The sequence below is a fragment of the Semicossyphus pulcher genome, unplaced genomic scaffold (genome assembly GCF_022749685.1).
Source record: "Semicossyphus pulcher isolate SPU_LCO1_2020_fin unplaced genomic scaffold, fSemPul1.0.p SCAF_20, whole genome shotgun sequence".
NCBI lineage: Eukaryota > Metazoa > Chordata > Actinopteri > Labriformes > Labridae > Semicossyphus > Semicossyphus pulcher.
The window spans coordinates 19,621,930-19,766,108 of record NW_027211694.1 but is presented as its reverse complement, the minus strand read 5'-3'; the positions used below and the strand labels follow the sequence as shown (position 1 = coordinate 19,766,108).

Below are 144,179 nucleotides of genomic sequence, written 5' to 3'. Positions count from 1 at the left end.
AGCCAGGTAAGGCAAGTGCAGACACAAATATCTGCTGATAAGTGCTAACAGTTAAATGACAGTATACTAGATATTCACACTGAGGTATATAAACCCTGTTTTTAGTCTCTATAGTTTAAAGAAATATCCTCAAGAGTCTAAAAACATAAGAACCAAGTTGTAAACATGTTTATTTGGGTAGTAAAGTTGGGCATTTAACATGGAGATCAGTGGAGATTGGCTCACTATTAGAGGCAGCCTCCAGTGGTTATTAGAGGTACTGCAGTTTTTGACACTTCCACGATGACTTAATTTATTGGTTCTGGAAGTTGACACTTGTTAGCAACAGTAAGTCAGTGGGGAGAGGTTTATATAACATATTTTAAACACCTATAGAACAATTACATTTAAAGAGATAGCCTTTAGCATTACCTCAACCTGTGCACTTCCTTCCCAGAGTAAAGAGAATACAGCAGAGTAGGAGCCATTGAGGTGATCCACCACTTGCCCGGCCACACCTGCTCCAAGTGTCTTGTTGTGCAACCGTGCAATTAAGACATCTCCTCCAGACTTCTTGGCTTGACCTTGGAAGTCGTATATTTTGATCATAGCCTCCAGCTGATCCCCTACATGCCACTGCCCCCCCTCCCTCTTCCCGGGGAGAATGGTGAAGGTGCTGTGGGCAGGATCACTTGTCTGATTCAGTGGAAGAGGAGCTGGCAAAAGTGGAGTTTCTGGCCAAGCAATCGAGTCTAATATGAGGCGTTCCTCTAGAGCGTCTGTAGAGGACAGTGGCTGGAAGGTGCAGAAGCCATGATGCTTCTGAGGATCAGTGGTAGCTCCCTGGAGGTTGATGGGGGAGGTTTCTTCATACTTTAACTGGCAGGGGGTTGAGACAGAAAGATTGTGACAAAGATGCCTTAAACAAATGTAAGAAAAGCAAATGAACTAAATAAAACAAAAAGGGCAAGAAGGACATTTTTTTCTGCTCTACACAACAAAATGACACAATATTTATGGATGGTAACAATAGTTGATCTGTTAGTTGTTAGTTGTAAGCTGCTGGTATTCACTCTTAAATAGTTCTTGTTCTTTGTAGGTCATGGCGCAAGTGCATTTAGGACCCGCTCCACTTTTGCTTGTTATATGGTGCAAAATCTGGGCACACAGTAAAGCACATATTTAGTCTCTTAATTGATCAAAGATGTATTTTGCGTATAACATGAATCATATATAATCGCTTTCTTATGGCATAGCACCAACAGTGGTTGGTGCATCTTACCACACCCCATTTTAAGTCCTAGAGGCCCACAAGTGCTACTAATACAATATGGACGCCAGGTGTGAACAAATCTACTATTTGCACTTTGCACCTTTTTGCACTGCAGAAAGACTGGGCACTTTGTTTTTCTGACGATCAGGGGAGCATTAAGTAAAGCCAGTACAGCTCACTGATTCCCCCAATGAATCTTTGCAGATCACAGCGGGGGAGATTGAGGTAAAATGACACAAATAGTTCAGGAGGGATTATAAGCTTTGAACACAACAGGGCAGTTAGATGCAGAGTCAAAAGTTCGTGTTGTTATGATACTGACTGCTTTATTTTTTTATGACACTGTATATGTAAAGGCCCAACTAGGGACAAAAGTTCAAATTAGCTAAAGCTATAAACTCTTCATGCAACACATCAGTTTTGTGCTCTGTACTGGAACTATGTTAAATTTTATCGTTTCTATCAAATAGAGTAAATTCAAATTCACGAGTATCTTAAAGTCCAACAGAAATCGCATTTAGTTATCCCAAACTACTGAAGTAGTTCTGTTTGGCCCTTCTGACTCCACCAGTCAGATCTGTCATGAACTTGGCCCACTGTCAACATGTGTAAAAACCTCTGCATAAAACCTGCCAGATCTTTAACAGGTACATAAAAGCCTGAGCATTACTCCCCCGTACTCGCCTCCCTCTACTGGCTCCCTGTCAATTTTTGAATTCATTTTTAAAATTGTATTTCTTGTTATGAAGTCACTTCATGGATCGGCTCTCTCATATTTATCAGAACTCTTATTTTTTATTTCATTTTTATATTTGTTTGTGATCATTTGTTCATCAGTTTTATCTGCCACTGCCTGTGAAGTATTTTGGTCAGCTCACATTGTTTTAATGTGCTATACAAATACATTTGACTTGACTTGACTGAAGTGTGTTTTGGGCATCATTTTGTTTGGCATCATTTTGTTTTAGTAAATAGTTTCAATATTTGTCACCTATTTGTTTATTTTGTGTCTTCAGTGGGAAGAAATGGGAACCAGTAGTTTGGAACACATCGATGGTTTTAAAATTGCAACAAAAGATTTTTTTAAAGAAAATTACCCAGAAACTCATATTGCATTCATTTGCAATATAAACGTGACCGTTATCTGAGACACATTAAAAGACAGTTAAAAAGAGTAGCCTGAAATCCGACCAATATTCAACATTTCATACAGTGTCTACTTTAAAATTGGATTTTTATTCTTAAGGGGTTCAACAAAAGCAATATTGCTTAAACAAGCAAATTAAAAGAGGTCTACAGAACAGAACTCTACTGAAAAATAACTAAACTAGATGTATACTCAACCAACAGACCTAACGAAATGAGAACTGAGGGGGACATTTATACAAGCTGACCAAACCAAGACTAAACATGCAGGGGAGGACAGCATACAACATAACTAAACCTGAATACAACGAAAACCCCCCCCCATGCTGTCTCATGACTTGGTATGGTCCTCCTCCATAAAGCCAGACTCCACCCACAGACACATCTTTTGGCCAAACCAGGAAGGAGACCCAGCAGCCAGGTAACTCAAAGAAAGGAAAAATGAACTAGTATAACTAAACAAACCAATGACAAAGCTTTGTAAATTTTGTGTTTACTTAATAAAGAAACCATGTAATATATAGAATGCTATTAACCACATTCTAAACCAAATAATTTGAGGGTGTTTTATGTGTAACTGACTGCAAATGAAAATAAAGATTAAGTTAACATGTGATAATGATGTGTGTGTTTGTGTGTGTAAGACAACCTTTCACTGTGGGGCTGTGGCCATCACATACAACCTTTGACCGCCATGTTTGGGGATCAGTCCTCCTCTGCTTCTGAATTAAAACATACAACAACTTTTTTAACTTAATTGTTACAGTCCATATGAACGTCCCTCTTTGTGTGTTTGCATAGATATTGGGAAATGGTCGAGGCCATGATCATTTTTTCAGAGGGGGGTGATATATTGTTATTCTGATTGTGTAAAGGTTTAATTTGTAATATATAATGTATATGAAAGATGTTGATTTTCCCAATGGCCTCCTTTTTTCCCTCTGCCCTAATGCCCTTACATTTCCTGCATTATGTTATGGTAATATAATGCCGGATCCATTAAGCTCTATGGCAGTGATTCTCAAACTGTGGGGCACGCCCCAGCATGACAGGGGGGGCGCGCTTTTTTCGTTTGGAAAATGTAGCAGGTGGAGCTATGTTTTGACGCCGGACAACCCGGACCACGTTGCCCTCGTATATGTCAATGATTTCTGTGAGAAGCACATCACATGTAGACTTCCACACTCTAATTGTACTCTTTTCTTCACTGTATTAAGTTTTAATTTACAATCTACTTTAATCTGATTATTCTTGACTTTGCTTTGCTTCACTCCCCCAACACACCTGCACCTCTGCACTCTGCACAGCTGCTGGCCCCGCCCCCTCTATCTGTCTGTCTCTCTGTCTGCTTTGTTGACTGCCTTCATCAGCAGCCTGTTTCATTAAGTTACAAAAGTTAAATATTTTCTCTCGCAATTCAAACAGCCTGTGAGCCGCGTGTGCACGAGGGACATTATTAATGATGTAGCGATCAAAACGATCGATCGATTGTTACCAAATGACATCTGCACCTTTTTATAAGCTTTATAAACAGCGACAATCAATGCATTTACAGTAGGGACGTACGGAGGTACACAATATGATTGTTTAGATTGGATTGCGTAACAGAACTGCATATGATTGTGTGTGGACAGAGAGCGTCCGATGTCGTACCCTCTTTTACCGTTAGAACACTAACTGGTCCCGCTGTTGTTTATTTGGTTGCCACAACTTCACGTGTGATTGATGTCCTGTGACTCCTGTCACTGTTTCAGGGCCTCCACTGCAAAATGTGTGTAGCGGAAACACTGGTTTTCTTAGCACAGATTGAACTTCACTGTTATTGTTCTGAAAAAGGTATTGCACATTTTATTATATTTCCATTTGAAAAATTCTGAAATTGTTGTGGTTTCATTTTGAAGAATGGTCACAATCTTGACTTTCTTTCTATAAAAGTTAAACCATTTGTGACAATTTTGTTGGGGGGGCTTGACAGAAAAAGTTTGAGAACCACTGCTCTATGGGGACATTTTTGCTGTTGTTCTCTTGACTTTTGAGGAAACAAAAATTAAAACATATTACCAAAACATCCCATCGACACTTTCAGTGACCTTTGCGAGGACAACAAAGGAAATCGTCAGGCTGGAATGTCAGGTCACAGGAGTTTGTATAACAGGTTTTACAAGAGTTAGAGTTACGCCGGGAACACACCGGACGAGGAAGTGCTGCGAAGAGCCGCGCAACGAAAATCGCGCGTGAGCCGGAGCACTTCTGTTCATACCAGACGCGCATTTCTCCGCACCGGTCGACAAGCGCCTCTGCTCCTCAGCTGTCGTTCACTCACATTTGGAGCAGTTTTTTCATCATGCTCTCTCTCTCTTGCTCTCTCTCTCTGTTTGCATGTGTGTTTTGACATGCCGCCCGCACCCCCTATAGCCAGCCCACTTTGTGTCTCTCTCTTTCTTGTGTGTATGTGTGTGTGTGTGTGTGTGCGTGCGTCTATCTTCATCTCTCTCGCGCTCTGTTTAGATACTGACAAATATATAAAAGCACACAAATATAACATCGCATTTGTCAATCGCAGTGTCTTATTTTGAAAATTGTTTTAATTTTGAAAATTGACCGGATTCTCTCGTTGTTTCATGTGTGACTTCCTGCCAGGATTGACGCAATCACTCGCGGCTCGTGCAAAAAATAGACCAGACGCCGAAACGATCACTGCAGGGCGCGAGCCGGCCGCGGAGGTGCGCGCTGCGCCGCGTCTGGTGTGAACGACACAATTGGTTAACATGGGCGCCGAAAGGAAACGGGCTCCGCTTCGCGGCTATTCGCGGTGCTTCCGCGTGGAATGTCAGGTCACTATCAGGAGTTTGTATTACAGGTTTTACAAGAGTTAGAGTTACGTTTTCTGCAGTCTGGCTACAAATACAGGCATTAAGGTCATTAATTATACTTTCTTGTTCTTCAGGTGTTTCCAATTGTTTCTCTAAACTTCTACACTTCAGATTTTAAAAACTGTAATTTTTATTCATCAAAATTCATTTTTAAGTTTCAGTTACTTTGCAGGTGAAGATAAATACAAAAGACAATCTACAAATAAATAAGGATGTATCGCTGAAGATCATATACATTAAGTAGTTCTAATTAGCCTTGTCTTTAGTAGCTTACCAATATCAATGCATCAATACAATACAAAAATACACTATAATATAAAGAGTTTAAATGGATCATTTTGATTTATGACTGCTTTTACTTTTGGTATTTTAAGTATATTTTGATGCAAATACTTCTTTATTTCAATAACATTTTTAATCTATTTTATTCTTTAAGTATCAACAAACCAACCCAGTAAATGTAATGGAGCACAAATTACGATTTTCCTTCTGAAATGTATTGGAGCAGTACAAAGCAGCAAATTGGTACAGAAAAACTAAAAAGTATACACATACATGAGAACGTTGTTGGAAAACATTTAGTTTCCACAATGTAAAATGAAACTCTTAACTCAGCAGGGATTTATAACACCAAGGAAAGATGAAACTTGTGAAACACCCTGTGTTGGATAAGCTATAAATGTAGTGAGCTAAGCCACCAGTTACTCTACATTAAATGTAGCTGCACTGAAGCTACCCCCCAGAGAAATGTAGCAAGCTAAGCTAAAACAACAGGGCAGTAGTAGCTTACCACTTTAAAGCTATCTTCTTTTAATGGTAAAGTTCATGTGAGTCCACATAATCGTTGTAGAAGTGTACACATCGTTCCCCTCTCATTGCACAGGTTTATAATTATTATAACTGGGTGTTTATCAAAAGACTGACTTCACTTCTCAGGCAGAAATAATTAGCAAAACTACCTTGAGAAGAGTTTGATGAGCATACTGTATTTTGACAACTCCCTGTTTCTTACTGGTATGGAAGTGATAGGTTACACTTATCTCACTATTGCTTTACTAAAACTCAAAGGAAGAAACTGTTAGCATGTTTGATAAATGACTGCCATCTCGACTTAGCTGCTACACTGTCAGGCTCCACTCAGTGTAAGCTGTTTGGTTCTGCACATTCTCTGTCCTTTCAGCTGAAATACAGCCTTAGTTTCTTTATTATAGAGTTTGCCTCCACACAGTGAACCATTTTTATTCCAAGTCAATGCTGTTATTATGGTATTAATATTAGGACCACTCTAAATTTCAAGCAATTTAAACTTTGACTTTGAATGTTGTGTCTGAAAAGATCAAGGCCTGGGCCACATAAGAGGCCTTGACCCTGAAAAAAGCGGCACCTCGCCGCATCTGGCTATGCATTTTTTCATTTTCTTTCACACAAACTATTATGAAGAGTATAAGAAAAGTTATTTGATTGAAATGACTAGTACATAATATTGTACAGTATTGTTCAGAGTATTCAGGGCTTTCCACAAACATATGGAGTATTCAGCCATTGGTGAAAAGTAGACAGCTAGGGGTGTCCAGGTGCATGCCCCCCCAGAGAAAAAAAATTGGCCTTAAAAGCCCAAAGTTGTTGGCTTCTGGCACATTTTAATGGCACTCTTCTATACACTGATATTTATTATTAAATATTTTTGTGATTTTGCTCACCCATTTCTAAACAGTAGGGAATTACGGCAAAGAAGAATTAGGCCTCTAGTGTGTTTTAGCACACTCTGTGCCCACCCTGTCTGTAAACAGCTATTAAGTTTGGTACAAAATAATAAGTTTAATTAATTTAATTACAATGATCAGCCCGCTTATAGTGTTCATGTTTGGATCTTTAATTAATTAAAAACATATAGGAAAAAAAAACAACTGTTGTATCCTGTAATTCAGGGGTGTCAAACTCATATTAGGTAGTGGGCCGAATTTGTTCTGATGAGACCTCAAAGGGGCCGGACTATTTTTTGCCAACATCATGATGTCTTAACACATAGATATATCGGCTACTACAGTTTTATTATTTGAAATCATTCAATAAGAGCCAACAGATACTTGTAGAAATCAGTGAGCATTTCATGTTGTTGCATAAACAAGAAAAAATGTAATAAAGCAACATGCGATCCTTGCAACATATTAACAAAGATTCATTTCAAATGTGAATGTCTTTATCATTCACCAATGATACATTTGAAAGAATAGGTTAATAATAATAGCACATAATAATACTGTACAACAGGGAAGTGTAACAATAAGTGGCATAGTAAACTTTTTCCTATACACCACTCTAAACAACAATACATTTAGTGTTTGAATCTCATTGTGATTCATTAATTATTAATTTCAAATATTGCTGGTTAAGGCTATAAAACAGCCACCTGTTGTCCAGAAAGTCCGACCTGATATCGGGGTTAAACCAGCTGCCCTGGGATCAGGGCCTGTGGAATCCAGTGTGTAGTGACGAGAGAGAGGAAGAGAGAGGGAGAGATTTTGCCAATCAAGTTTGTGGCCGGCAGTATATGTGAAACTGAAACTGAGGAAAAGGAACACTCACATTTTCACTTGCTGGTCGGCACCTGACACTTTTTCACTTCCACCAGCCTGTCGTCATCAGGAACTAGTTTCTGAGCGGTGGCGATTTTCATTATGTCCCTCAGATGTCCGTGCGTCAGCCGACTGCGCAGTTTGGACTTCATCCCTCACGTTAATACCTGCTTGCATACATATGTTGTCCCAAACATACAGACTACCTTTGATGCAAATGCTGTCCGTTATAAAGTAATGTCAAATGATCAGATGTAGATTCGTACTTTAACGGTGCACTACACTGCAGTTTGATCAGCTCCATTCGGAGTTCCTCTCTCATTTGCGTAATCCCTCTCCAGCTGAGTGAAGACTGTTGATCGACTTTTAAACTCGGCTATGAGCCCCAACAGTGTGTTCCTGTACATGTCCATACTTTCGTAATCCACAGGTACACATTTTAGACAGGAGAAGTGGGCTGGGTTGTGCTGGGACAGCTGCGCCTGCCACAGAGCACATTTCATTTGTAAAGCACGAGCGCTGTCGGAGTACTCTGTGACGAGTTTGTTGCGGCCCTGCATGTTAACGTTCATCACATTCAAATGTTCTGTAATGTCCACTGAAAAAGCAAGACCTGTAACCCCGTCTGGCTTATCTTACTCTGCCACTTGCTTTCCTCTCTGTGCCACGAATTGAGCGATCTCTGTGCGTAATTGAAAGAAGCGTCTAAGCACCGCTCCTCGTCTCAACCAGCGGACCTCAGTGTGAGGGCTGCTCATGCCTAATATCGTGATCAGGTAAACTATCATCAAACTCTCTATATATACATCTATAAAAACATAAATAGGCCTATATATATGTATATATATATATATATATATATTTTTTTTTTTCTTCCCCTTCCCCAAAATGTCTCGCGGGCCTGATGAGACCTCCTGGCGGGCTGCATCTGGCCCGCGGGCCGTATGTTTGACACCCCTGCTGTAACTCGAAGTTGTCACATGCTCAGACTCTCTTCTTAGTTATTAGTAAGAGGTTTTTGAGTTGCTACTGTAACAATCGTCCCTGCCTTCTCTCCCATGTGTTTGTGAACACTTCCGGGCCATGTGAAGCGTTCCAACACTCGCATCACTGTGACTCAGTGAATTAAACGGCCTTGTATTCCAGCTCTGCTTGTTTTTTAGGACTTTTACAGTGCATAATTATTGTCCACGCTCCCGCGAGTGTGATGCTTTGTCTCTGACCAGCGGCTCGGAGGAGGAGAGGACCACCACGGTGCAATTTAAGTTTAAAACAGTAACCAGCGAAGCTGTCCATTTCACGACTTCATATATGGCTATGCTACAAATGTCAATGATATGGAAATCTGCAAGAGAAATAAAGAAGAGGAAAAATAATCTGATAATAATCATCCCCTTATGATTTCGACCCAGACAGATGTCTGACTGTGTGTTGTCACGGTGCCCCCGACGATGTTTTCCGGTGCTTTCGCAGCTCGTAATGACAGCGACCGCTATTTGTGCAGTAAAATTCAATTTTCCTCTCGCTGCGGATCAGGACTGAGAGGTCTGCTGCTGAGGCCTTCCCCTGACGTCTGAATGCACGCTGTACACATTGCCTCGCATGCAAAGTCTTCTCAGCTTTGTCCGGTACACTTTGTGAATCGGTGTGAAACACTCTCCCCTGCTCCACAGGATGTGGGCAAGTTCCCTTCAAATGCTCTCCAGGAGGGTTGTCAGAGCCAGCCAGATCTGCCTACGGGTCAACATGGCTGATGACATAGCTGAACCAACGTCACGGGTAAGTTGGGAGTGAGTGGAAAGGGCAGCATCTATCAAATTCATGGTGTCTTGGTCACCAGACACGCATTGACATTTGCCAGAGCGGCGGTCAGGGTTAGGTCCCCGTTCCCTTCCGTGGGTAGGAGAAGAAGGAGCTATCAAAGTATGGGGAGGATGCCTCCCCAGCCCAGCCCTCTGGGCCCTCTTTTCCGGAGGTAAATCAATTGCCGCCAGACATGGGCGTCATCCAAAAGATAAGCCCTGCCCAAACATGAGGGGACGCACAAGGCACAGCATTCATTATTTAAATCTCCATGTCCTTTAATTTAAATCTCTATTTTTATTAAAGTTCTGTGTGATGACCATAAAAGAAAGGTAAGTTGTAAATGTTTATTTACTTATTGTTACTGCTGGATCACATGGCTGTATTCTCTGTTGCATGCGTTATTGACACTGGACAGTATCTGTGGCCGCGATTGTCAGAGTCAAAGGTAGTTGTCTGAGGATCATAAAAAATTTACCTCTTAGTCCCATGTGTGTGAATGTGTGTCTGTTTCTGCGTGTATTAGAGAGAGTGCCCATCAGAATGAGTGTGCGAGATGGAGAGCTTGGCATTTTGCCCAGCAGGAATCTCCCTGAGGTGAAGCAGGTGTGTGTGAAGCAGCAGTGAGCTTGTCCACGTCTTCCGGCGTCACCAGATCGGCAATACACTAGACGAGGGAAACGAAAGCTTGCCCTCACAGTCCCATAAACAACTTAATTTCACTGTATCTGCGAAAACACTGCTTTTTCCTTATGAGTCAAAGGTCTGCTGTGTGTCCTCGTGTGTAACAAGCACAGACTTGTGTTGTGAACTCTTCGATGTATGTCCATAATGCGCCCTCTAAATAGCAGAGACAGACTGCGCTATAGAATTTAGACTTTAGACCAGGTTTTTGTTGGTCTAGGGCGCAGTCGCTTTCTTCGTCCTCAAGATAGCAACGCGCCACCCTTTTGCCTGACCACACCTCATTTAAAGACCAACACGCCCATGGCTTCTAACGTGGGCACAAGATCAATGGAAAATAGAAATGACACTTGCGCTGCGCGCTTTCAAAATATCCCCCTTGGGGGAATAGAAAAGAAAACCTTCACTGCACAAAGCAAGTGGAACAATCATTAACTTATATTCATGCATTTTATTTACCAATTCATTTCAACTTAAATCGCCTCTTTTCTAAGTGAAAGTCGGAGGGAAAAAAGAAAACCTTAACTGCACACAGCAGAAGGAACAATTACTAACTCATATGTATGTGTTGTATTTACTTGTTTAATTAAACTTTAATTGCCATTTTTGTACGCAAACTTACGAGGGGAAGAGGAAAAAATCTTAACTGCACACAGCAGAGGCTTAACAAATACTAACTTACACTGCTAAAAAACTTAAGGGAACACTTAAATCAAACATCAGATCTTGATGAACGTATAATTCAAGTTGAAAATTTTTACTGATGTTCATTGCATAATTTGTTGAGAACAAAATGATCTAACAACGGTCAGTGGAAACCAAAATCATCAGCCCATTGAGGGTTGGATTCAAATCACACCCGAAATCAAAGATCAAAAAAATGAAATCACAGGCTGATCCAACTTGCGTGAATGTCATCATGGCAACTCATGATGTGACTCAGTAGTGTGTATGGCCCCCGCGAGCTCGCATAGACTCCTGACTCCTGATGAGTTGGCGGATGGTGTCCTGGGGGATCTCCTCCCAGACCTGGATCAGGGCATCAGTGAGCTCCTGGACAGTCTGTGGCGGTACTTGGTGGTGTCTGATGCACCAATACATAATGTCCCATAGGTGCTCAATTGGATTTAGGTCAAGGGAACGAGAGGGCCAGTCAATGTCATCAATGCCTTCATAATCCAGGAACTGCCTACACACTCAGCACACTCACCCTCCACATGAGGAGTCGGTTTCTGACAGTTTGGTCAGAAACTTGCAAGCCAGTAGCCTGCTGGAGGTCATTTTGTAGTACTCTGGCAGTGCTCCACCTGTTCCTCCTCGCACACAGTAGCAAATATCGCTCCTGCTACTGGGTTGATATCTTTCTACGGCCCTGTCCAGCTCTCCTCATATAAGAACCAATCTTCTGGTACCTCCTTCATGCTCTTGAGACTGTGCTGGGAGACACAGCAAACCGTCTTGCGACCGCATGTATGGATGTGCCATCCTGGAGGAGCTTGACTACCTGTGCAACCTGATTGGGCGGCAGGTACCGCCTCATGCTACTAGTAGTGACAAGGACACTAGCAGTACACAAAACTAAAGAACAATCAGTCAGGAAGTATCAGGAGAGAGCAACTGTCTGTGGCCATCACATGCAAAACCATTCCCTTTTTGGGGGTTGTCTTGCTTTTGCCTCTCCATTGCACCTGTTGTCTCTTTAATTTGCACCACAGCAGTTGAAATTGATTCACAATCACTTGTGCTTCCTAAATGGACAGATTGATATCCCTGAAGTTTAACTGACTTGGTGTTATACTGTGACGATTAAGTGTTCCCTTAATTTTTTTGAGCGGTGTATCTTGGGATCAATACATCATAGTGTTAAAAACCGCATACTAAATGAAAGAATAATGTCTCAGGCATATATTTTGTATTCATTTAATGTTCATTTCTTAATTCAGTACAGAGTTATATGCATATAAATAGTGAGTGTGCACATGTGACAGCTTGCCCCATCAGTGGGTAAGTTGTCACACTATGTTGGATAGGATGTCATACTAGATTTAAATTCAGCTATAGAAAAAAAGATTGATTAATCATTGATCTTAAATCAATCCTGGAACATGGCCGTGGCACTGCGACCCAAGTCTATCTTGGACGGCTGTTTGCAAATGGCTCCATACAAACAAGGCACAGGCACTCATCTTCATTGGATGCATCTCAAGTCTTTCCTTTTATAACTGCCTTCTTTGGTGTTTTAGATTTGTTTTTAGATAGATTTTTAAATTTGGTTCCCCCACATTTCTTTTGGAATAGATTCTTCTTATCTTTACCTTGTGCCTGCCTTTTACTTTTTTAACTTGTAAAAAGGTAAAAGGCAGGCACAGGCAAGGCAGGCAAGAAGTGCCTCCTTCACTGGTGCAATATATAATTCCTGACCATCTCTTCTCCCTTCCTTCCTTTTTTCCTTCCTTCCTTGCTTCCTTTCTTTAAAAACACATTCACAAAATTCTAAATTACATATGACAACAGTTCACAAGCAGACTCTCTGTCTATGTAAAGTATAACAAGACACTTCATTCTATCCTCTACCAAGTACATATATATAATAGTGAAGATTTTTAACTAGAAGAAGATTAAAAAAAAAAAAGTTAAATTTTTTTACTTTAGAATGTGAGAAATGGTAAATCAGTCCTCACTTGAGTTAAGTCAGTGTGCTTTGCTTGTCACAGACAGGATATGACATCAGATGATGTCATGACATGACATAGATGCACAAAACTAATATTCAACTTTTAAGTAGCACCCTCTTATGATAAAAATATTAACAATGTGACAACTTGCCCGTGTGACAAGATACCCCGGTCTCCCCTACAGGGTAATTACTCCAACAATAAGCAAAACATAAGGCGCAGAGAAAACGTTCACCCTCCTTCCACTGAAGGCGTACCAAGGTCCACACTGTTGTTGAAATGAATGCAATGCATGCACAACTACAATGTGCAATTGATGGTTCAGGCAGTGGACTCCAGGGTACCTCCTGGCCTAGTTTGTTCTGTAAAAGCCACTGAACACCTCCATGCTTCCCTGACATCACAGAGGCACTGTCATACACTTGACTTAACATTTTGGACGGATCCAGACCTGCCTTGGTTAGCTCGTTAAGCACAATGCTTGTAATCGCTTGGGTGTCACCTGAATCTGCAGTGGTCAAGCAGTGGTTCAGTTATCTCCGGTGTCTCTTCATGAACATAACGAATAACAATGGAGATATTTTCTGTTCCAGTGGGATCTCGTGTTCAATATACTTTGATTGTAAACCATGAATCCCCAATTTCCTCCACGATTGCCTCTTTCACAACACTGCTCATTATACTTATTAGTTCGTTCTGCATCTCGTAGCTAGTATAAGTGGCGTTTCGTGGGATCGACTTCACAATTTGGGCCAACTGGGGGTCCTTTTGGATGCTGAAGTCAAGTAGTGTCAGAAACAGCCCGCTTCCTCCTTCAGACATGTCATCAAATGCCTTGATTACACCCCTCAATGGCAACAGATTAGAAACCAGGAAGTCCACTACATCAATTAAACTGGAGATGTAGTCCAGATTTTTCTGAAGTTGGTCTGCGTTAACTAGCGTTGACATTTCATTACCTTTGTTTCTATGCATCTGTCATTCCCTCTACATGCTGTAAAACGTCAAATGTTCCTTTGACGTTGCATGCCTGTTAAGTCCCTTATTGGTCTCCACAGTATGCTTCCAGTCCCTGAAGCCTTTGGTGGTGAAAGTTGGATCAAACCCGGCCTGCGCAGGGTGAAAGCCCCTCCACCTGTGTCAAGCTCAGCATTTCGATCGGCTGTTTTCAACCAAAGATCATTTTGCAGACAGCGCCTATGCATGATAATTATTATCAATCTTTAATGGACAATATGTTGTATATATTTACATACAAAAATAACTACTTTATTTCACCTTCTTCAATTTCATCACGGGGCACAATGACCCTCACCTTCTTCAATTTCATCATGGGGCAAAATGACCTGACTGGGTGGGATTGGCCCCATAAGGCCCACCCATAATGCCGATACTGCGTGAGTGCTGGGCGTGACAGTGACACTTGTGCAGTGCGCTCTGGTGCTTTGCACTGGGTGTACGACAGGGCCCTAAGTGTAAGAGGCGTCTGAGGCTATCTGAGAAGGTCCTGCCCTTCACCAATCCGACCTGATCCGGATGTCAGGACAGCCTGCAGTTCGCCTACCAGCCAGGTGTTGGTGTGGAGGATGCCATCCTCTACCTACTACACCGAGTCCACTCCCATCTGGATAAGGGGAGAGGCACAGCGAGGATTCTCTTCTTGGACTTCTCCAGCGCCTTTAATACCATTCACCCCCCTATGCTTCGGGATAAATTGAACCGGATGGGAGTGGACCCCCACCTGGTGGCCTGGATATCCAACTACCTCACCGACAGGCCACAGTACGTCAGGCTGAAGGACACCACGTCTGACACTGTGGTCAGCAGCACTGGAGCCCCCCAGGGCACAGTGCTGGCCCCTCTTCTCTTCACCCTGTACACCTCGGACTTCTGTCACAACTCAGAGCTGTGTCACATACAGAAGTACGCCGATGACACAGCCATCGTTGGATGCATCAGGGACGACAGAGAGGAGGAGTATCGGAGTCTGGTGGGGGACTTTGCTGCTTGGTGCCGCACAAACCACCTAGAGCTCAACACCTCTAAGACAAAGGAGCTGGTCATAGACTTTGGGAGGTCCAGACCGAAGCCGAGACCAGTCCTACTAGAGGGAGCTGAGGTGGAGAGTGTGGACTCCTACAAATACCTCGGGCTGTGTCTGGACAACAAACTGGACTGGTCAACACACACCAGCCACCTGTACGGGAAGACACAAGGCAGGATGTACTTCTTAAGGAGACTGCGGTCTTTTAACATCTGCAGCAAACTGCTGCGGATGTTTTACCAGTCTGTGGTTGCCAGTGTCCTCTTTTACACTGTAGTGTGCTGGGGAGGCAGCACATCCAAGAAGGACACATCCAGACTGGATAAACTGATCAGGCGAGCCGGCTCTGTGATCGGCATGAAGCTGGACCCTCTGGTGACGGTGGCAGAGACAAGGACACTAAACAAACTGTTGGACATTATGGACAATGCCAGCCACCCTCTGCACACCGTCATCAGCAACCAGAGGAGCCTGTTCAGTGAGAGACTGCTCCTTCCAAAGTGCAGGACTAACCGACTGAAGAACTCCTTTGCCCCTCATGCCATCAGGCTGTACAACTCCTCACTTAGGGGGAGGAGGTAACAGGGACAGACTCTCTCACAAGCGGTAGCCACTAATTCACCTCACAAAGTTAATAGTAGTTATCCTCCTTTATTCAATAGTAATATTTATTTATTTCTCAAAGGGTCATATGTGCAATAAAAATCTGTCAATGTGCAATAATCTCTCACCACAGTGCAATAACCTAATACCACAGTGCAATAACCTAATTTAGTTTAATTGAACTATTACCCACTGTTTACTTGTACATTTTCTAAGAGTGTATATTTTATATATTTTGTTATCTAATTTTGTACTTTTTATATATATATATATATATATATATATATATATATATATATATCGATAGATATATATATTTTGATCTTTATTTTTTACCCTCTGTGTGCTGATTCTTTCCTATTGTATTGTACTGTATAAGCTGCTGGAGACTGAATTTCCCAGAGGGAGTCATCCCAAAGGGATCAATAAAGTTGAGTCTAAGTCTAAGTCTAAATGGTCGATGACAGAACACTATTTTAAAAAAACATCAAAAGTAATCATTGAGTATGTAAAATGAAGTATGTAAAAGTAACTTTTACACTTTACACTACATCATACACTTTTAAGTATATACATATAATATATATATATATATATTTTTTTTAAATATATAGCATGGCATTTTGAGATTTGTGCTGCTCTTTCCTCTCTCTCTCCATCACATGCTCACATCAATTAATAATTGTAATTGTAATCAATTCTCCTTGTAATAATTAATTACTAACTATAATTGTAATTGACTGATTAATTCAATTCTAGGTAGGTTTAAACAAATAGTGCTATTATTGAATTGAAGGAGGAAGCGTGATGATGTGGTTTATAAAGTACTATAAGGCAGGGCGTTCTGATTCACTACCTGTCAATACTTTAAGGGTTTGTTTTAATGAAGCTGAATTCTTACTTAAATTATGTAAATAATAAAAGTGGAAAACAGTTATAGTGGCTTAAATGTTTTGTTTGTTTGTATTGAACTGAAACGTTCATAAATGTGTCATTATCTGTTTATACTAGTTACATTAGATTAAGCTGATAAATTAATCAAATAAAGCTTAAATAAAACAATTAATGAATCAAACTTGATACTTAAAAGCAAGTTAACTATTATTGTTATCAAGTTTAATTGATTAAAAGTGTCAACAGGTAACCAATGGTACTTACTTCATGCAGTAGTGCTAACTACTCATGAGGGGGCGCTTATTCTCTTTACACTAGACTGAAAGGTAACACAATCACGTGACCGCAGGCAGAGTGGGATGGCACCCACAAACACAGTAAACTTTTACTTTGCAGTGAACCAGATGCGCAACAAGAGGATTTTGGGCAGCAGAAACACTCAAACAGCGTTAAATAGAAACAGAGCAAGAATGGTACATTAAGCCGCGCTAATGTAGCATTTAGCACATAAGGGAAAGCATTTAAACTGAGTTTAGCTTAGCAGCTACAGTTAGCAGCTAACAGCTTAAGCTAATTAGCAAAACATATGCTATCTCCGTGGCAGCAAAGGGGAAGCTTGCGATCAATAAACACCGGAAGGGCCTCTGGTTAGCGGCTAACAGCTAAAGCTAATGAGCACAACAAATGCTGCTTTCGTAACAGCAGGGGGAGCTCGCTGTGGACCTACCTAACTGCCTCCCCGGCGGGAGATTGATCAGTTTCCGGGGGTGACACCCACAATTCAAGATGGCGATTCCTGTCAAAGTTCAGTATTCCGCCCAAGCCTTTAAGCTTGTTTGTGTATAAAGCTTTAAACGATAGCTAACAGCTTTAGCCTACCTTAGCTTACAAAGACGCTCAACACCGCGCTGGTGTTAACGTGAACGAGACAGTATGCAGCACCACACCCAACTCAAATGTACAGTGACTAAGTCTCAATTCCTTTCTGACGCACTTTAAACATGCGCAGAGAATAAATCCTTCCACCGTGTTGGGACGACTTGCAAAGAAACTAGTTAGCTACGCTAGTGCTTTAGCATGGAGGTTGAGCGTTTGTCCGCACGTCCAGACACTTCGTGGTACGAGGGTTAACAGCTCTTAGGCCTATTAACAGGTTACAGTGCAGGGGACTCCCAACAACTGACAATGCATGCAAAATCACACAGTGATCACTCTCAATAAGTTACACAAGGTGAATAAACATTCAACAGATCGGTAACTTGTAATCAAGTCAGACTGGGTCACTTAATTAGTTCAACGACTTAATTTTGGCGTGTCTAAATAAATATTATGAGTTACTGGCTCTTAACAGCGGACTTTGTTATTGCTCTCAGCTGATTGTGACGTAGCTCCAGCTGACTCTCGGTTTGTTTGGTTACTATGGTAACAGCTCAGCACTCAGTCTCACCATGTAACGCGCAACACAGCTCTTGAAGTCGCTTTGATTGTTAAATAAAAGTGATTTTTGTGTGTATGACATATAAAAGCTTGTGAATGCGGCCTCACACGGGGCACCAAAATACTGTAGCGTAAATCGGTCGATTAATTATTTAATAATTAATTAGACTCGTCATAGAATGCCTGCACTCTATATTGACGAGAAGTTAACTTTAACCTTAATTAAAAGACTTAACCTATCATAGGTATTTAATGGGGCACCACCCTATTTTGACAAAACAGGGAAAAAATATAATTAGTTAACTAATTATTTTAATTCAATCTCATAATCTGAAGGTTGCTACAGTCTAGACTTGAGTTCGTTTCGCGGTGTACAGAGGCTTAGTACTTCACGTACACAAAACACATAATGCAGATCTTTATAAATGAAGAATTTATTAACTAATACTACTTAACATACACGAGATAACTAAATATGGTGATGAACATGAAAACGATTAATAACAGGATGAATATGATCAAAGATGGACGGAAAATGAAACCTGTGAAGGGAGCACGGTGCAGCAGCTGAGATATTGGGAGGTATCTTTGCTAAAGTTCTATCCCTTAATACCCTTAATACTACCACATCAACTCCGATATACAGTAAAGCAAACTTAGACCTACTCTGATGGAGGATATGGTCAACCGCGCTGTTGGTTAGGCGTGTGAAGGCCGTCGGACCGGCCTGGCCTGGAGCTTCAGGTGCCCTGGGCTTAGACCCGGGGAGCATCCCTCGGAGCGGCACCGCACGGCCAGTTCGGTCTCTCTTGATGACGATGTGCAGGTCACTCCGTGTTGTGACTGGTACTGGATGGAGGCTAGGTGCGTCTTCTGGTCTCTGAGTTTGAGGCTTGTCAGAGCGCAAGGATTGGAGCAAAAAGAGAGCTGTTGTCTTCAGTTCTTGGAACACAGGGCTAGTACAGCTTGAAGTTTACTTGGAGCAATGTCTACTCGCAAGGTCTTCAGCGCGGCAAGGCGCACACAGGATCTGGGCCTTCTCGCGGGGCAAAACTTAGAAGATAAGGAAGGAAAGTCCGGAGAGGAGGGGGTGGCGCTCATCAGCTGCCGGGTCAGAGAGGATGCAGGAACGCGAAGGGTGAAAAGAGAGAAAAGTAAGAGAGAGATCTTGGGGTGTCGTCTCTTATTTAAAGGGTCTCTTCTCCTGAGGGCAGTGTCCAATCACAATGGTGCAAAGTTGACCACTCCTGCCTCCGGAACTTTCTTATCAAATAAACTATTTCTTCATAAACTTAAACTTAATCTCATCAATATAACCCCCCCCATATTCGATACCTCTGGACTCTCAGCTGCGTGTAGACTCCAAACATCGCTGGGTTATGATACACAGAATTAGATTAAATAAATAGTTCATGAAAGTAATAGTTAATTCCGCAATAAACATGTCATGGTGAACACACATTTATATGTGAATGTATATGTGTGGATATGTGTGTGCATATATATATGTGTGTGTGTTTACAGACTATTAAAACCAAATAAAAGAGCCACATTGATGAATCAACATTTTCTCTGTCCTGAGTTAGCTCTGTTTCACCCCTCCCTTCTCCTGTCTGTGTGAGGGAGAGGGGGGAAAGCAGATAAGTGACCCACAAACTCTTTGAAGCCCCAGGGATCTGAGGTGTGACTCGTCCCTATTGTTCACAGTCCATGGATCAAAGCATTTGGTTACTTATCCTCACCATACTATTCAAAATGCAAACATTTAAACAACGACAATCATTGTAGTTTATTGGAGGTTGTCCCAAGGTCTACCTCCTGACTCTGTAGAAACAAATGGGGGAGAGGGTTGTAAACCCCCCCTGGATTCCATTAGTGTCTACTTTGATCCAGAGCAGAGCTAGCGGTCTAGCTCTCTTCCTGGTGGGGTCAAATGACCAGGTCAGGCCTTTCGGACTTGGTTGGCCCAGGGGTCTTCGGAGGCAGCAGATGGGTACTGAGTGGCCAGAAGGGCTGCAGCTTCTGTGGTTGCGGAAGCAAAAACCCGGGTGTGGGAGGAGTTCAGGGAGGCTATGGAGAAGGACTTTCGGTTGGCTTCAAAGAAGTTCTGGCACGCCTCTTCAATGTCGCGTGGAGGTCTGGGACAGTACCTGCGGAATGGCAGACTGGGGTGGTGGTTCCCATTTTCTAAAAGGGGGACAGTGGACCAGCTCTTTACCCTGGCAGGGCTGCTAAGGGGGGCATGGGAGTTTGCTCATCCAGTCTACATGTGCTTTGTGGACTTGGAGAAGGCCTATGATTGTGTCCCCCAGGGGGTCCTGTGTGGGGTACTGCGGGAGTATGGGTACCGGGGCCGTTGGTACGAGCCATTTGATCGCTGTATAACCAAAGTGAGAGCTGTGTCCACATCCTTGGCACAATGTCAAACACGTTCCCAGTGCGTGTCGGCCTCCGCCAGGGCTGTCCCTTGTCACTGATCCTGTTTGTGATTTTCATGAACAGGTTCTCAAGGCGCAGCCGGGGGGAGGACGGTGTCCAGTTTGGGGACCTCAGGATTTCATCTCTGCTTTTTGCAGATGATGTTGTCCTGTCAGAGTCAGCACCTCCAAGTCTGAGCCCATGGTTCTCTGCCGGAAACCGGTGGATTGCCTCCTGCGGGTGGGGAGTGAGTCTTTACCTCAAGTGAAGGAGTTTAAGTATCTCAGGGTCTTGTTCAAGAGTGAGGGTAAAATGGATTGTGAGATGACAGGCGGATTGGTGCAGCATCAGCAGCAATACAGGCATTGTACCGGACCGTGGTAGTGAAGAGGGAGCTGAGCCTGAAGGCAAAGCTTTCTGTATACCAGTCGATCTACGTTCCAACCCTCACCTATGGTCACAAGCTTTGGGTAGTGACCATAGGTCCATAGGTATAGTTGGGAAGAATGAGATCGTGGATACAAGCGGCCGAAATGAGTTTCCTTCAGAGGGTGTCTGGGCTCAGCCTTAGAGATAGGGTCAAGAGATCGGAGATCCGGGGGGAGCTCGGAGTAGAGCCGCTTCTCCTTCGCGCTAAAAGGAGCCAGTTGAGGTGGTTCGGGCATCTGGTTGGAATGCCTCCTAGGCGCCTCCCTTTGGAGGTTTTCCTGGCATGTCCAACTGGGAGGAGACCCCGGGACAGACCCAGAGCTCGCTGGAGGGATTATATATACCGTCTGGTCTGGGAATGCCTCGGAATCCCCCAGGACGAACTGGAAAATGTTGCTGGGGAGAGGGACGCCTAGGTCACATGAGTAGGCTGCCACCGCGCCCAGCCCCGGATAAGCGGAAGATAATGGATAGATGGATGGACGGATGGAGTTTCAGCAAACTTCTATTAAATAAGATCCTGGAGCGTGGAGACCTTGGATTGACGCAAACTTTCAGTAATAATATGAAGTAATTAATGTTGTTTCTGTGAACATATTTAATTTAGTCAATGAATTATTAAATAATTAATTAGTGGTAGAATGCCTGCACTCTATTTTGACTATTGGAAATTAAAGTTTAACTATAATTAAAAGATTTAACCTATTGTAGGTTGTGTTGGCAATTTCTGATGACGAGACCAATAAAGTTCTTAGGGAAACAAAGTTGTCTTTTGATGTCATTAAATTGAAGAAAATTAAAAGATGAGTAAAAACAATTAACAACTTGAGCTGGGTCAGACCAGTACTACACAGAATGCAGCTGTCTAGCTGACTGACACAGAATCAAGGTTCACAGTGTATGTTGTACATTACAGAAAGAACTCCCTCTCACAGAGACAAAGTAAGGTGTTATTGTTATGACTTTAGCTGAAGCGCCTGACTATCTAGAGTTTACCCCTTGCCCTGGAGCTCTCCGCCCCAGACAAGGCCACCAACTATCTCTCTAAGACAGAAGGAGCAACAGTAAATCATGCACAAGACCCTGGAGAGGAGTAGACAATACATATCCTTAAAATTAACGTTAGCTGATTATACCATGATTATTAACTCCGTAATATTAAAGAAATTTAAACACATGATCAAACAGGTTAACATTAAAATTTCCTTCACATAGGTATTTATCAGGGCACCACCCTATTTTGTCAAAGCAGGGAACAAAGTTTACAATTTGTTACCTGATTATTTTAACAGACTCATTACCTGAAGTGTGCAACAAAATTGAGTTTGTTGCGCGGTGTACAGAGGTTTAGTACTTCATACACACAAAACATTTAAACCAGTTCTTTATAAATGAAGAATTTATGAACTCAACTGCTGAAACACACGTGATAAATGAAGAATAATGATGAGCATGAACAACAATTAACACAGGATGACGGGGGGGGAGCAGATAAGTGACCCGCAAAGTCTTTCAATCCCCAGGGATCTGAGGTGTGACTCGTCCCTGTTGTCCACAGTCCTTGGATCAAAGCATTTAGTTACTTATCGCCCACATACTAATGTCAATGCAAACATTAAATGTCCCACAGGTTTATTGAATGGTGTCCTTCATCTGGTCTTTGTGGAATGTTGGTCCCTTTTGGTCCAATAAAAGAGAGGTTGTAACCCCCCACCCACCCCTTGATTCCATTCCATTTTTATCATCTTGACTAATAGCTAGAGGTTTAGCTCTTTTCCAGATGGAGGTAAACTGACCAGGTTAAGCCTGGTCCAGGCCCATCCTGATGCCACGCTACAGGGCGCAATAAGAGGCTAATTCATGTGCGCACATTTCCAGGTAGATTGTGATTTAAAAGGGGAACATTGCGTGCAGATGAGCATGCGCATGGTTTTATAAATCTGAATTATTTTTGCCACACGCCAATTCCGAGTTTTCTCCATAGGTACACTTTTAGTATGGATTCTACGCACCCTTTTATAAATGAGACCCCCGATCTTTTATCACCAAGTAGTTGGACGCATATACGGAGCGGTGAAGTCCACTCTTCCCTTATTCCCTTATCGCTTCCTGCCCTGCATAGGAACTCAACTCTATGAAAAAATGTCCCTAAGGTTCCCCTTAAAATTTCGTTTATTGCTAGTTTCTCATTCTGTCACTTATCAAAAAGCCTTCTTACTCTCATCTGTAGGCTTCTGTTTTCCTTGAGCAGGGTGTCTGATCTGGCTTTCTGCTTGTTGCTGATGTTCCTGAACTGGTCAACCCTATGTTCAAGATTATTGAAATCACATCATCAGCCCTGACCTTTTCCAATGTCTCCTGAAATGCCTGTACTTGCAAATAGTCCACCTGTTTAAGTCAGGCCATATTTCCATTCTGAATTGACATGATGAGTCAATTACTTGTCAGATCCAGAAATTTACATTCCAGGAGTTGAATGTGTCAAGCATTCACCAGTGTTTTTTTATGAAAACCAAGTTAACTTGTAGCTATTTTCAGCCCTTGTCACTTTTGTGCTCAACATTCACTGGTTAAAAATAGAATAAAATATTCATACCTACTTAGTTTATGTATGGACTGCTGAAGATAAATCTAGCACTTAGTAGAAACACAGGAGAACAAAAAAACTTTCAATTAAAGAAATGGATGTTTGCTTGAATTTCCCCAAACTCTCTCCTTGAACCTAAATCTAGCTGCCCTTTTTGGGGCATACGTAGGACAAGAGAATGTCAACCATATTCTTAATAATGGGAGGTTGTGGATGAAGGCTATGAGGCAGGTGGTGAGCCAGAGTCATCTCCCAGGCATCCACCAGACGAACCTCAAGTCCCTTGAACATGGCTCTGAGCACCTTGTTTTCCTGAAGCGAGTACCAGTCACTGTTGGTAAGCGTCTCGTAAAGTGTCAGAGCTTTAAGGTTTGGAGTCCTGATGACAACCAGTGTGCCTGGAGCCCTGTTCAGCAGACGCACCACTGCCCTGCGGATGCTCTGAAGGCGTCGGATGTAGAGCTCAACTGGGAAAGTACTGAAGTGAGACCAGATGCCAACAACTATGACAGTGTTGTCGCCACCAGTTACCCCATCTATTTCATTGGCAATGTAATGCAGCTCGCTGATTGGGACGTTGCGAAAACGAATAGGAGGACCGTGGCAGCGGTATGTTACCAAGAATTTGTTTGCATTGTCCAACATCATGAAAGGTCCTACTTGCTTAAAGCTGTACAGGTTGAACTCCTTGGCATCTGAAAGTAGTACAGAGTGGAGAGGTTAAGCAGAGGTTTAAACAAAATAAAACTGTTTCCAGAAATCCCTGTGGATCAGCTACCTGGTAGGAAAGCATTGAGGTATTCAAACCACTGCCTGATGGTGGAGTCTCCATACAGGTGGACAATCTTGCCCTTCAGACACTGATTGACGGCAGAGGTGGTGTTGAATTGGCGAACTTTGATTCCACCTAGTGCTCTCCACACACCCTGGTAGTAATAGCCAGAAACTCCAGACTTCCCAATGCTTTCCTTGACCTCAGGTTGACCTGAGAGAAAAGGATGTGGGAAGAGTTATTTTATATTTTACTGAGAAGAAACATAACATAACGTGTTATCAGTATGTAGAGCGTCTGTGGATGCGTGTAAATGTAGATATGCAAAACAAAACTCAAGACGACAAAGGAACAGTGTCTTGCCACCGGCCCCATCAGATAACCAGAGAGAGACCGAGAGAGAGATCTTGGAGGTCTTTATCAGGCAGAGCGCACCGGGCCCACTTGCAACTCATGACGCTAATGAACCCTCCAAAGTGGACACACCTCTCCTGCAACACAGGCCACGTACACAACCCGCACCAAACAGAGACACCCAGTGGCCAGGTGGAGGGATCATCATATTGTATTAAAAATGCGATTGCAAGTGTGCCTCTCGGCCCAGCTACTGTGGCCATAAGGATGCTTCTCACTGCCATTTGACGAATCTTAGGAAGATTTCCTCATACTTTTGCCATTAAAGGGGAGGAGGAGAGGAGAGGACATCTATAATGAGTTCCAACAGTATGTGCATGACAACAACATACAACTGATGGCGCGGTGAAGCACGTCAGTGACTTATTTACCTGCTGCCAGAGATCCGCTCCTTTTTGGAGTTACGGATTGAGCAGCACAAAGAACTGTCAGAGGACATGTGGGATTTCTGACAGACCTGATGACCAAACTAAATGAGCTTAACTATGAACTGCAGAGTAAAGACAAGAAGGTGGTACACATGATAAGTGTCAGTTTCAATACTTTCAAAGCCAGAGTTGGTCTGTGGACCTCTCAGTTTAGAGATGTGAGACTGACACACTTCCCAAACTTAGAAAGGCTGTCAAGGAATGTGAGAGAAGCTAAACATGAACAATTCTGTGGCCATTTGGATAAAGTGACAGCTGAATTTGACAGGTGTTTTCAGGAAGTGCATGTCATGGAGGACGTTGTCAGATTAATCACGAATCTATTTCTTTCCGTTGACATCAACGCGTTGTCTGTGAAGTTGCAGGATGCATTTTACTTACCGAATGGAGAGGATATGGAAATATTTGAACTGCGAAGTGATATTAAATTGCCAGCCAGGGCAAAGCACGGCAACTTCTGGGAACTTGTGAGCAGGGCAAAAGACACCTTAATGACTGTGTGAGACTAGGTGTCTCTAACTATGAGCCCAACTACAGAGCGCTAGTTGTTGTAAAATAAATAAAGAAACGAGGCAGCATTATTCAGCACTTAAACGTGTGGACTTTTATTTCCTATATTTCTGAACGGTACATCTTGTTCTATATTTGGACACGAGAAGTGATCTTGGCTTGGAAAAGGTTGGTTACCACTGCACTGAAGCTAACATGAAAATGTTCATCATTTAAGCAGAACATTGGCAGTTGTTAACTTGTACTAAAAAGTTCTAGCTCTTGAGCTGTGTTTTTATGGTTTTATGGGATATCATTACTCCGGAGTAACTAGATACACAGCTACTCTTTTCTGCCAACACTTTGCTCTGGCGTCAATACAGAGATAGGTTGTATGCAATTTTTCCACTGACACTTTTACTTTCATGGTCTTTAGCACATAAGGTTTTGAATTGTTATCATAGGTAAAGGTGAAGGTAGGAAAGATCCTATTTTACCTTTCCTTTGTGGCAAAACAGCGATGTTAGCAGGTCCTGAAGCCTGAATGAAGACTTTCATGTTGACACCCCTGAAGAAAAGCTCACATAATAAAGTATCTCATACACACATTCAACATGTAAAACCAACGTCATGTTATTAATCTAAAGAAAATTATTTAATATTCAATAATTCTGCTTCCTTAGTTGGACTTTCAAGATATGCTATCTACTTTGTTACTGAAAGTCAACGAATTGATTCACAATATTTTGTTTGTTATTCTTACGCAAGTAAATATTATATACATATTTATTATAATTGAAACTAAACAAAAGTTTTTTCTCTCTCCTCCCTCACCTTTGGAAAAGCTTATCCTCTGTGGCCTTGAGTTTTCTGGTGAATCCTCCCTTCATGTGGTTAATCCTGTCATCACAGCTCAGCTTCTTTGGCTTGTAGCAGAACCAAGGCTCACCCGTATGGAGGTCTGTGAAGTTGCACAGCGGCTGTCCGGTTTCATGTAGGCAGACGTTACAGGTGGTAGTTTGAGAAATTGAGCCTGAGTGGAAGAGGCTCTTGAAGAAAATCCTATCAGGCTGTTCTTTGGTCAGCCTGCGCAGCACTGTGACAGCCTCACTAGAGTGAACCAGCGTCACCTGATAGTACAGAGAACAAGAGTTTTCACTCAGTCATGTCAAGTTACCCGGCAGCTTACTTCATAGAGCAAATGTTTACTGATTAGCTACATGAAGCTAGCAACAGTTGTTAACGTGCTACTGACAGTTTTAAGGTGAGAAAAACTACAGCTGGTGATTAGAAATAAGAAGAAGGAGAATAAATGTTTTTTATTGCTGTTGTTTTTGAGTCAGTAGTGAGGAGCGAGGAGTTATCACAGTTATATTACAAACTGTCTGGCCAAGGCTAATTCATAGATTAGCAAACTAAATAGTTAAGCACAGAATGAAATTGTTGTGTATGAGCCACATTGGCACCGGTCGTGGCTGTAGTTTAATGGCAGTTACGACAGTCTGCCAGAAACAAGTGGTGAAAAAAATGGTTTTTCAGAGTTGTGATGTGCAGAGCACAATAAAGTAAAGTGTGTGAATTGGAGATGCGGTCCGCACGTTCTTAAACACAACAGAAATGAACCTGGCACCCTCTTGTTAGCGAGTACAATTGGTCCTCTTACCACTACAGCCAGCCATTCTAAGTGACAAAAAACAATCCTGACATTTATGTAGGGGCACCACAAATCAATCAGTGACAAACACTCGACTAGCTAACAAGCCAGGTAAAGCAAGTGCAGACACAGTTACCTGCTAGTAAGTGCTAACAGTTGAATAAAATTATACTAGATATTCACTCACCAAAAAAAATGGAGCAAGGACTTCTTGGGCAGTCATATAGTGCATTAACTACACAACTAGCCAATTAATTGATTGATATTTGCATGAAACAAAACAAGAATACTCTTAATTAAAGCCTAAACATTAAAACCCTGTTTTAAGTCTCTATAGTTTAAAGAAATATCGTCAAGAGTCTAAAAACATAAGAACCAAGCTGTAAACATGTTTATTTGGGTAGTAAATTTGGGCATTTAACATGGAGATCAGTGGAGATTGGCTCGCTAGTAGAGGCAGCCTCCAGTGGTCATTAGAGGTACTGCAGTTTTTGGCATTTTCACAATGACTTAATTTATTGGTTCTGGAAGTTGACACTTGTTAGCAACAGTAAGTCAGTGGGGAGAGGTTTATATAACATATTTTAAACACCTATAGAACAATTACATTTAAAGAGATAGCCTTTAGCATTACCTCAACCTGTGCACTTCCTTCCCAGAGTAAAGAGAATACAGCAGAGTAGGAGCCATTGAGGTGATCCACCACTTGCCCGGCCACACCTGCTCCAAGTGTCTTGTTGTGCAACCGTGCAATTAAGACATCTCCTCCAGACTTCTTGGCTTGACCTTGAAAGTCGTATATTTGGATCATAACCTCCAGCTGATCCCCTACATGCCACTGCCCCCCCTCCCTCTTCCCTGGGAGAATGGTGAAGGTGCTGTGGGCAGGATCACTTGTCTGATTCAGTGGAAGAGGAGCTGGCAAAAGTGAAGTTTCTGGCCAAGCAATCGAGTCTAATATGAGGCGTTCCTCTACAGCGTCTGTAGAGGACAGTGGCTGGAAGGTGCAGAAGCCATGATGCTTCTGAGGATCAGTGGTAGCTCCCTGGAGGTTGATGGGGGAGGTTTCTTCATACTTTAACTGGCAGGGGGTTGAGACAGAAAGATTGTGACAAAGATGCCTTAACCAATTGTAAGAAAAGCATATGAACTAAATAAAACAAAAAGGGCAAGAAGGACATTTTTTTCTGCTCTACACAACAAAATGACACAATATTTATGGATGGTAACAATCGTTGATCTGTTAGTTGTAAGCTGCTGGAATTCACTCTTAAATAGTTCTTGTTCTTTGTAGGTCATGGCGCAAGTGCATTTAGGACCCGCTCCACTTTTGCTTGTTCTATGGCGCAAAATCTGGGCACACAGTAAAGCACATATTTAGTCTCTTAATTAATCAAAGATGTATTTTGCGTATAACATGAATCATATATAATCGCTTTCTTATGGCATAGCACCAACAGTGGTTGGTGCATCTTACCACACCCCATTTTAAGTCCAAGAGGCCCACAAGTGCTACTAATACAATATGGACGCCAGGTGTGAACAAATCTGCTATTTGCACTTTGCACCTTTTTGCACTGCAGAAAGACTGGGCACTTTGTTTTTCTGACGATCAGGGGAGCATTAAGTAAAGCCAGTACATCTCACTGATTCCCCCAATGAATCTTTGCAGATCACAGCGTGGGAGATTGAGGTAAAGTGACGCAAATAGTTCAGGAAGGATTATAAGCTTTGAACACAGCAGGGCAGTTAGATGCAGAGTCCAAAGTGTAGCGTAAATCGGTCGATTAATTATTTAATAATTAATTAGACTCGTCATAGAATGCCTGCACTCTATATTGACGAGAAGTTAACTTTAAAGTTAATTAAAAGACTTAACCTATCATAGGTATTTAACGGGGCACCACCCAATTTTGACAAAACAGGGAAAACATATAATTAATTACCTAATTATTTAATTCAGTCTCATAATCTGAAAGTTGCTACAGTTTAGAATTGAGTTCGTTTCGCGGTGTACAGAGGCTTAGTACTTCACACACACAAAGACACTTGAATCAGTACTTTATAAATGAAGAATTTATTGACTAATACTACTAAACATACATGAGATAACTAAATATGGTGATGAACGTGAAATGATTATAACAGGAAGAATATGATGAAAGATGGATTGAAACCTGTTCAAAGGAGTGAAGTGTAGCAGCTGAGATATAAGGAGGTATATCGCCCAAAACCTTATCCTAACCTTCCTAACAAATCTGTGACTAAAGCATCAACCCCAATATACAGTAAAACCAAAGTTAGACCTCCTCGGAGGGTGAGGAGGGTCAACCGCGTTGCTGATGAGGCGTGTGGAGAGCGTCAGGTCGGAGTGGTTCGGAGCTTCTGATGCCGGGGCTTGTACCCGGGTTCCCTCGGAGCGGCACCGCACGGCCGGTTCGGTCTCTCTAGATGATGACATGCCGGTCAGCCCCGCATTGCGGCCTGAGCCGGATGGAGGCTGAATGCGTCTTCTGGGTTCGGGACTGAGATTCTGTCCGAGCACCGGGGCTTGAGCACCGGGAGAACTAGAGTCTGTATTTTGAGCAGTCAGATCTAATCAGATCTAATGCTGGAGCAATAGGGACACGCGAGGTCTTCAGCACCGTCCCTGGATCAAAGCCGGTGGTTCCTTATTTCCCCACAGCTAATCAACTAAGACAAACATTAACCGACTGTAATCCCATGGTTTATCAGGTGACGTCCTTCATCTGGTGTCTGTGGAATGTTGGTCCTGCAGACGAAGAGTTATAAAGTTTCCCCTGTGGACACAATCTTTACTTTATTGGTCCCCAGAACAGAGCTAGTGGTCTAGCTCTCTTCCTGGTGGGGTCAAATGACCAGGTCAGGCCTGGATCAGGCCTATCCTGATACCACGCTACAAAAGTCATATTTAAATATATCCTCCAGATACTTTTAACTGTACTTTCAAATCCGTAGTTTTATGTATTTTTATGATACTGACTGCTTTATTTTTTTATGACACTGTATATGTAAAGGCCCAACTAGGGACAAAAGTTCAAATTAGCTAAAGCTATAAACTCTTCATGCAACACATCAGTTTCGTGCTCTGTACTGGAACTATGTTAAATTTTATCGTTTCTATCAAATAGAGTAAATTCAAATTCACGAGTATCTTAAAGTCCAACAGAAATCGCATTTAGTTATCCCAAACTACTGAAGTAGTTCTGTTTGGCCCTTCTGACTCCACCAGTCAGATCTGGCATGAACTTGGCCCACTGTCAACATGTGTAAAAACCTCTGCATAAAACCTGCCAGATCTTTAACAGGTACATAAAAGCCTGAGCATTACTCCCCCGTACTCGCCTCCCTCTACTGGCTCCCTGTCAATTTTTGATTTCATTTTTAAAATTGTATTTCTTGTTATGAAGTCACTTCATGGATCGGCTCTCTCATATTTATCAGAACTCTTATTTTTTATTTCATTTATATATTTGTTTGTGATCATTTGTTGTGTGTTTTTACAGTTTGATGTGCCACTGCCTGTGAAGCACTTTGGTCAGCTCACATTGTTTTAATGTGCTATACAAATACATTTGACTTGACTTGACTGTGAAGTGTGTTTTGGGCATCATTTGGTTTTAGTAAATAGTTTCAATATTTGTCACCTATTTGTTCATTTTGTGTTTTTAGTGGGAAGAAATGGGAACCAGTAGTTTGGAACACATCGATGGTTTTAAAATTGCAACAAAAGATTTTTTTAGAGAAAATTACCAAGAAACTCATATTGCATTTATTTGCAACATAAACGTGACCGTTATCTGAGACACATTAAACACAGCTAAAAAGAGTAGCCTGAAATCCGACCAATATTCAACATTTCATACAAGGTCCACTTTTAAAGTGTTCCCAGGAAAACCAAGTTCTCACCTTCAGTAGGTCCAGGTAACCAAGAATAGCGATGAAGACAAACACAGCCAGGAAGAGGAAGCAGCACTTTGGAAGGTTTTTGCAGAACTTGTGTCTTATACAACCTTTGACCTCCATGTTTGGGGATCAGTCCTCCTCTGGTTCTGAATTAAAACATACAACAAAAAACTAATTGGCAACTCACTCCTAGTTAAGCTTATAATAAAAACTTAATTGTTACAGTCCATATGAACGCCCCTCTTTGTGTGTTTGCTTATATATTAGGAAATGGCCGAGGCCATTATCTTTTTTTCAGAGCGGGGTGATATATAGTTATTCTGATTGTGTAAAGATTGTCTTTGTAATAATGTGTAAGAAAGATGTTGATTTTACCATTGGCCTCCTTTTTCCCATCTGCCCTAATGCCCTTACATTTCCTGCACTATGTTATGGTAACATAATGCCGGATCCATTAAGCTCTATGGGGACATTTTTGCTGTTGTCTAGCAGTGTTGTTCTCTTGACTTTTGAGGAAACAAAAATGAAAACACATATTACCAAAACGTCCCATCGACACTTTCAGTTAGGCACATGATGTCATGTGATAACACAGAGACGAGACGAAGTTTGGCATGCTTGCACCTCAGCGAGGACAACAAAGGAAATAGTCAGGCTGGAATGTCAGGTCACTATCAGGAGTTTGTATTACAGGTTTTACAAGAGTTAGAGTTACGTTTTCTGCAGTCTGGCTACAAATACAGGCATTAAGGTCATTAATTATACTTTCTTGTTCTTCAGGTGTTTCCAATTGTTTCTTTAAACTTCTACACTTCAGATTTTAAAAACTGTACTTTTTATTCATCAAAATTCATTTTTAAGTTTCAGTTACTTTGCAGGTGAAGATAAATACAAAAGACAATCTACAAATAAATAAGGATGTATCGCTGAAGATCATATACATTAAGTAGTTCTAATTAGCCTTGTCTTTAGTAGCTTCCCAAAATCAATGCATCAATACAATACAAAAATACACTATAATATAAACAGTTTAAATGGATCATTTTGTTTTATGACTGCTTTTATTTTTGGTATTTTAAGTATATTTTGATGCCAATACTTCTTTATTTCAATAACATTTTTAATGCAGGACTATTTTTTGAAGATTTATAAGACTTATGGTGCATAAACAGATATAACATTAATTATTAAGTATCAACAAACCAACCCAGTAAATGTTATGGAGCACAAATTACGATTTTCCTTCTGAAATGTATTGGAGCAGTACAAAGCAGCAAATTGGTACAGAAAAACGAAAAAGTATACACATACACGAGAAGGGTTGTTCAAAAGATTTAGTTTCCACAATGTTCATAAAATGAAACTCAAAGGAATATTATGGGTCTTACCTTAGCACGGATTTATCCCGAGAGAACACAGTGATGAAATCTTAGTTTGATTCTTCAGTTTATCTCGATGTTTTTTTCTGTTCGTTTAATTTCCAGGCAGTCAGTCAATGGAGCATAAATAAACCGTTCAGTCATATGGCTGCTTACGCCTCTTTTTTAAGGCGTAGTCAGAGGGTTTTTTTTATAACACCATGGAAAGATAAAACTTGTATATAAAACACACTGTGTTGGACAAGCTATAAATGTAGTGAGCTAAGCCAAAAGTTACTCTATTACATTTAACTGCACTGAAGCTACCCCCCAGAGAAATGCAGCAAGCTAAGCTAAAGCAACAAGGCAAAGTAGCTTGCTCTTTAAATCTATTTTCTTTTACAGTGTGTAATGGTAAAATTAATGTGAGCCTGTATCATCATTGTAGAAGTGTACACATCGTTCCCCTCTCATTGCACAGGTTTATAGTTATTATAATTAGGTGTTTATCAAAGACTGACTTCACTTCTCAGGCAGAAATAATTAGCAAAACTACCTTGAGAAGAGTTTGATGAGCATACTGTATTTTAAAAACTCCCAGTGATAGGCTACTCTTATCTCATTATTGCTTCACTAAAGCTTGAAGAAGAAACTGTTAACATGTTTGATAAATGACTCATGTACTCCCTATTTGCTATATAATATTCCATCTCGACTTAGCTGTTTTGTCAGACACTGTCAGGCTCCACTCAGTGTAAGCGGCTGAAATACAGCTGAGGTTTCTTTATTATAGACTTTGCCTCCACACAGTGAACTGATTATATTCTAAGTCAATGCTGTTATTATGGTATTAATATTAGGAGCACTCTGTACTGAAAGTAGCTTTAGCTACATTTATATCAAGCAATTTACCCCACAGCATTTGGCTCAACTTAACCAACAGCCAAAGGTTCGGGGGTGGGGGACTTTGCGATTGAGTGTTGTGTCTGCTAAGATCAAGGTCTGGGCCAGATAAGAGTCCTTGACCCCCTTGGCACCGTGTGATGGCCTGTAACGAAGAGCCCATTGTTACTGGTGACTGACGGCTTGGTTGCCATGTAAATATTGCACACTGGGTTTGGTTAGAGGCACAACTTAAATTATTAATGGCACTTGGCACTTTGATAGCAGTATTTGCACTTTATTAGCGATCTTTGCACAGTACATTTATCACATTGCATATTTTCGGGAGGGACCAAGGGATAAGATAGGCAGAGGGGAGGTGAAATAGTGTGGTGTATATTTATATTTATTGTAAGTACGGGTAATGGGGTTTATTTTGTGTTCAATAGCGGTCTGTGTTTATTGTTAATATTATGGATAGGGGTATAATATATACCTATTTTGGCAGCCCATTTTGTTTATCCATAATATTTTGGAGAGCACCTCCAAATAGGTTGGTCCAATACAAGTCTACCGGTGGCACAGTATAAAAGGCGCCATACATCATCTGTCTGTGTTGCCGGTCGTAGTTATGTTGGACCCTGTTAACTGCTGCTGTTTTTGTTGATGGCTGAATAAACATGTCTTTTGGTACACCTTACCACCAACTTGCCGTCATTTTCCACCCTGAACACTGCATCATCCAGCCGCTGAACGGGTCATTCTAACGCCGGGAACACACCGGATGCCGAAGCACTGTGAAGCGCCGCGCAACGAAAATCGCGCGCGAGCCAGAGCACTTCCGTTAACACCAGACGCGCATTTCTCCGCGCCGGTCGACAAGCGCCTCTGCTCCTCAGCTGTCGTTTACTCACATTTGGAGCTGTTTTCATGTTTTCATCATGCTCTCTCTCTCTGTTTGCGTGTGTGTTGTGACACCCCGCCCGCACCCCCTATAGCCAGTTCACTTTGTGTCTCTCTCTTTCTTGCACGAGCCGGCCGCGGAGGTGCGCGCCGCAGCGCGCCTGGTGTGAACGACACAATCGGTTAACATGGGCGCCGAAAGGAAACTGGCTCCGCTTCTCGGCGCTTCGCGGCTATTCGTGGCGCTTCGGCGTCCGGTGTGTTCCTGGAGTAACATGGCCACAGCCCCACAGTGAAAGGTTGTCTTACACACACACATCATTATCACATGTTAACTTAATCTTTATTTTAATTTGCAGTCAGTTACACATAAAACACTCTCAAATTATTTGGTTTAGAATGCGGTTAATAGCATTCTATATATTACATGGTTTCTTTATTAATTAAACACAAAATTTACAAAGCTTTGTCATTGGTTTGATTAAGTTATACTAGTTCATTTTTCCTTTCTTTGAGTTACCTGGCTGCTGGCTCTCGTTCCTGGTTTGGCCAAAAGATGTGTCTGTGGGTGGAGTCTGGCTTTATGGAGGAGGACCATACCAAGTGCGCTGACAGCATGGGGGGGGGTAGGGTTTCGTTGTATTCAGGTTTAGTTATGTTGTATGTTGTCCTCCCCTGCACGTTTAGTCTTGGTTTGGTCAGCTTGTATAAATGTTCCCCTCAGTTCTCATTTCGTTAGGTTTGTTGGTTGAGTTTACATCTAGTTTAGTTATTTTTCAGTAGAGTTCTGTTCTGTAGACCTCTTTTAATTTGCTTGTTTAAGCAATATTGCTTTTGTTGAACCCCTTTGGAATAAAAATCCTGATTTTTGAGCTTCAAACCTCTGTTCCTTTGTGCCTTGACTGTTTGGTCCACGACACACCGTCAAATCAAAAATGCTTCTTAAAAACAATTGAAGTCTTCAAAGTATAAACCGCAGACTGGCAGGACCTGATGCAATCAACAGTTTATTGAGTATTGACAGCAAATGCTACAATACTCTCTGAGTGTCCCGGGATGGACTGACACTGTGCTGTAAGTTCCAATCATTAAATGATTGGATGGTTATACATGGTTAACCGTGGTTCTCTGAGTGAAGAGACTATCCCTCCAGCTCAAGGCTGCTCTGGGATTCGTAACATCAAAATTATGACCAGTGAGGGTAGGTGCACAGGTGCTTTTATGCTGTGATCACTGCCACTACACAGGTAGCTTGTCTTAAATAATTATCCACGTCACCTGACCCCCTCTTGCCAGAGTCCAGGAAACAAAAGGCACAACCAATAATCCAACAGAAATGGGAGCCATGAGGGAAAATCTAACAGAGCACAGGCAACAGGTAACCAGGGTTCCACGAGCATAGACGCAATGAACTGGCACAGGGACATGGGAAGACACGGACTAAATACACTGGGGAGGTGAGACTAATCGGGCACAGGTGAGACAATCAAGGGAGCAGGTGAAAACAATAAGGGCAGTTATTCTATAACAGGCAACAATGTTCCTCGGCTTCTCTCTGACAGAAGACCAAAGAGCAACGTTCCCTCTTTGCTGCTCTCTCTGCTTCATAAAGAGCAGCAGCCTGATGAGCCAGCTCGGCTTGCCTCTGGCCTTCGATTTTGTCCTCAGCAGGCTCTTTTCTGGTTCATGAAGCCTTCCAGAATGGTGACCCAGCTCAGCTCAGGGCTCTCACTTGCTAAAGGGCAGAAAGTTTATTTTACTCAAACTGAATTTAAAGGTTCATAAATGTAAAGGTTAAAGAGCAAGAGGTGTTTCATATTGCATCGAGTCTTTTACAACTTTACATTTTTTTATGGTTATCGTGGTTTCACAGTTTGGGAAATATGTTCATCTGCTTTTTTTCAGTTTGATAATGAGACTAATATCACTCATATCTGTATGAATGTATGTGTATGAAATTTGGCGTTGGAGCTAAAATTCAGTTAGCCTAGCTTGTTGTTTTACTGCAAATTATGTTTGTGTACAGATGGAATGTCAAAGAAATGAGTTGTCCATTGCTTGCCTAACTGGTAAATTCCACCAGATGCGTGCTTCCACCTGCTCCACTGCGCTGCACCTCAGCTGCGTCACAGCTCCTGCAGCCCGGAGCACTGCGCATCGATTCAGCACGAAGCAGATCGAGTGAGACAGGAAATCAGACACCGAAACCACATTGAAACATCTGGTTAATTTTCAGAATAAAATACTATGTATATACAGTGTACTCCGTACATATTCTCCATACATGGACTGCATGCATATAACATACTCCGTAATACCCCAACAATAACCTCACGTGTGTATTATATTTATGTTTGTAATTGTTTTATAGCACATATGTCGTATTATCTCGCACAATCACGCATGATTCTGTAAGTACTCCAGCTGTCCGGCGATGCTGCAGAGGCGGAGTCAAACCACAGCGCAGCTGTTATGCAACCAGTGGATGTCCGGGATTACAGGTCAGCTCCTTCTTCAACCCGGCGGTCCAGTACGATGCCTGCAATACTGCTAAAGCTGCACCAACCCTGCCTCTGACTCTAGCTAAATACTTTGCACAAACATGAGAGTTATCAATCGTATCATGTTACTCAGCATATTCCATTTGAAGTTCATTATATTATGACAATAAAAAACTGCTGGGTCCTGGAAGCAAAGGCATTCTCTCTGAAAGGTTTGTCTGCTCATTTCTGAAGTAAAGTGCAATCAAATGTTTTATTTACAAAGAGGGCAGACTCCTCCACCAATTAATGACACGGTACGGATATGCAAACAGGATGTTAAAGTGGGTGTTGTTAACTTAGCTCTCATGGACGAGTCATCAATACGCATGCAAATGTACATCCACAAAACTTTTGCAATAAAAAGATTCACCCTGTCAAAACTCAAACTCAAAACTACAAGATTTCAAACCTGAAAAGCAAAGAACAGTGTCGCTGAAATTCTGACAATTTGAGACTGAATTTCAACCATGTAGTTTTTTTCTGTTTTAAAATTCTATATAATCACATTGGCCAATGAGAAGCGCTGATTTCTAAAAGTCAGACTTCATTAAATATTTCCACGTTTGTCCAAAGGTGATGCCCTCCGTGACCAGAACAACTACGGCTTCAGCACCAGCGACCGTGACAATGATGGTTGCTCCCCATGCATCTTTGGTGATATCGCTCAGATGGAGTGTACGCTTACAGGAGGTGGTGGTTGGTGGTACAGCCGCTGTGGCTCTGCCAGTCTGAATGGTGACTGGCATCGTGCAGGTGACCACATAGGTTGGGCGTCAGGCCTCCACTGGAAAACCTGGAAAACCCTTGCGCCTTACTCCATGAAGGCCACCAGAATGATGATCAAGTCTGTGTGAGAGGATCCAAGTTTTACTCCATGCTGGCTTTTCTTGTAGCACAGCGAGAGTGGTATTAGACTTTAGCACTTTCTCCTTTAACCTATTTTAAAGCATGCTTTATTAGTTATAGACACAGGTCCTATTTACTGCTACTACCTGGGTTCTCTCAGTGTTTGTTTTGAAATTATGTGAACATTTCATCCCGTGCATGTTCAATGTGGTCATCACTAAGGTTCTCCTTTTAGAGATCATTAAGAATGATGGATGACCATAATTCAATTAACAGGCATCTGTGAAATCTTTGCATTCCTAAAAATGTGGGTGTTAAATCTGAAAATTTAACAAACATGTAGAAGCAATATTAGGCAGGTAATATTATCATGTTACTTTGTTTCTTGAGCATAAAATACATTTTCATTAAATGATTATATTTGCCCAACCTGATTTCTTGACTGTTTTCAATTCCCAGTTAGTTCATCTTTAAACTACTATCAGATTGTATAAGCACATTAAAGGATACTCCCTATTTCATATGCTCACAGGTTCTGTATGCCTGATATTTAAAATGTAAAAAAGTGCAACATACAGAGATATTACATGTCCCCACTTTCAGAAGCAAACAGTCTTTGTTGGAGTGATCCATGAAACATATTCACGTCTCTTGGGGGAGGTTTTTTAAAAATATGTTGCTGTTGCTGTTCCTACAAAGTGAATTCACTCCAATTTTTTCTTCATTGACTTTCTATATGAGAACCTCCCACCCTGCTGGATAACAACATTATCTGGTGTATAAACCATCCCAGGAGTCATCTGATACTGATCACTGATCACTGAGATTGTGCACCCCTTGGCCAGTCGTTAGCAAAGCCCCGCAGGTAAACTTTTGTGCGTTAACAGGGTTTCTGATCTAGCTTTCTGCTTCATGTTCCTGAACTGGTCAGCCCTATGCTCAAGATGAAGACCTGGCTGCACGCTTTGGCACTTTGCGCTGGGTATACGATGGGGCCCAGAGTCATTTATCTGTTTAATACAGATTTAGTTCAAAACATCCCCCTTGTGCCAAAAAAGTACGAGGGGGAAGAGAAAAGAAAACCTTCACGCTCTGCCAATTAAAGGCGCCTGGTACTCCCATCACAACAGGGCCCTAAGTCGCTAACTAGACTCTTCTCCTCAGCAGTCCCCAGGTTTGAGGAACGAGCTACCAAACTCCATTCGGTCCCTTTCACCTTTCAGAAGAAGCTACAGACCCAGCTCTTTCATGAACACCTCTGACCTTTATGACATTGATGCTATTGATGATGACGACATCAAGGATGTTGTTTATGCTGATTAGGATTTTCATGATGATAATGACTATACTGATCTTGTTGATGTTGCTGATGATGATTATTATTATTTAAAAAAAACAAAAAAACAACGCCCTTTACACTGCCTGTTGGCACCAGTGTCTAATCGCACTTGAAGCTGTTTTTTGACACTTACTGACTTGCTGACTTCGTTCCCTCCTGTCTTGATCGTTGCTTGTGTTGTATTAACTAGATGTACGTCACTTTGGACAAAAGCGTCTCCTAAATAAAATTCTAACATTGTAACCATGTAACAACCAAACAATCCTCAGGGACACGAGGCACCTGCACAAAATGTGACGGATTACTGGCTGTAACGTGCACTACTTACCTGTCTCAGATGAGGCGAGAAAAGCAAAGAGGAAGAGGCGTCTGCCCCCGCTGCTTATATGCTGTGGGGCCAGCCTCTTAAGGTCAGGTACTTTTTTGATATTATGGTCTCGAAGATAGGTAGAAGGATCATTCACGGTAAGACCGTGGTGACAGTCTGAGTGAGGTCGAAATAGATCTGTCAGGGTTTGTGGTAAAACCAAAAAGGTGAGGACCCAGATACAGACTTATACTTAGGTTTAATAAACAGAAGGCAAAAAATGCAAATTGCGTCAGGTGAGCGTATTGCGTCATTTCCTGTTTTCTCGCTGCTACTGTGTTGTTCTGTGCAGTTTGTAGCTGCTGCTAGAGCTCGAGCTAAATCGATTAATCTGCTGTAATTATCATCACTGCGGTTATTCAGCTGCTGTGCACTTAAACAGACACTAGTTTTCATCAAGCACTCTCGTTGTTGCATTAGCGTCATATCTGCTAAACCCTTAACTTTATACTCGGCTAGCTTAATCAATTGAAATGTCTTCTCCTTCTCCCTCCTGCTCTCCTGATCTGCCCTGTTCGGTGTGTCAGATGTTTAGCTCTACCTCGACCTCCTTTACGGATAAGGGTACTTGTATGAAATGTAGTATTTTTGGAGCTATGGAGGCGAGGATCACGGAATTAGAGACGCGGCTCCGCACCTTGGAAAACCAAGCATCGCTAGCTGCTGTAGTCAGCAGCAAGCCCCCAGGGCCAGTAGCAGGTGCGGGCCGACCTAGCGTAGCTTCTCCCCCGGCAACTCCTGAGCAGCCGGGATGCAGTGGCTGGGTTACTCTCAGAGGGAAGCATAGCCGCAAGACGAAGCACACGGTTCACCACCAACCACTTCACGTTTCGAACAAGTTTTCCCCACTCAGCGACACACCCTCTGAGAAACCAACTCTGGTTATTGGCAGCTCCATAGTCAGAAACGTGAAGTTAGCGAAGCCAGTGGCCATAGTGAAATGTATTCCTGGGGCCAGAGTGGGCGACATCGAGTCAAATTTAAAACTGCTGACAAAGGATAATCGTAAATTTGATAAGATTGTAATTCATGTCGGCGTTAATGACTCCCGGTTACGCCAATCGGAAGTCACTAAAATTAATGTTGAGTCGTTGTGTGCATTTGCAAAGACGATGTCGGACTCCGTAGTTTTCTCTGGACCCCTGCCCAATCTGACGAGTGATGACATGTATAGCCGCATGTCATCATTCAACCGCTGGCTATCGAGGTGGTGCCCAGCAAACGATGTGGGCTTCATAGATACCTGGCAGACATTCTGGGGAAAGCCTGGTCTGATCGGAAGAGACGGCATTCATCCCACTTTGGATGGTGCAGCTCTTTTGTCTCGTAATATGGCTTAATATAAGTTTGTTAGTCGTAAAACCTCACAAACCAGAGTTGAGACCAGGAGGCAGAGCTGTAGTCCTACACACTCCTCTGAGCTTCCCTGTGAGCAGTTTCCCAGCCACAATGTTAATGTTATAGAGACTGTGTCTGCCCCCCAACCCAGGCCTGTTATTACAGTTAATTCAAACTCAAATAAAAAAGTAGTAAATCAAAACAATTTAATAAAAATTAAAACAACAACCGAAGTTATGCCAAAAAATATGAGAATTAAATGTGGTCTGTTAAATATCAGATCCCTGTCATCTAAAGCTCTATTAGTGAACGATCTGATATCAGTTTATCATATTGATTTACTCTCTTTAACTGAGACTTGGTTGTGTCAGGAAGAATATGTCAGCTTAAATGAATCCACTCCTCCCAGTCATCTTAATACTCATATTCCTCGAGACACTGGTCGAGGTGGAGTGGCAGCTATCTTCAGTTCCAGTCTTCTTATCTCTTCTTCTTTTTCACACCCAGCCTGGAAAACTTCACAGCCTGTTTTATTTGTGATAGTATACCGCCCTCCTGGCGCATACTCTGATTTTCTAACTGAATTCTCAGAGTTTTTATCAGATTTAGTCCTGAGTTCAGATAAAATAATTATTGTAGGGGACTTCAATATTCATGTAGATGTTGATAATGATAGTCTTAGCATGGCATTTATGTCCCTTTTGGACTCTATTGGTTTCACTCAAAGTGTAAACCAGCCTACTCACCGCTTTAACCACACCCTTGACCTTGTTCTAGCTTATGGCCTTGAAACCGAAAACTTAATTGTCTTCCCACAAAATCCTCTTTTATCAGATCACTATTTAGTAACATTAGATGTCCTATTAACCGACTACTCTCCAGTTAACAAAAATGTTCAACAAAAATTCTTTACCACATCTGTTTACTACAGAAAGCTCTAATGTTAGTCCCTCTCAGCTTGATCAGTTTGTTGATAGTACTGCAGGTTTGCTGAGAAGTACTCTAGACTTGATTGCCCCCTTAAAAAAGAAGATTATTAAACGACAGAGGCTAGCTCCATTGTATGACTCAGAAACTCGTAACTTGAAGCAAATGTCGCGAAGAAGAAGAACTAACTACACTGCTCAAAAAAATAAAGGGAACACTTAAACAACACATCATAGATCTCGATGAATGAAATATTCCAGTTGAAAATCTTTATTCATTACATAGTAGAATACGTTGAGAACAAAATAACATAAGAATGATCAATGGAAATCAAAATCGTTAACCCATGGAGGACTGGATTCAGAATCATACTCAAAATAAAAGTGGAAAAAAATCAGATCACAGGCTGATCCAACTTCTGTGGAAATTCCTCAAGACAATTCAAAATGAGGCTCAGTAGTGTGTGTGGCCTCCACATGCCTGTGTGCACTCCCGACACTGTCTGGTTATGCTCCTGATGAGACGACGGATGTTCTCCTGAGGGATCTCCTCCCAGACCTGGATCAGGGCATCAGTCAACTCCTGGACAGTCTGTGGTGCGACGTGGCGTCGGTGGATGGAAAGAGACATGATGCCCCAGAGGTGCTCGATTGGATTCAGGTCTGGGGAACGGGCAGGCCAGTCCATAGCATCAATGCCCTCGTCATGCAGGAACTGCTGACACACTCCAGCCACATCAGGCTTGCATCAGAAGGAACCCAGGGCCCACCGCAGCAGCATATGGTCTGACAATGGGTCTGAGGATCTCATCCCGGTACCTAATGGCAGTCAGGGTACCTCTGGCTAGCACATGGAGGTCTGTGCGGCCCTCCAAGGTTATGCCTCCCCAGACCATCACTGACCCACCACCAAACTGGTCATGCTGAAGGATGTTGCAGGCAGCAGAACGTTCTCCATGGCATCTCCAGACTCTTTCACATCTGTCACATGTGCTCAGTGTGAACCTGCTCTCATCCATGAAGAGCACAGGGCGCCAATGGCGAATCTGCCAATCCTGGTGTTCTCTGAAAAATGCCAATCGGGCTGCATGGTGCTGGGCTGTGAGCACAGGCCCCACTTGTGGATGTCGGGCCCTCATACCACCCTCATGGAGTCTGTTTCTGACAGTTTGAGCAGAAACATGCACATTAGTGTCCTGCTGGAGGTCATTTTGTAGGGCTCTGGCAGTGCTCCTCCTGTTCCTCCTTGCACAAAGGAGCAGATAGCGGTCCTGCTGCTGGGTTGTTGTCCTCCTACGGAACCATTCCACGTCTCCTGGTGTACTGGTCTGTCTCCTGGTATCTCCTCCATGCTCTTGACACTGTGCTGGGAGACACAGCAAACCTTCTTGCCACAGCGTGCATTGATGTGCCATCCTGGATGAGTTGCACTACCTGAGCAACTTCTGTGGGTTGCAGACACCGCCTCATGCTACCTCTAGTGGCGAGGGCACTTTCAAAATGCAAAAGTGACCAAAATCAGCCAGAAAGGATGAGGTCAGGGAAATGGTAGAACCATTTCCTTTATAGGGGTTGTCTTGCTAATTCCCTCTCATTTCCACCTGTTGTATGTTCCATTTGCACAACAGCAGGTGAAATTAATTCACAATCAGTGTTGCTTCCTAACTGGTCAAGTTGATATCCCAGAAGTGTGATTGACTTGGAGTTACATTTTGATGTTTATGTGTTCCCTTTATTTTTTTGAGCAGTGTATAATGACAGAAACCATTGTGACACCTCGGTCAGTGCTAACAGGTTAAGTATCCTGAAACAGGATATGTGAAAAAAGAAGGAAACGTGCTGCCGTTCAGTATGGCTGCTCATATGAGAATGTTTATTTCACAAAGATTCACATTTCAGTGCAATGTCATTAAGTCTATTTTCTGTTCAGTGTATACATAATATAAAAACATATTTCTTTAAGAAAATAAACAGTAGAAATATACACAAGCCTAACGCCGGGAACACACCGGATGCCGAAGCGCTGCGCAACGAAAATCGCGCGCGAGCCGGAGCACTTCCGTTCACACCAGACGCGCATTTTTTTTAATCATGCTCTCTCTCTCTCTGTTTGCGTGTGTGTTTTGACACCCCGCCCGCACCCCCTATAGCCAGTCCACTTTGTGTCTCTCTCTTTCTTGTGTGTGTGTGTGTGTGTGTGTGTGTGTATGTGTGCGTGTGTGCCTGTCTGTGTCTGTGTCTATGTCCATGTGTGTGTGTGTGTGTGTGTGTGTGTGTGTGTGTGTTTGTATCTTCATCTCTCTCGCCCTCTGTTTAGATACTGACAAATATATAAAAGCACACAAATATAACATAGCATTTGTCAATCGCGGTGTTTTATTTTGAAAATTGTTTTAATTGTGAAAATTGACTGGATTCTCTCGTTGTTTCATGTGTGACTTCCTGCCAGGATTGACGCGATCGCTCGCGGCTCGCGCAAAAAATAGACCAGACGCCGAAACGATCGCTGCAGGGCGCGAGCCGGCCGCGGAGGTGCGTCTGGTGTGAACGACACAATCGGTTAACATGGGCGCCGAAAGGAAACGGGCTCCGCTCCGCGGCTATTCGCGGCGCTTCGGCGTCTGGTGTGTTCCCGGCGTAACTGTTACCAAAATAAATGACTCAGTTTCTTCCTAATGTGTAGCAGATTACACCTGTACAACATTCATATCTGTATTATACATTCTAAACATTATATACTTATGCGTCACCTTAATCTCTTAGTGTACATCTACATTAATGTATAAGTGCAAACCCTCTCAGTTTACAGTATTGCAGAGAGACTAGACAATTGCTAATGGCTTAGAATCAATTTGGCATCAAATCAGGAGCATGCACATTCATGTTTAATTAATGTCAACTAACAGAGTCAAATTAGCTCATCTATAAATGTTAACACACATTTTTATCATACACAAGTTTCATTAACTTTACGGTTCAGAACACCCAGAGTGCAGGAGCAGAAATGATCCCTAACTGAAAGCTATGTAAACACATTAGCAGCGGCAACAATGGCTAGCACTCTGTTTACATTGCTAGGTAGCTATAAAGTTATAAACTATTAAGCTATAAACTCTCACAAACTTCATACATGTAGTTCGACATGTTACGGTACTGTACCGCGACCACTGGCATGCATGCGCATGTAAATACATACCTAAAACAGGATATGTGAAAAAAGAAGGAAAACGTGCTGCCGTTCAGTATGGCTGCTCATATGAGAATGAGCAATAGCGGAAGCTCCTTGCCAATCCATAGCCCAGGCCACAGGTAAGGTCTCATACTGCCCTCTACTGACAACAACTGGAATAATACACTTAATTCAGGAAAGTTAAATGCTGCTGCCGGCCTTAATTATTCTGTTTACACAATTTATAAAACAACAACATGTGATAATACATTTTGTGTATGTCACACCATGTTTGAGAAAAGTGTATTTGTCGTGCATTTTGATTTTATAGTTTGACTCATGTCCCCTCTGTTAACATGGAGGAGGCGGGCTTTATGACCTATACTGCAGCCAGTCAGCAGGGGGCGCTCTAATGTTTTGGCTTCACTTTTAGGGAGCTGTCATGTCTGTGTTCAACAAACAAACATTTTAAAAGCAGTTTTCTTCTCCTCTTGAGGATGGACATTTTTACTTTTTACAAATCTGCATCAATGATGTTGAAACTTCGGCAAAGGCAGGAACAACAAAAACGGTTTCTTTTTCTGTAAACAATGCAGCACACGGTAAAGGAAGTCTTGACTGGAAGTCATTAATCGCTAACCGCTGGCTATGTTCACCATTGTCCCCAGAGGCTATATCGTCGTTGGGATCTGAGATCATTAGAACACTAAAAACAACCGTTGTCATGACAACGCCGTCATGCTTGTGTAGAGCACTACTGATCTATGCTCAGCTGAAACTACTAAAACCCCGGATATTTGGCTTTACCTGATGCCTTATGATGTTGCTTCACTATATTATATTTTGTCTGCTATATTTCTATTTGTAGATGGTATTCATGTGATTTTGCATGCATATAGGTCTACCCACCAGCAGGCCAAAAAATTCAACCCACAGCAACAATTCAAAAGTAGCACTTTTGCGAGGGACATCAGCAAACCTGTCAACCCTGTACAGACGGGAGTGCTTCTTAGGCGAACATACTGGAATATGCTGGCTTAATTTGGCTGCAGCCAATTGCACACTTGGGAGGGGTGTCACACACTTATGTTTTCCTTGACAAATGGAAATAAATAGAAAATAAATAGGAAAGAACAGCAGACAAATCCGTTCATAGGGTCATATTTTCGACTGTATGTTGGGGGGGGGCAGATTGGTATTTTCTCCCATTTTTCGGCCCATCCAGTCGAGGCAGATGGCTGTTCAACATGAGTCTGGTTCTGCTCGAGGTTTCTGCCTGTTAAAAGGAGGTTTTTCCTTGCCAATGTGCCGAATATTGCCAAGTGCTACTCATGGTGATTCATGTTGGGCCTCTCTTTAAATAACATAAAGAGTCGGTCTATACCTGCTCTTTTTGTAAAGTGTCTCGAGATAACTCTGGTTATGATTTAGCGCTATACATATAAAATTTAAAATTTGAATTTGATTTGCTGAAAAAATCTAATCTCTGCTAATATGATTTTGTGTTTCCTTCTTTACAACTGAAGCACTAAATGTATAGTGTTTCTCCCACACAATTTAAGAGTAATATTTTCAAACTTTTGCAGATTCACATTTGCTCTTGTACTGCAGGCTGGTCTATGAAAGCTGAGTTTATAACACACACTTTTCAGAGACTCACCACACAAGAGCTTGCGTGAATCATTATTTCCGGCACTGTTGTCTACCAGCTCTGGTCTGAAACTCCCACACAAATATTATGACAAAAAAACAGCTGGGTCCAGCAAAGCAAAGGCATTCTCTCTTAAAGATATGTTTGCTCATTGCTGATGGAGTCAAACCACAGCGCAGCTGTTACGCAACAGACATGCAACCAGTGGTCATTAATGTTGTCAGTAAATTTGAGAAGCTTTGTATGAAAACTTTTCAAGATACATTCATTCTAATTTAAAAGTTTGGGCTGATGGTGATGCGTGGCACTAGAGAACAGGTCAACTCACCAATAGGTTTCATTATCGAGGGGTTATTTCTTTATTCAACAGAAAAACAAAGTGCCTGACACAAAGACTTGGTCAACAATTGTATGTAAATCATTTTCTGGAGGCAAATATCCCTGGGGTCAGATTGACCCCAAGGGTAAAATGTGTTAGTTTAAAAAACGTGTGGGGGAAATTCAAGCAAATGGGTGTTTGCTGAATTTAGCAAAACTCTCATTGACCAAATCCACATCTAGCTGCCCTTTTGGGGGCATACGTAGGACAAGAGAACATCAATCATATTCTTAATGATGGGACGTGGTGGATGGATGTTGTGTGGCATATGGTGAGCCAGAGTCATCTCCAAGGCGTCCACCAGACAAACATTAAGTCCCTTGAAAATGGCTCTGAGAACCTTGTCTTGCTGAAGCGAGAACCAGTCACTGTTGGTAAGAGCCATTTTAAGCGTCAAAGCTCTCAGATTTGGAGTCCTGATGACAACCAGCGTGCCTGGAGCCCTGTCCAGCAAACGCACCACTGCCCTGCGGATGCTCTGAAGCCGTCGGATGTAGAGCTCAATTGGGAAACTGTTGAAGTGAGCCCAGACAGTTAAAACTATGACAGTGTTGTCGCCACCAGTTACCCCATCTATTTCATTGGCAATGTAATGCAGCTCACTGATTGGGACGTTGCGAAAAGAAATAGGAGGACCGTGGCAGCGGTATGTTACCAAGAATTTGTTTGCATTGTCCAACATCATGAAAGGTCCTACTTGCTTAAAGCTGTACAGGTTGAACTCCTTGGCATCTGAAAGTAGTACAGAGTGGAGAGGTTAAGCAGAGGTTTAAACAAAATAAAACTGTTTCCAGAAATCCCTGTGGATCAGCTACCTGGTAGGAAAGCATTGAGGTATTCAAACCACTGCCTGATGGTGGAGTCTCCATACAGGTGGACAATCTTGCCTTTCAGACACTGATTGACGGCAGAGGGGCTGTCGAATTGGCGAACTTTGATTCCACCTAGTGCTCTCCACACACCCTGGTAGTAATAGCCAGAAACTCCAGACTTCCCAATGCTTTCCTTGACCTCAGGTTGACCTGAGAGAAAAGGATGTGGGAAGAGTTATTTTGTATTTTACTGATTGCAGACAAATCCCATGAAAAGACAAGAATCAGTTTCTCTGCTTAACCTGTCTGTGGCACACCATTCATTTAATTTCTACAACATAAATCTTTATAAATGGGTCGAATACAAATACATTAATTAATCTAATGAGGTTCAGTTTAAGCAATACTCAAATATTGTGCATTTATTGGACTTTATTGTACAGCTGCAGATAAAACATTTATGTGGTTCTTACTGTGATCAACTCTAATTTAGTAGTTTTGAAATAAATAAGCACTTTGGCTACAAAGGCAATGCAAAGTACAATCAGCCCATTCTTGGTTTTCTTCTTTTCCTGTGACTTGTTTAGACAAAAGGGAAAACATGGAACACTATCAGCCTTATAAGTTACAAAAGTTGCCTTTTCAGGGATCAAAACCTAAACTGACTTAACATCACACACCAACCTTTGAGTATGGTCTTCCAGAAATAATAATAATGCAAAAGCTAAAATAAGAGATCCATTTTGACTGCCTTGGATTCTAGTGTATCTACTAAAAACAGCCACTGAAGCTAACATGAAAATGTTCATCATTTAAGCAGAACATTGGCAGTTGTTAACTAACTTTGCTCTGGCGTCAATACAGAGCTAGGTTGTGTGCAATTTTTGCAGACACTTTTACTTTCATGGTCTTAAGCACATAAGGTTTTGAATTGTTATCATAGGTAACGGTGAAGGTAGGAAAGATCCTGCTTTACCTTTCCTTTGAGGCAAAACAGCGACGTTAGCAGGTCCTGAAGCCTGAATGAAGACTTTCATGTTGACACCCCTGAAGAAAAGCTCACATAATAAAGTATCTCATACACACATTCAACATGTAAAACCAACGTCATGTTATTTATCAGAAGAAAATGCTTTAACATTCAATAATTCTTCTTCCTTAGTTGGACTTTGAAGATACGCTGTCTACTTTGTTAATATAAGTCAACGAATTGATTCAGACTGTTTTTTGTTATTCTTACTCTGGTAACATCTTTAGGCTCAATCTTTACTGCCTGTTGTTACAAACTTGAAATTTTACACCAAGAACAAACATAGTTAGCTCTACTGCATATATATATATACATATATATATATATATATATATATATAAATATTTATTATAATGGAAACTTAATGAAAGTTTTTTCTCTCTCCTCCCTCACCTTTGGAAAAGCTTATCCTCTGTGGCCTTGAGTGTTTGGAGTTCTTTGGTGTCTCCGTTCACGTGGTTAATCCTGTCATCACAGCTCAGCTGTTTTGGCTTGTAGCAGAACCAAGGCTCACCCGTACGGAGGTCCGTGAAGTTGCACAGCGGCTGCCCGGTTTCACGTAGGCAGACGTTACAGATGGTAGTTTGAGAAATTGAGCCTGAGCGGAAGAGGCTCTTGAAGGAAACCCTATCAGGCTCTTCTTTGTTCAGCCTGCGCAGCACTGTGACAGCCTCACTAGGGTGAACCAGCGTCACCTGATAGTACAGAGAACAAGAATTTTCACTCAGTCATGTCAAATTACCCGGCAGCTTAGTGCAAATGTTTACTGATTAGCTACATGAAGCTAGCAACAGTTGTTAACGTGCTACTGACAGTTTTAAGGTGACAAAAATGACAGCTGGTGATTAGAAATAAGAAGGAGAAGAATTGTTTGTTTTTTTTTTGTTTCTTTGAGTCAGTAGAGAGGAGCGAGGAGTTATCACAGTTATATAATAAACTGTCTGCCCAAGGCTAATTCATAGGTTAACAAATTAAATAGTTAACCACAGAATGAAATGAACCTGACACCCTCTTGTTGGCGAGTACAATTGGTCCTCTTACCTCTACAGCCAGCCATCTTCGAAGTGACAAAAAACAATTCTGACATTTATGTATGTGCACAACAAATCAATTAGTGAGAAATGACAAACACTTGACAAGCTAACAAGCCAGGTAAGGCAAGTGCAGACACAAATATCTGCTGATAAGTGCTAACAGTTAAATAACAGTATACTAGATATTCACACTGAGGTATATAAACCCTGTTTTTAGTCTCTATAGTTTAAAGAAATATCGTCAAGAGTCTAAAAACATAAGAACCAAGCTGTAAATATGTTTATTTGGGTAGTAAAGTTTTGCATTTAACATGGAGATCAGTGGAGATTGGCTCACTATTAGAGGCAGCCTCCAGTGGTCATTGGAGGTACTGCAGTTTTTGGCACTTCCACAATGACTTAATTTATTGGTTCTGGAAGTTGACACTTGTTAGCAACAGTAAGTCAGTGGGGAGAGGTTTATATAACATATTTTAAACACCTATAGAACAATTACATTTAAAGAGATAGCCTTTAGCATTACCTCAACCTGTGCACTTCCTTCCCAGAGTAAAGAGAATACAGCAGAGTAGGAGCCATTGAGGTGATCCACCACTTGCCCGGCCACACCTGCTCCAAGTGTCTTGTTGTGCAACCGTGCAATTAAGACATCTCCTCCAGACTTCTTGGCTTGACCTTGGAAGTCGTATATTTTGATCATAACCTCCAGCTGATCCCCTACATGCCACTGCCCCCCCTCCCTCTTCCCTGGGAGAATGGTGAAGGTGCTGTGGGCAGGATCACTTGTCTGATTCAGTGGAAGAGGAGCTGGCAAAAGTGGAGTTTCTGGCCAAGCAATCGAGTCTAATATGAGGCGTTCCTCTACAGCGTCTGTAGAGGACAGTGGCTGGAAGGTGCAGAAGCCATGATGCTTCTGAGGATCAGTGGTAGCTCCCTGGAGGTTGATGGTGGAGATTTCTTCATACTTCAACTGGCAGGGGGTTGAGACAGAAAGATTGTGACAAAGATGCCTTAAACAAGCAAATGAACTAAATAAAACAAAAAGGGCAAGAAGGACATTTTTTTCTGCTCTACACAACAAAATGACACAATATTTATGGATGGTAACAATCGTTGATCTGTTAGGTGTAAGCTGCTGGAATTCACTCTTAAATAGTTCTTGTTCTTTGTAGGTCATGGCGCAAGTGCATTTAGGACCCGCTCCACTTTTGCTTGTTAAATGGCGCAAAATCTGGGCACACAGTAAAGCACATATTTAGTCTCTTAATTAATCAAAGATGTATTTTGCATATAACATTAATCATATATAATCGCTTTCTTATGGCATAGCACCAACAGTGGTTGGTGCATCTTACCACACCCCATTTTAAGTCCTAGAGGCCCACAAGTGCTACTAATACAATATGGACGCCAGGTGTGAACAAATCTGCTATTTGCACTTTGCACCTTTTTGCACTGCAGAAAGACTGGGCACTTTGTTTTTCTGACGATCAGGGGAGCATTAAGTAAAGCCAGTACATCTCACTGATTCCCCCAATGAATCTTTGCAGATCACAGCGGGGGAGATTGAGGTAAAGTGACACAAATAGTTCAGGAGGGATTATAAGCTTTGAACACAATAGGGCAGTTAGATGCAGAGTCAAAAGTCATATTTAAATATATCCTCCAGATACTTTTAACTGTACTTTCAAATCCGTAGTTTTATGTGTTTTTATGATACTGACTGCTTTATTTTTTTATGACACTGTATATGAAAAGGCCCAACTAGGGACAAAAGTTCAAATTAGCTAAAGCTCTAAACTCTTCTTGCAACACATCAGTTTCGTGCTCTGTACTGGAACTATGTTAAATTTTATCGTTTCTATCAAATAGAGTAAATTCAAATTCACGAGTATCTTAAAGTCCGACAGAAATCGCATTTAGTTATCCCAAACTACTGAAGTAGTTCTGTTTGGCCCTTCTGACTCCACCAGTCAGATCTGTCATGAACTTGTGCCCACTGTCAACATGTGTAAAAACCTCTGCATAAAACCTGCCAGATCTTTAACAGGTACATAAAAGCGCGAGCATTACTCCCCCGTACTCGCCTCCCTCTACTGGCTCCCTGTCAATTTTTGAATTCATTTTTAAAATTGTATTTCTTGTTATGAAGTCACTTCATGGATCGGCTCTCTCATATTTATCAGAACTCTTATTTTTTATTTCATTTTTATATTTGTTTGTGATCATTTGTTGTGTGTTTTTACAGTTTTATCTGCCACTGCCTGCGAAGCACTTTGGTCAGCTCACATTGTTTTAATGTGCTATACAAATACATTTGACTTGACTTGACTGAAGTGTGTTTTGGGCATCATTTTGTTTTAGTAAATAGTTTCAATATTTGTCACCTATTTGTTCATTTTGTGTCTTCAGTGGGAAGAAATGGGAACCAGTAGTTTGGAACACAGCGATGGTTTTAAAATTGCAACAAAAGATTTTTTTAAAGAAAATTACCCAGAAACTCATATTGCATTTATTTGCAACATAAACGTGACTGTAATCTGAGACACATTAAAAGACAGTTAAAAAGAGTAGCCTGAAATCCGACCAATATTCAACATTTCATACAGGGTCCACTTTTAAAGTGTTCCCAGGAAAACCAAGTTCTCACCTTCAGTAGGTCCAGGTAACCAAGAATAGCGATGAAGACAAACACAGCCAGGAAGAGGAAGCAGCACTTTGGAAGGTTTTTGCAGAACTTGTGTCTTATACAACCTTTGACCTCCATCAGTCCTCCTCTGGTTCTGAATTAAAACATACAACAAAAAACCATTTGGTAACTCAATCCTTGTTAAGCTAATAATACGATTTTTATTTGCTAAAATTTTAACTTAATTGTTAAGGTCCATATGAACGCCCCTCTTTGTGGGCATAAATATGTTGTATAATATTGTATTCGTATAAAAGAGCATCGCACTGGAGCGTCACAAACTCCTCAGCCGTATCTTTGACACCCCTAAATTATGACAAAGCTTCCTCCTTGGAGTGAGTTAGCAAGAACAGCTCCTCATACAGACACTCTTCTGCGTCGTGTGTAATGGTCCAGACCGTCTTGAGGTGAAAGTGTGCCAGTAGCCTATATGCCGAGGTTCAGCCTTGGACAGCCCCGTACTGATTTAACCCCTAGTAATAACAGTAAAAGTAATGTCTTTATGACTTCACAATAAACTGGTGAGACGTGCCCCCTCCCCATCCAGCTCATCATCTGTTGCCTATGTGACAGAATTGAGCTCAGTCAGGATGAGAGCGAAGCTGCAACTTCAAGAATCTATGACAATTAATTAAAAGGAGAGGATGAATTCTTAAAATGAGGCCACAATTTATGATCTCGTGTGCACAAGACTGTAAATCGAAGAAACTTTGACATGCTTGACTGCTTGACTTGCAGAAAAACAAACAAACTTGTCAGACTGGTATGTCAAGTGACACCCAGGTGTTTTAATAGTAGTTTGTATGACAGGTTTTAAAAGAGTTAGAGTTGTGTTTTCTTCTACAAATACAGGGATTAAGGTCACTAATTACATTTACTCAAATATTGTAGATGTAATGGAGTACAAATTACAATTTTCCTTCTGAAATGTATTGGAGCAGTACAAAGCAGCAAATTGGTACAGAAAAACTGAAATACAAATAAGTGAAGAGTTTACGAGAAGGGTTGTTGGAAACTTTTAGTTTTCACAATGTCTATAAAATGAAACTTCTATTACACTCAAAGGAATAGTATGTGTCAGAGTCAGTCAGAGGGCTGGGTTTTTATAACACCAAAGAAAGATAAAACTTGTGAAACAACCTGTGTTGGACAAGCTATAAATGTAGTGAGCTAAGCCACCAGTTACTCGACATTACATCTTGCTGCACTGAAGCTACCCCCCAGAGAAATGTAGCAAGCTAAGCTAAAGTAACAGTGTGTAATGATGGATGGATGGATAGACAGATAGACAAAGGCTTATTGTTCAGTCCAGGTAAAAGGTGCCACCAAAAATCCATCAAATGTCAGCTAACAGGCGACAAAGAGTTTCAAAAGGATAGACATTAGACATATGATAAACTGGCACAGAGACATGGGAAGACAAAGACTATCAAACACAGGTGAGACAACAAGAGGCAGGTGAAAACATCAAGGGCGGAGTGGATAATCAAACAAGCTGGGGCGCTTCTCTTTACATGAATTTGCATATCATCACACCCTGTCTCCTCAGCTGACCCGGAAATCATTCCCCCTCGGCCATGATGGAGGATCTTCCAATGTATTGAATCCACTTGGAGGAGAGAGGAGAGAGGAGAGAGGAGGCTTCAGAAGGAGCTCAGAGCGAGGATACACAGGTGGATCCTACGCTGAAATGTTTTAACCAAAGACGTGACATGTTTGGTGTAGCAGTGCCGCATTTCAGATGCCGCATATCCACGCAGTTCGCTCTTTATTCTCACAGCGCAGATCTACAGAAAATATAACAGTTTAATGTGCCATGATGGCAAAATATATGATCACATATTACAGCTACATACCTAGATACAGAATAATTATATTACAAAGTGTTGAGGTGTTGGAAAAAAAATTGAAACTTTATAATTAAATGTTTTAGAGTTAAAGTTATATAATCAAAAGTTTTATAATGAAATGTTTTTGTTGAAACTTTATAGTCAAATGTTTTAAAAGTTAAAGTTCTTATAATGAAATGTCTTAAAGTTAAAGTTTTTATTGTCAAATGTCTTAAAGATAAAGTTTAACAGTCAAATGTTTTATAGTGAAGGTTTTACAGTCAAATGTTTTAAAGTAAATTCTTATAATCCAATGCTTTAAAGCTCTAAAATAGAATCCTAAGCTGAGAAACTCTCTGGGCTCATTATAAAAGCCAGGTGCAAATCAAAGGGTGGGAAACTGGCCGCCTTATCTGATCTAGTAGAAAAAAACACAGGTGTACAGTGCATGAGCGTGCCTAATTGGCCGGAGTGAGGAAGAGTCCTATGGAAAAGTTTGAAATGGGTCGGACGAAACTGAAGGGACACAAGCTGAGGGCAGAGAGCCAGAGTTGGGGGAAGGGGGGCTCCAGCAGGTGGTGGCACAAGTCTGCCACTCGCGACACACTTTAACTAATTAGGAGACCTGAAAATGGGAAAAAACTTGCCGAAGCCCAGCGAGGGAGGGGTTTAAAGTATATAAGACCAAGCAGCTAACCTGTGTGCAGTCTCATCCGGATGGACTCGGGTTTATTTGTTTGTATTTATGGTTTTTTTAACCAAGTTTTATTATCTATTGGAGATTGAAATTAAGTGGCTGACAAGAGGGTTCGGGGAACAGAGGCATCAGACACAGCAGCAGTAGGTCTATAATTTTATTATTTATTATTTACTTTACAATGAAATCAATAAATTCGCAGCTCTGTGCTGGATTTTTGTGCAGACGATAAAAAAGAAACTAAATAAAAAAAGAATCTATCTATAAATGCTGTGATCAGCCACCTCACAGGTAGTTTGTCTTAAATAATTATCCACGTCACCTGACCCCCTCTTGCCAGAGTCCAGGAAACAAAAGGTACAACCACTAATCCAACAGAAATGGGAGCCATGAGGAAAATCTAACAGAGCACAGGCAACAGGTAACCAGGGTTCCACGAGCATAGACGCAATGAACTGGGACAGGGACTAAATACACTGGGGAGGTGAGACTAATCGGACACAGGTGAGACAATCAAGGGAGCAGGTGAAAACAATAAGGGCAGTTATTCTATAACAGGCAACAAGGTTCCTCGGCTTCTCTCTGACAGAAGACCAAAGAGCAACGTTCCCTCTTTGCTGCTCTCTCTGCTTCATAAAGAGTAGCAGACTGATGAGCCAGCTCGGCTTGCCTCTGGCCTTCGATTTTGTCCTCAGCAGGCTCTTTTCTGGTTCATGAAGCCTTCCAGAATGGTGACCCAGCTCAGCTCAGGGCTCTCACTTGCTAAAGGGCAGAAAGTTTATTTTACTCAAACTGAATTTAAAGGTTCATAAATGTAAAGGTTAAAGAGCAAGAGGTGTTTCATATTGCATCGAGTCTTTTACAACTTTACAGTTTTTTATGGTTATCGTGGTTTCACAGTTTGGGAAATATGTTCAACTGCTTTTTTTCAGTTTGATAATGAGACTAATATCACTCATATCTGTATGAATGTATGTGTATGAAATTTTGCGTTGGAGCTAAAATTCAGTTAGCCTAGCTTGTTGTTTTACTGCAAATTACGTTTGTGTACAGATGGAATATCAAAGAAATGAGTTGTCCATTGCTTGCCTAACTGGTAAATTCCACCAGATGCGTGTTCGGTGTGTCTCCGCTCTGTAACAGCAGCGGAGCTGATAGGTTTCACTTTAGTCAATGAGAGTGCTTCCACCTGCTCCACTGCGCTGCACCTCAGCTGCGTCACAGCTCCGGCTGCCCGGAGGCAGAGTCAAACCACAGCGCAGCTGTTACGCAACAGACACGCAACCAGAGGAAGTCCGGGATTACAGGTCAGCTCCTTCTTCACCCCGGCGGGCCGGTACGATGCCTGCAATACTGCTAAAGCTGCACCAACCCTGCCTCTGACTCTAGCTAAATACTTTGCACAAACATTAGAGAGTTATCAATCGTATCATGTTACTCAGCATATTCCATTTAAAGTAAATTATTTTATGACAAAAAAAAACTGCTGGGTCCTGGAAGCAAAGGTATTCGCTCTGAAAGGTTTGTCTGCTCATTGCTGAAGTAAAGTGCAATCAAATATTTTGTATTTGTATTCAGCATTTAGAAAGAGGGCAGACTCCTCCACCAATTAATGACACGGTACAGATATGCAACCAGGATGTTAAAGTGGGTGTTGTTAACTTAGCTCTGATGGACGAGTCATAGATACGCATGCAAATGTACATCCACAAAACTTTTGCAATAAAAAGATTCACCCTGTCAAAACTCAAACTCAAAACTACAAGATTTCAAACCTGAAAAGCAAAGAACAGTGTCGCTGAAATTCTGACAATTTGAGACTGAATTTCAACCATGTAGGTGGTGGTGGTTGGTGGTACAGCCGCTGTGGCTCTGCCAGTCTGAATGGTGACTGGCATCGCGCAGGTGACCACATGGGTTGGGCGTCAGGCCTCCACTGGAAAACCTGGAAAACCCTTGCGCCTTACTCCATGAAGGCCACCAGAATGACGATCAAGTCTGTGTGAGAGGATCCAAGTTTTACTCCATGCTGGCTTTTCTTGTAGCACAGCGAGAGTGGTATTAGACTTTAGCACTTTCTCCTTTAACCTATTTTAAAGCATGCTTTATTAGTTATAGACACAGGTCCTAGTTACTGCTACTACCTGGGTTCTCTCAGTGTTTGTCTTGAAATTATGTGAACATTTCATCCCGTGCATGTTCAATGTGGTCATCACTAAGGTTCTCCTTTTAGAGATCATTAAGAATGATGGATGACCATAATTCAATTAACAGGCATCTGTGAAATCTTTGCATTCCTAAAAATGTGGGTGTTAAATCTGAAAATTTAAAAAACATGTAGAAGCAACATTAGGCAGGTAATATTATCATGTTACTTTGTTTCTTGAGCATAAAATACATTTTCATTAAATGATTATATGCGTACAACCTGATTTCTTGACTGTTTTCAATTCCCAGTGAGTTCATCTTTAAACTACTATCAGATTGTATAAGCACATTAAAGGATACTCCCTATTTCATATGCTCACAGGTTCTGTATGCATGATATTTAAAATGTAAAAAAGTGCAATATACAGAGATATCACATGTCCCCACTTTCCATCATCCACAACCAAAAGCATGACCCAGTTATAATTTTATTTTCTATAGATTATTTGGATATTTTAAATTACAAGTAATCACTCAGTAAATATATTATTGTTTAATGCATATAGTAGTTAAGTAGTATAATGTAGAAGCAAGCAGTTTGTATTGGAGTGATCCATGAAACATATTCACGTCTCTTGGGAGAATTTTGATCAATATGTTGCTGTTGCTGTTCCTACAAAGTGAATTCACTCCAATTTTTGCTCCATTGACTTTCTATATGAGAACCTCCCACCCTGCTGGATAACAACATTATCTGGAATATAAACCATCCCAGGAGTCATCTGATAACCATGTTACGCTTCAGTTCAGAAAGAATAAACCCTTGGCTGTAAGGAACAATAAACTGAACTGGTACTACTTACATCCCCAAGGTTTACAGCACTATTTAAACTAAGAAGTAGATATGAATTGGGAGAAGAGAAGCCACAACAATAATGTAATTCTGGTTCATGTGAATATTAAGAAAAATAACTTTTACCATTATGTACCATTGATTGATGTCATCCAATATTTGAGATAAAGACCCTATAATTCTGAACTATTCTTAACTGAACAGTAAGTTCCACCAAGTCCTCCTAAATCCACCTTTCTTCAGGTACTGACTTGCTGGGATGGTGAGGTTATCCAAGCGGTGATGACTGCCTGTAAGATGCTGCTCACCAGCACTGTAACCAGACAGAACTTCTCTGATGAATGGTTGAGAAGGTTCATTGTTCTAGCACCCTTTGGCAATGCCTACTTCCAGTCTCAGCCAGTCATGAGGAAAGCCCCGCAGGCGAACTTTCATGCGTTAACAGGGTGTCTGATCTAGCTTTCTGCTTCATGTTCCTGAACTGGTCAGCCCTATGCTCAAGATGATTGAAGACACGGCCCTGACCTTTTCCAATGTCTGCTGAAATTCCTGTACTCGCAAATGGTCCAACTGCTTAAGTCAGGCCAGATGTCGATCCTAAATTGACCAGATGAGTCAATGAATTGTCAGATCCAGAAATTTACATTCCCACGAAGGTAATGGAGCTTTTGATTTCATAGGTTGGCTTATTAAGAAATTGGCTTCGAGACTGACGTTTAATGAAATTTTGGGATTTTCTTTATCTGCTTGTCTGATTCTACCTTAGGGTGTGATTTCCTGCAGCGCCTGGAAAGTTGCTTTATAATCTCAAGACACAGCTCAAAGAGTTGAATGTGTAAAGCATTGTCACAGCCTCCCTAACTAAAGAAAGAAATGAACCTAAGGCTCAAAGTTGGGACCGCAACATATAAAAAGAGGTACAAGTTTAAACCCACAGGCTTTATTCAACCCAAAAATGTCATGAATACACTAATGGAAAACAAAATGGGCTGGAGACCCCAGCCAAAATTAATTTATGATGGGAAGATGTTGCGTCAGCCACGCGATGGACAGTCGTTCTCAGCACCTCCCCCTAAACTAACTATAACCAGGAAAACTAGCATAAAACAAAAGACGAATAACTGGACTATCGGAGATCTCCAGCCCAAACTAAAACAGCAAACTAGCACAACAAACCCGAACAGCAAACAAAACATGCTGGGGAAAGACCTGCTTGGGAAAATTATATTAGAGGACACAAAAAAATAAAACTTTCAGTGTGTGTGTACCTTCCCCCACTCTGCACTCCTTGTACCTTCTCCCTGAGCGCGAGAAACATGGAGAGCGATAACAGGGCAAAACCAAAACGGGCCACACGTAACAAGCATTCACCAGTGTTTTTTATGAAAGTCAAGTTAACTTGGAGCTGTTTTCAGCCCTGTTCCGTCGCTTTTGTGCTCAACATCCACTGGTTAAAAATAGAGTAAAATAATCATACCTACTTAGTCTATGCATGGACTGCTGAAGGAAAATGCAGCACCTAGTAGAAACACAGGAGAACAAAAATAGTGTGGGAGAAATTCAAGTAAATGGATGTGTGCTTGAATTTCCCCAAAGTCTCTTCTTGTCCAAATCCACATCTAGCTGCCTTTTTGGGGGCACACGTAGGACAAGAGAACATCAATCATATTCTTAATGATGGGAGGTTGTGGATGAAGCAAATGTGGCAGGTGGTGAGCCAGAGTCATCTCCCAGGCGTCCACCAGACGAACATTAAGTCCTTTAAACATGGCTCTGAGGACCTTGTCTTCTTGAAGCGCGTACCAGTCACTGTTGGTAAGGGCCGATCTAAGTGTCAAAGTTTTAAGGTTTGGAGTCCTGATGACAACCAGAGTACCTGGAGACCTGTTCAGCAAACGCACCACTGCCCTGCGGATGCTCTGAAGCCGTCGGATGTAGAGCTCAACTGGGAAAGTACCAAAGTGAGCCCAGACGCCAAAAACTATGACAGTGTTGTCGCCGCCAGTTAACCCATCTATTTCATTGGCAATGTAATGCAGCGCGCTGCTTGACATGGTGTAAGAACGAAGAGGAAGACCGTGGCAGCGGTATGTTGCCAAGAATTGGTTTGCTTTGTCCAACAACATGAAAGGTCCTGCTTGTCTCATGCTGTACAGGTTGAACTCCTTGGCATCTGAAAAAAGTACAGAGTGGAGAGGTTAAGCAGAGGTGTAAATAAAATAAAACTGTTTCCAGAAATCCCTGTGGATCAGCTACCTGGTAGGAAAGCATCGAGGTATTCAAACCACTGCCTGATGGTGGAGTCTCCATACAGGTGGACAATCTTGCCTTTCAGACACTGATTGACGGCAGAGGTGGTGTTGAATTGGCGAACTTTGATTTCACCAAGTGCTCTCCACACACCCTGGTAGTAATAGCCAGAAACTCCAGACTTCCCAATGTTTTTCTTGTCCTCAGGTTGACCTGAGAGAAAAGGATGTGGGAAGAGTTATTTTATATTGTACTGATTGCAGACAATTCCCATGAAAAGACAAGAACCAGCAAATGACCCAGAGAAAAGTGAAAAGAATGGTCACGATCTTGACTTTCTTTCAATAAAAGTTAAACCATTTGTGGCACACCATTCATTTAATTTCTACAGAAAACATAAATCTTTATAAATGGGTCGATTACAAATACATTTATTGATCTAATGAGGTTCAGTTTTAGCAATACTCAAATATTGTGCATTTAGGACTTTGTACAGCTGGAGATAAAACATTTGTGCTTCTTACTGTGATCGACTCTAATTTAGTAGTTTTGAAATAAATAAGCACTTTGGCTACACAGGCAATGCAAAGTACAATCAGCCCATTCTTGGTTTTCTTCTTTTCCTGTGACTTGTTTAGACAAAAGGGAAAACATGGAACACTATCAGCCTTATTAGTTACAAAAGTTGCCTTTTCAGGGATCAAAACCTAAACTGACTTAACATCACACACCAACCTTTGAGTATGGTCTTCCAGAAATAATAATAATGCAAAAGCTAAAATAAGAGATCCATTTTGACTGCCTTGGATTCTAGTGTATCTACTAATAGCAGCCACTGAAACTAACATGAAAATGTTCATCATTTAAGCAGAACATTGGCAGTTGTTAAGGTGTTGTTTATTATAATGGTTAACTTGTACTAAAAAGTTCTAGCTCTTGAGCTGTGTTTTTATGGTTTAATGAGCCTTTTATGGGATATTATTAATCCGGAGCAACTACATACACAGCGACTCTTTTCTGCCAACACTTTGCTCTGGCGTCAATACAGAGCTAGGTTGTGTGCGATTTTTGCAGACACTTTTACTTTCATGGTCTTAAGCACACAAGGTTTTGAATTGTTATCATAGGTAATGGTGAAGGTAGGAAAGATCCTGCTTTACCTTTCCTTTGAGGCAAAACAGCGACGTTAGCAGGTCCTGAAGCCTGAATGAAGACTTTCATGTTGACACCCCTGAAGAAAAGCTCACATAATAAAGTATCTCATACACACATTCAACATGTAAAACCAACGTCATGTTATTTATCAGAAGAAAATGCTTTAACATTCAATAATTCTGCTTCCTTAGTTGGACTTTGAAGATACGCTGTCTACTTTGTTAATATAAGTCAACGAATTGATTCAGACTGTTTTTTGTTATTCTTAAACTGGTAACATCTTTAGACTCAATCTTTACTGCCTGTTGTTACAAACTTGACATATTACACCAAGAAGAAACATAGTTAGCTCTACTGTATATATATATATATATATATAAATATGTATTATAATTGAAACTAAATTAACTTTCTTCTCTCTCCTCCCTCACCTTTGGAAAAGCTTATCCTCTGTGGCCTTGAGTGTTTGGAGTTCTTTGGAGTTTCCTATCATGTGGCTAATCCTGTCATCACAGCTCAGCTGTTTTGGCTTGTAGCAGAACCAAGGCTCACCCGTCCGGAGGTCCGTGAAGTTGCACAGCGGCTGCCCGGTTTCACGTAGGCAGATGTTACAGATGGTAGTTTGAGAAATTGAGCCTGAGCGGAAGAGGCTCTTGAAGGAAATCCTATCAGGCTGTTCTTTGTTCAGCCTGTGCAGCACTGTGACAGCCTCACTTGGGTGAACCAGCGTCACCTGATAGTACAGAGAACCAGAGTTTTCACTCAGTCATGTCAAGTTACCCGGCAGCTTACTTCATAGAGCAAATGTTTACTGATTAGCTACATGAAGCTAGCAACAGTTTGTTACATGCTACTGACAGTTTTAAGGTGACAAAAATGACAGCTGGTGATTAGAAATAAGAAGGAGAAGAATTGTTTTTTTTGTTGTTTCTTTGAGTCAGTAGAGAGGAGCGAGGAGTTATCACAGTTATATTACAAACTGTCTGCCCAAGGCTAATTCATAGATTAGCAAACTAAATAGTTAAGCACAGAATGAAATTGTTGTGTATGAGCCACATCGGCACCGGTCATGGCTGTAGTTTAATGGCAGTTACGACAGTCTGCCAGAAACAAGTGTTGTAAAAATCAGGAGGTTTTTCAGAGTTGTGATTTGCAGAGCACAATAAAGTAAAGTGTGTAAATTGGAGATGCGGTCCGCACGTTCTTCAACACAACAGAAATGAACCTGGCACCCTCTTGTTAGCGAGTACAATTGGTCCTCTTACCACTACAGCCAGCCATTCTAAGTGACAAAAAACAATCCTGACATTTATGTACGGGCACCACAAATCAATCAGTGACAAACACTCGACTAGCTAACAAGCCAGGTAAAGCAAGTGCAGACACAGTTACCTGCTAGTAAGTGCTAACAGTTGAATAAAATTATACTAGATATTCACTCACCAAAAAAAATGGAGCAAGGACTTCTTGGGCAGTCATATAGTGCATTAACTACACAACTAGCCAATTAATTGATTGATAAAAATAAAAACAAGAATACTCTTAATTAAAGCCTAAATATTAAAACCCTGTTTTTAGTCTCTATAGTTCAAAGAAATATCCTCAAGAGTCTAAAAACATAAGAACCAAGCTGTAAACATGTTTAATTGGGTAGTAAAGTTGGGCATTTAACATGGAGATCAGTGGAGATTGGCTCACTATTAGAGGCAGCCTCCAGTGGTTATTAAAGGTACTGCAGTTTTTGGCACTTCCACAATGACTTAATTTATTGGTTCTGGAAGTTGACACTTGTTAGCAACAGTAAGTCAGTGGGGAGAGGTTTATATAACATATTTTAAACACCTATAGAACAATTACATTTAAAAAGATAGCCTTTAGCATTACCTCAACCTGTGCACTTCCTTCCCAGAGTAAAGAGAATACAGCAGAGTAGGAGCCATTGAGGTGATCCACCACTTGCCCGGCCACACCTGCTCCAAGTGTCTTGTTGTGCAACTGTGCAATTAAGACATCTCCTCCAGACTTCTTGGCTTGACCTTGAAAGTCGTATATTTTGATCATAACCTCCAGCTGATCCCCTACATGCCACTGCCCCCCCTCCCTCTTCCCTGGGAGAATGGTGAAGGTGCTGTGGGCAGGATCACTTGTCTGCTTCAGTGGAAGAGGAGCTGGCAAAAGTGGAGTTTCTGGCCAAGCAATCGAGTCTAATATGAGGCGTTCCTCTACAGCGTCTGTAGAGGACAGTGGCTGGAAGGTGCAGAAGCCATGATGCTTCTGAGGATCAGTGGTAGCTCCCTGGAGGTTGATGGGGGAGGTTTCTTCATACTTTAACTGGCAGGGGGTTGAGACAGAAAGATTGTGACAAAGATGCCTTAAACAAATGTAAGAAAAGCAAATGAACTAAATAAAACAAAAAGGGCAAGAAGGACATTTTTTTCTGCTCTACACAACAAAATGACACAATATTTATGGATGATAACAAACGTTGATCTGTTAGGTGTAAGCTGCTGGAATTCACTCTTAAATAGTTCTTGTTCTTTGTAGGTCATGGCGCAAGTGCATTTAGGACCCGCTCCACTTTTGCTTGTTATATGGCGCAAAATCTGGGCACACAGTAAAGCACATATTTAGTCTCTTAATTAATCAAAGATGTATTTTGCGTATAACATTAATCATATATAATCGCTTTCTTATGGCATAGCACCAACAGTGGTTGGTGCATCTTACCACACCCCATTTTAAGTCCTAGAGGCCCACAAGTGCTACTAATACAATATGGACGCTAGGTGTGAACAAATCTGCTATTTGCACTATGCACCTTTTTGCACTGCAGAAAGACTGGGCACTTTGTTTTTGTGACGATCAGGGGAGCATTAAGTAAAGCCAGTACATCTCACTGATTCCCCCAATGAATCTTTGCAGATCACAGCGGGGGAGATTGAGGTAAAGTGACGCAAATAGTTCAGGAGGGATTATAAGCTTTGAACACAACAGGGCAGTTAGATGCAGAGTCAAAAGTCATATTTAAATATATCCTCCAGATACTTTTAACTGTACTTTCAAATCCGTAGCTTTATGTGTTTTTATGATATTGACTGCTTTATTTTTTTATTACACTGTATATGTAAAGGCCCAACTAGGGAAAAAGTTCAAATTAGCTAAAGCTATAAACTCTTCATGCAACACATCAGTTTCGTGCTCTGTACTGGAACTATGTTAAATTTTATCGTTTCTATCAAATAGAGTAAATTCAAATTCACGAGTATCTTAAAGTCCAACAGAAATCGCATTTAGTTATCCCAAACTACTGAAGTAGTTCTGTTTGGCCCTTCTGACTCCACCAGTCAGATCTGTCATGAACTTGTGCCCACTGTCAACATGTGTAAAAACCTCTGCATAAAACCTGCCAGATCTTTAACAGGTACATAAAAGCCTGAGCATTACTCCCCCGTACTCGCCTCCCTCTACTGGCTCCCTGTCAATTTTTGAATTCATTTTTAAAATTGTATTTCTTGTTATGAAGTCACTTCATGGATCAGTTCTCTCATATTTATCAGAACTCTTATTTTTTATTTCATTTTTATATTTGTTTGTGATCATTTGTTGTGTGTTTTTACAGTTTTATCTGCCACTGCCTGTGAAGCACTTTGGTCAGCTCACATTGTTTTAATGTGCTATACAAATACATTTGACTTGACTTGACTGAAGTGTGTTTTGGGCATCATTTGGTTTTAGGAAATAGTTTCAATATTTGTCACCTATTTGTTCATTTTGTGTCTTCAGTGGGAAGAAATGGGAACCAGTAGTTTGGAACACAGCGATGGTTTTAAAATTGCAGCAAAAGATTTTTTCAAAGAAAATTACCCAGAAACTCATATTGCATTCATTTGCAACATAAACGTGACCGTTATCTGAGACACATTAAAAGACAGTTAAAAAGAGTAGCCTGAAATCTGACCAATATTCAACATTTCATACAGGGTCCACTTTTAAAGTGTTCCCAGGAAAACCAAGTTCTCACCTTCAGTAGGTCCAGGTAACCAAGAATAGCGATGAAGACAAACACAGCCAGGAAGAGGAAGCAGCACTTTGGAAGGTTTGTGCAGAACTTGTGTCTTATACAACCTTTGACCTCCATGTTTGGGGATCAGTCCTCCTCTGGTTCTGAATTAAAACATACAACAAAAAAGTAATTGGTAACTCACTCCTAGTTAAGCTTATAATATGACTTTATTAGCTAAAATTTTAACTTAATTGTTACAGTCCACATGAACGCCCCTCTTTGTGTGTTTGCTTATATATTAGGAAATGGCCGAGGCCATTATCTTTTTTTCAGAGCGGGGTGATATATAGTTATTCTGATTGTGTAAAGATTGTCTTTGTAATAATGTGTAAGAAAGATGTTGATTTTACCATTGGCCTCCTTTTTCCCCTCTGCCCTAATGCCCTTACATTTCCTGCACTATGTTATGGTAACATAATGCCGGATCCATTAAGCTCTATGGGGACATTTTTGCTGTTGTCTAGCAGTGTTGTTCTCTTGACTTTTGAGGAAACAAAAATTAAAACACATAAACACATCAAAACGTCCCATCGACACTTTCAGTTAGGCACATGATGTCATGTGATAACACAGAGACGAGACAAAGTTTGGCATGCTTGCACCTCAGCGAGGACAACAAAGGAAATCGTTAGGCTGGAATGTCAGGTCACTATCAGGAGTTTGTATTACAGGTTTTACAAGAGTTAGAGTTACGTTTTCTGCAGTCTGGCTACAAATACAGGCATTAAGGTCATTAATTATACTTTCTTGTTCTTCAGGTGTTTCCGATTGTTTCTTTAAACTTCTACACTTCAGATTTTAAAAACTGTACTTTTTATTCATCAAAATTCATTTTTAAGTTTCAGTTACTTTGCAGGTTAAGATAAATACAAAAGACAATCTACAAATAAATAAGGATGTATCGCTGAAGATCATATACATTAAGTAGTTCTAATTAGCCTTGTCTTTAGTAGCTTCCCAAAATCAATGCATCAATACAATAAAAATACACTATAATATAAACAGTTTAAATGGATCATTTTGTTTTATGACTGCTTTTATTTTTGGTATTTTAAGTATATTTTGATGCTAATACTTCTTTATTTCAATAACATTTTTAATGCAGGACTATTTTTTGAAGATTTATAAGACTTATGGTGCATAAACAGATATAACATTAATTATTAAGTATCAACAAACCAACCCAGTAAATGTTATGGAGCACAAATTACGATTTTCCTTCTGAAATGTATTGGAGCAGTATACAAGCAGCAAATTGGTACAGAAAAACTAAAAAGTATACACATACACGAGAAGGGTTGTTGGAAACATTTAGTTTCCACTATGGTCATAAAATGAAACTCAAAGGAATATTATGGGTCTTACCTCAGCATGGATTTATCCCGAGAGAACACAGTGATGAAATCTTAGTTTGATTCTTCAGTTTATCTCGAGGTTTTTTTCTGTTCGTTTAATTTCCTGGCAGTCAGTCAATGAAGCATAAATAAACCGTTCAGTCATATGGCTGCTTACGCCTCTTTTTTAAGGCGTAGTCAGAGGGCTGTTGTTTTATAACACCATGGAAAGATGAAACTTGTGAAACACCCTGTGTTGGACAAGCTATAAATGTAGTGAGCTAAGCCACCAGTTACTCTATCACATTTAACTGCACTGAAGCTACCCCCCAGAGAAATGCAGCAAGCTAAGCTAAAGCAAAAAGGCAAAGTAGCTTGCTCTTTAAATCTATTTTCTTTTACAGTGTGTAATGGTAAAATTAATGTGAGCCTGTATCATCGTTGTAGAAGTGTACACATCGTTCCCCTCTCATTGCACAGGTTTAAAGTTATTATAATTAGGTGTTTATCAAAGACTGACTTCACTTCTCAGGCAGAAATAATTAGCAAAACTACCTCGAGAAGAGTTTGATGAGCATACTGTATTTTAAAAACTCCCAGTGATTGGCTACTCTTATCTCATTATTGCTTCACTAAAGCTTGAAGAAGAAACTGTTAACATGTTTGATAAATGACTCATGTACTCCCTATTTGCTATATAATATTCCATCTCGACTTAGCTGTTTTGTCAGACACTGTCAGGCTCCACTCAGTGTAAGCGGCTGAAATACAGCTGAGGTTTCTTTATTATAGATTTTGCCTCCACACAGTGAACAGATTTTATTCCAAGTCAATGCTGTTGTTATGGTATTAATATTAGGAGCACTCTGTACTGAAAGTAGCTTTAGCTACATTTATATCAAGCAATTTACCCCACAGCATTTGGCTCAACTTAACCAACAGCCAAAGGTTCGGGGGTGGGGGACTTTGCAATTGAGTGTTGTGTCTGCTAAGATCAAGGCCTGGGCCAGATAAGAGTCCTTGACCCCCTTGGCACCGTGTGATGGCCTGTAACGAAGAGCCCATTGTTACTGGTGACTGATGGCTTGGTTGCCATGTAAATATTGCACACTGGGTTTGGTTAGAGGCACAACTTAAATTATGAATGGCACTTGGCACTTTGATAGCAGTATTTGCACTTTATTAGCAATCTTTGCACAGTACATTTATCACATTGCATATTTGCACATTTTAGGATTCAACATTATTTATTGATTGTGTACAAACAGTATTTATTCACGTTTTAAGCCCATGATTGAGGTGGTCTTCCGGCGGGTGCTGGCTTGAGAGCGCTGCTCCGCCTAAAAGAGAGGGGTCAGTTACACATAAAACACTCTCAAATTATTTGGTTTAGAATGCGGTTAATAGCATTCTATATATTACATGGTTTCTTTATTAATTAAACACAAAATTTACAAAGCTTTGTCATTGGTTTGATTAAGTTATACTAGTTCATTTTTCCTTTCTTTGAGTTACCTGGCTGCTGGCTCTCGTTCCTGGTTTGGCCAAAAGATGTGTCTTTGGGTGGAGTCTGGCTTTATGGAGGAGGACCATACCAAGTGCGCTGACAACATGGGGGGGGGTAGGGTTTTGTTGTATTCAGGTTTAGTTATGTTGTATGTTGTCCTCCCCTGCACGTTTAGTCTTGGTTTGGTCAGCTTGTATAAATGTCCCCCTCAGTTCTCATTTCATTAGGTTTGTTGGTTGAGTTTACATCTAGTTTAGTTATTTTTCAGTAGAGTTCTGTTCTGTAGACCTCTTTTAATTTGCTTGTTTAAGCAATATTGCTTTTGTTGAACCCCTTTGGAATAAAAATCCTGATTTTTGAGCTTCAAACCTCTGTTCCTTTGTGCCTTGACTGTTTGGTCCACGACACACCGTCAAATCAAAAATGCTTCTTAAAAACAATTGAAGTCTTGAAGTATAAACCGCAGACTGGCAGGACCTGATGCAATCAACAGTATATTGAAGTATTGACAGCAAATGCTACAATACACTCTCAGTGTCCCGGGATGGACTGACACTGTGCTGTAGGTTCCCATTTTAAATAGATTGGATGGTTATACATGGTTAACCGTGGTTCTCTGAGTGAAGAGACTATCCCTCCAGCTCAAGGCTGCTCTGGGATTCGTAACATCAAAATTATGACCAGTGAGGGTAGGTGCACAGGTGCTTTTATGCTGTGATCACTGCCACTACACAGGTAGCTTGTCTTAAATAATGATCCACGTCACCTGACCCCCTCTTGCCAGAGTCCAGGAAACAAAAGGCACAACCAATAATCCAACAGAAATGGGAGCCATGAGGGAAAATCTAACAGAGCACAGGCAACAGGTAACCAGGGTTCCACGAGCATAGACGCAATGAACTGGCACAGGGACATGGGAAGACACGGACTAAATACACTGGGGAGGTGAGACTAATCGGGCACAGGTGAGACAATCAAGGGAGCAGGTGAAAACAATAAGGGCAGTTATTCTATAACAGGCAACAATGTTCCTCGGCTTCTCTCTGACAGAAGACCAAAGAGCAACGTTCCCTCTTTGCTGCTCTCTCTGCTTCATAAAGAGCAGCAGCCTGATGAGCCAGCTCGGCTTGCCTCTGGCCTTCGATTTTGTCCTCAGCAGGCTCTTTTCTGGTTCATGAAGCCTTCCAGAATGGTGACCCAGCTCAGCTCAGGGCTCTCACATGCTAAAGGGCAGAAAGTTTATTTTACTCAAACTGAATTTAAAGGTTCATAAATGTAAAGGTCACCTTAATCTCTTAGTGTACATCTACATTAATGTATAAGTGCAAACCCTCTCAGTTTACAGTATTGCAGAGAGACTAGACAATTGCTAATGGCTTAGAATCAATTTGGCATCAAATCAGGAGCATGCACAATCATGTTTAATTAATGTCAACTAACCGAGTCAAATTAGCTCATCTATAAATGTGAACAACACACATTTTATCATACACAAGTTTCATTAACTTTACGGTTCAGAACACCCAGAGTGCAGGAGCAGAAATGATCCCTAACTGAAAGCTATGTAAACACATTAGCAGCGGCAACAATGGCTAGCACTCTGTTTACATTGCTAGGTAGCTATAAAGTTATAAACTATTAAGCTATAAACTCTCACAAACTTCATACATGTAGTTCGACATGTTACGGTACTGTACCGCGACCACTGGCATGCATGCGCATGTAAATACATACCTAAAACAGGATATGTGGAAAAAAGAAGGAAAACGTGCTGCCGTTCAGTATGGCTGCTCATATGAGAATGAGCAATAGTGGCAGCTCCTGGCCAATCCATAGCCCAGGCCACAGGTAAGGTCTCATACTGCCCTCTACTGACAACAACTGGAATAATACACTTAATTCAGGAAAGTTAAATGCTGCTGCCGGCCTTAATTATTCTGTTTACACAATTTATAAAACAACAACATGTGATAATACATTTTGTGTATGTCACACCATGTTTGAGAAGTGTATTTGTCGTGCATTTTGATTTTATAGTTTGACTCATGTCCCCTCTGTTAACATGGAGGAGGCGGGCTTTATGACCTATACTGCAGCCAGTCAGCAGGGGGCGCTCTAATGTTTTGGCTTCACTTTTAGGGAGCTGTCATGTCGTCCAACTTTTCATACAGTCTGTGTTCAACAAACAAACATTTTAAAAGCAGTTTTCTTCTCCTCTTGAGGATGGACATTTTTACTTTTTACAAATCTGCATCAATGATGTTGAAACTTCGGCAAAGGCAGGAACAACAAAAACGGTTTCTTTTTCTGTAAACAATGCAGCACGCGGTAAAGGAAGTCTTGACTGGAAGTCATTAATCGCTAACCGCTGGCTATGTTCACCATTGTCCCCAGAGGCTATATCATCGTTGGGATCTGAGATCATTAGAACACTAAAAACAACCGTTGTCATGACAACGCCGTCATGCTTGTGTAGAGCACTACTGATCTATGCTCAGCTGAAACTACTAAAACCCCGGATATTTGGCTTTACCTGATGCCTTATCATGTTGCTTCACTATATTATATTTTGTCTGCTATATTTCTATTTGTAGATGGTATTCATGTGATTTTGCATGCAATATAGGTCTACCCACCAGCAGGCCAAAAAATTCAACCCACAGCAACAATTCAAAAGTAGCACTTTTGCGAGGGACATCAGCAAACCTGTCAACCCTGTACAGACGGGAGTGCTTCTTAGGCGAACATACTGGAATATGCTGGCTTAATTTGGCTGCAGCCAATTGCACACTTGGGAGGGGTGTCACACACTTATGTTTTCCTTGACAAATGGAAATAAATAGAAAATAAATAGGAAAGAACGGCAGACAAATCCGTTCATAGGGTCATATTTACGACTGTATGTTGGGTATTTTCTCTATCCTGCATCTCCTGCTATCCCATTTTTCGGCCCATCCAGTCGAGGCAGATGGCTGTTCAACATGAGTCTGGTTCTGCTCGAGGTTTCTGCCTGTTAAAAGGAAGTTTTTCCTTGCCAATGTGCCGAATATTGCCAAGTGCTACTCATGGTGATTCATGTTGGGCCTCTCTTTAAATAACATAAAGAGTCGGTCTATACCTGCTCTTTTTGTAAAGTGTCTCGAGATAACTCTGGTTATGATTTAGCACTATACATATAAAATTTAAAATTTGAATTTGATTTGCTGAAAAAATCTAATCTCTGCTAATATGATTTTGTGTTTCCTTCTTTACAACTGAAGCACTAAATGTATAGTGTTTCTCCCACACAATTTAAGAGTAATATTTTCAAACTTTTGCAGATTCACATTTGCTCTTGTACTGCAGGCTGGTCTATGAAAGCTGAGTTTATAACACACACTTTTCAGAGACTCACCACACAAGAGCTTGCGTGAATCATTATTTCCGGCACTGTTGTCTACCAGCTCTGGTCTGAAACTCCCAAACAAATATTATGACAAAAAAACAGCTGGGTCCAGCAAAGCAAAGGCATTCTCTCTTTAAGATATGTTTGCTCATTGCTGATGGAGTCAAACCACAGCGCAGCTGTTACGCAACAGACATGCAGCCAGTGGAAGTCCGGGATTACAGGTCAGCTCCTTCTTCAGCCCGGCGGTCCGGTACGATGCCTGCAATACTGCTAAAGCTGCACCAACCCTGCCTCTGACTCTAGCTAAATACTATGCACAAACATTAGAGAGTTATCAATCGTATCATGTTACTCAGCATATTCCATTTAAAGTAAATTATATTATGACAAAAAAAACAGCTGGGTCCTTGAAGCAAAGGTATTCGCTCTGAAAGGTTTGTCTGCTCATTGCTGAATAAAAGTGCAATCAAATGTTGTATTTACAAAGAGGGTAGACTCCTCCACCAATTAATGACGAACAAAGGATATGCAACCTGGATGCAAAAGTGGGTGTTGTTAACTTAGCTCTGATGGACGAGTCATAAATACGCATGCAAATGTACATCCACAAAACATTTGCAATAAAAAGATTCACCCTGTCAAAACTCAAACTCAAAACTACAAGATTTCAAACCTGAAAAGCAAAGAACAGTGTTACTGAAATTCTGACAATTTGAGACTGAATTTCAACCATCTAGTTTTTTCTGTTTTAAAATTCTATATAATCACATTGGCCAATGAGAAGCGCTGATTTCTAAAAGTCAGACTTCATTAAATATTTCCACGTTTGTCCAAAGGTGATGCCCTCCGTGACCAGAACAACTACGGCTTCAGCACCAGCGACCGTGACAATGACGGTTGCTCCCCATGCATCTTTGGTGATATCGCTCAGATGGAGTGTACGCTTACAGGAGGTGGTGGTTGGTGGTACAGCCGCTGTGGCTCTGCCAGTCTGAATGGTGACTGGCATCGTGCAGGTGACCACATGGGTTGGGCGTCAGGCCTCCACTGGAAAACCTGGAAAACCCTTGCGCCTTACTCCATGAAGGCCACCAGAATGATGATCAAGTCTGTGTGAGAGGATCCAAGTTTTACTCCATGCTGGCTTTTCTTGTAGCACAGCGAGAGTGGAATTAGACTTTAGCACTTTCTCCTTTAACCTATTTTAAAGCATGCTTTATTAGTTATAGACACAGGTCCTATTTACTGCTACTACCTGGGTTCTCTCAGTGTTTGTTTTGAAATTATGTGAACATTTCATCCCGTGCATGTTCAATGTGGTCATCACTCAGGTTCTCCTTTTAGAGATCATTAAGAATGATGGATGACCATAATTCAATTAACAGGCATCTGTGAAATCTTTGCATTCCTAAAAATGTGGGTGTTAAATCTGAAAATTTAACAAACATGTAGAAGCAATATTAGGCAGGTAATATTATCATGTTACTTTGTTTCTTGAGCATAAAATACATTTTCATTAAATGATTATATTTGCCCAACCTGATTTCTTGACTGTTTTCAATTCCCAGTTAGTTCATCTTTAAACTACTATCAGATTGTATAAGCACATTAAAGGATACTCCCTATTTCATATGCTCACAGGTTCTGTATGCCTGATATTTAAAATGTAAAAAAGTGCAACATACAGAGATATTACATGTCCCCACTTTCAGAAGCAAACAGTCTTTGTTGGAGTGATCCATGAAACATATTCACGTCTCTTGGGGGAGGTTTTTTAAAAATATGTTGCTGTTGCTGTTCCTACAAAGTGAATTCACTCCAATTTTTGCTTCATTGACTTTCTATATGAGAACCTCCCACCCTGCTGGATAACAACATTATCTGGTGTATAAACCATCCCAGGAGTCATCTGATACTGATCACTGATCACTGAGATTGTGCATCCCTTGGCCAGTCATGAGGAAAGCCCCGCAGGTAAACTTTTGTGCGTTAACAGGGTTTCTGATCTAGCTTTCTGCTTCATGTTCCTGAACTGGTCAGCCCTATGCTCAAGATGATTGAAGACACGACCCTGACCTTTTCCAATGTCTCCTGAAATGCCTGTACTCGCAAATGGTCCACCTCTTAAAGTCAGGCCAGATGTCCATTCTCAATTGGCAAGATGAGTTAATGAATCGTCAGATCCAGAAATTTACATTCCCATAAATGTAATGGAGCTTTTGATTTCATAGGTGGGCTTATTCAGGAATTGGCTTCAAGACTGACGTTTAATGAAATCTGATTCTACTTTTGGTAGTGATTTCCTTCAGCTCCTGGAATGTTGCTTGATCATTTCAAGACACAGCTCAAGGAGTTGCACCATTAATACTTAGAGCAATTCAGAGTGCTTTACACAGTTCAAAACAGAGCATTAACAAAAAAAAGCAAAGCAAAGCAAAATATGGCATTAAAATACAAAACAGGTCCGGTCCGAACAATGTAACAGTATACTGTATTATAGTTCCCTGAGCTTTAATTACTTCTTGTCAATTATACTTTTCCTTAGTATTACGAGAATTATTTGCTTATATTATATATATTATTATTATATTATATATTATATTTGATTACTGCAACTCCCTACTGGCAGGCCTTCCTGCATGCACATTCAAACCTCTGCAGATGATCCAGAACTTAGCAGCGCAACTGGTCTTCAATCGACCCAAAACGTCACGTCACTCCACTGTTCATATCCCTCCACTGGCTCCCAGTCGCCGCTCGCATCAAATTCAAAACCCTGTGGCTTGCTGACAAAACAGCAACAACAACGAAAATGAAAGGTAGAAGGATGGCATCATTCACGGTAAGACCGTGGTGACAGTCTGAGTGAGGTCGAAATAGATCAAGCATTCACCAGTGTTTTTTATGATAGCCAAGTTAACTTGAAGCTGTTTTCAGCCCTGTTCCGTCACTTTTGTGCTCAACATTCACTGGTTAACCCTCCTGTTATCCTTGGGGTCAATTTGACCCCATTCAATGTTGATCATTCACAAAATAATCGTTTTGCTTCATATTTCATGACTTTTCCTAATTTGATGGGGACAACTGATTATGCATAAAATTATCATGATGATATTTTTTCAATGTGCTGAACACATAAAGCACGCATTGGTGTTCCTCTGGGGTCAATTTGACCCCAAGCTGTTTTAGCTGTGTAAAACTTGTCTGTCTGTGTGTGTGACCTAACATCCCCACACCTGCAGGTGCAGAGTTGATACTTTTGAGTTGATACATAACAGAGGGGTGGGGAAAACAACTATTCCCACCAGAACTTTGATACTTCTCGTGGTGTGGGCATGTGGGAAACAACTTGACTTGTGAACTCCTGCCAAAATGAGGAAGCCAATGTAGGCTTGCAAGTTGATCACATCCAAGTCTTTCCGACTACACATGCCTCCCCTCTAAAATTATCATCTCAAGTACAATATTTTCAAATGATGGTTATATGAAGAGCTCGAATAATGACTTTATGTCTTCAACATGGCTGACTGTGTGTCTGGTGGGACATACTCTTAGCAGCACGTCTACCTTGTTGTTGAAGTGAGTAGAGGGACCATCATTTTCCATTTTTGGTGCTAACATGACATGGGGGAGGGGGAAACAATATTCTCATGAGAACTTTCCCGCACCATGGGCATGAAGGTGTGTGTGTGGAGGGCGGGGTATTCCCGCAAGGACATTGCATTCTGACATTCTGAGACAGAGGATTGTGTTGAGGAGGACCCTGATTTTGAGGTATTCTCATCTGATGAGAATGAGAGTGCTGACGCTCCTGTTGTCTCTCAACCACCAGCAGACACGATCCCTTCCAATAATGAAAAGATACTATGGTCCCTTTCCCCACTTCAACAGCAGGGTAGACTTAGCACTACTAATATTATCAAAATGGTTCCAGGCCCCACCAGATATGCAATCAGCCATGTTGAAGACATCAAATCATCATTAGTGCTCTTCATAACACCATCCACTGAAAATATTGTACTTGGGATGACAAATTTGCCGGTCCCAAGCCGGGATATCAAAAGAGGAGGGGTGAGTGAGACTTTATAGTGACTAACCACAAATATGTTAAAAAAAAAGGAGATCAAAATAATTAAATAAATATGTTTATGAGAGGAAAGGGGGGGTCACCAACATCAATCAATATGGTTCATTATGTGAGAGTCATGAATGTGCACCCCAAATTAGAAAAGATTTGGATGAAAGATTTCCGAGATACACTAACTCTAAAACTGAAGGTTTGACCTGATGGTGGCGCTACAGGAAAGGTCATATCATCACCAAAACCAATAGAGTTCATACTCTTGTGGTCATTAATGTTGTCAGTAAATTTGAGAAGCTTTGTATGAAAACTTTTCAAGATACATTCATTCTAATTTAAAAGTTTGGGCTGATGGTGGTGCGTGGCACTAGAGAACAGGTCAACTCACCAATAGGTTTCATTATCGAGGGGTTATTTCTTTATTCAACAGAAAAACAAAGTGCCTGACACAAAGACTTGGTCAACAATTGTATGTAAATCATTTTCTGGAGGCAAATATCCCTGGGGTCAGATTGACCCCAAGGGTAAAATGTGTTAGTTTAAAAAACGTGTGGGGGAAATTCAAGCAAATGGGGGTTTGCTGAATTTAGCAAAACTCTCATTGACCAAATCCACATCTAGCTGCCCTTTTGGGGGCACACGTAGGACAAGAGAACATCAATCATATTCTTAATGATGGGACGTGGTGGATGGATGTTGTGTGGCATATGGTGAGCCAGAGTCATCTCCAAGGCGTCCACCAGACAAACATTAAGTCCCTTGAAAATGGCTCTGAGAACCTTGTCTTGCTGAAGCGAGAACCAGTCACTGTTGGTAAGAGCCATTTTAAGCGTCAAAGCTCTCAGATTTGGAGTCCTGATGACAACCAGCGTGCCTGGAGCCCTGTCCAGCAGATGCACCACTGCCCTGCGGATGCTCTGAAGCCGTCGGATGTAGAGCTCAATTGGGAAACTGTTGAAGTGAGCCCCGACGGTAAAAACTATGACAGTGTTGTCGCCACCAGTTACCCCATCTATTTCATTGGCAATGTAACGCAGCTCGCTGATTGGGACGTTGCGAAAAGAAATAGGAGGACCGTGGCAGCGGTATGTTACCAAGAATTTGTTTGCATTGTCCAACATCATGAAAGGTCCTACTTGCTTAAAGCTGTACAGGTTGAACTCCTTGACATCTGAAAGTAGTACAGAGTGGAGAGGTTAAGCAGAGGTTTAAACAAAATAAAACTGTTTCCAGAAATCCCTGTGGATCAGCTACCTGGTAGGAAAGCATTGAGGTATTCAAACCACTGCCTGATGGTGGAGTCTCCATACAGGTGGACAATCTTGCCTTTCAGACACTGATTGACGGCAGAGGGGCTGTTGAATTGGCGAACTTTGATTCCACCTAGTGCTCTCCACACACCCTGGTAGTAATAGCCAGAAACTCCAGACTTCCCAATGCTTTCCTTGACCTCAGGTTGACCTGAGAGAAAAGGATGTGGGAAGACTTATTTTATATTTTACTGATTGCAGACAAATCCCATGAAAAGACAAGAATCAGTTTCTCTGCTTAACCTGTCTGTGGCACACCATTCATTTAATTTCTACAACATAAATCTTTATAAATGGGTCGAATACAAATACATTAATTGATCCAATGAGGTTCAGTTTAAGCAATACTCAAATATTGTGCATTTAGGACTTTGTACAGCTGCAGATAAAAACATGTATGTGCTTCTTACTGTGATCGACTCTAATTTAGTAGTTTTGAAATAAATAAGCACTTTGGCTACAAAGGCAATGCAAAGTACAATCAGCCCATTCTTGGTTTTCTTCTTTTCCTGTGACTTGTTTAGACAAAAGGGAAAACATGGAACACTATCAGCCTTATTAGTTACAAAAGTTGCCTTTTCAGGGATCAAAACCTAAACTGACTTAACATCACACACCAACCTTTGAGTATGGTCTTCCAGAAATAATAATAATGCAAACGCTAAAATAAGAGATCCATTTTGACTGCCTTGGATTCTAGTGTATCTACTAAAAACAGCCACTGAAGCTAACATGAAAATGTTCATCATTTAAGCAGAACATTGGCAGTTGTTAACTTGTACTAAAAAGTTCTAGCTCTTGAGCTGTGTTTTTATGGTTTAATGAGCCTTTTATGGGACATCATTACTCCGGAGCAACTACATACACAGCGACTCTTTTCTGCCAACACTTTGCTCTGGCGTCAATACAGAGCTAGGTTGTGTGCGATTTTTGCAGACACTTTTACTTTCATGGTCTTAAGCACATAAGGTTTTGAATTGTTATCATAGGTAACGGTGAAGGTAGGAAAGATCCTGCTTTACCTTTCCTTTGAGGCAAAACAGCGACGTTAGCAGGTCCTGAAGCCTGAATGAAGACTTTCATGTTGACACCCCTGAAGAAAAGCTCACATAATAAAGTATCTCATACACACATTCAACATGTAAAACCACCGTCATGTTATTTATCAGAAGGAAATGCTTTAACATTCAATAATTCTTCTTCCTTAGTTGGACTTTGAAGATACGCTGTCTACTTTGTTAATATAAGTCAACGAATTGATTCAGACTGTTTTTTGTTATTCTTACTCTGGTAACATCTTTAGACTCAATCTTTACTGCCTGTTGTTACAAACTTGACATATTACACCAAGAAGAAACATAGTTAGCTCTACTGTGTATATATATACATATATACATATATTTATATTTATTATAATGGAAACTTAATTAAAGTTTTTTCTCTCTCCTCCCTCACCTTTGGAAAAGCTTATCCTCTGTGGCCTTGAGTGTTTGGAGTTCTTTGGTGTCTCCGTTCAAGTGGTTAATCCTGTCATCACAGCTCAGCTCTTCTGGCTTGCAGCAGAACCAAGGCTCACCCGTACGGAGGTCCGTGAAGTTGCACAGCGGCTGCCCGGTTTCACGTAGGCAGACGTTACAGATGGTAGTTTGAGAAATTGAGCCTGAGCGGAAGAGGCTCTTGAAGGAAATCCTATCAGGCTGTTCTTTGTTCAGCCTGTGCAGCACTGTGACAGCCTCACTAGAGTGAACCAGCGTCACCTGATAGTACAGAGAACCAGAGTTTTCACTCAGTCATGTCAAGTTACCAGGCGGCTTAGTGCAAATGTTTACTGATTAGCTACATGAAGCTAGCAACAGTTGTTAACGTGCTACTGACAGTTTTAAGGTGACAAAAATGACAGCTGGTGATTAGAAATAAGAAGGAGAATAATTGTTTTTTTGTTGTTTTTTTGAGTCAGTAGAGAGGAGCGAGGAGTTATCACAGTTATATAATAAACTGTCTGCCCAAGGCTAATTCATAGATTAACAAATTAAATAGTTAAGCACAGAATGAAATGAACCTGACACCCTCTTGTTAGCGAGTACAATTGGTCCTCTTACCTCTACAGCCAGCCGTCTTCGAAGTGACAAAAAACAATCCTGACATTTATGTATGTGCACCACAAATCAATCAGTGAGAAATGACAAACACTCGACAAGCTAACAAGCCAGGTAAGGCAAGTGCAGACACAAATATCTGCTGTAAGTGCTAAGTGTTAAATAACAGTATACTAGATATTCACACTGAGGTATATAAACCCTGTTTTTAGTCTCTATAGTTTAAAGAAATATCGTCAAGAGTCTAAAAACATAAGAACCAAGCTGTAAATATGTTTATTTGGGTAGTAAAGTTGGGCATTTAACATGGAGATCAATGGAGATTGGCTCACTATTAGAGGCAGCCTCCAGTGGTCATTAGAGGTACTGCAGTTTTTGGCACTTCCACAATGACTTAATTTATTGATTCTGGAAGTTGACACTTGTTAGCAACAGTAAGTCAGTGGGGAGAGGTTTATATAACATATTTTAAACACCTATAGAACAATTACATTTAAAAAGATAGCCTTTAGCATTACCTCAACCTGTGCACTTCCTTCCCAGAGTAAAGAGAATACAGCAGAGTAGGAGCCATTGAGGTGATCCACCACTTGCCCGGCCACACCTGCTCCAAGTGTCTTGTTGTGCAACCGTGCAATTAAGACATCTCCTCCAGACTTCTTGGCTTGACCTTGAAAGTCGTATATTTTGATCATAACCTCCAGCTGATCCCCTACATGCCACTGCCCCCCCTCCCTCTTCCCTGGGAGAATGGTGAAGGTGCTGTGGGCAGGATCACTTGTCTGATTCAGTGGAAGAGGAGCTGGCAAAAGTGGAGTTTCTGGCCAAGCAATCGAGTCTAATATGAGGCGTTCCTCTACAGCGTCTGTAGAGGACAGTGGCTGGAAGGTGCAGAAGCCATGATGCTTCTGAGGATCAGTGGTAGCTCCCTGGAGGTTGATGGTGGAGATTTCTTCATACTTCAACTGGCAGGGGGTTGAGACAGAAAGATTGTGACAAAGATGCCTTAAACAAGCAAATGAACTAAATAAAACAAAAAGGGCAAGAAGGACATTTTTTTCTGCTCTACACAACAAAATGACACAATATTTATGGATGGTAACAATCGTTGATCTGTTAGGTGTAAGCTGCTGGAATTCACTCTTAAATAGTTCTTGTTCTTTGTAGGTCATGGCGCAAGTGCATTTAGGACCCGCTCCACTTTTGCTTGTTAAATGGCGCAAAATCTGGGCACACAGTAAAGCACATATTTAGTCTCTTAATTAATCAAAGATGTATTTTGCATATAACATTAATCATATATAATCGCTTTCTTATGGCATAGCACCAACAGTGGTTGGTGCATCTTACCACACCCCATTTTAAGTCCAAGAGGCCCACAAGTGCTACTAATACAATATGGACGCCAGGTGTGAACAAATCTGCTATTTGCACTTTGCACCTTTTTGCACTGCAGAAAGACTGGGCACTTTGTTTTTGTGACAATCAGGGGAGCATTAAGTAAAGCCAGTACATCTCACTGATTCCCCCAATGAATCTTTGCAGATCACAGCGGGGGAGATTGAGGTAAAGTGACACAAATAGTTCAGGTGGGATTATAAGCTTTGAACACAATAGGGCAGTTAGATGCAGAGTCAAAAGTCATATTTAAATATATCCTCCAGATACTTTTAACTGTACTTTCAAATCCGTAGTTTTATGTGTTTTTATGATACTGACTGCTTTATTTTTTTATTACACTGTATATGTAAAGGCCCAACTAGGGACAAAAGTTCAAATTAGCTAAAGCTCTAAACTCTTCTTGCAACACATCAGTTTCGTGCTCTGTACTGGAACTATGTTAAATTTTATTGTTTCTATCAAATAGAGTAAATTCAAATTCACGAGTATCTTAAAGTCCAACAGAAATCGCATTTAGTTATCCCAAACTACTGAAGTAGTTCTGTTTGGCCCTTCTGACTCCACCAGTCAGATCTGTCATGAACTTGTGCCCACTGTCAACATGTGTAAAAACCTCTGCATAAAACCTGCCAGATCTTTAACAGGTACATAAAAGCCTGAGCATTACTCCCCCGTACTCGCCTCCCTCTACTGGCTCCTTGTCAATTTTTGAATTCATTTTTAAAATTGTATTTCTTGTTATGAAGTCACTTCATGGATCAGTTCTCTCATATTTATCAGAACTCTTATTTTTTATTTCATTTTTATATTTGTTTGTGATCATTTGTTGTGTGTTTTTACAGTTTTATCTGCCACTGCCTGTGAAGCACTTTGGTCAGCTCACATTGTTTTAATGTGCTATACAAATACATTTGACTTGACTTGACTGAAGTGTGTTTTGGGCATCATTTTGTTGGGCATCATTTGGTTTTAGGAAATAGTTTCAATATTTGTCACCTATTTGTTCATTTTGTGTCTTCAGTGGGAAGAAATGGGAACCAGTAGTTTGGAACACAGCGATGGTTTTAAAATTGCAGCAAAAGATTTTTTCAAAGAAAATTACCCAGAAACTCATATTGCATTCATTTGCAACATAAACGTGACCGTTATCTGAGACACATTAAAAGACAGTTAAAAAGAGTAGCCTGAAATCTGACCAATATTCAACATTTCATACAGGGTCCACTTTTAAAGTGTTCCCAGGAAAACCAAGTTCTCACCTTCAGTAGGTCCAGGTAACCAAGAATAGCGATGAAGACAAACACAGCCAGGAAGAGGAAGCAGCACTTTGGAAGGTTTGTGCAGAACTTGTGTCTTATACAACCTTTGACCTCCATGTTTGGGGATCAGTCCTCCTCTGGTTCTGAATTAAAACATACAACAAAAAAGTAATTGGTAACTCACTCCTAGTTAAGCTTATAATATGACTTTATTAGCTAAAATTTTAACTTAATTGTTACAGTCCACATGAACGCCCCTCTTTGTGTGTTTGCTTATATATTAGGAAATGGCCGAGGCCATTATCTTTTTTTCAGAGCGGGGTGATATATAGTTATTCTGATTGTGTAAAGATTGTCTTTGTAATAATGTGTAAGAAAGATGTTGATTTTACCATTGGCCTCCTTTTTCCCCTCTGCCCTAATGCCCTTACATTTCCTGCACTATGTTATGGTAACATAATGCCGGATCCATTAAGCTCTATGGGGACATTTTTGCTGTTGTCTAGCAGTGTTGTTCTCTTGACTTTTGAGGAAACAAAAATTAAAACACATAAACACATCAAAACGTCCCATCGACACTTTCAGTTAGGCACATGATGTCATGTGATAACACAGAGACGAGACAAAGTTTGGCATGCTTGCACCTCAGCGAGGACAACAAAGGAAATCGTTAGGCTGGAATGTCAGGTCACTATCAGGAGTTTGTATTACAGGTTTTACAAGAGTTAGAGTTACGTTTTCTGCAGTCTGGCTACAAATACAGGCATTAAGGTCATTAATTATACTTTCTTGTTCTTCAGGTGTTTCCGATTGTTTCTTTAAACTTCTACACTTCAGATTTTAAAAACTGTACTTTTTATTCATCAAAATTCATTTTTAAGTTTCAGTTACTTTGCAGGTTAAGATAAATACAAAAGACAATCTACAAATAAATAAGGATGTATCGCTGAAGATCATATACATTAAGTAGTTCTAATTAGCCTTGTCTTTAGTAGCTTCCCAAAATCAATGCATCAATACAATAAAAATACACTATAATATAAACAGTTTAAATGGATCATTTTGTTTTATGACTGCTTTTATTTTTGGTATTTTAAGTATATTTTGATGCTAATACTTCTTTATTTCAATAACATTTTTAATGCAGGACTATTTTTTGAAGATTTATAAGACTTATGGTGCATAAACAGATATAACATTAATTATTAAGTATCAACAAACCAACCCAGTAAATGTTATGGAGCACAAATTACGATTTTCCTTCTGAAATGTATTGGAGCAGTACACAAGCAGCAAATTGGTACAGAAAAACTAAAAAGTATACACATACACGAGAAGGGTTGTTGGAAACATTTAGTTTCCACTATGGTCATAAAATGAAACTCAAAGGAATATTATGGGTCTTACCTCAGCATGGATTTATCCCGAGAGAACACAGTGATGAAATCTTAGTTTGATTCTTCAGTTTATCTCGAGGTTTTTTTCTGTTCGTTTAATTTCCTGGCAGTCAGTCAATGAAGCATAAATAAACCGTTCAGTCATATGGCTGCTTACGCCTCTTTTTTAAGGCGTAGTCAGAGGGCTGTTTTTTTATAACACCATGGAAAGATGAAACTTGTGAAACACCCTGTGTTGGACAAGCTATAAATGTAGTGAGCTAAGCCACCAGTTACTCTATCACATTTAACTGCACTGAAGCTACCCCCCAGAGAAATGCAGCAAGCTAAGCTAAAGCAAAAAGGCAAAGTAGCTTGCTCTTTAAATCTATTTTCTTTTACAGTGTGTAATGGTAAAATTAATGTGAGCCTGTATCATCGTTGTAGAAGTGTACACATCGTTCCCCTCTCATTGCACAGGTTTAAAGTTATTATAATTAGGTGTTTATCAAAGACTGACTTCACTTCTCAGGCAGAAATAATTAGCAAAACTACCTCGAGAAGAGTTTGATGAGCATACTGTATTTTAAAAACTCCCAGTGATAGGCTACTCTTATCTCATTATTGCTTCACTAAAGCTTGAAGAAGAAACTGTTAACATGTTTGATAAATGACTCGTGTACTCCCTATTTGCTATATAATATTCCATCTCGACTTAGCTGTTTTGTCAGACACTGTCAGGCTCCACTCAGTGTAAGCGGCTGAAATACAGCTGAGGTTTCTTTATTATAGACTTTGCCTCCACACAGTGAACTGATTTTATTCCAAGTCAATGCTGTTGTTATGGTATTAATATTAGGAGCACTCTGTACTGAAAGTAGCTTTAGCTACATTTATATCAAGCAATTACACCACAGCATTAGGCTCAACTTAACCAACAGCCAAAGGTTCGGGGGTGGGGGACTTTGCAATTGAGTGTTGTGTCTGCTAAGATCAAGGTCTGGGCCAGATAAGAGTCCTTGACCCCCTTGGCACCGTGTGATGGCCTGTAACGAAGAGCCCATTGTTACTGGTGACTGACGGCTTGGTTGCCATGTAAATATTGCACACTGGGTTTGGTTAGAGGCACAACTTAAATTATTAATGGCACTTGGCACTTTGATAGCAGTATTTGCACTTTATTAGCGATCTTTGCACAGTACATTTATCACATTGCATATTTGCACATTTTAGGATTTAACATTATTTATTGTTTGTGTACAAACAGTATTTATTCACGTTTTAAGCCCATGATTGAGGTGGTCTTCCGGCGGGTGCTGGCTTGAGAGCGCTGCTCCGCCTAAAAGAGAGGGGAGTTAGAAAGCTCAGATGATGCTGTTCGTTTACGTGGTTTAATAATTAACAAACAATGACACGTGTTCCGTTTAGGGTGTGCAGTATGTTGTATGTGTTGATCGTGGTAATAAGTGTGTGCTAGTGCCTTAAATGTAGATTGATGTATAAGTTGTGTGATTACTCACCTGTCTTGTCCTGTGTCCGCTCCAGGGTGTTCGGGCCAAAAGATTCCCCCGGGGAACGGACACCCAGATAAACGCTCCGGGAGGGACCAAGGGCTAAGATAGGCAGAGGGGAGGTGAAATAGTGTGGTGTATATTTATATTTATTGTAAGTACGGGTAATGGGGTTTATTTTGTGTTCAATAGCGGTCTGTGTTTATTGTTAATATTATGGATAGGGGTATAATATATACCTATTTTGGCAGCCCATTTTGTTTATCCATAGTATTTTGGAGAGCACCTCCAAATAGGTTGGTCCAATACAAGTCTACCGGTGGCACAGTATAAAAGGCGCCATACATCATCTGTCTGTGTTGCCGGTCATAGTTATGTTGGACCCTGTTAACTGCTGCTGTTTTTGTTGATGGCTGAATAAACATGTCTTTTGGTACACCTTACCACCAACTTGCCGTCATTTTCCACCCTGAACACTGCATCATCCAGTCGCTCAACGGGTCATTCTAACGCCGGGAGATGCCGATAGCATTCTATATATTACATGGTTTCTTTATTAAGTAAACACAAAATTTACAAAGCTTTGTCATTGGTTTGATTAAGTTATACTAGTTCATTTTTCCTTTCTTTGAGTTACCTGGCTGCTGGCTCTCGTTCCTGGTTTGGCCAAAAGATGTGTCTGTGGGTGGAGTCTGGCTTTATGGAGGAGGACCATACCAAGTGCGCTGACAGCATGGGGGGGGTAGGGTTTCGTTGTATTCAGGTTTAGTTATGTTGTATGTTGTCCTCCCCTGCACGTTTAGTCTTGGTTTGGTCAGCCTGTATAAATGTCCCCCTCAGTTCTCATTTCGTTAGGTCTGTTGGTTGAGTTTACATCTAGTTTAGTTATTTTTCAGTAGAGTTCTGTTCTGTAGACCTCTTTTAATTTGCTTGTTTAAGCAATATTGCTTTTGTTGAACCCCTTTGGAATAAAAATCCTGATTTTTGAGCTTCAAACCTGTGTTCCTTTGTGCCTTGACTGTTTGGTCCACGACACACCGTCAAATCAAAAATGCTTCTTAAAAACAATTGAAGTCTTCAAAGTATAAACCGCAGACTGGCAGGACCTGATGCAATCAACAGTATATTGAAGTATTGACAGCAAATGCTACAATACACTCTCAGTGTCCCGGGATGGACTGACACTGTGCTGTAGGTTCCCATTTTAAATAGATTGGATGGTTATACATGGTTAACCGTGGTTCTCTGAGTGAAGAGACTATCCCTCCAGCTCAAGGCTGCTCTGGGATTCGTAACATCAAAATTATGACCAGTGAGGGTAGGTGCACAGGTGCTTTTATGCTGTGATCACTGCCACTACACAGGTAGCTTGTCTTAAATAATGATCCACGTCACCTGACCCCCTCTTGCCAGAGTCCAGGAAACAAAAGGCACAACCAATAATCCAACAGAAATGGGAGCCATGAGGGAAAATCTAACAGAGCACAGGCAACAGGTAACCAGGGTTCCACGAGCATAGACGCAATGAACTGGCACAGGGACATGGGAAGACACGGACTAAATACACTGGGGAGGTGAGACTAATCGGGCACAGGTGAGACAATCAAGGGAGCAGGTGAAAACAATAAGGGCAGTTATTCTATAACAGGCAACAATGTTCCTCGGCTTCTCTCTGACAGAAGACCAAAGAGCAACGTTCCCTCTTTGCTGCTCTCTCTGCTTCATAAAGAGCAGCAGCCTGATGAGCCAGCTCGGCTTGCCTCTGGCCTTCGATTTTGTCCTCAGCAGGCTCTTTTCTGGTTCATGAAGCCTTCCAGAATGGTGACCCAGCTCAGCTCAGGGCTCTCACATGCTAAAGGGCAGAAAGTTTATTTTACTCAAACTGAATTTAAAGGTTCATAAATGTAAAGGTCACCTTAATCTCTTAGTGTACATCTACATTAATGTATAAGTGCAAACCCTCTCAGTTTACAGTATTGCAGAGAGACTAGACAATTGCTAATGGCTTAGAATCAATTTGGCATCAAATCAGGAGCATGCACATTCATGTTTAATTAATGTCAACTAACCGAGTCAAATTAGCTCATCTATAAATGTGAACAACACACATTTTATCATACACAAGTTTCATTAACTTTATGGTTCAGAACACCCAGAGTGCAGGAGCAGAAATGATCACTAACTGAAAGCTATCTAAACACATTAGCAGCGGCAACAATGGCTAGCACTCTGTTTACATTGCTAGGTAGCTATAAAGTTATAAACTATTAAGCTATAAACTCTCACAAACTTCATACATGTAGTTCGACATGTTACGGTACTGTACCGCGACCACTGGCATGCATGCGCATGTAAATACATAGCTAAAACAGGATATGTGAAAAAAGAAGGAAAACGTGCTGCCGTTCAGTATGGCTGCTCATATGAGAATGAGCAATAGTGGCAGCTCCTGGCCAATCCATAGCCCAGGCCACAGGTAAGGTCTCATACTGCCCTCTACTGACAACAACTGGAATAATACACTTAATTCAGGAAAGTTAAATGCTGCTGCCGGCCTTAATTATTCTGTTTACACAATTTATAAAACAACAACATGTGATAATACATTTTGTGTATGTCACACCATGTTTGAGAAGTGTATTTGTCGTGCATTTTGATTTTATAGTTTGACTCATGTCCCCTCTGTTAACATGGAGGAGGCGGGCTTTATGACCTATACTGCAGCCAGTCAGCAGGGGGCGCTCTAATGTTTTGGCTTCACTTTTAGGGAGCTGTCATGTCGTCCAACTTTTCATACAGTCTGTGTTCAACAAACAAACATTTTAAAAGCAGTTTTCTTCTCCTCTTGAGGATGGACATTTTTACTTTTTACAAATCTGCATCAATGATGTTGAAACTTCGGCAAAGGCAGGAACAACAAAAACGGTTTCTTTTTCTGTAAACAATGCAGCACGCGGTAAAGGAAGTCTTGACTGGAAGTCATTAATCGCTAACCGCTGGCTATGTTCACCATTGTCCCCAGAGGCTATATCGTCGTTGGGATCTGAGATCACTAAAAACAACCGTTGTCATGACAACGCCGTCATGCTTGTGCAGAGCACTACTGATCTATGCTCAGCTGAAACTACTAAAACCCCGGATATTTGGCTTTACCTGATGCCTTATCATGTTGCTTCACTATATTATATTTTGTCTGCTATATTTCTATTTGTAGATGGTATTCATGTGATTTTGCATGCATATAGGTCTACCCACCAGCAGGCCAAAAAATTCAACCCACAGCAACAATTCAAAAGTAGCACTTTTGCGAGGGACATCAGCAAACCTGTCAACCCTGTACAGACGGGAGTGCTTCTTAGGCGAACATACTGGAATATGCTGGCTTAATTTGGCTGCAGCCAATTGCACACTTGGGAGGGGTGTCACACACTTATGTTTTCCTTGACAAATGGAAATAAATAGAAAATAAATAGGAAAGAACGGCAGACAAATCCGTTCATAGGGTCATATTTTCGACTGTATGTTGGGGGGGGCAGATTGGTATTTTCTCTATCCTGCATCTCCTGCTATCCCATTTTTCGGCCCATCCAGTCGAGGCAGATGGCTGTTCAACATGAGTCTGGTTCTGCTCGAGGTTTCTGCCTGTTAAAAGGAGGTTTTTCCTTGCCAATGTGCCGAATATTGCCAAGTGCTACTCATGGTGATTCATGTTGGGCCTCTCTTTAAATAACATAAAGAGTCGGTCTATACCTGCTCTTTTTGTAAAGTGTCTCGAGATAACTCTGGTTATGATTTAGCGCTATACATATAAAATTTAAAATTTGAATTTGATTTGCTGAAAAAATCTCATCTCTGCTAATATGATTTTGTGTTTCCTTCTTTACAACTGAAGCACTAAATGTATAGTGTTTCTCCCACACAGTTTAAGAGTAATATTTTCAAACTTTTGCAGATTCACATTTGCTCTTGTACTGCAGGCTGGTCTATGAAAGCTGAGTTTATAACACACACTTTTCAGAGACTCACCACACAAGAGCTTGCGTGAATCATTATTTCCGGCACTGTTGTCTACCAGCTCTGGTCTGAAACTCCCAAACAAATATTATGACAAAAAAACAGCTGGGTCCAGCAAAGCAAAGGCATTCTCTCTTAAAGATATGTTTGCTCATTGCTGATGGAGTCAAACCACAGCGCAGCTGTTACGCAACAGACATGCAACCAGTGGAAGTCCGGGATTACAGGTCAGCTCCTTCTTCACCCCGGCGGTCCGGTACGATGCCTGCAATACTGCTAAAGCTGCACCAACCCTGCCTCTGACTCTAGCTAAATACTATGCACAAACATTAGAGAGTTATCAATCGTATCATGTTACTCAGCATATTCCATTTAAAGTAAATTATATTATGACAAAAAAAACAGCTGGGTCCTTGAAGCAAAGGCATTCTCTCTGAAAGGTTTGTCTGCTCATTGCTGAAGTAAAGTGCAATCAAATGTTGTATTTACAAAGAGGGTAGACTCCTCCACCAATTAATGACGAACAAAGGATATGCAACCTGGATGCAAAAGTGGGTGTTGTTAACTTAGCTCTGATGGACGAGTCATAAATACGCATGCAAATGTACATCCACAAAACATTTGCAATAAAAAGATTCACCCTGTCAAAACTCAAACTCAAAACTACAAGATTTCAAACCTGAAAAGCAAAGAACAGTGTCACTGAAATTCTGACAATTTGAGACTGAATTTCAACCATGTAGTTTTTTTCTGTTTTAAAATTCTATATAATCACATTGGCCAATGAGAAGCGCTGATTTCTAAAAGTCAGACTTCATTAAATATTTCCACGTTTGTCCGAAGGTGATGCCCTCCGTGACCAGAACAACTACGGCTTCAGCACCAGCGACCGTGACAATGATGGTTGCTCCCCATGCATCTTTGGTGATATCGCTCAGATGGAGTGTACGTTTACAGGAGGTGGTGGTTGGTGGTACAGCCGCTGTGGCTCTGCCAGTCTGAATGGTGACTGGCATCGTGCAGGTGACCACATGGGTTGGGCGTCAGGCCTCCACTGGAAAACCTGGAAAACCCTTGCGCCTTACTCCATGAAGGCCACCAGAATGATGATCAAGTCTGTGTGAGAGGATCCAAGTTTTACTCCATGCTGGCTTTTCTTGTAGCACAGCGAGAGTGGTATTAGACTTTAGCACTTTCTCCTTTAACCTATTTTAAAGCATGCTTTATTAGTTATAGACACAGGTCCTATTTACTGCTACTACCTGGGTTCTCTCAGTGTTTGTTTTGAAATTATGTGAACATTTCATCCCGTGCATGTTCAATGTGGTCATCACTGAGGTTCTCCTTTTAGAGATCATTAAGAATGATGGATGACCATAATTCAATTAACAGGCATCTGTGAAATCTTTGCATTCCTAAAAATGTGGGTGTTAAATCTGAAAATTTAACAAACATGTAGAAGCAACATTAGGCAGGTAATATTATCATGTTACTTTGTTTCTTGAGCATAAAATACATTTTCATTAAATGATTATATTTGCCCAACCTGATTTCTTGACTGTTTTCAATTCCCAGTTAGTTCATCTTTAAACTACTATCAGATTGTATAAGCACATTAAAGGATACTCCCTATTTCATATGCTCACAGGTTCTGTATGCCTGATATTTAAAATGTAAAAAAGTGCAACATACAGAGATATTACATGTCCCCACTTTCAGAAGCAAACAGTCTTTGTTGGAGTGATCCATGAAACATATTCACGTCTCTTGGGGGAGGTTTTTTAAAAATATGTTGCTGTTGCTGTTCCTACAAAGTGAATTCACTCCAATTTTTGCTTCATTGACTTTCTATATGAGAACCTCCCACCCTGCTGGATAACAACATTATCTGGTGTATAAACCATCCCAGGAGTCATCTGATACTGATCACTGATCACTGAGATTGTGCATCCCTTGGCCAGTCATGAGGAAAGCCCCGCAGGTAAACTTTTGTGCGTTAACAGGGTTTCTGATCTAGCTTTCTGCTTCATGTTCCTGAACTGGTCAGCCCTATGCTCAAGATGATTGAAGACACGACCCTGACCTTTTCCAATGTCTCCTGAAATGCCTGTACTCGCAAATGGTCCACCTCTTAAAGTCAGGCCAGATGTCCATTCTCAATTGGCAAGATGAGTTAATGAATCGTCAGATCCAGAAATTTACATTCCCATAAATGTAATGGAGCTTTTGATTTCATAGGTGGGCTTATTCAGGAATTGGCTTCAAGACTGACGTTTAATGAAATCTGATTCTACTTTTGGTAGTGATTTCCTTCAGCTCCTGGAATGTTGCTTGATAATTTCAAGACACAGCTCAAGGAGTTGCACCATTAATACTTAGAGCAATTCAGAGTGCTTTACACAGTTCAAAACAGAGCATTAACAAAAAAAAGCAAAGCAAAGCAAAATATGGCATTAAAATACAAAACGGGTCCGGTCCGAACAATGTAACAGTATACTGTATTATAGTTCCCTGAGCTTTAATTACTTCTTGTCAATTATACTTTTCCTTAGTATTACGAGAATTATTTGCTTATATTATATATATTATTATTATATTATATATTATATTTGATTACTGCAACTCCCTACTGGCAGGCCTTCCTGCATGCACATTCAAACCTCTGCAGATGATCCAGAACTTAGCAGCGCAACTGGTCTTCAATCGACCCAAAACGTCACGTCACTCCACTGTTCATATCCCTCCACTGGCTCCCAGTCGCCGCTCGCATCAAATTCAAAACCCTGTGGCTTGCTGACAAAACAGCAACAACAACGAAAATGAAAGGTAGAAGGATGGCATCATTCACGGTAAGACCGTGGTGACAGTCTGAGTGAGGTCGAAATAGATCAAGCATTCACCAGTGTTTTTTATGATAGCCAAGTTAACTTGAAGCTGTTTTCAGCCCTGTTCCGTCACTTTTGTGCTCAACATTCACTGGTTAACCCTCCTGTTATCCTTGGGGTCAATTTGACCCCATTCAATGTTGATCATTCAAAAAATAATCGTTTTGCTTCATATTTCATGACTTTTCCTAATTTGATGGGGACAACTGATTATGCATAAAATTATCATGATGATATTTTTTCAATGTGCTGAACACATAAAGCACGCATTGGTGTTCCTCTGGGGTCAATTTGACCCCAAGCTGTTTTAGCTGTGTAAAACTTGTCTGTCTGTGTGTGTGACCTAACATCCCCACACCTGCAGGTGCAGAGTTGATACTTTTGAGTTGATACATAACAGAGGGGTGGGGAAAACAACTATTCCCACCAGAACTTTGATACTTCTGGTGGTGTGGGCATGTGGGAAACAACTTGACTTGTGAACTCCTGCCAAAATGAGGAAGCCAATGTAGGCTTGGAAGTTGATCACATCCAAGTCTTTCCGACTACACATGCCTCCCCTCTAAAATTATCATCTCAAGTACAATATTTTCAAATGATGGTTATATGAAGAGCTCAAACAATGACTTTATGTCTTCAACATGGCTGACTGTGTGTCTGGTGGGACATACTCTTAGCAGCACGTCTACCTTGTTGTTGAAGTGAGTAGAGGGACCATCATTTTCCATTTTTGGTGCTAACATGACATGGGGGAGGGGGAAACAATATTCTCATGAGAACTTTCCCGCACCATGGGCATGAAGGTGTGTGTGTGGAGGGCGGGGTATTCCCGCAAGGACATTGCATTCTGACATTCTGAGACAGAGGATTGTGTTGAGGAGGACCCTGATTTTGAGGTATTCTCATCTGATGAGAATGAGAGTGCTGACGCTCCTGTTGTCTCTCAACCACCAGCAGACACGATCCCTTCCAATAATGAAAAGATACTATGGTCCCTTTCCCCACTTCAACAGCAGGGTAGACTTAGCACTACTAATATTATCAAAATGGTTCCAGGCCCCACCAGATATGCAATCAGCCATGTTGAAGACATCAAATCATCATTAGTGCTCTTCATAACACCATCCACTGAAAATATTGTACTTGGGATGACAAATTTGCCGGTCCCAAGCCGGGATATAAAAAGAGGAGGGGTGAGTGAGACTTTATAGTGACTAACCACAAATATGTTAAAAAAAAAGGAGATCAAAATAATTAAATAAATATGTTTAGAGAGAGGAAAGGGGGGGTCACCAACATCAATCAATATGGTTCATTATGTGAGAGTCATGAATGTGCACCCCAAATTAGAAAAGATTTGGATGAAAGATTTCCGAGATACACTAACTCTAAAACTGAAGGTTTGACCTGATGGTGGCGCTACAGGAAAGGTCATATCATCACCAAAACCAATAGAGTTCATACTCTTGTGGTCATTAATGTTGTCAGTAAATTTGAGAAGCTTTGTATGAAAACTTTTCAAGATACATTCATTCTAATTTAAAAGTTTGGGCTGATGGTGGTGCGTGGCACTAGAGAACAGGTCAACTCACCAATAGGTTTCATTATCGAGGGGTTATTTCTTTATTCAACAGAAAAACAAAGTGCCTGACACAAAGACTTGGTCAACAATTGTATGTAAATCATTTTCTGGAGGCAAATATCCCTGGGGTCAGATTGACCCCAAGGGTAAAATGTGTTAGTTTAAAAAACGTGTGGGGGAAATTCAAGCAAATGGGGGTTTGCTGAATTTAGCAAAACTCTCATTGACCAAATCCACATCTAGCTGCCCTTTTGGGGGCATACGTAGGACAAGAGAACATCAATCATATTCTTAATGATGGGACGTGGTGGATGGATGTTGTGTGGCATATGGTGAGCCAGAGTCATCTCCAAGGCGTCCACCAGACAAACATTAAGTCCCTTGAAAATGGCTCTGAGAACCTTGTCTTGCTGAAGCGAGAACCAGTCACTGTTGGTAAGAGCCATTTTAAGCGTCAAAGCTCTCAGATTTGGAGTCCTGATGACAACCAGCGTGCCTGGAGCCCTGTCCAGCAGATGCACCACTGCCCTGCGGATGCTCTGAAGCCGTCGGATGTAGAGCTCAATTGGGAAACTGTTGAAGTGAGCCCCGACGGTAAAAACTATGACAGTGTTGTCGCCACCAGTTACCCCATCTATTTCATTGGCAATGTAACGCAGCTCGCTGATTGGGACGTTGCGAAAAGAAATAGGAGGACCGTGGCAGCGGTATGTTACCAAGAATTTGTTTGCATTGTCCAACATCATGAAAGGTCCTACTTGCTTAAAGCTGTACAGGTTGAACTCCTTGACATCTGAAAGTAGTACAGAGGGGAGAGGTTAAGCAGAGGTTTAAACAAAATAAAACTGTTTCCAGAAATCCCTGTGTGTTTCCAGAATTACCTGGTAGGAAAGCATTGAGGTATTCAAACCACTGCCTGATGGTGGAGTCTCCATACAGGTGGACAATCTTGCCTTTCAGACACTGATTGACGGCAGAGGGGCTGTTGAATTGGCGAACTTTGATTCCACCTAGTGCTCTCCACACACCCTGGTAGTAATAGCCAGAAACTCCAGACTTCCCAATGCTTTCCTTGACCTCAGGTTGACCTGAGAGAAAAGGATGTGGGAAGACTTATTTTATATTTTACTGAGAAGAAACATAACGTGTTATCAGTATGTAGAGCGTCTGTGGATGCGTGTAAATGTAGATATGCAAAACAAAACTCCAGACGACAAAGGAACAGTGTCTTGCCACCGGCCCCATCAGATAACCAGAGAGAGACCGAGAGAGAGATCTTGGAGGTCTTTATCAGGCAGAGCGCACCGGGCCCACTTGCAACTCATGACGCTAATGAACCCTCCAAAGTGGACACACCTCTCCTGCAACACAGGCCACGTACACAACCAGCACCAAACAGAGACACCCAGTGGCCAGGTGGAGGGATCATCATATTGTATTAAAAATGCGATCGCAAGTGTGCCTCTCGGCCCAGCTACTGTGGCCATAAGGATAGATTCACTATTAGAGGCAGCCTCCAGTGGTCATTAGAGGTACTGCAGTTTTTGGCACTTCCACAATGACTTAATTTATTGATTCTGGAAGTTGACACTTGTTAGCAACAGTAAGTCAGTGGGGAGAGGTTTATATAACATATTTTAAACACCTATAGAACAATTACATTTAAAGAGATAGCCTTTAGCATTACCTCAACCTGTGCACTTCCTTCCCAGAGTAAAGAGAATACAGCAGAGTAGGAGCCATTGAGGTGATCCACCACTTGCCCGGCCACACCTGCTCCAAGTGTCTTGTTGTGCAACCGTGCAATTAAGACATCTCCTCCAGACTTCTTGGCTTGACCTTGAAAGTCGTATATTTGGATCATAACCTCCAGCTGATCCCCTACATGCCACTGCCCCCCCTCCCTCTTCCCTGGGAGAATGGTGAAGGTGCTGTGGGCAGGATCACTTGTCTGATTCAGTGGAAGAGGAGCTGGCAAAAGTGGAGTTTCTGGCCAAGCAATCGAGTCTAATATGAGGCGTTCCTCTAGAGCGTCTGTAGAGGACAGTGGCTGGAAGGTGCAGAAGCCATGATGCTTCTGAGGATCAGTGGTAGCTCCCTGGAGGTTGATGGTGGAGATTTCTTCATACTTCAACTGGCAGGGGGTTGAGACAGAAAGATTGTGACAAAGATGCCTTAAACAAGCAAATGAACTAAATAAAACAAAAAGGGCAAGAAGGACATTTTTTTCTGCTCTACACAACAAAATGACACAATATTTATGGATGGTAACAATCGTTGATCTGTTAGGTGTAAGCTGCTGGAATTCACTCTTAAATAGTTCTTGTTCTTTGTAGGTCATGGCGCAAGTGCATTTAGGACCCGCTCCACTTTTGCTTGTTAAATGGCGCAAAATCTGGGCACACAGTAAAGCACATATTTAGTCTCTTAATTAATCAAAGATGTATTTTGCATATAACATTAATCATATATAATCGCTTTCTTATGGCATAGCACCAACAGTGGTTGGTGCATCTTACCACACCCCATTTTAAGTCCAAGAGGCCCACAAGTGCTACTAATACAATATGGACGCCAGGTGTGAACAAATCTGCTATTTGCACTTTGCACCTTTTTGCACTGCAGAAAGACTGGGCACTTTGTTTTTGTGACAATCAGGGGAGCATTAAGTAAAGCCAGTACATCTCACTGATTCCCCCAATGAATCTTTGCAGATCACAGCGGGGGAGATTGAGGTAAAGTGACACAAATAGTTCAGGAGGGATTATAAGCTTTGAACACAATAGGGCAGTTAAATGCAGAGTCAAAAGTCATATTTAAATATATCCTCCAGATACTTTTAACTGTACTTTCAAATCCGTAGTTTTATGTGTTTTTATGATACTGACTGCTTTATTTTTTTATTACACTGTATATGAAAAGGCCCAACTAGGGACAAAAGTTCAAATTAGCTAAAGCTCTAAACTCTTCTTGCAACACATCAGTTTCGTGCTCTGTACTGGAACTATGTTAAATTTTATCGTTTCTATCAAATAGAGTAAATTCAAATTCACGAGTATCTTAAAGTCCGACAGAAATCGCATTTAGGTATCCCAAACTACTGAAGTAGTTCTGTTTGGCCCTTCTGACTCCACCAGTCAGATCTGTCATGAACTTGTGCCCACTGTCAACATGTGTAAAAACCTCTGCATAAAACCTGCCAGATCTTTAACAGGTACATAAAAGCCTGAGCATTACTCCCCCGTACTCGCCTCCCTCTACTGGCTCCCTGTCAATTTTTGAATTCATTTTTAAAATTGTATTTCTTGTTATGAAGTCACTTCATGGATCGGCTCTCTCATATTTATCAGAACTCTTATTTTTTATTTCATTTTTATATTTGTTTGTGATCATTTGTTGTGTGTTTTTACAGTTTTATCTGCCACTGCCTGCGAAGCACTTTGGTCAGCTCACATTGTTTTAATGTGCTATACAAATACATTTGACTTGACTTGACTGAAGTGTGTTTTGGGCATCATTTGGTTTTAGGAAATAGTTTCAATATTTGTCACCTATTTGTTCATTTTGTGTCTTCAGTGGGAAGAAATGGGAACCAGTAGTTTGGAACACATCGATGGTTTTAAAATTGCAACAAAAGATTTTTTTAAAGAAAATTACCCAGAAACTCATATTGCATTTATTTGCAACATAAACGTGACCGTAATCTGAGACACATTAAAAGACAGTTAAAAAGAGTAGCCTGAAATCTGACCAATATTCAACATTTCATACAGGGTCCACTTTTAAAGTGTTCCCAGGAAAACCAAATTCTCACCTTCAGTAGGTCCAGGTAACCAAGAATAGAGATGAAGACAAACACAGCCAGGAAGAGGAAGCAGCACTTTGGAAGGTTTTTGCAGAACTTGTGTCTTATACAACCTTTGACCTCCATCAGTCCTCCTCTGGTTCTGAATTAAAACATACAACAAAAAACCATTTGGTAACTCAATCATTGTTAAGCTAATAATACGATTTTTATTTGCTAAAATTTTAACTTAATTGTTAAGGTCCATATGAACGCCCCTCTTTGTGGGCATAAATATGTTGTATAATATTGTATTCGTATAAAAGAGCATCGCACTGGAGCGTCACAAACTCCTCAGCCGTATCTTTGACACCCCTAAATTATGACAAAGCTTCCTCCTTGGAGTGAGTTAGCAAGAACAGCTCCTCATACAGACACTCTTCTGCGTCGTGTGTAATGGTCCAGACCGTCTTGAGGTGAAAGTGTGCCAGTAGCCTATATGCCGAGGTTCAGCCTTGGACAGCCCCGTACTGATTTAACCCCTAGTAATAACAGTAAAAGTAATGTCTTTATGACTTCACAATAAACTGGTGAGACGTGCCCCCTCCCCATCCAGCTCATCATCTGTTGCCTATGTGACAGAATTGAGCTCAGTCAGGATGAGAGCGAAGCTGCAACTTCAAGAATCTATGACAATTAATTAAAAGGAGAGGATGAATTCTTAAAATGAGGCCACAATTTATGATCTCGTGTGCACAAGACTGTAAATCGAAGAAACTTTGACATGCTTGACTGCTTGACTTGCAGAAAAACAAACAAACTTGTCAGACTGGTATGTCAAGTGACACCCAGGTGTTTTAATAGTAGTTTGTATGACAGGTTTTAAAAGAGTTAGAGTTGTGTTTTCTTCTACAAATACAGGGATTAAGGTCACTAATTACATTTACTCAAATATTGTAGATGTATTGGAGTACAAATTACAATTTTCCTTCTGAAATGTATTGGAGCAGTACAAAGCAGCAAATTGGTACAGAAAAACTGAAATACAAATAAGTGAAGAGTTTACGAGAAGGGTTGTTGGAAACTTTTAGTTTTCACAATGTCTATAAAATGAAACTTCTATTACACTCAAAGGAATAGTATGTGTCAGAGTCAGTCAGAGGGCTGGGTTTTTATAACACCAAAGAAAGATAAAACTTGTGAAACAACCTGTGTTGGACAAGCTATAAATGTAGTGAGCTAAGCCACCAGTTACTCGACATTACATCTAGCTGCACTGAAGCTACCCCCCAGAGAAATGTAGCAAGCTAAGCTAAAGTAACAGTGTGTAATGATGGATGGATAGATAGATAGATAGACAAAGGCTTATTGTTCAGTCCAGGTAAAAGGTGCAACCAAAAATCCATCAAATGTCAGCTAACAGGCGACAAAGAGTTTCAAAAGGATAGACATTAGACATATGATAAACTGGCACAGAGACATGGGAAGACAAAGACTATCAAACACAGGTGAGACAACAAGAGGCAGGTGAAAACATCAAGGGCGGAGTGGAAAATTAAACGAGCGTGGGCGCTTCTCTTTACATGAATTTGCATATCATCACACCCTGTCTCCTCAGCTGGCCCGGAAATCATTCCCCCTCGGCCATGATGGAGGATCTTCCAATGTATTGAATCCACTTGGAGGAGAGAGGAGAGAGGAGAGAGGAGGCTTCAGAAGGAGCTCAGAGCGAGGATACACAGGTGGATCCTACGCTGAAATGTTTTAACCAAAGACGTGACATGTTTGGTGTAGCGGTGCCGCATTTCAGATGCCGCATATCCACGCAGTTCGCTCTTTATTCTCACAGCGCAGATCTACAGAAAATATAACAGTTTAATGTGCCATGATGGCAAAATATATGATCACATATTACAGCTACATACCTAGATACAGAATAATTATATTACAAAGTGTTGAGGTGTTGGAAAAAAATGTGAAACTTTATAATTAAATGTTTTAGAGTTAAAGTTATATAATCAAAAGTTTTATAATGAAATGTTTTTGTTGAAATTTTATAGTCAAATGTTTTAAAAGTTAAAGTTCTTATAATGAAATGTCTTAAAGTTAAAGTTTTTATTGTCAAATGTCTTAAAGATAAAGTTTAACAGTCAAATGTTTTATAGTGAAGGTTTTACAGTCAAATGTTTTAAAGTAAATTCTTATAATCCAATGCTTTAAAGCTCTAAAATAGAATCCTAAGCTGAGAAACTCTCTGGGCTCATTATAAAAGCCAGGTGCAAATCAAAGGGTGGGAAACTGGCCGCCTTATCTGATCTAGTAGAAAAAAACACAGGTGCACAGTGCATGAGCGTGCCTAATTGGCCGGAGTGAGGAAGAGTCCTATGGAAAAGTTTGAAATGGGTCGGACGAAACTGAAGGGACACAAGCTGAGGGCAGAGAGCCAGAGTTGGGGGAAGGGGGGCTCCAGCAGGTGGTGGCACAAGTCTGCCACTCGCGACACACTTTAACTAATTAGGAGACCTGAAAATGGGAAAAAACTTGCCGAAGCCCAGCGAGGGAGGGGTTTAAAGTATATAAGACCAAGCAGCTAACCTGTGTGCAGTCTCATCCGGATGGACTCGGGTTTATTTTTTTGTATTTATGTTTTTTTTAACCAAGTTTTATTATCTATTGGAGATTGAAATTAAGTGGCTGACAAGAGGGTTCGGGGAACAGAGGCATCAGACACAGCAGCAGTAGGTCTATAATTTTATTATTTATTATTTACTTTACAATGAAATCAATAAACTCGCAGCTCTGTGCTGGATTTTTGTGCAGACGATAAAAAAACAACTAGATAAAAAAAGAATCTATCTATGAATGCTGTGATCAGCCACCTCACAGGTAGTTTGTCTTAAATAATTATCCACGTCACCTGACCCCCTCTTGCCAGAGTCCAGGAAACAAAAGGTACAACCACTAATCCAACAGAAATGGGAGCCATGAGGAAAATCTAACAGAGCACAGGCAACAGGTAACCAGGGTTCCACGAGCATAGACGCAATGAACTGGGACAGGGACATGGGAAGACACGGACTAAATACACTGGGGAGGTGAGACTAATCGGACACAGGTGAGACAATCAAGGGAGCAGGTGAAAACAATAAGGGCAGTTATTCTATAACAGGCAACAAGGTTCCTCGGCTTCTCTCTGACAGAAGACCAAAGAGCAACGTTCCCTCTTTGCTGCTCTCTCTGCTTCATAAAGAGCAGCAGACTGATGAGCCAGCTCGGCTTGCCTCTGGCCTTCGATTTTGTCCTCAGCAGGCTCTTTTCTGGTTCATGAAGCCTTCCAGAATGGTGACCCAGCTCAGCTCAGGGCTCTCACTTGCTAAAGGGCAGAAAGTTTATTTTACTCAAACTGAATTTAAAGGTTCATAAATGTAAAGGTTAAAGAGCAAGAGGTGTTTCATATTGCATCGAGTCTTTTACAACTTTACAGTTTTTTATGGTTATCGTGGTTTCACAGTTTGGGAAATATGTTCAACTGCTTTTTTTCAGTTTGATAATGAGACTAATATCACTCATATCTGTATGAATGTATGTGTATGAAATTTTGCGTTGGAGCTAAAATTCAGTTAGCCTAGCTTGTTGTTTTACTGCAAATTACGTTTGTGTACAGATGGAATGTCAAAGAAATTAGTTGTCCATTGCTTGCCTAACTGGTAAATTCCACCAGATGCGTGTTCGGTGTGTCACCGCTCGGTAACAGCAGCGGAGCTGATAGGTTTCACTTTAGTCAATGAGAGTGCTTCCACCTGCTCCACTGCGCTGCACCTCAGCTGCGTCACAGCTCCGGCTGCCCAGAGGCAGAGTCAAACCACAGCACAGCTGTTACGCAACAGACACGCAACCAGAGGAAGTCCGGGATTACAGGTCAGCTCCTTCTTCACCCCGGCGGGCCGGTACGATGCCTGCAATACTGCTAAAGCTGCACCAACCCTGCCTCTGACTCTAGCTAAATACTTTGCACAAACATGAGAGTTATCAATCGTATCATGTTACTCAGCATATTCCATTTAAAGTAAATTATTTTATGACAAAAAAAAACTGCTGGGTCCTGGAAGCAAAGGTATTCGCTCTGAAAGGTTTGTCTGCTCATTGCTGAAGTAAAGTGCAATCAAATATTTTGTATTTGTATTCAGCATTTAGAAAGAGGGCAGACTCCTCCACCAATTAATGACACGGTACGGATATGCAACCAGGATGTTAAAGTGGGTGTTGTTAACTTAGCTCTGATGGACGAGTCATAGATACGCATGCAAATGTACATCCACAAAACTTTTGCAATAAAAAGATTCACCCTGTCAAAACTCAAACTCAAAACTACAAGATTTCAAACCTGAAAAGCAAAGAACAGTGTCGCTGAAATTCTGACAATTTGAGACTGAATTTCAACCATGTAGGTGGTGGTGGTTGGTGGTACAGCCGCTGTGGCTCTGCCAGTCTGAATGGTGACTGGCATCGCGCAGGTGACCACATGGGTTGGGCGTCAGGCCTCCACTGGAAAACCTGGAAAACCTTTGCGCCTTACTCCATGAAGGCCACCAGAATGACGATCAAGTCTGTGTGAGAGGATCCAAGTTTTACTCCATGCTGGCTTTTCTTGTAGCACAGCGAGAGTGGTATTAGACTTTAGCACTTTCTCCTTTAACCTATTTTAAAGCATGCTTTATTAGTTATAGACACAGGTCCTAGTTACTGCTACTACCTGGGTTCTCTCAGTGTTTGTCTTGAAATTATGTGAACATTTCATCCCGTGCATGTTCAATGTGGTCATCACTAAGGTTCTCCTTTTAGAGATCATTAAGAATGATGGATGACCATAATTCAATTAACAGGCATCTGTGAAATCTTTGCATTCCTAAAAATGTGGGTGTTAAATCTGAAAATTTAAAAAACATGTAGAAGCAACATTAGGCAGGTAATATTATCATGTTACTTTGTTTCTTGAGCATAAAATACATTTTCATTAAATGATTATATGCGTACAACCTGATTTCTTGACTGTTTTCAATTCCCAGTGAGTTCATCTTTAAACTACTATCAGATTGTATAAGCACATTAAAGGATACTCCCTATTTCATATGCTCACAGGTTCTGTATGCATGATATTTAAAATGTAAAAAAGTGCAATATACAGAGATATCACATGTCCCCACTTTCCATCATCCACAACCAAAAGCATGACCCAGTTATAATTTTATTTTCTATAGATTATTTGGATAGTTTAAATTACAAGTAATCGCTCAGTAAATATATTATTGTTTAATGCATATAGTAGTTAAGTAGTATAATGTAGAAGCAAGCAGTTTGTATTGGAGTGATCCATGAAACATATTCACGTCTCTTGGGAGAATTTTGATCAATATGTTGCTGTTGCTGTTCCTACAAAGTGAATTCACTCCAATTTTTGCTCCATTGACTTTCTATATGAGAACCTCCCACCCTGCTGGATAATAACATTATCTGGAATATAAACCATCCCAGGAGTCATCTGATAACCATGTTACGCTTCAGTTCAGAAAGAATAAACCCTTGGCTGTAAGGAACAATAAACTGAACTGGTACTACTTACATCCCCAAGGTTTACAGCACTATTTAAACTAAGAAGTAGATATGAATTGGGAGAAGAGAAGCCACAACAATAATGTAATTCTGGTTCATGTGAATATTAAGAAAAATAACTTTTACCATTATGTACCATTGATTGATGTCATCCAATATTTGAGATAAAGACCCTATAATTCTGAACTATTCTTAACTGAACAGTAAGTTCCACCAAGTCCTCCTAAATCCACCTTTCTTCAGGTACTGACTTGCTGGGATGGTGAGGTTATCCAAGCGGTGATGACTGCCTGTAAGATGCTGCTCACCAGCACTGTAACCAGACAGAACTTCTCTGATGAATGGTTGAGAAGGTTCATTGTTCTAGCACCCTTTGGCAATGCCTACTTCCAGTCTCAGCCAGTCATGAGGAAAGCCCCGCAGGCGAACTTTCATGCGTTAACAGGGTGTCTGATCTAGCTTTCTGCTTCATGTTCCTGAACTGGTCAGCCCTATGCTCAAGATGATTGAAGACACGGCCCTGACCTTTTCCAATGTCTGCTGAAATTCCTGTACTCGCAAATGGTCCAACTGCTTAAGTCAGGCCAGATGTCGATCCTAAATTGACCAGATGAGTCAATGAATTGTCAGATCCAGAAATTTACATTCCCACGAAGGTAATGGAGCTTTTGATTTCATAGGTTGGCTTATTAAGAAATTGGCTTCGAGACTGACGTTTAATGAAATTTTGGGATTTTCTTTATTTGCTTGTCTGATTCTACCTTAGGGTGTGATTTCCTGCAGCGCCTGGAAAGTTGCTTTATAATCTCAAGACACAGCTCAAAGAGTTGAATGTGTAAAGCATTGTCACTGCCTCCCTAACTAAAGAAAGAAATGAACCTAAGGCTCAAAGTTGGGACTGCAACATATAAAAAGAGGTACAAGTTTAAACCCACAGGCTTTATTCAACCCAAAAATGTCATGAATACACTAATGGAAAACAAAAGGGGCTGGAGACCCCAGCCAAAATTAATTAATGATGGGAAGATGTTGCGTCAGCCACGCGATGGACAGTCGTTCTCAGCACCTCCCCCTAAACTAACTATAACCAGGAAAACTAGCATAAAACAAAAGACGAATAACTGGACTATCGGAGATCTCCAGCCCAAACTAAAACAGCAAACTAGCACAACAAACCCGAACAGCAAACAAAACATGCTGGGGAAAGACCTGCTTGGGAAAATTATATTAGAGGACACAAAAAAATAAAACTTTCAGTGTGTGTGTACCTTCCCCCACTCTGCACTCCTTGTACCTTCTCCCTGAGCGCGAGAAACATGGAGAGCAATAACAGGGCAAAACCAAAACGGGCCACACGTAACAAGCATTCAACAGTGTTTTTTATGAAAGCCAAGTTAACTTGGAGCTGTTTTCAGCCCTGTTCCGTCGCTTTTGTGCTCAACATCCACTGGTTAAAAATAGAGTAAAATAATCATACCTACTTAGTCTATGCATGGACTGCTGAAGGAAAATGCAGCACTTAGTAGAAACACAGGAGAACAAAAATAGTGTGGGAGAAATTCAAGTAAATGGATGTCTGCTTGAATTTCCCCAAAGTCTCTTCTTGTCCAAATCCACATCTAGCTGCCTTTTTGGGGGCACACGTAGGACAAGAGAACATCAATCATATTCTTAATGATGGGAGGTTGTGGATGAAGCAAATGTGGCAGGTGGTGAGCCAGAGTCATCTCCCAGGCGTCCACCAGACGAACATTAAGTCCTTTAAACATGGCTCTGAGGACCTTGTCTTCTTGAAGCGCGTACCAGTCACTGTTGGTAAGGGCCGATCTAAGTGTCAAAGTTTTAAGGTTTGGAGTCCTGATGACAACCAGAGTACCTGGAGACCTGTTCAGCAAACGCACCACTGCCCTGCGGATGCTCTGAAGCCGTCGGATGTAGAGCTCAACTGGGAAAGTACCAAAGTGAGCCCAGACGCCAAAAACTATGACAGTGTTGTCGCCGCCAGTTAACCCATCTATTTCATTGGCAATGTAATGCAGCGCGCTGCTTGACATGGTGTAAGAACGAAGAGGAAGACCGTGGCAGCGGTATGTTGCCAAGAATTGGTTTGCTTTGTCCAACAACATGAAAGGTCCTGCTTGTCTCGTGCTGTACAGGTTGAACTCCTTGGCATCTGAAAAAAGTACAGAGGGGAGAGGTTAAGCAGAGGTGTAAACAAAATAAAACTGTTGCCAGAAATCCCTGTGGATCAGCTACCTGGTAGGAAAGCATCGAGGTATTCAAACCACTGCCTGATGGTGGAGTCTCCATACAGGTGGACAATCTTGCCTTTCAGACACTGATTGACGGCAGAGGTGGTGTTGAATTGGCGAACTTTGATTTCACCAAGTGCTCTCCACACACCCTGGTAGTAATAGCCAGAAACTCCAGACTTCCCAATGTTTTTCTTGACCTCAGGTTGACCTGAGAGAAAAGGATGTGGGAAGAGTTATTTTATATTTTACTGATTGTAAATGCCTGTCTGTTGCACACCATTCATTTAATTTCTACAGAAAACATAAATCTTTATAAATGGGTCGATTACAAATACATTTATTGATCTAATGAGGTTCAGTTTTAGCAATACTCAAATATTGTGCATTTAGGACTTTGTACAGCTGCAGATAAAAACATTTGTGCTTCTTACTGTGATCGACTCTAATTTAGTAGTTTTGAAATAAATAAGCACTTTGGCTACAAAGGCAATGCAAAGTACAATCAGCCCATTCTTGGTTTTCTTCTTTTCCTGTGACTTGTTTAGACAAAAGGGAAAACATGGAACACTATCAGCCTTATTAGTTACAAAAGTTGCCTTTTCAGGGATCAAAACCTAAACTGACTTAACATCGCACACCAACCTTTGAGTATGGTCTTCCAGAAATAATAATAATGCAAAAGCTAAAATAAGAGATCCATTTTGACTGCCTTGGATTCTAGTGTATCTACTAAAAACAGCCACTGAAGCTAACATGAAAATGTTCATCATTTAAGCAGAACATTGGCAGTTGTTAACTTGTACTAAAAAGTTCTAGCTCTTGAGCTGTGTTTTTATGGTTTAATGAGCCTTTTATGGGACATCATTACTCCGGAGCAACTACATACACAGCGACTCTTTTCTGCCAACACTTTGCTCTGGCGTCAATACAGAGCTAGGTTGTGTGCAATTTTTGCAGACACTTTTACTTTCATGGTCTTAAGCACATAAGGTTATGAATTGTTATCATAGGTAACGGTGAAGGTAGGAAAGATCCTGCTTTACCTTTCCTTTGAGGCAAAACAGCGACGTTAGCAGGTCCTGAAGCCTGAATGAAGACTTTCATGTTGACACCCCTGAAGAAAAGCTCACATAATAAAGTATCTCATACACACATTCAACATGTAAAACCAACGTCATGTTATTTATCAGAAGAAAATGCTTTAACATTCAATAATTCTGCTTCCTTAGTTGGACTTTGAAGATACGCTGTCTACTTTGTTAATATAAGTCAACGAATTGATTCAGACTGTTTTTTGTTATTCTTACTCTGGTAACATCTTTAGACTCAATCTTTACTGCCTGTTGTTACAAACGTGACATATTACACCAAGAAGAAACATAGTTAGCTCTACTGCATATATATATATATATATATTTATTATAATTGAAACTAAATTAACTTTTTTCTCTCTCCTCCCTCACCTTTGGAAAAGCTTATCCTCTGTGGCCTTGAGTGTTTGGAGTTCTTTGGAGTTTCCTATCATGTGGCTAATCCTGTCATCACAGCTCAGCTCTTCTGGCTTGTAGCAGAACCAAGGCTCACCCGTCCGGAGGTCCGTGAAGTTGCACAGCGGCTGCCCGGTTTCACGTAGGCAGACGTTACAGATGGTAGTTTGAGAAATTGAGCCTGAGCGGAAGACGCTCTTGAAGGAAATCCTATCAGGCTGTTCTTTGGTCAGCCTGCGCAGCACTGTGACAGCCTCACTAGAGTGAACCAGCGTCACCTGATAGTACAGAGAACCAGAGTTTTCACTCAGTCATGTCAAGTTACCCGGCAGCTTACTTCACAGAGCAAATGTTTACTGATTAGCTACATGAAGCTAGCAACAGTTGTTAACGTGCTACTGACAGTTTTAAGGTGAGAAAAACTACAGCTGGTGATTAGAAATAAGAAGGAGAAGAATTGTTTTTTTTGTTGTTTCTTGTTGTAAAAATCAGGAGGTTTTTCAGAGTTGTGATTTGCAGAGCACAATAAAGTAAAGTGTGTAAATTGGAGATGCGGTCCGCAAGTGCAGACAGTTACCTGCTAGTAAGTGCTAACAGTTGAATAAAATTATACCAGATATTCACTCACCAAAAAAAATGGAGCAAGGACTTCTTGGGCAGTCATATAGTGCATTTACTACACAACTAGCCAATTAATTGATTGAAAAAAATAAAAACAAGAATACTCTTAATTAAAGCCTAAATATTAAAACCCTGTTTTTAGTCTCTATAGTTCAAAGAAATATCCTCAAGAGTCTAAAAACATAAGAACCAAGCTGTAAACATGTTTATTTGGGTAGTAAAGTTGGGCATTTAACATGGAGATCAGTGGAGATTGGCTCGCTAGTAGAGGCAGCCTCCAGTGGTTATTAGAGGTACTGCAGTTTTTGGCATTTTCACAATGACTTAATTTATTGGTTCTGGAAGTTGACACTTGTTAGCAACAGTAAGTCAGTGGGGAGAGGTTTATATAACATATTTTAAACACCTATAGAACAATTACATTTAAAGAGATAGTCTTTAGCATTACCTCAACCTGTGCACTTCCTTCCCAGAGTAAAGAGAATACAGCAGAGTAGGAGCCATTGAGGTGATCCACCACTTGCCCGGCCACACCTGCTCCAACTGTCTTGCTGTGCAACCGTGCAATTAAGACATCTCCTCCAGACTTCTTGGCTTGACCTTGAAAGTCGTATATTTTGATCATAACCTCCAGCTGATCCCCTACATGCCACTGCCCCCCCTCCCTCTTCCCTGGGAGAATGGTGAAGGTGCTGTGGGCAGGATCACTTGTCTGCTTCAGTGGAAGAGGAGCTGGCATAAGTGGAGTTTCTGGCCAAGCAATCAAGTCTAATATGAGGCGTTCCTCTACAGCGTCTGTAGAGGACAGTGGCTGGAAGGTGCAGAAGCCATGATGCTTCTGAGGATCAGTGGTAGCTCCCTGGAGGTTGACGGGGGAGATTTCTTCATACTTCAACTGGCAGGGGGTTACACAGTAAAGCACATATTTAGTCTCTTAATTAATCAAAGATGTATTTTGCGTATAACATGAATCATATATAATCGCTTTCTTATGGCATAGCACCAACAGTGGTTGGTGCATCTTACCACACCCCATTTTAAGTCCTAGAGGCCAAAAAGTGCTACTAATACAATATGGACGCCAGGTGTGAACAAATCTGCTATTTGCATTACGTACCTTTTTGCACTGCAGAAAGACTGGGCACTTTGTTTTTGTGACGATCAGGGGAGCATTAAGTAAAGCCAGTACATCTCACTGATTCCCCCAATGAATCTTTGCAGATCACAGCGGGGGAGATTGAGGTAAAGTGACACAAATAGTTCAGGAAGGATTATAAGCTTTGAACACAATAGGGCAGTTAGATGCAGAGTCAAAAGTCATATTTAAATATATCCTCCAGATACTTTTAACTGTACTTTCAAATCCGTAGTTTTATGTGTTTTTATGATACTGACTGCTTTATTTTTTTATGACACTGAATATGTAAAGGCCCAACTAGGGAAAAAGTTCAAATTAGCGAAAGCTATAAACTCTTCATGCAACACATCAGTTTCGTGCTCTGTACTGGAACTATGTTAAATTTTATCGTTTCTATCAAATAGAGTAAATTCAAATTCACGAGTATCTTAAAGTCCAACAGAAATCGCATTTAGTTATCCCAAACTACTGAAGTAGTTCTGTTTGGCCCTTCTGACTCCACCAGTCAGATCTGTCATGAACTTGTGCCCACTGTCAACATGTGTAAAAACCTCTGCATAAAACCTGCCAGATCTTTAACAGGTACATAAAAGCGCGAGCATTACTCCCCCGTACTCGCCTCCCTCTACTGGCTCCTTGTCAATTTTTGAATTCATTTTTAAAATTGTATTTCTTGTTATGAAGTCACTTCATGGATCGGCTCTCTCATATTTATCAGAACTCTTATTTTTTATTCCATTTTTATATTTGTTTGTGATCATTTGTTGTGTGTTTTTACAGTTTTATCTGCCACTGCCTGCGAAGCACTTTGGTCAGCTCACATTGTTTTAATGTGCTATACAAATACATTTGACTTGACTTGACTGAAGTGTGTTTTGGGCATCATTTTGTTTTAGTAAATAGTTTCAATATTTGTCACCTATTTGTTCATTTTGTGTCTTCAGTGGGAAGAAATGGGAACCAGTAGTTTGGAACACAGCGATGGTTTTAAAATTGCAACAAAAGATTTTTGTAAAGAAAATTACCCAGAAACTCATATTGCATTAATTTGCAACATAAACGTGACCGTTATCTGAGACACATTAAAACACAGTTAAAAAGAGTAGCCTGAAATCTGACCAATATTCAACATTTCATACAGGGTCCACTTTTAAAGTGTTCCCAGGAAAACCAAGTTCTCACCTTCAGTAGGTCCAGGTAACCAAGAATAAAGATGAAGACAAACACAGCCAGGAAGAGGAAGCAGCACTTTGGAAGGTTTTTGCAGAACTTGTGTCTTATACAACCTTTGACCTCCATCAGTCCTCCTCTGGTTCTGAATTAAAACATACAACAAAAAAACAATTGGTAACTCAATCATTGTTAAGCTAATAATACGATTTTTATTTGCTAAAATTTTAACTTAATTGTTAAGGTCCATATGAACGCCCCTCTTTGTGGGCATAAATATGTTGTATAATATTGTATTCGTATAAAAGAGCATCGCACTGGAGCGTCACAAGCCATATCTTTGACACCCCTAATTTATGACAAAGCTTCCTCCTTGGAGTGAGTTAGCAAGAACAGCTCCTCATACAGACACTCTTCTGCGTCGTGTGTAATGGAAACTTTGACATGCTTGACTGCTTGACTTGCAGAAAAACAAACAAACTTGTCAGACTGGTATGTCAAGTGACACCCTGGTGTTTTAATAGTAGTTTGTATGACAGGTTTTAAAAGAGTTAGAGTTGTGTTTTCTTCTACAAATACAGGGATTAAGGTCACTAATTACATTTACTCAAATATTGTACAGTTTTGAAGCACTGGTTCTTTAGGTGTTACTGTGGTCAGTGAACTTTTGGGCCTTTGAATTTTCCTTTAGAAACAGAAAACAAATGTTTCTGCTTTATAAAAGGAGAAAAAGAAATTTAGTGGTATTTCAATTATGTATCTGCCAATTCTGACCAGGAAAACTGAAAATGACTTGTTTTTCATTTTGAAATGAAAATCAAATAACTATTTGGTTTTTGGTTTTTGATTTCTGTTTCTAAAATTCAAAGACCAAAAAGTACACTGACCCTGTTCTCTATACTTCTACTCTACATTCCAGATTCAGAAACTACTTTTTATTCATCAAAATTAATCTGTAAGTTTCGGTAACTATACAGATTAAGATAAATACAATTAACATATAAATGATGATGTCTAAGATCATATACATTAAGTAGTTCTAATTAGCCCGGGTTATCAGCTTCAACAAAAAGTCATATCAATGCCTCAATAAAATATAGAAATATGATGTAAACTGTTGAAACTAACAATTTTGTTTTATGACTGCTTTTAATTTTGGTATTTTAAGTATATTTTGATGCCATTACTTCTTAACTTAAGTAACATTTTGGATGATGATACCAAGTAGATGTAATAGAGTACAAATTACAATTTTCCTTCTGAAATGTATTGGAGCAGTACAAAGCAGCAAATTGGTACAGAAAAACTGAAATACAAATACGTGAAGAGTTTACGAGAAGGGTTGTTGGAAACTTTTAGTTTTCACAATGTCTATAAAATGAAACTTCTATTACACTCAAAGGAATATTATGTGTCTTACCTCAGCAGTGATTTATTCATTTAATTCGTAGTCAGACACTGTAGTAGTAGTGAAGAAAAGTTTACATTGGTCAAATTCTTTAATGTCGTAATCAGAGGGCTGGGCTACCAAAGAAAGCTAAAACTTGTGAAACATCCTGTTGGACAAGCTTTATCACAGCTTATCACCTCCATCTCCCCCAGCACCTCAACGGCCTCCTCCCCTCACACCACAGCAACAACTCTCTCTATCATGGAGAGAGATGTTAACAGGATTTTTAAGAGACAGAATCCCCGCAAAGCAGCCGGACCGGACTCTGTCTCCCACTCCACCCTGAAGCACTGTGCCGATCAGCTGTCTCCGGTGCTCACAGACATCTTCAACACCTCATTAGAGACCTGCCACGTGCCAGCCTGCTTCAAGGCCTCCACCGTCATTCCTGTCCCCAAAAAGCCAAGGACCACAGGACTTAATGACTACAGACCCGTCGCCCTGACCTCTGTGGTAATGAAGTCCTTTGAGCGCCTGGTGCTCTCACACCTCAAAGACATCCCAGACCCTCTCCTGGACCCTCTCCTGTCTCTGACGCCAGGACCATCAGCACCGGCTCCCCTCAAGGCTGCGTTTTGTAAAACCACAAAATGTATTCAATGATTACATTTAAGAATAATACATAAATGGAATTTATGCATAAAATTAACATACTAAGATCTGCCATTATGAACATGGTCTTTGTCACTTAAAGTCGAGGTGAAATGAAAAATGTCATTTTAATCCTTTTCGATCACATCCCCGGTCATATTTTGCATCTATTTGAAAATATAGGGCAAAAAAAATACAGAAAATCAATTTCTTCGTATTCTTATATCAAAATCAGATCATTTTTTCTTCCAGTAAAAATAAATTTTATGCGTGCTTACGTAAGCTAGCACCAAACAATTTCAACCAATCAATCTGCAACTCTAGCCGCAGAGCACCAAGAACATTCGGTCAGTTAGCTAGCTACTGCGCTGTGGAGAACGTCTGTCTACGCCCACTTCTCAACAATCAAATCAAATCCCTCTAATGATATGTCCCGCCTGCATGTCCTGTTTCACTCGGACATACGTCACGATAGGGAAGCTAGATACTCTGGAAATGCCGTTTCAGCTCGACTTTAATGGTACTCATGAATGAATGAAACGAGAGAAAGAGAGACGCTTACTGCTTCACTCACTTCAGCTGCATTCTCCCTGACTCCTGAAGGAATAAGGTATTACCCAACAAGTAACTACAAATGGGTGACTGTTTCATTAGGCTCCTGTAGTCAGACTGAACTGAACTTCTGCACAGCTGTAGACCTAACTTAAAAACCTCCTATGGCCAAAGGACTCCTCACTGAACTCCTGTCTACCTCTCCCTTCCTCGCTGCCTTAGTGACCAATATTTGTGTGGGTTAGTTTTGACCTTGTTTTATTTCTGTCAATTATTAATATGTGTTCGTCTGTAATACTTCATGCTAAATTATGCAAGTGGCAAGTCAGGGCCTTTTAATCACATGCTGAGGTTTTACCTTAAGTGTCCCATCGCAACCAAAGACGCCAGGGCATGAGGGAATAGCAACTTTATGATATTTTAACACTTTTTTCCCCTGGCCCCAGTGAGAGAGAGATAGAGAGAGGCATGGGGTAGACATTGGCATCGGTAAAACCAAACATCCGGGGCTTTTTGAGCCTAGCCGCTTTGTTCCGGAGTTGATTTTAATGTAGCCTACTGTGATAGAACGGAACTTTAGTTGTAGTTCAATTGTTTTTGGGGCGCATTAGAGCTCTGCGCAAGCATGATGTTGTTGTCATGATGGTTTTAAGTGTTGCGCAACGTTGCTGAATGGTCAGGCTGTGCCAAATATGGAGAGTCGAAAACAAACCAGCCTTCTTGTTTTTTTGCAAAGAGAAGAAAAGGTCACTTAGAAACAGGTCAACAAGCTTTTAAAATGATATCCAAAAAGTGATTATACAGAAAGAGGTTCTGTCACAAGACATATAAATGCATTAGCCTAATATCAGCAAGCTAGCACAACTAAACGTAAATTATGGCTAACACTATTTTTACTCATCCTCTTTGTGATGGACAGGCTGTTCACTATATGTTTGAGTCTGTTGCAAACTAATGTTGTTTCTGCTCAACTTTTTGCCGTGTTGTTCCTTGTCTGCACCTCACACCAGAATGTTGTCGATGACGTTCACAACTCAAAAGGTACATAACTTAGAACTGTCCTCATCTAGTTGTATTTGCCAGAAGCCATGGTTTGCATCCAAAACCGAAAATAACTTTGCATTTGGCATCTCCGCCACAACCTTCTCCACTGTCCGCAGAGGATAGTGTTTATAGCTTTGTTGAGGTCTTGGGGGTCAATGCAGAATCTTAGTTTTTTGTTTAGCTTTTGAACAGGGACCATGTGCTTAACCCAGTTAGTGGGTTCTGTTTGTATTTCAACCACTCCAAGTTTCTCCATTCTTTCCAGTTCACATTTGATTTTGTCTTTCAGTGCTAAAGGCACCTTTCTGGGTGGGTGAATAACTGGAGCTACGGCTGGATCAACCTGAATGTGAGGCTGTCCAGGTACACACCCCAAACCTGTGAACACATCTTTGTATTCCCTTTGGATGTCCTTTTCCTCTTTGTTGTCCACCTTGTAGATTCTTTTTTATTAGATCCATTGGTGTGCAAGAATCTTCTCCTGAGATAGCTTGAAGGTTTGCTTCTAATGTCTGGAATTCCACTTCATGCATTTCAGTTTTAGACTCACACATCAGCTTTGCCATGCCCAATGGCACCACCTTGTGGCGGGAATATGTCACCAACATGCATCCTTTTCAGCCACTTGTAGAGGTGGTTTGACTATAGGCAGGACACTAGTTCATCATAACTAAACTACATAAATTAAAAAGCTTGACTTTCAGTGATCAAACTTCTATTAAATAATATCCTGGAGCGTGGAGACCTTGGATTGACTTTCTGTCATAAAATGAAGTAATTGATGTGGTTTTTGTAAACATATTTACAGCAGTAATGCTGCTGATGGATAAACTGGCACTGCTGGTGAACTACGTGAATGCAGTAACAACTTGCTGTCACTCGCTGATTTTTCTTTTTTCTTTCTTTTGTGTCCTAGAAACAACACATGCTTTCTGAACTCCACCTCAGTCACAAGCACCTCAAGCTCATTTCCTTCGGCTTCCTCTCAGTTGTTTCTGTGATTCACCGTAAACAACCTTCTGTCAGCCCACTAATTTCTATGCATTTCCATTCACGAGGTGCTTTGCATTGACCATTTATGGTGTAATGTTGGCGTGTAGAGGGTGCAATAAGTGGCTAATTCATGTGCGCACATTTCCAAGTGGATTATGAATTATTAGCATTATTTTTGGCGCACGCCATTTCCGGGTTTCCTCCGTAGGTACACTTTTAGTATTTAGGATTCTACGCACTCTTTCACTAATGAGACCCCTGATCTTTTATCACCCAATAGTTGGACGCATATATGTAGCGGTGAAGTCCACTCTTCCCTTATTCATCGCTTCCTGTCCCTGCATAGGAACTCAGCTCTATGAAAAAATGTCCCTAAGGTTCCCTCAAATTTCATTGATTGCTAGCTTCTCATACTATCACTTAAAAGAAAGCCTTCTTGCTCTCATCTTTAGGCTTCTTTTTTCTTTTTAACTGGGTGCCTGAAACAAAACGAAACAAATAATGACTGTGGAAAAGGCACCCCTCTCCAACTCCTATTAATCGTAGAGCCCATGTTTCTCCTATGCTGATTGGCCCATTCACGTGCCAGTCAAGCACCCTGATGACCAATCATGTCGCTACATTTTCGGGACTAATAGTTTTTCCCGCTCTCTCCACTCGACGACTGCAGAGTGAAGACCAGAGATCGTCAGAGGACTAGAGGGAAAGACTACAGTATGAGTTGAGCTTTGGAGCTTTCTTTTCCAGTCAAGTTATTAGTTGCTGCTTGTTGTTTATGTGTGCGTGCAGCTAAATGTAAGTACTGAATATAATTCTTTATGGTTTGTAATGTTTCAGTGGATGTTTCCACATGCTAGCAAGCAAATTGGCTTCATGCTATTTCCCTTGTTTCTGGTCATATGCAGCCACCTACTGTTTAGCCACTGTATAGCCTAAGCCTATTCATTAAGACTAAGATGGATATGTAACTGGCAAGCGTAGAGATTGTTGTTTGATTCTTGATACACCTTGTAATAACTGATGTCAATGGATGTGTAATTAAGCGTACACTGTTATTCTTTAATTTCTTAAAACAGAACCACATTTACATAACAAGTGGAGTGGTGTGAGTTTACTGGTGGGGACAATTTCTCATAAGAATTAAAATAAAACAGTATAATAAACATTTAAACCCACAGGCTTTATTCAACCCAAAAATGTTCAATAATATCATGAATGAACTAATGAAAAACAAACGTGGAAATGAACAAAAGATGGGAAGATGCTGGGTCAGCCATGCGATGGACTGTCGCTCCCAGCACATCCCCCTAAACTAACTATAACCAGGAAGACTAACATAAAACAAAAGACGAAAAACTGGACTTGTCAGGGTTCATTGTTCCCAAAAAGGTGAGGACCCAGAATTAAATGATTTAATAAAACAAAAATCCAACTGAAGAGCCAACAAAAACAGGCAAAACCACAAGGAGCCGGGTAATCCAAAATCCCAAATCCCAAATGATACATCGGCAAACACAGGAAGACATGTGTAGGGTTTTCACAGACAAAGACAATGAACCAGCACAGAGACAGGGGAGCACAAAGACTAAATAAACCTAGGAGGTGAGGCTAATCAGACACAGGTGAGACAATCAAGGGCAGGGGAAAACAATCAAACAAGCAGGAAACACAAAGGCAGGAAGTGGATCAACACGAGAGACAAGGTGACAAAGTAAAACAGGAAATGATCTAACCAAAGAGACACAAGTGAAATACTAAACTAAACAAGACTAACTACTGACAAGAACACAGAATAAACTAAATACAAAACTAAACGACGAGAACTCATGACATTAGACAAAGTGACAATGTGAAACAATAATAACTGAACACCGAAATACAAGACAAAACCAGAACTAAACTAGAAACTCATGACAGGACTACCAGAGATCTTCAGCCCAAACTAAAACAACAAACACCCACAACAAAACCAAGCAATCAAACAAATTTCACTCAGGCCGAGCAGTCGCAGGGGGTGTGTGAGGCCCTGTGCGCATAGGCGTCGATTTATGTTTCTACCGGTGGGTGCTCAAAACAGTTGAATGTCCCACCCCCCCGCCCAAGTTAACCTTCTGAAATAACCATAGCCTACATGTCTGGTTGCTATACGGATTTATTTTTATATTATTGATTCGATCTTATTGAGCCAAAGACAGAAGAGGAGCAGAGCTAACACAGATCTGTGTGTTTCTCATGCTCTGACGTCTGTGGTTAAAAAGGAAAAAAATAACTGAATTCTGATTTTTACCGTCTATTACCATGGCAACGACTGAAGCTTTGAAGCATGCGGGTCAGCCCTAAGCCACCTTCAATTCAATATGTCTCTTTCTCTATCTCTCTGTTTCTTTACAGAGAAATTAAGTGGGTGGTAAGCAAACTGTATCTAAGTTTTTAATACGGGACAATCCTGAAACGACTAGGGCAGGGGTCATCAACTAGATTTGTCCAATGGCCAGATTTTTTCTAAACAGACACTGTGGGGGCCAAACTCTCAAAAAATAAAAAAAATAATATTTAGGCCTAATTAGCAGGGTTTCCGTTAGAAATGAATCTGTGCCGGTCCACGTGCCCTGGAAGTTTTCAATGTTCCTGACAAATGGGTGAAATTACGGTCAAATATTATCTGCTCATCATCACTGGCTTAGAGTAAGGATTTTAGCAAGTCTATGCTGTCAAACCTGCAGTCTAAAGACCTAGAAGTCGTAGATGAGTTCCTAGCAAGAGGTTACTAAAGGGTATGTGTAAATACCTTAATTCCTCAGGAGCCCCTGTTTCTTCTGTGCTTTGTCGTTTGACGCCTCTTTCTGACCTTTTCTTCCATGATGAAATTCCAATGTCACCGCTCCCTGACCCTTGGGTTGGCTACCCCCTTCATTGATGGTTGCAAAGAAACGACGAGATCCTGGTTCCCCCGAAAGCTGTACGATCTATACCTGAGCTGTGGCCTGCCCCAATAAGGAAATCTTGGCTGCCCAAAGTTCCTACAGTCCTTGATGCTTGACTAATATCTGTAACAGCTTTGCTGCATAATTCAGTCATTGCATTTCAGGTGGTTTGCTGGGTTTAGAGCAGTCATATCTTTACTAACAATTGCAATATGCTGGTAGGATAACAATTTTCTCTAGGAATTATATTTATCATGCAGCGCGGTGCTCATGAGAATTGCCACTAGGCGGGGTCTGAGGCCCAAACTTAGCACTGTCACTAGGTAGTATACTCCTGATGTAGGCGCTGTACTCATGGGGAGTGGCCACAAGGCGGCTGGTGCCGAGGCCCACACATAGCAGGTTCTCTAGTTAGTATACTCCTCATGTAGGCACCGTACTCATGGGGAGTGGCCACAAGGCAGGTGTCTAGGCTCACACATAGCAGTTCACTAGGTAATATATTCCTCATGTAGCCGCAGTGCTTATGGGGAATGGCCACAAGGCAGGTGCCTAGTCTCACACACAGAAGTTCACTAGGTAGTATATTTCTCATGTAGCCGCGGTGCTTATGAGGAATGGCCACAAGGCGGGGTGCCTAGGCCAGCACATAGAAGATCCTCACAGCTTTAGTGTCAGGCTCCGCATATCTGCAGTTTTGGGGGGTTTAAGATAGTATCTCATCACTCCTCAATTTCTGCATGTAGAATAAATCAGCGAGGAGTGATGAGGTCGGAGCCTAGACGCCAAACAAGCTATGTTCTGCTGCAATAAACATTTCAAACTAAAACAACGTGAGTTGTTTGACTGAACTATAATTTTGTTCAAAAATTAATATATGATACGCCTAATGTTGCACTTTCAACCTGCGGAGGAGTCGTGCATGAGACAGCCATCACTCTGTCTGTCCGTCACTGTTAACAAGGACTCCCGTCTACAGTTCACAGGAGCCCAGTGCACCAGCTGGGCATAAAAAATAGGTCTAATCTCTTACGTCAGACATAGCTATGACCAACTTCTTGATTGGAATTCATATGGAGTGCAGCAAGTCTAACTGGCGCCGATCGTAGCTGCGCCCGGTCTCATGATGTGCGTCCACGTGAACACTCGAAAAGCGGTGACTGTTACCAAGCAATGAAGATGAGGCAACATAAATAATTAAGCATGCAGTTGTCCAATGTACATTTTTCTTATCTCCCTCTTTTGTTTTTCAAAGGCCCTACTGGCACAAAATCTGAGCTCAATCAGCACCTGCAGGGCGGGGATAGCGCCGCATTTCTGTCCAACACATGCTGCAGCTGAGGGGAGAGCTCTTTAATTCTTTCCAACAGGACTTGTCTGACAGAACGAAACCTGTCGATCAACTTACTGCCTGATCACGGATGACACTCTCATTTTAACACCCTTTTATTTAAGTCTCATCTAAGTCTAACCAGTAAAAAAACGGCAATTACCGGATAACGGAAACCCAGGTATTAATTTGCGGGCCGTATGGGAAGCTTTGGCAGGCCAGATGTGGCCCGCGGGCCGCCAGTTGACGATCACTGGACTAGAGGGAGAGACAGCGGCAATACTGTAATCATGCAGCGCAGTGATGACACCTATCTGTGTGTGTTTCTCATGCTCTGCCCCTGACTCAATAGGGTTGCGATCTGTCCTGTATTTCTGTGAACCAGCTTTATAAAGGATAAACTACATCTCCACATGCTGTAAATGAGATTATTATTAGGGTTGGGTATCGTTTGGATTTTATGGATTCTGATTCTGCTTACTGATTCCAGTTCTTAACAATTCTCAAGTCAAGTCTTTGAAGAAAAAAACGTGCAAGGCCTCGCTCCTCTAAAGAAGAGGTCTTCACAGGTCCAAAATTTCGTGCCCGAACCCTAAGAGACCTGATATTGTGCGATCCGGAACCGAACCGGACATGTCTATCATTTGAAAGCTGGGACCCGAACTTTGCACAACCGAGAAATGCTGGACCCGACCCGAACCTATTCCGTGCACAGTTACTATAAAGTATAATCTACCTCTCCACATGCTGTCATATGTCCATATGCTGTGTAGTTAATACATTTCACTGATAAACACAGAGATGTAGAGGTGCATCAGGCAATTTTATATCATGTCATCACTTCAGTCTGTACTCACCCGATCCCTCCCTCCCTCCCTCCCTCTGTGCTCTTGCGCAGCAACTCTACCCGTCTTTGTGCTGCGAGTCTGCTTCACATTTTTTTGTATTATAGTATGATGTGTTTTAAAGTCTTATTACGATGCATAATGGAATTGACCAACAGGAATTTCATTCCAGAATCATTTGAGTCAACCACAGTCTTGAAAATATTATATGTAGTAAAAAAAAAAATGCAGGATTCAAAGCCTCATTCAAATATTCAAGTGACCTGTTTTGAACCTGCACTTCAAAGAATTGGAATCGAGAATCGTTAAAGCCCCTGGAAACTCAGCTTGAAATAGCAAAAATGCATATATGATATCAGTTGTGAGTGTGTCATAAAGCATCCACAAAAATCTGAGTGCAAATAAACGTTCAGAACCACTAGAAAATCTAAAACAGCTCGTTTGGCTGTGTAGACAATTTCTCAGGACTGTGTAGGCGTGGCAGCTCCCATGTTGATTGACACCTGCCGGGGTCTGAGTTCTCATGGCAACTGTCAACACAACAATGGCGCATGGGAAAGCAGTGTTTCCTCTAGGATTTTTTTCAGCAGCAGGGTAGAGGGTGTTGTACCACCCAGGTGCCCATGTGCACATCATATCAAAACTATTGCTGTCAGGTGATTCAAAAAATTAATCTAATTAATTACAGGCTTTGTAATTAATTGATTTCAATGAATCTCATATATCAATGATTTCTGTGAGAAGCACATAACATGTAGACTTACCCTCTTTCTAGATGGTTATTTCTTACTTCCACACTTTAATTGTACTTTCTTCTTCACCTCATTAAGTTTTAATTCACAAACTACTTTAATCTGATCACTTTGCTTCAGTCCCCCAACACACCTGCACCTCCGCTCCCTGCACCACTACTGGCCCCGCACCACCCCCCCGCTTCTGTCTGTCTCTCTGTCTGCTGTGTTGACTGTCTTCATCAGCAGTCTGTTTAATTAAGTCACAAAAGTTACATATTTTCTCTTTCGCAATTCAGTTCTCACAGCATGTGAGTCGCGTGTGCACGAGGGACGTTATTAATGACGGAGTGATCTAAACGATCGATCGTTACCAAATGACATCTCCTTTTATAAGCTTTATAAAGCGTGACAATCAATGTATTTACAGTAGGGACGTACGGAGTTAGACAGACAATATCTCCTCATTTCAGTATAATATTGTGCAGCTTGCTGGAGGGAGATCGCCAGGGAGCTGAAAGTTTGATACTGAGCGCACAGCTGATATGGGCACGTGGATTGTTTACATTGCGTATTAGAACTGCGTATGTATGCCGATGTCAGCGATGTGGAGCGGACCCTCTTTTGCTGTTAGAAACACTGCTGCTTCTCCAAGTCCGCCGCATTTAGAAAATAAAAGAGTGACACGTTGTCATCTCAGGTGGTGGATGTGCGCCTGGGGACGGCACACACAGGCATGATGGGGAAAAAAGGCAATCATTAGGTAGGTAACTGCAACAGGTATGTGCAGAGATGTTCAAGGTATGTGGACACGAGTTAATGCAGACTCAGAGAGAGGGATTGATCGCGAGCCCAGAAGTGTTATTGCACCTGTGAGGGCGGGGCAACTGCTGTTGATTATTTCACGATTGGTTCGAGAAAATTTATGACGACATAAATATCTTCACTGACCACGCCCAATTTAACCCCAGCGTCAGGGAAGTTCACAAAGTAAGAATGGCAATAACTCCAGTTTGGATTGAAAGTCATTTCTAAAACTTCTAACATGCTTACAAGTATGTACATAAGACTTTAAATTGCATAGTGAGAAGGATTTTGTGGATTTGGGTTTCCAGGGGCTTTAAGAACCGGAATCGATAAGCAGAATCTGAAGCAGAATCGTTAAAATCAATACCCTAGCAAAACGATACCCAACCCTAGTGCTCATTGTACTCAGGTGCGCAGCAGTCAGAAGGAGGAGGGAGACCAGAGAAACAGGGAGAATGAGAACAGGGCAAAACCAAAACGGGCCACACGCAACAAGCATTCACCAGTGTTTTTTTATGAAAGTCAAGTTAACTTGTAGCTGTCTTCAGCCCTGTTTCGTCACTTTTGTTCTCAACATCCACTGGTTAAAAATAGAATAAAATATTCATACCTACTTAGTTTATGTATGGACTGCTGAAGATAAATCTAGCACTTAGTAGAAACACAGGAGAACAAAAAAACTTTCAATTAAAGAAATGGATGTTTGCTTGAATTTCCCCAAACTCTCTCCTTGAACCTAAATCTAGCTGCCCTTTTTGGGGCATACGTAGGACAAGAGAATGTCAATCATACTCTTAATAATGGGAGGTTGTGGATGAAGGCTATGAGGCAGGTGGTGAGCCAGAGTCATCTCCCAGGCATCCACCAGACGAACCTCAAGTCCCTTGAACATGGCTCTGAGCACCTTGTTTTCCTGAAGCGAGTACCAGTCACTGTTGGTAAGCGTCTCGTAAAGCGTCAGAGCTTTAAGGTTTGGAGTCCTGATGACAACCAGTGTGCCTGGAGCCCTGTTCAGCAGACGCACCACTGCCCTGCGGATGCTCTGAAGCCGTCGGATGTAGAGCTCAACTGGGAAAGTACTGAAGTGAGACCAGATGCCAACAACTATGACAGTGTTGTCGCCACCAGTTACCCCATCTATTTCATTGGCAATGTAATGCAGCTTGCTGATTGGGACGTTGTGAAAACGAATAGGAGGACCGTGGCAGCAGTATGTTACCAAGAATTTGTTTGCATTGTCCATCATCATGAAAGGTCCTACTTGCTTAATGCTGTACAGGTTAAACTCCTTGGCATCTGAAAGTAGTACAGAGGGGAGAGGTTAAGCAGAGGTCTAAACAAAATAAAACTGTTTCCAGAAATCTCTGTGGATCAGCTACCTGGTAGGAAAGCATTGAGGTATTCAAACCACTGCCTGATGGTGGAGTCTCCATACAGGTGGACAATCTTGCCCTTCAGACACTGATTGACAGCAGAGGTGGTGTTGAATTGGCGAACTTTGATTCCACCTAGTGCTCTCCACACACCCTGGTAGTAATAGCCAGAAACTCCAGACTTCCCAATGCTTTCCTTGACCTCAGGTTGACCTGAGAGAAAAGGATGTGGGAAGAGTTATTTTATATTTTACTGAGAAGAAACATAACATAACGTGTTATCAGTATGTAGAGCGTCTGTGGATGCGTGTAAATGTAGATATGCAAAACAAAACTCCAGACGACAAAGGAACAGTGTCTTGCCACCGGCCCCATCAGATAACCAGAGAGAGACCGAGAGAGAGATCTTGGAGGTCTTTATCAGGCAGAGCGCACCGGGCCCACTTGCAACTCATGACGCTAATGAACCCTCCAAAGTGGACACACCTCTCCTGCAACACAGACCACGTACACAACCAGCACCAAACAGAGACACCCAGTGGCCAGGTGGAGGGATCATCATATTGTATTAAAAATGCGATCGCAAGTGTGCCTCTCGGCCCAGCTACTGTGGCCATAAGGATAGAATCGGTCTCGGAGGATGTGTCTCAACAAGTGCTCAAGGATTTAGACGTGTAAATGCTTCTCACTGCCATTTGACGAATCTTAGGAAGATTTCCTCATACTTTTGCCATTAAAGGGGAGGAGGAGAGGAGAGGACATCTATAATGAGTTCCAACAGTATGTGCATGACAACAACATACAACTGATGGCACGGTGAAGCACGTCAGTGACTTATTTACCTGCTGCCAGAGATCCGCTCCTTTTTGGAGTTACGGATTGAGCAGCACAAAGAACTGTCAGACGACATGTGGGATTTCTGACAGACCTGATGACCAAACTAAATGAGCTTAACTATGAACTGCAGAGTAAAGACAAGAAGGTGCTACACATGATAAGTGTCAGTTTCAATACTTTCAAAGCCAGAGTCGGTCTGTGGACCTCTCAGTTTAGAGATGTGAGACTGACACACTTCCCAAACTTAGAAAGACTGTCAAGGAATGTGAGAGAAGCTAAACATGAACAATTCTGTGGCCATTTGGATAAAGTGACATAAAGTGACAGCTGAATTTGATGGTGTTTTCAGGAAGTGCATGTCATGGAGGACGTTGTCAGATTCATCACAAATCTATTTCTTTCCGTTGACATCAACGCGGTGTCTGTGAAGTTGCAGGATGCATTTTACTTAGCGAATGGAGAGGATATGTAAATATTTGAACTGCAAAGTGATATTAAATTGCCAGCCAGGGCAAAGCACGGCAACTTCTGGGAACTTGTGAGCAGGGAAAAAGACACCTTAATGACTGTGTGAGACTAGGTGTCTCTAACTATGAGCCCAACTACAGAGCGCTAGTTGTTGTAAAATAAATAAAGAAACGAGGCAGTATTATTCAGCACTTACACGTGTGGACTTTTATTTCCTATATTTCTGAACGGTACATCTTGTTCTATATTTGGACACGAGAAGTGATCTTGGCTTGGAAAAGGTTGGTTACCACTGCACTGAAGCTAACATGAAAATGTTCATCATTTAAGCAGAACATTGGCAGTTGTTAACTTGTACTAAAAAGTTCTAGCTCTTGAGCTGTGTTTTTATGGTTTTATGGGATATCATTACTCCGGAGTAACTAGATACACAGCTACTCTTTTCTGCCAACACTTTGCTCTGGCGTCAATACAGAGATAGGTTGTATGCAATTTTTCCACTGACACTTTTACTTTCATGGTCTTTAGCACATAAGGTTTTGAATTGTTATCATAGGTAAAGGTGAAGGTAGGAAAGATCCTATTTTACCTTTCCTTTGTGGCAAAACAGCGATGTTAGCAGGTCCTGAAGCCTGAATGAAGACTTTCATGTTGACACCCCTGAAGAAAAGCTCACATAATAAAGTATCTCATACACACATTCAATATGTAAAACCACCGTCATGTTATTAATCTAAAGAAAATTATTTAATATTCAATTATTCTGCTTCTTAGTTGGACTTTCAAGATTCGCTATCTACTTTGTTACTGACAGTCAACGAATTGATTCACAATATTTTGTTTGTTATTCTTACGCAAGTAAATATTATATACATATTTATTATAATTGAAACTAAACAAAAGTTTTTTCTCTCTCCTCCCTCACCTTTGGAAAAGCTTATCCTCTGTGGCCTTGAGTTTTCTGGTGAATCCTCCCTTCATGTGGTTAATCCTGTCATCACAGCTCAGCTTCTTTGGCTTGTAGCAGAACCAAGGCTCACCCGTATGGAGGTCTGTGAAGTTGCACAGTGGCTGCCCGGTTTCACGTAGGCAGACGTTACAGGTGGTAGTTTGAGAAATTGAGCCTGAGCGGAAGAGGCTCTTGAAGGAAATCCTATCAGGCTCTTCTTTGGTCAGCCTGCGCAGCACTGTGACAGCCTCACTAGAGTGAACCAGCGTCACCTGATAGTACAGAGAACAAGAGTTTTCACTCAGTCCTGTCAAGTTACCCGGCAGCTTACTTCATAGTGCAAATGTTTACTGATTAGCTACATGAAGCTAGCAACAGTTGTTAATGTGCTACTGACAGTTTTAAGGTGAGAAAAACTACAGCTGGTGATTAGAAATAAGTTTTTTGTTGCTGTTGTTTTTGAGTCAGTAGTGAGGAGCGAGGAGTTATCACAGTTATATTACAAACTGTCTGCCCAAGGCTAATTCATAGATTAGCAAACTAAATAGTTAAGCACAGAATGAAATTGTTGTGTATGAGCCACATTGGCACCGGTCGTGGCTGTAGTTTAATGGCAGTTACAACAGTCTGCCAGAAACAAGTGTTGAAAAAAATGGTTTTTCAGAGTTGTGATGTGCAGAGCACAATAAAGTAAAGTGTGTGAATTTGAGATGCGGTCCGCACGTTCTTAAACACAACAGAAATGAACCTGGCACCCTCTTGTTAGCGAGTACAATTGGTCCTCTTACCACTACAGCCAGCCATTCTACGTGACAAAAAACAATCCTGACATTTATGTACGGGCACCACAAATCAATCAGTGACAAACACTCGACTAGCTAACAAGCCAGGTAAAGCAAGTGCAGACACAGTTACCTGCTAGTAAGTGCTAACAGTTGAATAAAATTATACTAGATATTCACTCACCAAAGAAAATGGAGCAAGGACCTCTTGGGCAGTCATATAGTGCATTAACTACACAACTAGCCAATTAATTGATTGATATTTGCATGAAAAACAACAAGAATACTCTTAATTAAAGCCTAAACATTAAAACCCTGTTTTAAGTCTCTATAGTTTAAAGACATATCCTACAGACACTAAAAACATAAGAACCAAGCTGTAAACATGTTTATTTGGGTAGTAAAGTTGGGCATTTAACATGGAGATCAGTGGAGATTGGCTCGCTAGTAGAGGCAGCCTCCAGTGGTTATTAGAGGTACTGCAGTTTTTGGCATTTTCACAATGACTTAATTTATTGGTTCTGGAAGTTGACACTTGTTAGCAACAGTAAGTCAGTGGGGAGAGGTTTATATAACATATTTTAAACACCTATAGAACAATTACATTTAAAAAGATAGCCTTTAGCATTACCTCAACCTGTGCACTTCCTTCCCAGAGTAAAGAGAATACAGCAGAGTAGGAGCCATTGAGGTGATCCACCACTTGCCCGGCCACACCTGCTCCAAGGGTCTTGCTGTGCAACCGTGCAATTAAGACATCTCCTCCAGACTTCTTGGCTTTACCTTGAAAGTCGTATATTTTGATCATAACCTCCAGCTGATCCCCTACATGCCACTGCCCCCCCTCCCTCTTCCCTGGGAGAATGGTGAAGGTGCTGTGGGCAGGATCACTTGTCTGATTCAGTGGAAGAGGAGCTGGCAAAAGTGGAATTTCTGGCCAAGCAATCGAGTCTAATATGAGGCGTTCCTCTAGAGCGTCTGTAGAGGACAGTGGCTGGAAGGTGCAGAAGCCATGATGCTTCTGAGGATCAGTGGTAGCTCCCTGGAGGTTGATGGGGGAGATTTCTTCATACTTTAACTGGCAGGGGGTTGAGACAGAAAGATTGTGACAAAGATGCCTTAAACAAATGTAAGAAAAGCAAATGAACTAAATAAAACAAAAAGGGCAAGACGGACATTTTTTTCTGCTCTACACAACAAAATGACACAATATTTATGGATGGTAACAATCGTTGATCTGTTAGTTGTAAGCTGCTGGAATTCACTCTTAAATAGTTCTTGTTCTTTGTAGGTCATGGCGCAGGTGCATTTAGGACCCGCTCCACTTTTGCTTGTTATATGGCGCAAAATCTGGGCACACAGTAAAGCACATATTTAGTCTCTTAATTAATCAAAGATGTATTTTGCGTATAACATGAATCATATATAATCGCTTTCTTATGGCATAGCACCAACAGTGGTTGGTGCATCTTACCACACTCCGTTTTAAGTCCTAGAGGCCCACAAGTGCTACTAATACAATATGGACGCTAGGTGTGAACAAATCTGCTATTTGCACTATGCACCTTTTTGCACTGCAGAAAGACTGGGCACTTTGTTTTTGTGACGATCAGGGGAGCATTAAGTAAAGCCAGTACATCTCACTGATTCCCCCAATGAATCTTTGCAGATCACAGCGGGGGAGATTGAGGTAAAGTGACGCAAATAGTTCAGGAGGGATTATAAGCTTTGAACACAATAGGGCAGTTAGATGCAGAGTCAAAAGTCATATTTAAATATATCCTCCAGATACTTTTAACTGTACTTTCAAATCCGTAGTTTTATGTGTTTTTATGATACTGACTGCTTTATTTTTTTATTACACTGTATATGTAAAGGCCCAACTAGGGACAAAAGTTCAAATTAGCTATAGCTATAAACTCTTCATGTAACACATCAGTTTCGTGCTCTGTACTGGAACTATGTTAAATTTTATTGTTTCTATCAAATAGAGTAAATTCAAATTCACGAGTATCTTAAAGTCTGACAGAAATTGCATTTAGTTATCCCAAACTACTGAAGTAGTTCTGTTTGGCCCTTCTGACTCCACCAGTCAGATCTGTCATGAACTTGTGCCCACTGTCAACATGTGTAAAAACCTCTGCATAAAACCTGCCAGATCTTTAACAGGTACATAAAAGCCTGAGCATTACTCCCCCGTACTCGCCTCCCTCTACTGGCTCCCTGTCAATTTTTGAATTCATTTTTAAAATTGTATTTCTAGTTATGAAGTCACTTCATGGATCGGCTCTCTCATATTTATCAGAACTCTTATTTTTTATTTCATTTTTATATTTGTTTGTGATCATTTGTTGTGTGTTTTTACAGTTTTATCTGCCACTGCCTGCGAAGCACTTTGGTCAGCTCACATTGTTTTAATATGCTATACAAATACATTTGACTTGACTTGACTGAAGTGTGTTTTGGGCATCATTTTGTTTTAGTAAATAGTTTCAATATTTGTCACCTATTTGTTCATTTTGTGTCTTCAGTGGGAAGAAATGGGAACCAGTAGTTTGGAACACAGCGATGGTTTTAAAATTGCAGCAAAAGATTTTTTCAAAGAAAATTACCCAGAAACTCATATTGCATTCATTTGCAACATAAACGTGACCGTTATCTGAGACACATTAAAAGACAGTTAAAAAGAGTAGCCTGAAATCCGACCAATATTCAACATTTCATACAGGGTCCACTTTTAAAGTGTTCCCAGGAAAACCAAGTTCTCACCTTCAGTAGGTCCAGGTAACCAAGAATAGAGATGAAGACAAACACAGCCAGGAAGAGGAAGCAGCACTTTGGAAGGTTTTTGCAGAAATTGTGTCTTATACAACCTTTGACCTCCATGTTTGGGGATCAGTCCTCCTCTGGTTCTGAATTAAAACATACAACAAAAAAGTAATTGGTAACTCACTCCTAGTTAAGCTTATAATATGACTTTATTAGCTAAAATTTTAACTTAATTGTTACAGTCCACATGAACGCCCCTCTTTGTGTGTTTGCTTATATATTAGGAAATGGCCGAGGCCATTATCTTTTTTTCAGAGCGGGGTGATATATAGTTATTCTGATTGTGTAAAGATTGTCTTTGTAATAATGTGTAAGAAAGATGTTGATTTTACCATTGGCCTCCTTTTTCCCCTCTGCCCTAATGCCCTTACATTTCCTGCACTATGTTATGGTAACATAATGCCAGATCCATTAAGCTCTATGGGGACATTTTTGCTGTTGTCTAGCAGTGTTGTTCTCTTGACTTTTGAGGAAACAAAAATTAAAACACATAAACACATCAAAACGTCCCATCGACACTTTCAGTTAGGCACATGATGTCATGTGATAACACAGAGACGAGACAAAGTTTGGCATGCTTGCACCTCAGCGAGGACAACAAAGGAAATCGTTAGGCTGGAATGTCAGGTCACTATCAGGAGTTTGTATTACAGGTTTTACAAGAGTTAGAGTTACGTTTTCTGCAGTCTGGCTACAAATACAGGCATTAAGGTCATTAATTATACTTTCTTGTTCTTCAGGTGTTTCCGATTGTTTCTTTAAACTTCTACACTTCAGATTTTAAAAACTGTACTTTTTATTCATCAAAATTCATTTTTAAGTTTCAGTTACTTTGCAGGTTAAGATAAATACAAAAGACAATCTACAAATAAATAAGGATGTATCGCTGAAGATCATATACATTAAGTAGTTCTAATTAGCCTTGTCTTTAGTAGCTTCCCAAAATCAATGCATCAATACAATAAAAATACACTATAATATAAACAGTTTAAATGGATCATTTTGTTTTATGACTGCTTTTATTTTTGGTATTTTAAGTATATTTTGATGCTAATACTTCTTTATTTCAATAACATTTTTAATGCAGGACTATTTTTTGAAGATTTATAAGACTTATGGTGCATAAACAGATATAACATTAATTATTAAGTATCAACAAACCAACCCAGTAAATGTTATGGAGCACAAATTACGATTTTCCTTCTGAAATGTATTGGAGCAGTACACAAGCAGCAAATTGGTACAGAAAAACTAAAAAGTATACACATACACGAGAAGGGTTGTTGGAAACATTTAGTTTCCACTATGGTCATAAAATGAAACTCAAAGGAATATTATGGGTCTTACCTTAGCACGGATATATCCCGAGAGAACACAGTGATGAAATCTTAGTTTGATTCTTCAGTTTATCTCGAGGTTTTTTTCTGTTCGTTTAATTTCCTGGCAGTCAGTCAATGAAGCATAAATAAACCGTTCAGACATATGGCTGCTTACGCCTCTTTTTTAAGGCGTAGTCAGAGGGCTGTTGTTTTATAACACCATGGAAAGATGAAACTTGTGAAACACCCTGTGTTGGACAAGCTATAAATGTAGTGAGCTAAGCCACCAGTTACTCTATCACATTTAACTGCACTGAAGCTACCCCCCAGAGAAATGCAGCAAGCTAAGCTAAAGCAAAAAGGCAAAGTAGCTTGCTCTTTAAATCTATTTTCTTTTACAGTGTGTAATGGTAAAATTAATGTGAGCCTGTATCATCGTTGTAGAAGTGTACACATCGTTCCCCTCTCATTGCACAGGTTTAAAGTTATTATAATTAGGTGTTTATCAAAGACTGACTTCACTTCTCAGGCAGAAATAATTAGCAAAACTACCTCGAGAAGAGTTTGATGAGCATACTGTATTTTAAAAACTCCCAGTGATTGGCTACTCTTATCTCATTATTGCTTCACTAAAGCTTGAAGAAGAAACTGTTAACATGTTTGATAAATGACTCATGTACTCCCTATTTGCTATATAATATTCCATCTCGACTTAGCTGTTTTGTCAGACACTGTCAGGCTCCACTCAGTGTAAGCGGCTGAAATACAGCTGAGGTTTCTTTATTATAGATTTTGCCTCCACACAGTGAACTGATTTTATTCCAAGTCAATGCTGTTGTTATGGTATTAATATTAGGAGCACTCTGTACTGAAAGTAGCTTTAGCTACATTTATATCAAGCAATTTACCCCACAGCATTTGGCTCAACTTAACCAACAGCCAAAGGTTCGGGGGTGGGGGACTTTGCAATTGAGTGTTGTGTCTGCTAAGATCAAGGCCTGGGCCAGATAAGAGTCCTTGACCCCCTTGGCACCGTGTGATGGCCTGTAACGAAGAGCCCATCGTTACTGGTGACTGATGGCTTGGTTGCCATGTAAATATTGCACACTGGGTTTGGTTAGAGGCACAACTTAAATTATGAATGGCACTTGGCACTTTGATAGCAGTATTTGCACTTTATTAGCAATCTTTGCACAGTACATTTATCACATTGCATATTTGCACATTTTAGGATTCAACATTATTTATTGATTGTGTACAAACAGTATTTATTCACGTTTTAAGCCCATGATTGAGGTGGTCTTCCGGCGGGTGCTGGCTTGAGAGCGCTGCTCCGCCTAAAAGAGAGGGGTCAGTTACACATAAAACACTCTCAAATTATTTGGTTTAGAATGCGGTTAATAGCATTCTATATATTACATGGTTTCTTTATTAATTAAACACAAAATTTACAAAGCTTTGTCATTGGTTTGATTAAGTTATACTAGTTCATTTTTCCTTTCTTTGAGTTACCTGGCTGCTGGCTCTCGTTCCTGGTTTGGCCAAAAGATGTGTCTTTGGGTGGAGTCTGGCTTTATGGAGGAGGACCATACCAAGTGCGCTGACAACATGGGGGGGGGTAGGGTTTTGTTGTATTCAGGTTTAGTTATGTTGTATGTTGTCCTCCCCTGCACGTTTAGTCTTGGTTTGGTCAGCTTGTATAAATGTCCCCCTCAGTTCTCATTTCATTAGGTTTGTTGGTTGAGTTTACATCTAGTTTAGTTATTTTTCAGTAGAGTTCTGTTCTGTAGACCTCTTTTAATTTGCTTGTTTAAGCAATATTGCTTTTGTTGAACCCCTTTGGAATAAAAATCCTGATTTTTGAGCTTCAAACCTGTGTTCCTTTGTGCCTTGACTGTTTGGTCCACGACACACCGTCAAATCAAAAATGCTTCTTAAAAACAATTGAAGTCTTGAAGTATAAACCGCAGACTGGCAGGACCTGATGCAATCAACAGTATATTGAAGTATTGACAGCAAATGCTACAATACACTCTCAGTGTCCCGGGATGGACTGACACTGTGCTGTAGGTTCCCATCTTAAATAGATTGGATGGTTATACATGGTTAACCGTGGTTCTCTGAGTGAAGAGACTATCCCTCCAGCTCAAGGCTGCTCTGGGATTCGTAACATCAAAATTATGACCAGTGAGGGTAGGTGCACAGGTGCTTTTATGCTGTGATCACTGCCACTACACAGGTAGCTTGTCTTAAATAATGATCCACGTCACCTGACCCCCTCTTGCCAGAGTCCAGGAAACAAAAGGCACAACCAATAATCCAACAGAAATGGGAGCCATGAGGGAAAATCTAACAGAGCACAGGCAACAGGTAACCAGGGTTCCACGAGCATAGACGCAATGAACTGGCACAGGGACATGGGAAGACACGGACTAAATACACTGGGGAGGTGAGACTAATCGGGCACAGGTGAGACAATCAAGGGAGCAGGTGAAAACAATAAGGGCAGTTATTCTATAACAGGCAACAAGGTTCCTCGGCTTCTCTCTGACAGAAGACCAAAGAGCAACGTTCCCTCTTTGCTGCTCTCTCTGCTTCATAAAGAGCAGCAGCCTGATAAGCCAGCTCGGCTTGCCTCTGGCCTTCGATTTTGTCCTCAGCAGGCTCTTTTCTGGTTCATGAAGCCTTCCAGAATGGTGACCCAGCTCAGCTCAGGGCTCTCACATGCTAAAGGGCAGAAAGTTTATTTTACTCAAACTGAATTTAAAGGTTCATAAATGTAAAGGTCACCTTAATCTCTTAGTGTACATCTACTTTAATGTATAAGTGCAAACCCTCTCAGTTTACAGTATTGCAGAGAGACTAGACAATTGCTAATGGCTTAGAATCAATTTGGCATCAAATCAGGAGCATGCACATTCATGTTTAATTAATGTCAACAAACAGAGTCAAATTAGCTCATCTATAAATGTTAACACACATTTTTATCATACACAAGTTTCATTAACTTTACGGTTCAGAACACCCAGAGTGCAGGAGCAGAAATGATCCCTAACTGAAAGCTATCTAAACACATTAGCAGCGGCAACAATGGCTAGCACTCTGTTTACATTGCTAGGTAGCTATAAAGTTATAAACTATTAAGCTATAAACTCTCACAAACTTCATACATGTAGTTCGACATGTTACGGTACTGTACCGCGACCACTGGCATGCATGTGCATGTAAATACATACCTAAAACAGGATATGTGAAAAAAGAAGGAAAACGTGCTGCTGTTCAGTATGGCTGCTCATATGAGAATGAGCAATAGCGGAAGCTCCTGGCCAATCCATAGCCCAGGCCACAGGTAAGGTCTCATACTGCCCTCTACTGACAACAACTGGAATAATACACTTAATTCAGGAAAGTTAAATGCTGCTGCCGGCCTTAATTATTCTGTTTACACAATTTATAAAACAACAATAACATGTGATAATACATTTTGTGTATGTCACACCATGTTTGAGAAAAGTGTATTTGTCGTGCATTTTGATTTTATAGTTTGACTCATGTCCCCTCTGTTAACATGGAGGAGGCGGGCTTTATGACCTATACTGCAGCCAGTCAGCAGGGGGCACTCTAATGTTTTGGCTTCACTTTTAGGGAGCTGTCATGTCGTCCAACTTTTCATACAGTCTGTGTTCAACAAACAAACATTTTAAAAGCAGTTTTCTTCTCCTCTTGAGGATGGACATTTTTACTTTTTACAAATCTGCATCAATGATGTTGAAACTTCGGCAAAGGCAGGAACAACAAAAACGGTTTCTTCTTCTGTAAACAATGCAGCACACGGTAAAGGAAGTCTTGACTGGAAGTCATTAATCGCTAACCGCTGGCTATGTTCACCATTGTCCCCAGAGGCTATATCGTCGTTGGGATCTGAGATCATTAGAACACTAAAAACAACCGTTGTCATGACAACGCCGTCATGCTTGTGTAGAGCACTACTGATCTATGCTCAGCTGAAACTACTAAAACCCCGGATATTTGGCTTTACCTGATGCCTTATGATGTTGCTTCACTATATTATATTTTGTCTGCTATATTTCTATTTGTAGATGGTATTCATGTGATTTTGCATGCAATATAGGTCTACCCACCAGCAGGCCAAAAAATTCAACCCACAGCAACAATTCAAAAGTAGCACTTTTGCGAGGGACATCAGCAAACCTGTCAACCCTGTACAGACGGGAGTGCTTCTTAGGCGAACATACTGGAATATGCTGGCTTAATTTGGCTGCAGCCAATTGCACACTTGGGAGGGGTGTCACACACTTATGTTTTCCTTGACAAATGGAAATAAATAGAAAATAAATAGGAAAGAACGGCAGACAAATCCGTTCATAGGGTCATATTTTCGACTGTATGTTGGGGGGGGCAGATTGGTATTTTCTCTATCCTGCATCTCCTGCTATCCCATTTTTCGGCCCATCCAGTCGAGGCAGATGGCTGTTCAACATGAGTCTGGTTCTGCTCGAGGTTTCTGCCTGTTAAAAGGAAGTTTTTCCTTGCCAATGTGCCGAATATTGCCAAGTGCTACTCATGGTGATTCATGTCAGGCCTCTCTTTAAATAACATAAAGAGTCGGTCTATACCTGCTCTTTTTGTAAAGTGTCTCGAGATAACTCTGGTTATGATTTAGCACTATACATATAAAATTTAAAATTTGAATTTGATTTGCTGAAAAAATCTAATCTCTGCTAATATGATTTTGTGTTTCCTTCTTTACAACTGAAGCACTAAATGTATAGTGTTTCTCCCACACAGTTTAAGAGTAATATTTTCAAACTTTTGCAGATTCACATTTGCTCTTGTACTGCAGGCTGGTCTATGAAAGCTGAGTTTATAACACACACTTTTCAGAGACTCACCACACAAGAGCTTGCGTGAATCATTATTTCCGGCACTGTTGTCTACCAGCTCTGGTCTGAAACTCCCACACAAATATTATGACAAAAAAACAGCTGGGTCCAGCAAAGCAAAGGCATTCTCTCTTAAAGATATGTTTGCTCATTGCTGATGGAGTCAAACCACAGCGCAGCTGTTACGCAACAGACATGCAGCCAGTGGAAGTCCGGGATTACAGGTCAGCTCCTTCTTCAGCCCGGCGGTCCGGTACGATGCCTGCAATACTGCTAAAGCTGCACCAACCCTGCCTCTGACTCTAGCTAAATACTATGCACAAACATTAGAGAGTTATCAATCGTATCATGTTACTCAGCATATTACATTTAAAGTAAATTATATTATGACAAAAAAAACAGCTGGGTCCTTGAAGCAAAGGCATTCTCTCTGAAAGGTTTGTCTGCTCATTGCTGAAGTAAAGTGCAATCAAATGTTGTATTTACAAAGAGGGTAGACTCCTCCACCAATTAATGACGAACAAAGGATATGCAACCTGGATGCAAAAGTCTGTGTTGTTAACTTAGCTCTGATGGACGAGTCATAAATACGCATGCAAATGTACATCCACAAAACATTTGCAATAAAAAGATTCACCCTGTCAAAACTCAAACTCAAAACTACAAGATTTCAAACCTGAAAAGCAAAGAACAGTGTTACTGAAATTCTGACAATTTGAGACTGAATTTCAACCATCTAGTTTTTTCTGTTTTAAAATTCTATATAATCACATTGGCCAATGAGAAGCGCTGATTTCTAAAAGTCAGACTTCATTAAATATTTCCACGTTTGTCCAAAGGTGATGCCCTCCGTGACCAGAACAACTACGGCTTCAGCACCAGCGACCGTGACAATGACGGTTGCTCCCCATGCATCTTTGGTGATATCGCTCAGATGGAGTGTACGCTTACAGGAGGTGGTGGTTGGTGGTACAGCCGCTGTGGCTCTGCCAGTCTGAATGGTGACTGGCATCGTGCAGGTGACCACATGGGTTGGGCGTCAGGCCTCCACTGGAAAACCTGGAAAACCCTTGCGCCTTACTCCATGAAGGCCACCAGAATGATGATCAAGTCTGTGTGAGAGGATCCAAGTTTTACTCCATGCTGGCTTTTCTTGTAGCACAGCGAGAGTGGTATTAGACTTTAGCACTTTCTCCTTTAACCTATTTTAAAGCATGCTTTATTAGTTATAGACACAGGTCCTATTTACTGCTACTACCTGGGTTCTCTCAGTGTTTGTTTTGAAATTATGTGAACATTTCATCCCGTGCATGTTCAATGTGGTCATCACTAAGGTTCTCCTTTTAGAGATCATTAAGAATGATGGATGACCATAATTCAATTAACAGGCATCTGTGAAATCTTTGCATTCCTAAAAATGTGGGTGTTAAATCTGAAAATTTAACAAACATGTAGAAGCAATATTAGGCAGGTAATATTATCATGTTACTTTGTTTCTTGAGCATAAAATACATTTTCATTAAATGATTATATTTGCCCAACCTGATTTCTTGACTGTTTTCAATTCCCAGTGAGTTCATCTTTAAACTACTATCAGATTGTATAAGCACATTAAAGGATACTCCCTATTTCATATGCTCACAGGTTCTGTATGCCTGATATTTAAAATGTAAAAAAGTGCAACATACAGAGATATTACATGTCCCCACTTTCAGAAGCAAACAGTCTTTGTTGGAGTGATCCATGAAACATATTCACGTCTCTTGGGGGAGGTTTTTTAAAAATATGTTGCTGTTGCTGTTCCTACAAAGTGAATTCACTCCAATTTTTGCTTCATTGACTTTCTATATGAGAACCTCCCACCCTGCTGGATAACAACATTATCTGGTGTATAAACCATCCCAGGAGTCATCTGATACTGATCACTGATCACTGAGATTGTGCATCCCTTGGCCAGTCATGAGGAAAGCCCCGCAGGTAAACTTTTGTGCATTAACAGGGTTTCTGATCTAGCTTTCTGCTTCATGTTCCTGAACTGGTCAGCCCTATGCTCAAGATGATTGAAGACACGACCCTGACCTTTTCCAATGTCTCCTGAAATGCCTGTACTCGCAAATGGTCCACCTCTTAAAGTCAGGCCAGATGTCCATTCTCAATTGGCAAGATGAGTTAATGAATCGTCAGATCCAGAAATTTACATTCCCATAAATGTAATGGAGCTTTTGATTTCATAGGTGGGCTTATTCAGGAATTGGCTTCAAGACTGACGTTTAATGAAATCTGATTCTACTTTTGGTAGTGATTTCCTTCAGCTCCTGGAATGTTGCTTGATCATTTCAAGACACAGCTCAAGGAGTTGCACCATTAATACTTAGAGCAATTCAGAGTGCTTTACACAGTTCAAAACAGAGCATTAACAAAAAAAAGCAAAGCAAAGCAAAATATGGCATTAAAATACAAAACAGGTCCGGTCCGAACAATGTAACAGTATACTGTATTATAGTTCCCTGAGCTTTAATTACTTCTTGTCAATTATACTTTTCCTTAGTATTACGAGAATTATTTGCTTATATTATATATATTATTATTATATTATATATTATATTTGATTACTGCAACTCCCTACTTGCAGGCCTTCCTGCATGCACATTCAAACCTCTGCAGATGATCCAGAACTTAGCAGCGCAACTGGTCTTCAATCGACCCAAAACGTCACGTCACTCCACTGTTCATATCCCTCCACTGGCTCCCAGTCGCCGCTCGCATCAAATTCAAAACCCTGTGGCTTGCTGACAAAACAGCAACAACAACGAAAATGAAAGGTAGAAGGATGGCATCATTCACGGTAAGACCGTGGTGACAGTCTGAGTGAGGTCGAAATAGATCAAGCATTCACCAGTGTTTTTTATGATAGCCAAGTTAACTTGAAGCTGTTTTCAGCCCTGTTCCGTCACTTTTGTGCTCAACATTCACTGGTTAACCCTCCTGTTATCCTTGGGGTCAATTTGACCCCATTCAATGTTGATCATTCACAAAATAATCGTTTTGCTTCATATTTCATGACTTTTCCTAATTTGATGGGGACATCTGATTATGCATAAAATTATCATGATGATATTTTTTCAATGTGCTGAACACATATTGCACGCATTGGTGTTCCTCTGGGGTCAATTTGACCCCAAGCTGTTTTAGCTGTGTAAAACTTGTCTGTCTGTGTGTGTGACCTAACATCCCCACACCTGCAGGTGCAGAGTTGATACTTTTGAGTTGATACATAACAGAGGGGTGGGGAAAACAACTATTCCCACCAGAACTTTGATACTTCTCGTGGTGTGGGCATGTGGGAAACAACTTGACTTGTGAACTCCTGCCAAAATGAGGAAGCCAATGTAGGCTTGCAAGTTGATCACATCCAAGTCTTTCCGACTACACATGCCTCCCCTCTAAAATTATCATCTCAAGTACAATATTTTCAATTGATGGTTATATGAAGAGCTCGAATAATGACTTTATGTCTTCAACATGGCTGACTGTGTGTCTGGTGGGACACACTCTTAGCAGCACGTCTACCTTGTTGTTGAAGTGAGTAGAGGGACCATCATTTTCCATTTTTGGTGCTAACATGACATGGGGGAGGGGGAAACAATATTCTCATGAGAACTTTCCCGCACCATGGGCATGAAGGTGTGTGTGTGGAGGGCGGGGTATTCCCGCAAGGACATTGCATTCTGACATTCTGAGACAGAGGATTGTGTTGAGGAGGACCCTGATTTTGAGGTATTCTCATCTGATGAGAATGAGAGTGCTGACGCTCCTGTTGTCTCTCAACCACCAGCAGACACGATCCCTTCCAATAATGAAAAGATACTATGGTCCCTTTCCCCACTTCAACAGCAGGGTAGACTTAGCACTACTAATATTATCAAAATGGTTCCAGGCCCCACCAGATATGCAATCAGCCATGTTGAAGACATCAAATCATCATTAGTGCTCTTCATAACACCATCCACTGAAAATATTGTACTTGGGATGACAAATTTGCCGGTCCCAAGCCGGGATATAAAAAGAGGAGGGGTGAGTGAGACTTTATAGTGACTAACCACAAATATGTTAAAAAAAAAGGAGATAAAAATAATTAAATAAATATGTTTATGAGAGGAAAGGGGGGGTCACCAACATCAATCAATATGGTTCATTATGTGAGAGTCATGAATGTGCACCCCAAATTAGAAAAGATTTGGATGAAAGATTTCCGAGATACACTAACTCTAAAACTGAAGGTTTGACCTGATGGTGGCGCTACAGGAAAGGTCATATCATCACCAAAACCAATAGAGTTCATACTCTTGTGGTCATTAATGTTGTCAGTAAATTTGAGAAGCTTTGTATGAAAACTTTTCAAGATACATTCATTCTAATTTAAAAGTTTGGGCTGATGGTGGTGCGTGGCACTAGAGAACAGGTCAACTCACCAATAGGTTTCATTATCGAGGGGTTATTTCTTTATTCAACAGAAAAACAAAGTGCCTGACACAAAGACTTGGTCAACAATTGTATGTAAATCATTTTCTGGAGGCAAATATCCCTGGGGTCAGATTGACCCCAAGGGTAAAATGTGTTAGTTTAAAAAACGTGTGGGGGAAATTCAAGCAAATGGGTGTTTGCTGAATTTAGCAAAACTCTCATTGACCAAATCCACATCTAGCTGCCCTTTTGGGGGCATACGTAGGACAAGAGAACATCAATCATATTCTTAATGATGGGACGTGGTGGATGGATGTTGTGTGGCATATGGTGAGCCAGAGTCATCTCCAAGGCATCCACTAGACAAACATTAAGTCCCTTGAAAATGGCTCTGAGAACCTTGTCTTGCTGAAGCGAGAACCAGTCACTGTTGGTAAGAGCCATTTTAAGCGTCAAAGCTCTCAGATTTGGAGTCCTGATGACAACCAGCGTGCCTGGAGCCCTGTCCAGCAGATGCACCACTGCCCTGCGGATGCTCTGAAGCCGTCGGATGTAGAGCTCAATTGGGAAACTGTTGAAGTGAGCCCCGACGGTAAAAACTATGACAGTGTTGTCGCCACCAGTTACCCCATCTATTTCATTGGCAATGTAACGCAGCTCGCTGATTGGGACGTTGCGAAAAGAAATAGGAGGACCGTGGCAGCGGTATGTTACCAATAATTTGTTTGCATTGTCCAACATCATGAAAGGTCCTACTTGCTTAAAGCTGTACAGGTTGAACTCCTTGGCATCTGAAAGTAGTACAGAGTGGAGAGGTTAAGCAGAGGTTTAAACAAAATAAAACTGTTTCCAGAAAACCCTGTGGATCAGCTACCTGGTAGGAAAGCATTGAGGTATTCAAACCACTGCCTGATGGTGGAGTCTCCATACAGGTGGACAATCTTGCCTTTCAGACACTGATTGACGGCAGAGGGGCTGTTGAATTGGCGAACTTTGATTCCACCTAGTGCTCTCCACACACCCTGGTAGTAATAGCCAGAAACTCCAGACTTCCCAATGCTTTCCTTGACCTCAGGTTGACCTGAGAGAAAAGAATGTGGGAAGAGTTATTTTGTATTTTACTGATTGCAGACAAATCCCATGAAAAGACAAGAATCCGTTTCTCTGCTTAACCTGTCTGTGGCACACCATTCATTTAATTTCTACAGATAACATAAATCTTTATAAATGGGTCGAATACAAATACATTAATTGATCTAATGAGGTTCAGTTTAAGCAATACTCAAATATTGTGCATTTATTGGACTTTGTACAGCTGCAGATAAAAACATGTATGTGCTTCTTACTGTGATCGACTCTAATTTAGTAGTTTTGAAATAAATAAGCACTTTGGCTACACAGGCAATGCAAAGTACAATCAGCCCATTCTTGGTTTTCTTCTTTTCCTGTGACTTGTTTAGACAAAAGGGAAAATATGGAACACTATCAGCCTTATAAGTTACAAAAGTTGCCTTTTCAGGGATCAAAACCTAAACTGACTTAACATCACACACCAACCTTTGAGTATGGTCTTCCAGAAATAATAATAATGCAAAAGCTAAAATAAGAGATCCATTTTGACTGCCTTGGATTCTAGTGTATCTACTAAAAACAGCCACTGAAGCTAACATGAAAATGTTCATCATTTAAGCAGAACATTGGCAGTTGTTAACTTGTACTAAAAAGTTCTAGCTCTTGAGCTGTGTTTTTATGGTTTAATGAGCCTTTTATGGGATATCATTACTCCGGAGCAACTACATAGACAACGACTCTTTTCTGCCAACACTTTGCTCTGGCGTCAATACAGAGCTAGGTTGTGTGCAATTTTTGCAGACACTTTTACTTTCATGGTCTTAAGCACATAAGGTTTTGAATTGTTATCATAGGTAACGGTGAAGGTAGGAAAGATCCTGCTTTACCTTTCCTTTGAGGCAAAACAGCGACGTTAGCAGGTCCTGAAGCCTGAATGAAGACTTTCATGTTGACACCCCTGAAGAAAAGCTCACATAATAAAGTATCTCATACACACATTCAACATGTAAAACCAACGTCATGTTATTTATCAGAAGAAAATGCTTTAACATTCAATAATTCTGCTTCCTTAGTTGGACTTTGAAGATACGCTGTCTACTTTGTTAATATAAGTCAACGAATTGATTCAGACTGTTTTTTGTTATTCTTACTCTGGTAACATCTTTAGACTCGATCTTTACTGCCTGTTGTTACAAACTTGAAATTTTACACCAAGAACAAACATAGTTAGCTCTACTGCATATATATATATATATATATATATATATATATATATATATATATAAATATTTATTATAATGGAAACTAAATTAAAGTTTCTTCTCTCTCCTCCCTCACCTTTGGAAAAGCTTATCCTCTCTGGCCTTGAGTGTTTGGAGTTCTTTGGTGTCTCCGTTCAAGTGGTTAATCCTGTCATCACAGCTCAGCTGTTTTGGCTTGTAGCAGAACCAAGGCTCACCCGTACGGAGGTCCGTGAAGTTGCACAGCGGCTGCCCGGTTTCACGTAGGCAGACGTTACAGATGGTAGTTTGAGAAATTGAGCCTGAGCGGAAGAGGCTCTTGAAGGAAACCCTATCAGGCTCTTCTTTGTTCAGCCTGCGCAGTACTGTGACAGCCTCACTAGAGTGAACCAGCGTCACCTGATAGTACAGAGAACCAGAATTTTCACTCAGTCATGTCAAGTTACCCGGCAGCTTAGTGCAAATGTTTACTGATTAGCTACATGAAGCTAGCAACAGTTGTTAACGTGCTACTGACAGTTTTAAGGTGACAAAAATGACAGCTGGTGATTAGAAATAAGAAGGAGAAGAATTGTTTTTTTTGTTGTTTCTTTGAGTCAGTAAAGAGGAGCGAGGAGTTATCACAGTTACATAATAAACTGTCTGCCCAAGGCTAATTCATAGATTAACAAATTAAATAGTTAACCACAGAATGAAATGAACCTGACTCTCTTGTTGGCGAGTACAATTGGTCCTCTTACCTCTACAGCCAGCCATCTTCGAAGTGACAAAAAACAATCCTGACATTTATGTATGTGCACCACAAATCAATCAGTGAGAAATGACAAACACTCGACAAGCTAACAAGCCAGGTAAGGCAAGTGCAGACACAAATATCTGCTGATAAGTGCTGACAGTTAAATAACATTATACTAGATATTCACACTGAGGTATATAAACCCTGTTTTTAGTCTCTATAGTTTAAAGAAATATCCTCAAGAGTCTAAAAACATAAGAAACAAGCTGTAAACATGTTTATTTGGGTAGTAAATTTGGGCATTTAACATGGAGATCAATGGAGATTGCCTCACTATTAGAGGCAGCCTCCAGTGGTCATTGGAGGTACTGCAGTTTTTGGCACTTCCACAATGACTTAATTTATTGATTCTGGAAGTTGACACTTGTTAGCAACAGTAAGTCAGTGGGGAGAGGTTTATATAACATATTTTAAACACCTATAGAACAATTACATTTAAAGAGATAGCCTTTAGCATTACCTCAACCTGTGCACTTCCTTCCCAGAGTAAAGAAAATACAGCAGAGTAGGAGCCATTGAGGTGATCCACCACTTGCCCGGCCACACCTGCTCCAAGTGTCTTGCTGTGCAACCGTGCAATTAAGACATCTCCTCCAGACTTCTTGGCTTGACCTTGAAAGTCGTATATTTTGATCATAACCTCCAGCTGATCCCCTACATGCCACTGACCCCCCTCCCTCTTCCCTGGGAGAATGGTGAAGGTGCTGTGGGCAGGATCACTTGTCTGATTCAGTGGAAGAGGAGCTGGCAAAAGTGGAGTTTCTGGCCAAGCAATCAAGTCTAATATGAGGCGTTCCTCTACAGCGTCTGTAGAGGACAGTGGCTGGAAGGTGCAGAAGCCATGATGCTTCTGAGGATCAGTGGTAGCTCCCTGGAGGATGATGGTGGAGATTTCTTCATACTTTAACTGGCAGGGGGTTGAGACAGAAAGATTGTGACAAAGATACCTTAAACAAATGTAAGAAAAGCAAATGAACTAAATAAAACAAAAAGGGCAAGAAGGACATTTTTTTCTGCTCTACACAACAAAATGACACAATATTCATGGATGGTAACAATCGTTGATCTGTTAGTTGTAAGCTGCTGGAATTCACTCTTAAATAGTTCTTGTTCTTTGTAGGTCATGGCGCAAGTGCATTTAGGACCCGCTCCACTTTTGTTTGTTAAATGGCGCAAAATCTGGGCACACAGTAAAGCACATATTTAGTCTCTTAATTAATCAAAGATGTATTTTGCGTATAACATGAATCATATATAATCGCTTTCTTATGGCATAGCACCAACAGTGGTTGGTGCATCTTACCACACCCCATTTTAAGTCCTAGAGGCCCACAAGTGCTACTAATACAATATGGACGCCAGGTGTGAACAAATCTGCTATTTGCATTACGTACCTTTTTGCACTGCAGAAAGACTGGGCACTTTGTTTTTCTGACGATCAGGGGAGCATTAAGTAAAGCCAGTACATCTCACTGATTCCCCCAATGAATCTTTGCAGATCACAGCGGGGGAGATTGAGGTAAAGTGATGCAAATAGTTCAGGAAGGATTATAAGCTTTGAACACAACAGGGCAGTTAGATGCAGAATCAAAAGTCATATTTAAATTTATCCTCCAGATACTTTTAACTGTACTTTCAAATCCGTAGTTTTATGTGTTTTTATGATATTGACTGCTTTATTTTTTTATGACACTGTATATGTAAAGGCCCAACTAGGGAAAAAGTTCAAATTAGCTAAAGCTATAAACTCTTCATGCAACACATCAGTTTCGTGCTCTGTACTGGAACTATGTTAAATTTCATCGTTTCTATCAAATAGAGTAAATTCAAATTCACGAGTATCTTAAAGTCCAACAGAAATCGCATTTAGTTATCCCAAACTACTGAAGTAGTTCTGTTTGGCCCTTCTGACTCCACCAGTCAGATCTGTCATGAACTTGTGCCCACTGTCAACATGTGTAAAAACCTCTGCATAAAACCTGCCAGATCTTTAACAGGTACATAAAAGCCTGAGCATTACTCCCCCGTACTCGCCTCCTTCTACTGGCTCCCTGTCAATTTTTGAATTCATTTTTAAAATTGTATTTCTTGTTATGAAGTCACTTCATGGATCGGCTCTCTCATATTTATCAGAACTCTTATTTTATATTTCATTTTTATATTTGTTTGTGATCATTTGTTGTGTGTTTTTACAGTTTTATCTGCCACTGCCTGTGAAGCACTTTGGTCAGCTCACATTGTTTTAATGTGCTATACAAATACATTTGACTTGACTTGACTGAAGTGTGTTTTGGGCATCATTTTGTTTGGCATCATTTTGTTTTAGTAAATAGTTTCAATACTTGTCACCTATTTGTTCATTTTGTGTCTTCAGTGGGAAGAAATGGGAACCAGTAGTTTGGAACACAGCGATGGTTTTAAAATTGCAACAAAAGATTTTTTTAAAGAAAATTACCCAGAAACTCATATTGCATTCATTTGCAACATAAACGTGACCGTTATCTGAGACACATTAAAAGACAGTTAAAAAGAGTAGCCTGAAATCTGACCAATATTCAACATTTCATACAGGGTCCACTTTTAAAGTGTTCCCAGGAAAACCAAGCTCTCACCTTCAGTAGGTCCAGGTAACCAAGAATAGAGATGAAGACAAACACAGCCAGGAAGAGGAAGCAGCACTTTGGAAGGTTTTTGCAGAACTTGT

At 40.9% G+C, this 144,179-nt stretch overlaps 8 protein-coding genes across 8 annotated transcripts; all 8 read right to left on the bottom strand.

Moving 5' to 3' along the window:
• Positions 1-23,562: 23,562 nt before the first annotated feature.
• On the bottom strand, positions 23,563-28,184 carry LOC138599877 (NXPE family member 3-like). Its single transcript, XM_069671632.1, has 5 exons — positions 27,813-28,184; positions 26,359-26,654; positions 26,022-26,092; positions 24,200-24,406; positions 23,563-24,116 (listed from the first exon to the last, which is right to left on the bottom strand). The coding sequence occupies exons 1-5, from the start codon at positions 27,987-27,989 to the stop codon at positions 23,563-23,565; spliced, it is 1,305 nt and encodes a 434-aa protein (XP_069527733.1). The 5' UTR covers positions 27,990-28,184.
• An 18,800-nt stretch (positions 28,185-46,984) lies between these two features.
• On the bottom strand, positions 46,985-50,577 carry LOC138599876 (NXPE family member 3-like). The gene is made up of 5 exons (XM_069671631.1): positions 50,206-50,577; positions 49,042-49,343; positions 48,595-48,665; positions 47,622-47,828; positions 46,985-47,538 (listed from the first exon to the last, which is right to left on the bottom strand). Exons 1-5 carry the CDS (start codon positions 50,380-50,382, stop codon positions 46,985-46,987), a joined length of 1,311 nt encoding a protein of 436 aa, XP_069527732.1. The 5' UTR covers positions 50,383-50,577.
• An 8,940-nt stretch (positions 50,578-59,517) lies between these two features.
• LOC138599875 (NXPE family member 3-like) lies at positions 59,518-63,559 on the bottom strand. Its single transcript, XM_069671630.1, has 5 exons — positions 63,188-63,559; positions 61,735-62,036; positions 61,309-61,379; positions 60,155-60,361; positions 59,518-60,071 (listed from the first exon to the last, which is right to left on the bottom strand). Exons 1-5 carry the CDS (start codon positions 63,362-63,364, stop codon positions 59,518-59,520), a joined length of 1,311 nt encoding a protein of 436 aa, XP_069527731.1. The 5' UTR covers positions 63,365-63,559.
• A 12,734-nt stretch (positions 63,560-76,293) lies between these two features.
• LOC138599874 (NXPE family member 3-like) lies at positions 76,294-79,972 on the bottom strand. The gene is made up of 5 exons (XM_069671629.1): positions 79,601-79,972; positions 78,442-78,743; positions 78,009-78,079; positions 76,931-77,137; positions 76,294-76,847 (listed from the first exon to the last, which is right to left on the bottom strand). Exons 1-5 carry the CDS (start codon positions 79,775-79,777, stop codon positions 76,294-76,296), a joined length of 1,311 nt encoding a protein of 436 aa, XP_069527730.1. The 5' UTR covers positions 79,778-79,972.
• Positions 79,973-93,349: 13,377 nt separating this feature from the next.
• LOC138599873 (NXPE family member 3-like) lies at positions 93,350-97,041 on the bottom strand. The gene is made up of 4 exons (XM_069671628.1): positions 96,925-97,041; positions 94,884-95,244; positions 93,992-94,198; positions 93,350-93,903 (listed from the first exon to the last, which is right to left on the bottom strand). Exons 1-4 carry the CDS (start codon positions 97,039-97,041, stop codon positions 93,350-93,352), a joined length of 1,239 nt encoding a protein of 412 aa, XP_069527729.1.
• Positions 97,042-104,123: 7,082 nt separating this feature from the next.
• LOC138599872 (NXPE family member 3-like) lies at positions 104,124-109,304 on the bottom strand. The gene is made up of 6 exons (XM_069671626.1): positions 109,188-109,304; positions 107,316-107,762; positions 106,223-106,524; positions 105,803-105,873; positions 104,761-104,967; positions 104,124-104,677 (listed from the first exon to the last, which is right to left on the bottom strand). The coding sequence occupies exons 1-6, from the start codon at positions 109,302-109,304 to the stop codon at positions 104,124-104,126; spliced, it is 1,698 nt and encodes a 565-aa protein (XP_069527727.1).
• An 11,880-nt stretch (positions 109,305-121,184) lies between these two features.
• Positions 121,185-125,854, bottom strand: LOC138599870 (NXPE family member 3-like). The gene is made up of 5 exons (XM_069671624.1): positions 125,483-125,854; positions 124,046-124,341; positions 123,710-123,780; positions 121,822-122,028; positions 121,185-121,738 (listed from the first exon to the last, which is right to left on the bottom strand). The coding sequence occupies exons 1-5, from the start codon at positions 125,657-125,659 to the stop codon at positions 121,185-121,187; spliced, it is 1,305 nt and encodes a 434-aa protein (XP_069527725.1). The 5' UTR covers positions 125,660-125,854.
• A 12,750-nt stretch (positions 125,855-138,604) lies between these two features.
• Positions 138,605-142,412, bottom strand: LOC138599868 (NXPE family member 3-like). Its single transcript, XM_069671623.1, has 5 exons — positions 141,936-142,412; positions 140,777-141,078; positions 140,326-140,396; positions 139,242-139,448; positions 138,605-139,158 (listed from the first exon to the last, which is right to left on the bottom strand). Exons 1-5 carry the CDS (start codon positions 142,110-142,112, stop codon positions 138,605-138,607), a joined length of 1,311 nt encoding a protein of 436 aa, XP_069527724.1. The 5' UTR covers positions 142,113-142,412.
• Between the last annotated feature and the right edge of the window lie 1,767 nt (positions 142,413-144,179).

Coding starts and splice junctions, on each gene's coding strand:
- LOC138599874 (XM_069671629.1), bottom strand. CDS start 79,777: ATGATCAAAATATACGACTTTCAAGGTCAAGCCAAGAAGTCTGGAGGA. Junction 78,744..79,600: donor AAGGAAGTGCACAGGTTGAG/GTAATGCTAAAG, acceptor CTGTACTATCAG/GTGACGCTGGTTCACTCTAG. Junction 76,848..76,930: donor CCTCAATGCTTTCCTACCAG/GTAGCTGATCCA, acceptor TACTACTTTCAG/ATGTCAAGGAGTTCAACCTG.
- LOC138599877 (XM_069671632.1), bottom strand. CDS start 27,989: ATGATCCAAATATACGACTTTCAAGGTCAAGCCAAGAAGTCTGGAGGA. Junction 26,093..26,358: donor GAGGATAAGCTTTTCCAAAG/GTGAGGGAGGAG, acceptor GCTTTTCTTCAG/GGGTGTCAACATGAAAGTCT. Junction 24,407..26,021: donor TGTTTTGCCACAAAGGAAAG/GTAAAATAGGAT, acceptor CTTTTCTCTCAG/GTCAACCTGAGGTCAAGGAA.
- LOC138599876 (XM_069671631.1), bottom strand. CDS start 50,382: ATGATCAAAATATACGACTTCCAAGGTCAAGCCAAGAAGTCTGGAGGA. Junction 48,666..49,041: donor GAGGATAAGCTTTTCCAAAG/GTGAGGGAGGAG, acceptor GCTTTTCTTCAG/GGGTGTCAACATGAAAGTCT. Junction 47,539..47,621: donor CCTCAATGCTTTCCTACCAG/GTAGCTGATCCA, acceptor TACTACTTTCAG/ATGCCAAGGAGTTCAACCTG.
- LOC138599872 (XM_069671626.1), bottom strand. CDS start 109,304: ATGGAGGTCAAAGGTTGTATAAGACACAAGTTCTGCAAAAACCTTCCA. Junction 106,525..107,315: donor AAGGAAGTGCACAGGTTGAG/GTAATGCTAAAG, acceptor CTGTACTATCAG/GTGACGCTGGTTCACTCTAG. Junction 105,874..106,222: donor GAGGATAAGCTTTTCCAAAG/GTGAGGGAGGAG, acceptor GCTTTTCTTCAG/GGGTGTCAACATGAAAGTCT.
- LOC138599870 (XM_069671624.1), bottom strand. CDS start 125,659: ATGATCAAAATATACGACTTTCAAGGTAAAGCCAAGAAGTCTGGAGGA. Junction 123,781..124,045: donor GAGGATAAGCTTTTCCAAAG/GTGAGGGAGGAG, acceptor GCTTTTCTTCAG/GGGTGTCAACATGAAAGTCT. Junction 121,739..121,821: donor CCTCAATGCTTTCCTACCAG/GTAGCTGATCCA, acceptor TACTACTTTCAG/ATGCCAAGGAGTTTAACCTG.
- LOC138599873 (XM_069671628.1), bottom strand. CDS start 97,041: ATGGAGGTCAAAGGTTGTATAAGACACAAGTTCTGCAAAAACCTTCCA. Junction 94,199..94,883: donor CAACAAGACACTTGGAGCAG/GTGTGGCCGGGC, acceptor CTTTTCTCTCAG/GTCAACCTGAGGTCAAGGAA. Junction 93,904..93,991: donor CCTCAATGCTTTCCTACCAG/GTAATTCTGGAA, acceptor TACTACTTTCAG/ATGTCAAGGAGTTCAACCTG.
- LOC138599868 (XM_069671623.1), bottom strand. CDS start 142,112: ATGATCAAAATATACGACTTTCAAGGTCAAGCCAAGAAGTCTGGAGGA. Junction 140,397..140,776: donor GAGGATAAGCTTTTCCAAAG/GTGAGGGAGGAG, acceptor GCTTTTCTTCAG/GGGTGTCAACATGAAAGTCT. Junction 139,449..140,325: donor TGTTTTGCCTCAAAGGAAAG/GTAAAGCAGGAT, acceptor CTTTTCTCTCAG/GTCAACCTGAGGTCAAGGAA.
- LOC138599875 (XM_069671630.1), bottom strand. CDS start 63,364: ATGATCAAAATATACGACTTTCAAGGTCAAGCCAAGAAGTCTGGAGGA. Junction 61,380..61,734: donor GAGGATAAGCTTTTCCAAAG/GTGAGGGAGGAG, acceptor GCTTTTCTTCAG/GGGTGTCAACATGAAAGTCT. Junction 60,072..60,154: donor CCTCGATGCTTTCCTACCAG/GTAGCTGATCCA, acceptor TACTTTTTTCAG/ATGCCAAGGAGTTCAACCTG.